This window comes from Lissotriton vulgaris, chromosome 4_1, assembly GCF_964263255.1.
Source record: "Lissotriton vulgaris chromosome 4_1, aLisVul1.2, whole genome shotgun sequence".
NCBI lineage: Eukaryota > Metazoa > Chordata > Amphibia > Caudata > Salamandridae > Lissotriton > Lissotriton vulgaris.
The window spans coordinates 254441381-254585559 of NC_141691.1; positions in this window are offsets into that span (position 1 = coordinate 254441381).

Below are 144179 nucleotides of genomic sequence, written 5' to 3' on the forward strand. Positions count from 1 at the left end.
ACTATCTTCCATTCCGGAAGGCTTTAAAGACCTATCTATTTCCCAAGTAAATGGTTGTGCGTCTGCGTTGTTTAGTGTGGGGGTTTTCTGATCAAAGCGCCAGGATGCCCTCTGGGTGACAGGTATGCGCTCTATAAGTATGCTAAATAATAATAAATAAATAAATAATAAATAATAATAATGCTGTTGGATCTGAAACCAATGATGTAAGTTGGAAAACCTCCAACCTGTGGTCGGAGGTTTCCAACTTACATTGTAATTAAGGCATATATGTTTTGTATTGAATAAGCCTCATAGTGTTTTTGTGCTTCTTTTATTCAAGATGTCTGAGCAGTGGTTATGGGACAATCTCTGTCACTTTGGCCACCATTCAAAACCAGTGTCATCGGTATCATTTAATTTCCCCCATTTTTTCCTGGGTTATTATTGAGTACCTTGGTTGAACATAACATGACATTATTGATGGCAACATTTCGGCATTTATATTATTTTGCCTATAACCCATAATGTTGATTAAAGATATAGTATATTTCGAAACCTATAAGGGATATAATTTGTTGAGTACTTTTCAGCTAGAGTAAATGTATGCCTTAATTACTTTTCCCCTTGGGATTAAGAAACTTTCCATTAATACTTGAAAAATTGCCATTTGCTTCGGTGGGTTATACACAAGGGGCATTAGATAAGGGAAAGGAGTTGTCCTTGGCTGCTTTTCCTGCCAGATGGAAGCAATATCTGCTGTGCTGTCACAAAGCTCTCTTCAACTAGAGGTACACCCTGTCTTACAGGCTTGATTCCTCAGTGAGACACACTTCTGGAATGATGTACTAGGCTGATCCAGTTAGTAATCAGTGGAGTTAGGGAGTATTGATTTTGTTTGACACTTTCGGTCGAATGAGCATCTCCATACTAATTAAAAGATTTAATATCATTATCTGTCATACCTATATCATGTGATACAACGTTATAATGAATACATACATATAAATGTCCGTGAAATGTGTTAAATTATATTCATAGATAAATTGGAAGTGGGCTACTCTGAAACAAAAGCTATTTGCCTCCATCAAAATGAGCTCATTGTTCAGTCACAACTTTTGAGGGATGGTCACAATGCTTTATTATCCTGTGCTACAGCTACTCTTTTACTGACAATGGTGTGCATTATGTGACATGGCAGATGGAGAATAATAAATGCCATGGGGTGAATCGAATCCATGACATGTAGTCTTTATAATCTCAAACCAAGTTTTAATTCTGGAAGATAAATAAATGTTGCAGGTTGGTTTTGTCAATGCTTGTTTCATTCCAGCCTTTATCCCCTAAAGTGACGGTAGTGGCATCAAAACGTAAAATAGACATTCTGTGAATGTCAGTGAAGGGAGTATCCAGTAACTTCCTCTACCACTGTTTACTCCTTGTTCCCGAGCTGCGATTCACAGAAATGTGACTGTAATTTCGGTCGCAAAACATTTTTAGGGAAGGAATGGGGGGTAGCGGGCATTTCTTTCACGCACCTTCCATCTTCTGATGCAGAATAAATATCACAGTGTACTTGCGTCGTAATGGTTTCCGACTTGCAAGTTGTACATTGCAACGTGATGCTTGTGGTGGATAATATCACATTTTGATACAGCTATACTGTTTACAACATATGGCCCTTTGCAAAATCGTCCTAGTCATACCCTGTGTGAGCAGAGACCTAATACTCAAATAAGCGATTGCTCATCCCAACAAGAGAGTCATTACCTCCTCGTCCTGTCTCCCCGTCCCATTCTACATCAGTGAGCAGCTAATCTGCTCCACAGAAACCTATAGCCTAACTGAGCTGTTTGCACTTCCCCCAACATGGCTTCACTATCACGTGACAAAAAAGGGGGAAGTGCATCACCGGAACATCCTGTTCTTTTTTTATGCCTACACGGTATGCCTGGCTGAGCTCGGGGTAAGTTCTCTGTTTCTTTATTTGTTACATTATGTTGTCAGCGGCCTGCCTTAGCTGCCGCATTTTGTTATTACTTGTTTCCCCAGCGCCTCCTCCTTTGCCGGTGTTTTTGAGCGGTTCACGCTAGCGGCCACCTATACTTAGCACCCTCACCTGTTGGACCTCGGCCTGCTTCAGGGGCCGTTTTACGGTGTTCTCCCAGTCCTGCTGCGCCCTGCTTTAGCAGGCAGGGATTGCTGGGTTGGTGCTGCAGCACGCGTGTGTTTTTGGCATTTATGGGGGAGAATTCTGTCGACAGGCTGTGCTTTTATGCCGGCCCCTTTTCTCTGATCCCATGGGAGCTCGGGTCCTCGGGAATTTGTGATGCTATAAGTGGGGTCCTTGCTTTCAGGTTTTTGTCCTTGGTGTGTGCCTGTTTTTGGTGCTTGGGGCTTGGCTTGTTGCTGTCATCACCTCTGATGCCTCTTCCTCTTCTGCCCCTCTTAATGCCCTGCGCCTGATTATTTATGAGGCTATGGCTGCTGCTTTCCTGGCTAGGGACATGGCTGGACCTCCTCCCAAGATGCCTTGTGGTTCTTTGGATTCGCTGGCTGCTCCTGATGATGAGTTTATTCCTGATGAGGATGAGGGTGTCCGTGGGCACTTTGTTCAGGGTGCTGAGCTCTGTGACCTGTTCACCCATGTGCAGGGCAATTTGGGATTTTCTCCTCCTGTTGCTGATGTTCTGGAGGATGACTTCTTTACGCAGTATGTCTAACCTGCTGCTGATTCCTTACATTTGCACGGGGCGGTGCGCAAGGTGCTGGCTCACGAGTGGATGGAGAGGACAAGTCAGCTTTTCCCCATTTCCTGTCCAAGCGTTACACTCTGGAGGGTTTTGCTACTGAGTTCCCTCAGGCTGTGAAAGTTGACAATTTGATGGCTGGCCTTTCCTCTCAAGATTTGGTCATTTCGGATGACACCCTTCCTGCGGACGCTGTGGATAAGCGTGTTGAAGGGGCGGTGAGGTGTTCTTATGCTGCTTCTAATTTTTCTGTCCGTGCGACTGCCTATTCAAACTCCATGGTCCAATCACTCCTCAAGGATTTTCAGTCCCTGTTCATTCTGTTGCAAGACGGTGAGGATGCCACACCTCCTTTGTCTTTAATGGAGTTGCAGGTGTGGTACTTGTCGGATCTTTCTTTTGACAATTTGGGGGTGGCGGCGGCTGCTTCTGGTGCTTCCATCGCTGCCCGTCGTCATATATGGATGCGTTCATGGAAGGCTGAGTCTTCCCAGAAGTCGGTCCTCCTTAAGTTGCCCTTTGAAGGTTCCAAGGTGTTCGGTCCCCATCTGGAGGTTATGGTCAAGCAATTGGCGGAGATTCACAAGTTGGTGGCTCTGGTCTGCACTCCTTCTCGGGGGTCTGGGTTTGGCTACCGTCGTGCTTTTGGGCCTCCTGCTCGCGGCGCTTCTCAGCCCTTTCGCGGCAGGGGTCATGGCCGGGGGGGCCCCTGGAGGTGCCAAGCCCTGGGCCGCTGCCGGTGTTGCCGCCACCGCTTCCTCCTCTTCCCAATGACTGTCTGCCTTTGCCGGTTGGTGGTCGCCTCCAGTCCTTCCGGTCCCAGTGGCTGTCAGTTCCGGATGCCTGGGCAGTTCATTCTGTGTCAGAGGGTTGCCGGATAGAGTTTTCCTCTCCTCCTCCTCCAGTTTTTGTTCGGACTCCCCTGCCCCGTCTTCCTCTGCGACGGGAGGCATTGCTGGCAGGTGTGCAGCTTCTGTCAGAAAAGAATGCTGTTGTGGAGGTTCCTCATCTGGAAAGGGGCGAGTGTTGCTATTCGATCCTCTTTCTGGTCTCCAAGAAAGATACTTCAGATCTTTGTCCTGTTTTGAATCTAAAGCAGGTCAATCGCTTCGTTCTCCATCGTCCATTCAAGATGGTGACTCTACAGTCCATCCTGCCTCTGGTGCTTCCGGGGGGCTTCCTGGCGTCCCTAGATCTGATGGATGCGTATCTGCACGTTCCTGTCCATCCGGCGGACCAGCGGTTTCTCCAGTTGGCTGTGGGGTTTCTTCACTACCCGTTCCGGGTGCTCCCATTCAGCCTTTCCTGGGCACCCAGGGTTTTCACCAAGCTCTTGTCCCCTCTGGTGGGTATTCTTCATTCCAGGGGGCTACAGGTGTTTCCCTATCTGGATGACTGGCTGATTGTCTCTCCTTCTTTTTCTCAGGCTCTGTCTGATGTGGACCCGGTGTGTCTTCTCCTGGGTTCCTTTGGGTTCCTCATCAACCACTGGAAGTCCTCCCTGAAGTTCCTGGGGGCTCTCTTCCGCATGGCCCTGGGCATGGTGTTCCTCTCCCAGGAGCGCCAGTTGACTTTGTTTCATCACCTTTCTTGGCTTCTGTCCCAGTCCCGGGTGTCTGCCCGTCTCTGGTTACGGAGTCAGGGGAGATGGCATCCACTTTGCATCTCCTTCCTTGGGCCAGGCTGCATCTGTACCCCCTGTTACATCATGTCGTGTCGCACTGGGATCCTGCCTCCCTGGACTACGAGACTCTGATACCTGTCACTCCGGGGATTCAGGTGGATCTCCAGTGGTGGTTGTCCCCTCTGTCTCTTTCCTAGGGGTTTGATCTCCTTCCTCCTCAGTCTGTGGTTGTGTTGTCCACGGATGCCAGTGCCTTGGGTTGGGGTGCCGTTCTGGGTGGCTCCAAGGCTCAGGGTTGGTGGTCCCATTTCGAGTCCCCCCAGCCCTCGAACTGGAAAGAGTTGAGGGCGGTTTGGTTGGCTCTTCTGTGGTTCGCTCCTCTCCTTCGGGGTCGGGCGGTCTTGGTGCAGACCGACAACCAGGTGGTTCGTGCTTATGTGAATCACCAAGGGGGCCTGTGTCGATCTCTGTTTCTCCTGTCCCAGAAGATCGGGCTTTGGGCCGAGTCGAGTCTCTTGTCTCTGATGGTGGTCTATCTTCCGGGGAATGAGATTGGGCCTGCGGATTCTTTGAGCAGGGTGTTCCCCTCCTCAGTGCCCCTGTGTCTGTCCCCGGATCTGTTCGATCTGATTGTCCTCAGGTTCCGCCTTCCTCGGCTGGATCTTTTTGCCTCGGAGGATTCCACCCTTCTTCCTCTGTTTTGCAGCATCATTCCCTCTCGATTGGCGTGGGCTATCGATGCTTTCTCGATTCCATGGTCGACGGGGCTGCTGTTTGCCTTCCCTCCGTTTGCCTTGATTCCGCTGGTCCTCCGGAAGATTCGGTTGGATCGGGCAGAGGTTGTCCTGGTGGTCGAGGAGTGGTCTCGGCAGACTTGGTTTCCCCTTCTGCTGGCCTTTTCTGTTTGCCCACATTAGAGGTTTCCCCTGTCTCCCTCCCCTCTGCGGGCTCAAGTTGAGGCACTTGAGAGGTTGAGTTTGCTGGGTCTGGGTTGCTCGGTGGAGGTTGCCCAATGTCTCCAGCTGTCTCTGCGGCCTTCCACCTTGAAGTCCCCTGCCCGTCACTGGAAGAATTTCTCCTCCTGGTGTCTTGGGAAGGGTCTCTCTTCTACCTCCTGTGATGCTGGGAGGGTGTTGCACTTCTTGAGGGATGGTTTCCTCTTGGGGCTTGCGGTTTCTTCCCTGCGGGCGCAGTGGGCTGCCATTCTTGCTTTTTGGGGTTCCTCTGTGTCCTCTGTGTCCTCTGTCTATCCGTTGGTGGCTCGCTTTCTGAGGAGTTTTTTGCTTCAGCATCCTGTTTCTTGTTCTCCTGTGCCTCCTTGAGATCTTCCCTTGGTTCTCCGGGCTTTGACGAGCCTTTGGACTCCGTGGCCCTGAAGTTCCTTTCAGCTAAGGTTCTTTTCCTGTTGGCCATTACTTCTGGGCGGAGGGTTGGTGAGATTGGGGCTTTGATGGCTTCTCCCCCCTTTTTGCGCTTTTGCTCTGACAAGGTCATTCTTCGCCTGAGTCAGTTCTTTCTGCCTAAAGTGTTGTCTTCTTTTCACTGTCAGGAGGATATTGTTCTCCCGGTGTTTTTTCAGGATCCTGCCTCTCCTGAGGAGGTGATCCTCCATTCTTAGGATGTGCTGAGGGCTCTCCGAATCTACTTGGAGGGTACGGCTGGTTTCCGTAAGGTTGATTCCTTGTCTGTCACCTATGGCCTCTCGGGGCTGGGTCTTCGGCCTTCTTTGTCCACCTTGTCTCTTTGGGTCAGTTGTTTCTGGTTACGATTCTGCCCACTGTCCTCTCCCTTCTTCTGTTCGGGGTAAGTCGACCAGGGGCGTTTCATCCTCCTGATCCATGTTCAAGGGGGCCTACTTGAGGTACATTTGTAATGCTGCCACTTGGGCTACTCCCCATACGTTTGTTTCCCATTATCGACTTCACTTGGGGATGGCGGCCTCTGCTGCCTTTGGGTCTCATGTCCTGTCAACGGTACATAGTTTTTGATATGTACTATTTCTGTTGATTAAAATGGACCTGTTTTTCTCACACCTTTTGGTCTGTTTTTTTCTTACAATCACCATGTGCTTGGGTATGGGTTCACTGATAAGGAATGGGACGGGGAGACAGGATGAGGAGGTAATGCCCGGTTACTCACAGGTATTATCCATTACTCCGAGTCCTGGTCTCCCCGTCCCATTCCTGAGCCCTCCCCTCCCTGTCTTGGGTTTTCTTTGGGTGATTGTCTGTTTTCGTTCTGGGTTTTCTTTGGTTTTCTCAGGATGTTCCAGGGATACACCTCCCCCTTTATTGTCAAGTGATAGTGACACCATGTTGGGGGAAGTGCAAACAGCTCAGCTAGGCTATAGTTTTCTGTGGAGCAGACTAGCTGCTCACTGATAAGGAATGGGACGGGGAGACCAGGACTCGAAGTAATGGATATTACCGGTGAGTAACCGGGCAGTAACCCACATCGCAGTTAGTATGCACAGCTTGCTGTTTTACTCATTAGTTTCCCTTTTATTTCTCCCTATCATTTTTCAAGTTGGTGTGTGAAGTATTAATGCAATGCAACACGGACATGCTTAACATACATCAAATGCAGAGTAGCACCGTCTATTTGTCTCGCGTGTTCCTGCTGGCCACAAATGAGTCAATAACTTTTCTTGGATGGAAACAACAAACTCAAAATCAGCCTGATATGTTATGTTAGATAAAATACCATTGCTCAAGTTTACCAAATAGTTTACCGGCAATGAAGTATGGAATAAATTTACAATTTTGGCATAATCACTTTATTGACTCGAACCAACAATTTGTTTTATGAGCTTGATCTGAGAAACTATAGGGCCAGATGGATAAAGAAATGCTTTTGCGATTCTAAAATAGCGAAAATTTACAGATTCGCCTTTTTGGAATTACAAAATGCAATGTATGTAGGAATTGCAAAATTGTTTGTGATTCCTTAACATTTCCTATTAGCAAATTTCAAATTGTAATTCGCTATTAGGGGATGCATTCCCATTCATTCATATGGGCCCAAAGGCCCATAGGAAAGAATGGGAGTGCAATCCCAAATTGCGATTACCAAGTTGGTAATCGCAATTTGCGAATGCAAATCCAAGGGTGCTAGGGGGCATATGGGCACCCCTGATGCACCCCCAAATAAGGTAAGTGAGCACATATGGCGCACACACATGCCCTAAGGGCATGTGTGCGCACCACCTGGCACTTTGAAAAAAGCACTTTTGTGCATTTTTCAAAGGAATCACAAATTATCATTAACTTGAAGTTGATGGTAATTTGCAATTCCTAAATGCAGATTCACATTTAGTGATTGCCTTATGCATTGCATTTAGGGTATCACAAATTGCTATTCCCTAACCGCATTCGCAATTTAGGTAATTGCGATTATCCATATTGTGAATGGCAAAAGTTTCATCCATTGCAAAAGGCATTTTTTCGTTCGCAAACGGGCTGATTCTGCGAATCGGTCTGTTTGCGAACGAAAAAAGCCTTGACACATCTGGCCCTATGCCCCATAACCTATAGAAAAACTCGTCTATATTCTAGCATGAAGTATGTGGAAAGGTTACCTGATTAGGATGTTTAACAACCAATTCAATAGACTGCGTCTTAAAAAAGACAATTTCAGTAAGTATCTTTGAGAGGGGTAAGTTAGAAGCGTATCGTTCCTCATATTTCCTCGTCACCATAGGCGTGACACCTCTTGGAATTATTCTTGCCACGATAAGGTGCAGTCATACTTACAATATACGAATTGGTAACTGTGACACATAACTCGCCCTACCATGCAAATTCTAAAACAACTCAACAACACTAAAAAACGAAGCTCTTTTTGAGTTTAAAAATGTTACCTTTATTGTGAGAATGAATCAGAATGTATAATTCACTCACAGTTGTTTGCAACTATTATGAGCACTTTAGTCGTGTAAATAAAAGGATCTGAAGATGCAATAAACTATATTGTCATAAATGTCGGCGTGCACCTTACCAGCACAGCGTTGAAATATCTCACAGCTGGAAAGAAGCGAATCTGTGGAACATTTTAAATAACCTCTAAGCCCACTCCTAATTACACAGAAGCTTCACGTTCTCCTGGGCACTGAATATATGAACCAATTAACAAAATATCATCTATTTCCAAGGGAACTACACAGTTCCATTTCTAAATGAAATTTTGTACATAAAAAATACCACGAGCGTGTCCCAGTGTTGAAGTAATGAGACATTTCTACTTTAAGCAAATGTTGCACCTGGTACCTGCTGAAATATAGCCACATCACTTGAAAAATTGCCTCAGTGCTGCATCGTGCCATGAAAATTCATCTTTGAGATGATTTTATTGCATGGTTATCCTAAGCAATTAAATCAATAAATCTTAACTGTCAGGAACATTGGCCCGATGCCAGAAATAAATGAAAAGAGCCGAATCAGTAAATAAAAGGCTTATGACAATACATTCCAGAAAATAGTTAGCTGCTGTGTTTCTTTTCAGAAATGCTGCAATAAATGGTTAGTATTTCTGAGAAATGTTTGTGAAGGCAAATATAAACATCACCCAGGAAGGGATTGTAGGAAAAATCTCACAACCTATTTATACTCACCAAATTATTTCCGCTCTGCCAGTGTTAGAAATGAGGGTCTCTATTTAGCAAAGGTATGCACCTTGTCCAAGTAGGGGGGCCCTTCCTTCTAGTCAGCGTAAGGGAATTACATGTCTAAAATAACCCCTGCTCACCACTTGGTTGCTTGGTACAAGCAGGCAGGCTTATCTCAGAGCCAATATGTAAAGCGTTTGCACATAACACACAGTAATACAATGAAAACACTACAAAAGGACACCACCCCAGTTTCAGAAAAATAGCCAATAGTTATCTTTGTGAAACAAGACCAAAATGATAAAAATTCAATATACAGTGATCATAATGTTGGAAGAATATTGCAACAATAGACTTAAAATACAGTTCCTTTAAGTCGATAACTCCATCCAGGACTATCATGTCGTCGTGAACAAACTAATCTAACAGTTCAGGCTGACCGCAGCGTTGTGGGCCAGCTACTGTATTGGGATGACACACAAACAGTGCCTTGGAAATAAAGGGCTTTGTTGACCCTGGGATGAGCTCCAAAGAGTCGTCGGGCCCTTGAAATCACACGCATTGCAGGCCGAACTCCATGAGATTGAATTCAGGAGTACTGGCGCTGCGGTATAAAGTGGAGTGATGGAGCTTGCAGTGTCCTCGGGTCACGGTGCAGGCAGCGACTCAGTGACGGCGTCCAGCTGCGTCGATGAGGCAAAGACTGTGGTGCACAGTGGGGCAGCACACATTACGGTGTGAAATGAAATAGGAGGTAGCAGGAGGTACGAAATCAGGATGCTTTATTAAGTAAGATGGTTTACACTTCAGTCTCAGCAGCGCAGCCACCACCAAGCAAGCTCAGGCTCTCCACTTACTGACTACATTCAAGTGTCAACATTCTATCACTCGGAACAACCAGAATACAGAACAAATATTGTAGTTTAGCTAACACTGATTTACAATACACATCAGTGTTAGCTATAATACAGAAAACTATACACAACACTATAATAAAGGATATTACACAGTGCTGGCAAGTCACGGTGCAAGCAGCGTCGTTGCTGAGGTAATGTCGTTGGTAGATGATCTGGAGTCAATGACGCTGGCGTCAGTAGGCAAAGGCTGCGGTGTGGGCTGGTACAGTGCATCAAGTAACTTATGAGCGGTGGCCCCAGGCCACAGTGTAAGCAGTGGCATCTATGTTGGTGTGGGGCAGGGTATTTGGGGATACCAGGGCTATGATGTCAAGCGAGGCAGTGTGAAGTGCGGTGCCCTCAGGTCATGGTGCAAGCAGCAACTCATGGCAGCGTCAGGTGGAGTAATCAGTGAGACCAGGGTTGTAGTGTGAAGGAGGGCGGTCATTTCTGTGGTGGAAACAGGTTGCAGAGTCATCAGCAGCATTGTCAACAGGTTTGGGTTGCTTTTTCTTCTGTTACAGCACAAAACACACAGTTCCCAGTGCTGGTAGTAGATAATCTTGAAGTCTATGCTGTTCCTGGGACTTCTTGAACAGGGGGACAATTCTACCTCAAGCCCTTGGAGGAACTCAGAGAAATAAGTTGCAGAAAGTCCAGTGCAGGCAAGTCATTTCACTGCCCAAGACAGAAGCAGCCACTGCAGGCCAACACAGTAAAGCACAACTCAAAGTGGCAGTTCCTTCTGACAGCTTTCCCAGCTCTTCTTCTTGGCATGTTCCTTAGTCCAAAAGAGTTCTAAAGTTCTGTTGTCAGGGACCCAATACTTATACTAATTTTTCCTTTGAGGTTTTAGGCAGCAAGTCCCTCTTACTCAGTTGAAGCTGGTTCTGTCATCTCTAGTACAATTCCACTACAGGAGGTGACAATAGCATTGTGCAGAGCAGACACAGCCTATTGAGTGCTAGTGAAAACTCCTCCCAACACTTTAAATGCAGAAAGGTCTATTCAGCCTGGCTATGAATCACCCAGTGAAGGCAGGACAAACCTCCACCCCCTGGTGACTTTCTAGAGTGAATCCACAGTCCCAGCTCATGTCAAGTCAAGTCAAGTCAAGTCAAAAATAAAGTTTATTTAGACCATTTGATCTATAAACCAGAGATCCTACTTTGTCATATAAAATCAACGTATCACAATTTCATATTCATATCAATAAAAAGTCAAATTATCCTAAAAACTACCTTTATACAGTTTAAAACAAGGATTCATTTGGATTATAAAGCTACTTGCTGTTTTTGAGCCTCCTGCCAAACCGGGAACTTATAAACACCCAGCATAAATTTCCCGATGGCTATTGCAATGTCTAAATTTTCCATAACAACTAGAAGCTCCCGTGCTTGAGAACGCACCTCAACCTCGTATTTTAAAAATATCGGACGAAGGAACTGTTTACGTAAATTTAAAAACATATCACAATCCAATAAGATGTGCAAAATATTACATTTCATTCCTAGCTTACACACACATTTGCCATCAGGATGCGTTAAAGCTGATTTAATTGCACTATTTAAAAATATCGGGTTAATACCTATTCTTAACTTAAGAACTTCTATCCTTAACCAACGGTTTGGTAGCAAATCTATATATGGAAAGCTTAAGTCTTTCTCCCAACCTGGGCTCATAAATTTCACGGAGTCCTTCTTTCTCAAATACTCTAGGTCTGTGCCCCTTGAAATTTCTTTTCCCTGTGCTTTTAGTACGCTCTTTATTACATTAGTTTGGAGTGTCAGAGGGTCAATGTTCACATTCAGGTGGTCACAAATGGCCCGGAGTTTACTTCTTGTTGCCTTGGCCCACTTTAACTCACTGGTCTGGATTTCTTTCATACACCATTGTGACACCTTTGTAACTTCCCCCTGCCCCAATTGATTCCAAAATCTAAGGAAACTCATCTGCACCTGGACATTCCATGCGGTTAGGCCTACTTCCAATCTAACTGCCTGGACCATTACCGACCCAGGAAGAGATAGAAGGGATTTTAAACATTTGCCCTCCTCTTTATCCCAAGAGCTTTTCCCGTCAATGCAGATTACTTCTGCCCCATATTGGAATTGCGGAGGGACCATAGCCTTAAAGGCAGTCAATAGAGGTTTGTGTGACATATCGCCATAGCTATTGTTGAATTTTTTAAGCCCGCATACCGCTAAATGCGCTTTTAATTTCTGAGCTTCCAAGTGGGTTTCCCACCTCAGGGACCTTGTAAACCATATTCCGAGGTATTTATATTCGCTTACAGTATCTAATTTAGTTTGGCCCAAGTACCAGCTAAATTTCGTACACTTCTTCCCGAAGCATAGAATTTTTGTTTTATCCATGTTTACTGTAAGACGCTTTGCAATGCAATATTCATTAAATACATTTAACTTCCTCTGAAGCCCAACCTCTGTTTGGTCCATTATTACAAGGTCATCCGCGTACAACAGACAGGACAGGTGCTTACCATTTATTTTTGGGCTTGCACCTCTGGCTGAGCCCAAGAGAGGAGGCAAGTCTGCTAAAAATATGGCAAAGAGTAACGGTGCCAAAACGCAGCCTTGCCTCAACCCATTATATATCTCTATTTCCGTTGTAAGGCCACCAGAGGTATCTTTGATTACTTGTGCCCAATTTTGGCTGTGCAGTTCTTGGATTACCTGCAAAAGGTCGGCAGGAACCTCAACATTTCGCAATGTCTCCCACAGGCAGTCCCTATCCACCAAATCAAAAGCAGCGCAAAAGTCAACAAAGCAACAAAACAATTTGCCCTGTTGCTCCATGACTTCCTCGCTACAGCCCACAGTGCGAAGCAGTGATCAACAGTAGAGTGCCCTTCCTTGAAGCCACCCTGCTCTATTGGGACTATTGACTGCCGCTCCGCCCACTCCTTTAACCTGCCAAGGATAATTTTTGAGAAAATCTTTTCGCCAATATCCAGCAAGTTGATCAGCCTGTAGTTCTTAGGGTCCTTCTTTTCCCCCTTTTTATGCAAGGGTCTAATTATGGCCCCTCTCCAGGATTTAGGAAAATGACCTGAGTCCAGGATTGCTGCAAACATGTGAGAAAAAAATCCTGCCCACCAATCTATCTGAGTTTTAATTAAAACGGCGGGAAGATTATCTGGACCTGCAGCACGTGATAGATTCAGCTTTTTAATGGTTTCTTTTACTTTCTCTACTGCGAAGTCTGATTTTAATCCTTCTACGCCCCCTGACCAAGCTGATTTATTCTTCACAATTTCCGGGGTCCTTTTAGCACTATATAGGTTACTTAGGTAATTTACCCAAGCTGCCTCTTCCACAACACAACTTATCGTACCCGGTGCCCTTCCTGTAGCATCCTGTATCAGCCTCCAGAACCCTTTTATGTTTTTATTTTCTATTGTCTCTAAAAGGTTTGCCCAACATTCTTCTTTAAAGATCCTTTTCTGCTTCCTTACTAAATATTTATATTCTTTCTTTAGCCCGAGTAGGAGTTCCAGGTTCCTTAAGTCATAACTATTCCTCTGGCGTCGTTCTATTCTCTGTATCTCACTTTTTTTACTCTGGCATTCTTGATTGAACCACCTAGGCTTCCCTTGATTGGGCTGTGTTTTTACCTTGGCGTCTTTCTTATCTTTTAGATATACTCTTAGACACTGCACCGCCTGTACTATTGTATCCTCGTACCATGCTACCTGATGCCCTTCGATTTTATCCTTCAGTATATTTTGTTGAAAACAAGCCAATTTCTCAACATACTCATCCGTCAATCTTGTAGTTATGCGCTTAGGATATTCCACATTTTGGGTGATCACCTTTTCACATTTACTTAATGACCCACCCACTATTTCACAGAACAGGGCATTGTGATCGCTATCCCTGCGCTTAATTACATGGAACTTTTTTACCAGTATATAGTTCCATGCCTGGGTGAATATATAATCTATTGGACATTGTTGGTTGCCTACTCTAAAGGTCTGTGTCGCCGGTCGATCAGGTTCTTTCCTGCCATTTAAGCATATTAGACCCATAGAACCCAAGAACTTCCCAAGGGCTTCGTCCTGGCTAGAGGTTAAACACAATGGGAAAATTGCTGATCCTATATTATAGGCACTCAGCATGTCCTCGAACCAGTAATCAATCTTTCCAAAATTTAGTTTGTGGTTAAAGTCACCCATTATCATCAATGTGGCATTCCCATACTTTTCTGTCAGGTCAATTATGTCCTTTTTAAAAAGGCTTAATTCTATATCATATTCTTCTTGAGACCACCATTGAATATATACATTTATGATAATCAAATGGGCATCCTTCCCTTCAGTACCTGGGTGACATATATTGCAGACCAACAACCATTTACATAGTGAGTTAATTAATTTGGTCTCTTTCACAAATCTGGTTGAAGCGAGGGTCATCATCCCCCCTGAGGGACGTCCAAATTTTTTCTTTTTACTCGCTGGTTTATGAAAATGAACAAATCCTTCAACTACCTGGGTGTTGCCGCATAGCCAAGTTTCTTGTAGACAAATGATGTCTACCCCCTTTGCAACCTGGTTTAAACTATCTGCCTTTGTTGTACCTCCCAACCCGTTTATGTTCCATGAAATTAACTTCAGGCTATGCGGCAACACGGTAACCTAGTCGATCTCACTGAGACACCCTGACTCATTCAGACCCCATGAGCAAGCACTACTATCCATGTCCCAGCTACCCACGTCCTTTCTAAGCTTCGAATTCTCTACAGCTATGGTGATATTGGCCTTCTCCCCCGACCCCTGGTTACCCACCTCACCTGCCTTTCCCCCAATCCTGCGTGAAACCTCAGAAAGCCTCCCTTTTGCTGTTTCCCTACTTCTACTTCTTCTTCCTGGATTATCCTTATACCCTCTTTTAAAATTTCTTTTTCGGCTTTCTGGATTGCCGCTTTAACAAGCCCTGAGTAGAGTAGTAACTTTGTATATTCTGCACCATTCTTGTCACTGCAGAACCCTATCTGTCTCAGGTCCTTTGAACCAATTTCTTTTAGGGACGGGCATTTTGCAAACGAAGATAAAAGATGGGAACGGTTTAGTGGCACTACCTTTCTTTGTTTTTTCCCTCCAGGCACTTGTTCCTTGGATTTAAAGTAGATCCACATTTTATTATAATTGCTTTTATTTGAGGAAATTGAATCTCAGCCACCTCTTCCCTCCTGTGCATTTATTCTAGGGAGTGTGTCTGCTATGCTACCTCCAACCATTGCGGTTCTTAGGGGTGCTCTCTCTCCTAACTTGTTACTAATGTTTTTGGAGCTCGCCACCTCCCCCGTGGGTTTATACGTGATTTTTCGTGGTGCCCTATTCTTTTCTACTTCAGCTGCAGCTCCTACAGGGACAGATTGCCTCCCTATTTCCCTTCCTTCCATTTTCATGTTTTACCGCCGGGCATTTTCTTTAGTTATTACCCTAGCCTGCATTTCTTTACCCTTCACTTTATTTTTGGCCTTCTGTCTACCCTGAACGTGGGAAAGACTTTTATGGGAGTACCTGAAGTTCTGGAGCCCAAAGGTCTCTCTCCGCCTCCTTACCAACATAGGCCATCTAGAAATATAAACGTTATTCAGGGGACCACTCTCCACTAATGGCTCTATGTTCTCTTCAACTTGGCCATCTGTCGCTGGGTCCTGTACTGTTCTAACCATTGTAGGCATCAGTCCCCTTATCCCCTGCAGTTCTTCTATCATTTCCTTAAATTGTATTTCATGATTATTTAACAGGGTATTATTTAACACAGAAACCTCTAGCAGTCCTTGCAGCATTTTTTGTAGCATCAACATAATGTCCAACATCGAGGCAGAGGATGACGATGTAATATCCATGCCCAGAGTTCCATTCCGTAATATTTCATTTAGAGGATCTAGAGGTTTAGGGCTTTGGTTCCCGACTTGGTCCACACTTCTGTCAAATATAGTTCTTGCCGTTGGATTTGACATATTCAAACAGTCCCCCACATCTTTGGACCCAAGGCCGGTCAAGCCTTCCTCCCCTGCCCTTGGCGAAGAAAAGATCCGAGGAGAAGATGAGAGTCTTGGTTCAAGGGGGAGCATCCTATGGCTTAGATTACACTGTGTAAGTGAGGAGTCCACAATCTCCACTACATCTTCTACTTCTACTTCAACGCTTAGTAACTCCTTATTGAACTCTTGGGCTTGCCCTTTTCCTGGGGTGGGTGTTCTCTTAAAGTGCTTCCCCACAAAGTCTTTTATCGATTTAGACACAAGGCTGCAATCTTTCTCACATCCTTGCAGTTTATTCTCCGTGGAGGACTTCTTGGCAGTTTTTTTCCCCTCCTTTTTATCGTTTAGCCCGGGCCCTTCCGCGTCTGATGTCACGTCGAACTCATCAGCTTTTTCCAGTGTCTCTGAGCATGTTTCCTTTGGCTTTGCCTTTCTAGGGGCCATATCCAAGCTACACCTGTTCCGTGGATTATGTCAAGGCCACACAGGCTAGCCTTCCCTTGTTAGCCTGCGAATTCAGCAGCCCTCACTTTAACCACTCACACGCTAATCCAAATGATAAAAACGGGTAAAAATCAAATCTAAAACCACTTACCTTCCCTGTGAGCTGATTGGCTGACCGAGGCTGATCTTTAATTCTCTTATGCTGGCTTGTACCTGCCTTGAACCTGCCCAGTCCTCACAGGGGCCCCTAATCGGGTGTCTCCCCGGGGCTTGGGCTTAATTTGGGCTTAATTTGCCAGAATCAGGGAATAACGAACTTTCTGCAACTGCAACAGCAACACCCAGCAGAGTTGCTCCCCTAATCCGGGGGCCCCGCGAACTCTGACACCTCCACCTGGCCCTTCTTACTGAGAGCGCAGAACTCATGCAGGGGGCAGACCCTCGGTAGCGGTTTCCACCGTGATCAATGTACTGCCCACTATAATCCCGGCCGGCACCTTCCGCGACCCCCTTGGGGAGGGGGGGGGGTATTTTTGGCTTGGTACGAGTCTGATTACTGCACCGTGTCTTCCGCGTCTCGATTCTGCTTGCGCTGCTCTCTCTCTCCGTCAAGCGTTCGACCTCCGCTTCAGCGTTAGCACGTCACCACGTCCACGTCAGCCACAGCTCGTCACACAGGGAAGGTTCTGTAAAGTCACTGCATCATCAGGCGTTTACTCCACTCCAAACCCAGATGGTGAATACATGAACAGGCAAAAGTACACAGTATGAGTTTCTAAAAGTGGCCTTTGCAAAACACAATTTAAAAACCACCTTTACTAAAACAGTGTGTTATTACATTTTGAGCTCCGAGAGTCCAAGCTTAATTTCTCTAAATTTTCCCAATTTAAAGTTACACTTCTAAAATATTACAGGCAGCTCCAATTAATAGGTTTGGGAAAGACAGTCTTTCAATAGTGAAAAGCGAAATGAACAGTGTTTCACAATCAGAACACACACTACTACATGTACTACATTTCACATACAGTGCACCCTGTCCCTAAGGCTACCTTGGGCATATATTAGGGTGGACATATATGTAAGAAAATGGAAGGTTAGGGTCTGGCAAGGTCGACATGGCAGTAAAAACGGTGGGCAGCTACTGCAGTGGCAGTTCAGAGACACATTTGAAAGGCTACTAGTGTGGTTGGCACAACCAGTGCTGCAGGCCCACTAGTAGCATTTGATTTACCAGCCCTGGTCACCCATACAGTGCACTGTGCAAAAATACCAATAATGGAAAACCAATCATAACACAATTTACATTAGGAGAAATTGCTTTTTAGCACTGAATACCAGTGACAAAGTGGACAGAGACACTAAACCAGCAAAAACAAAGTCCAGCATACCATCAAAACAGGAGGTCAGAAATTAAGCAGATAGGGAAACACAGCAAAAGATACCAGGTCTTACAGCAAGTGACTCTATTTTAAGAACCTGATGTACCAAACTTCTCAACACACAGGATTCTGTGAAAGTTTATGAAACCCATTTTGCGAGCTAGAAATGGATTACTGGCTCACAAAATGTGTTTCACAATCTATTCGGAACGAACCACAAATAGGAAGGGACATGAAAGCCACGCCCCCTCCCCTATTTGCCAGTTGCAATGTTATGCATCATTGATCTGTTACAACACCTGATGAACATTTTAAAACATGTTGTGAAGCCTCAGGTCTTCTGATTTCCCTCAGGCCCAGAAGAGTCCCAAATGAAAAACATAAAAAAATATTTTTATAAAATGGAGCACTAGTTCCTTGAGAAACATGGGCTGGATTAAAAAAGAGGTCCAATTAGGGAACGAAAACAACTGAGAAGTTGGTCTCCTGTTCCTTGGCAGACACCATCTATGCGTTTGAAGCCAATCAAAGGGGGGTCACAAAAAGCGACTTCAGTATCTGGGTATGTAGTTGGGTTGTTCTGAATGCCCTACAAATTGTAGAGTAAAATGTTTAGTCTCAAGTGATGTAAACATTCTGGACCTTGTCAGATGATTTTTCCCAGCTTACAGATGTATGGAGCCTCCTTTACTTTATGAAAAAAACTTTAGCCTACAAGAACTCCTTTGGAACTTGTGTTGAGTCTTTGACGATGGTGGGGAACACTCCTAAAAGCGCTGCTGCAATAGGCTTCAAAATCAACTCTTATATGTTCATCCACAAGGTACTGCTGCTTTCATCATCGGGTGTTCCTCTGGTATACATTATTATGGAAACTGCTTGAACTACTATTAAGCTTGCTTTTCTTCCCTATTGGATTTGGAGCATCCTGTCTGGATGTGTATTGGCTGTCCTATTTTGACTGACACACTTCTTTTGTGGGAGAGAGGGGTTGTGCATTCACTCTAGACAGTCACAAAGGAGGTTGAGGTGTGCCCTGCCTTTCTTGGGAGACTCAGCACTAGGCTAAATAGACCTTGGCTGATTTAGAGTAGCAGGAGGAGTTTCCCTTGCACCTGAATAGGCCTGGTCTGCATTTGGAGTGGTGGGAGAAGTTGCACCTGCAACTGAATAGGGCGGTGCCTGCATTCTACAAAGATGGCTCCACACCCATGTGGTGTGTCTGGGGCCTGGGCTGGAAATGTGAATGGGGGTGTTGTGCACTTCAATATAGTGTTTGAAGTGCCTCCCAGAAGAAAGACATTGGCACTATAAGTACTGGGGCTGTGACCCCATGAGGATGAGAAGTTTCTATGAGGGACTTGTAACCAGAGGATTGCTGTGCTGGCAGGGAACCACCACTGGTTTGAGAGAGCTGTAAGGTCGGTTGCCCAAGGAGTGGGCTCACTCAGTGCTGCCAAGGAGGAGAGCTTTTTCATTGCCCTACAGCGTGGGCAGCGCAGCAATTTACTCAATGGACAAACAACGGGAGGGGAGAGCTGAGGCTAACGATTGGCTCTCCCTCTGGCATTCCTTACAGCTAAACTGCTGCCTCTGGGGCTGCCGCGCAATGCCCACGTCATAGAGGGGCAGGGCCCAGCCGAGATAGAGGGCTGGACAGAAGAGAACTGAGTCAATGGAGACTTCACTCCGTATGCTGAACGCCCTCCCTTGTAGCAGAGTCCAGTGTTCCCGAGGCCAGAGAGGTCCAACCCTAGGAGCTGCACTTTGGTGGCGCTTCAACAGGATTGTGAAGGTGAGGCTGCCTATGCGTGCATTTCCAGCAGTTGTCAGCATTGCCCCAGGGGGCTCTGGACAGCTGTAACGCTAGTAGGGCTTGTCAGAAAGTGAACGGATACTGGCTAACTGCCCAGCAGTTGCCTGCTTTTTGTCAGGCATGGACTGAACGCAGGAGACATTTTATTTCTGCACAACGTAGGGACACTTGTCTTCAGTGGGAGCACCGGATCTAGGTGTTAGTATAGGACGAGACCCCAACAAAGGCTCCCAAGTCCTGGTGGAGAAGGGAATGTCCGCAACATTACCGCTTTCCCTGGGGTAGGCGGGCAGGTGGCCCAGGAGCCTGCGCAGGGAAAGACAGTTACTGCATAACGATAGCAGGAGCGCATGTGCCACTCTTAGTTGTGGTAACTTATTGTCTGGGTTGCACCCTATGTACAGTGCAGTAACGGTGGTATGTCTAATGTTGGCATGATGTTTTTTTATGACATGTGCACTGTACAAGTATTTACTTTAGTGCATTACTGGTTTTGTTATGACACTTACTCGATTGGCAAAGTGATTGTGTAATCTACGTGATGCATTGACAGGTGCCTAGTGGCACAGTAATGTATGTGATTGTGATCAAATGGTTTTGAATGAACAATACAAAGGATATTTTTATATAACCTTGTGTGGAGTCTCTTTTGTGGTGTGCCTAGTGTGTCAATGGTGTGTATGTGTGTTGCGCAAATGCTTTACACATAGCCTCTGGGATAAGCCTGACTGCTCTGCCAAGCTACCAAGGGGGTGAGCAGGGGTAACCTTCCACGTATAACTCCCTTCTCCCTGACTAAAGTGGAACGTTCTGCCTGGCATGGGTGCATACCCTAGCCAATCAAAAACCTGAATCTTATTACATTGCTTAGTCACAGAAGGCCAGGAAGTATTCAAAAATCTTCCTGATCTCACTCATGAGGAAGAAGAGGGAGCCTCTACATGTTTAAATGAATACAAGATATGTATTATTAAACTTGATAAACACTTTGGGAGTTATTTTGATGGTGGTCGGCCCGACTGCCATCTTTTGCTGCGGTCCAACCAATGCACTACAATGCGTGCAGTCAGAGGCGGCAGGCGGAGGGTCAGTACACCGCTTTTTGATGGGCTCAAGGAGCCTGTCCATCCGTCAGAGGGTCAGTAATCCCTACAGTAGGGGCAATGCCTGCTCATCATGGCGGTTCGCCTGTCATTAAAAGGCAGACAGAAAATGACTTTGGGTGCCCCCAGCAGGGCCCCCTACCCCCCCTGGCTCTCTGCTATGGGGCTTAGGGGAATCCCTGCAAGATGTGGCAGGCACTTCATGGTGCCTGTCACACAGTATAGGGAAGTTTTTGAAGTGTACATTTTCTATTGTGACATGTGCACAATCCACAATGGTCGTGAAGGTGGTTGAATTGTAATAAGGTCAGCAGGACCACCCACTTCTTGTCCGGTGGTCCCACTTCCGCTATGGTGCCAGTCGGATAAGAGTCCAACCAGCATCATAATGATGCCCTATGTTCCCTAAATCTCAATGGTCTTGGAAAAGATTTCAAATGAGGATGAAACTGTTGAAGAGTATGTTACAGCCATAAGTAAGCTGGTCTTCACTTGCAATTTTGGTGATATGACTGATAAACATATGAGGGACCAATTTATGTTGCATTGTAGGAACGACAAAGTGAGGCAAGAACTGGTGCTTGAAGGCAACCACAAGATTAAAGAAAGTTGTCTCTCGCTAAACAATTAGAGCGTTCATTGGCATGTGTAGATGAACTAAATAATGAAAGGATTTCAACTGAAAGTGTGCAAAGCATTGATACCAGGCCTAAAACCTCCAACCTTGTTAAATGCTCACAAAACGTTACAGGAGCCTGTTGTTTGTGTGGTAACCCAAGTCATATGGGTAACTACTGGTATTGTCCTGCTATTAATTCAGGGGCCTATTTATGAGGCATTGCATCACTTTTGCACCGCTGGTGCATCCAGCAGGGTAAAAAATCCGCCACGTTGCATCATATTTACCAAGTGACGCACATAGGTAGATGCATCACTTTGTAAACCCCTGTGCCACATTATACCTCCACCAGGTATAATGTATGCAGGGTGGGCTTTCTGACGCAAGTAAGCCTCATAAAAGTGACGCAGTGAAATGTATGAGATTTCACTCGTCACTTCAAGAATGCAAATGCATGAATAGCTTACGCCTGCCTCACAGCAGGCGTAAGACTGACGCAGGCACATTTGAAATCGGACTTGCCCATGTGAAATGACCCATTGATGGAGCTGTGACACGTTTGTGACACACTACAGCAATGCGTTATTTTTGTGCCTTCAGATAAGTCAGAAATACTGACGTATCTGTAACTCCTTGCGACAAGATGCGCCGTACTGTATTTATGATACATCCAGCATGTCGTAAGGAGGGCACAATGAAAGGTGACGCATCACTGTTTTCACGCAGCGATGCATTACTTTTAAAAAATGAAGCCCTCAGTGTGTAAGTTGTATGAGAAAAGTTGATATTTCACTAAATGTTGTAGATCCACTAAGAGTAATGACAAAGAGTATTACGTGACCTATGACTGTGTTGAAATTGTATTACAGATCAAGGAGAGTCTTAATAAAATCTGGAAAAGTTGATTATATATGTATTTATGTGCACAAGATTGACTCAAAGAAGGGGCAATAAGTTCAATTGGTAAGGTAAGAAATGAATGAATGAGTGGCTTTTATGTAGTATGCAGCTACTCAGAGAGTGTCTCGGTGCTCCGCATAAAAGTACAGTTGCGGAGGGGCAGAATCCAATAGGTGTACAACAATCCCTAAAGTTTAAAAAGTTATGCCTTCAAAACCTTTTTGAAGGATGATTCCTTGGATATTGATCTCAGGTGACCAGGCATCTGGTTGCACATGCTTGCTGCCATGACTATGAAGGAGGAACCCACTCTTCATTGTTTTTTTAAAAAGGGGGATTATTCACAGGCCAGAGTTACTGGAGCATATCCACCTACCCCGTCTGTACTCCTTGATCCTCTCATTCAAGTATGAGATACACTGGTTGTTGAGTTCCAGTGTCAGGGTTTTAACCATTATGTACTTGTGCACTAGAAGCCAGTGAAGCATCTCCCGAAAGTGAGCTACTGAGGCATGCCTAGGGATCCTATTGATTAGGCATACTGCCATGTTCTGTATCACTTTTATACACTGGACTGGGTAGTCAAGGAGATCCAGGTACAGAACATTGACGTAATCCAGTCCAGATAAAATCAGTGCCCTGACCACAGTGATCTGAGATTCAGGGAGGAGGAGGTGCAGGAATTTTCTGAGCATGCGAAGGATCCAGAGGCATGATTTTGCCACCACCAAAACCTGCCCGTATGCTAACGGACTACCTAAGAGCAGAAGTTATCCCAATAGGGCTTCAGGTACGCAACGTACCGGCCATCTTTATCCAAGATCCCAAATTCAAATTAGGATTCTCACACATAGGAACAACGTGCTCACGCCATTGGATGGTGCTAGGCATTGACACCGCCCTTGAACATAGCAAAAAAGAGCTAGAGGAAATTGCAGCTTTGGAACAAGCCATTCGCGACCTAGACTGTTTGGCTGATGCCAAATCAGCTTTAGAGAAAATAGACCGCACTATTAAGGATTTTGAGAGCTTTGAACACCATAAAAAAACAACTAAAGTCTCAAAGGACATCAATCAATATAACAAAGAAAAAACCTACCCATACCTTAGGGAAGATTTTTTCACTGCAGGCCCCCCAGACCAACAAAAAGTACCTACTGGCTCGTGGGGCAGGTTTAGAAACCGTGCACCGGTGACTTTTTCAGAGTCTTCAGCAGAATCAGAAGACTCAGAAGGCACGGAAGGACCTGGTACCTCCGCTGGCACTAACCCCCATTTTTTAGGGAGAGGCCAGGTGAGGCACCCAGACCCTCCCAGGGGGAGAGGGAGAGGGAGGACACGACCCAAACCCAGGTACAACTTCCCCCCGGGGGAACGCCAAACCAGGAACAGGTTCTACCAATGGGGCTACCAGTACTAGTAAGGGAACCTGAAATGAACACCAACACAGAAATAATACCGATATTCAATCTGTCCCAACACCAGCTCAACTCTACTGATATAGCCCTTTTAAGCAGAGGTCTCTCATTTGTGATAGCTGAAAAACCTAACTGGTTTAATATACAAGCAGAAATCATGCAGTTTTTCAGGAAAGTAAGACTCCAGACCTTCTTTAAAAATCAAGATGGTCACAACAGGAATGACATGACAGGTCTACGCCCACCGTCCACTTTTCGCCCATCTAGTGGAACCATGCCACCAGAAGTAATCACTTTTGAACACCTAGTGTTACGTGATCTGGACAAAATAAAGGAGAACTATAGATTTACACCTTATAACATCAGTAAGGAAGAAAGGAACAGTCTGAATTCCCTTAAACGGAATCAAGACATCGTCATAAAACCCTGTGACAAGGGCGGCGGTATAGCCATTCAAGACCGCGCCGCCTATGACAACGAAATTTTACGCCAGATCAACAATAAAGATCACTATGAGCAACTAAGAGGCAACCCCATTAAAAATATTAGTGAGACAATCCTAAATGTAACCCAAGAAGCACTTGAATCAGGTTTTCTGAGTAAGAACGAATTCCTATTCCTTAACAATAAGAACCCACGTACTCCGGTGCTTTACACACTGCCTAAAGTCCACAAGGATTCTGAACATCCCCCTGGGAGACCAATACTTTCAGGATGCGGGTCTATTGTGGAACCTCTGGGTAGATATATTGATTTTTTTATTCGAGACATGGTCCAAGACACTATAACATATGTTAAAGATACCACACATCTGATCAATCTCATTGAGGCACATTCATTCGACCCAGACAATGAAATTCTAGTGACTCTAGACATAGAGTCACTTTATACTAACATTCCCCAAGAAAAAGGCATAAACGTAATTAGAAAACACCTAGACAACCGCCCGGCCCCACACCAGGTCCCCACGGAATTCATAATCAAGCTTCTGGAAATAGCCTTGACCAAAAACTACTTCCTATTTAAAGACACATTTTACAGACAATGCAAAGGGACCTCCATGGGAGCTGTTTTTGCTCCCAACTTTGCGATTCTTTTCGTTGATGACTTAGAAACTACCATTATACTTAACAACACAAACCCATTCCGCAATCAAATAAAATCCTGGCATCGATACATCGATGATGTCCTCATGATCTGGAGGGGCACAGAAGAGTCACTTAATGATTTCTGTACCTGGCTGAAAACCAACCAAACTGACCTCAAATTCACCTACTCATATAATAAACACCAAATAGACTACCTTGATGTAACGATTAAATGTGAAGATAACCAACTGTACACCACACTGTTCCGAAAACCTACGGAACGGAATACCCTCCTGCAATACCATAGTGCACACCCCAGGGCTCTGAGGGATGGATTGCCCTATGGACAATTCCTGAGAATCAGGAGAAATTGTAAATACAAAGCAGATTTCTTCACTGAAGCGGAGATCCTCTGCAAAAAATTAACCACGAGAGGCTATCCACGAAAACTAGTAAGAAGGGCTATGAAAAGGGCCTGGTACACCCACAGAGAATTTTTACTAGAACCTAAGCCAAAGATAATCTCATCTAAGATCACATGTGTCACCACCTTTAACACGGCCAGCAACAAACTCACTAAAATGATTAAAAAACACTGGAATGTACTGGATCCCTTAGAATTGAATACCGGACTCCCTCTGTTTTCTTTCAAACGTGGTCGCAATCTAAAAGACCATCTGGTAAGAGCAGCCACCAACGCAACAGCCAATAATACAATTGAAACTAGGTTAAATCTTCCACCAGTACTAGGACACTTCAAGTGTAATAAGTGCATGGCATGCGAATTCACCACCAACACTAAAGTATTCGAGTATGGATGTATTAGGCACAATCTCAAATTTTTCACAAACTGCAATTCCAAGAATGTGATTTACTGTATTGAATGCCCATGCAAACTATTGTACATCGGACAAACTACCCAACAGATCAAAACCAGAATATCCCAACACAGAAGCAGGATCCGATGTAAGGTTACAACAGCTCCACTGGTGGAACACTACCTTGAACTAGGACACTCGGAAAATGAAATGAAATGGCAGGTGATTGATAAACTGATGCCCAATGCCAGAGGAGGCAATCAGCAAACAATATTAAATCGTCTAGAATGTAAATGGATTTACCTGTGCAAAACAATAGAGAAAGGACTTAACTCCCTCGATGAATGGAATATGTGCACCTGAGTGAGATCTCATGGACACTACTATGCAACACTACAACGTGAGCCCATTGAAGCAATGTACATACACTAATGTACTTTATTCGCCAATGTAAAAAGATTGTTCAATATAACGAATACTGTTCTCAGTACTGTGATTAATATGTATTTATAATGGTCTTTCACTTCAATTTATTGTATTTTTATGTCTATGGTTATTTTCTGATGTGAACTCGTCCTTCGAAAATCTCTGTGTGTAGATTGATTAGGAATTGCGCGACTTTCCACTCCACGCATACACCTAGACACTACACTAACTAGACACGCATGCCCAGAGCAATCCTTTCCGCGCATGCTCACCCGAGACACACTTCCGTGTCTGCGCGCGCACTGCCCCGGCACGCTCATAATGGAGTCAGGACGCTCTCCTGATTGTGAGCTGCCAGATCGAGGTACTCGGACCCCCGGCTTGCCGCACCGACCTGAAACGAACTAAGTAAGTGAATCACCCCCCGTGGCCTTCCTTCGCCACGCTGACGCTTTAGATTCATACTTAACACGCCTTGACCGTTAACGCTCTTCTAGTTTCAGGCGGACCCCTCTACATAAGCGACGAACGCGCTGTGTGAAGCCACATTTATTTCGTAAGTGCATCCTCAATGTAGTGCCCGTTACTACTACTACCCTGACTTTAACCTAATCTTTCACTGACCAGTAATATGTTTAGTTTCAGATAAAAATTACCCACCAGAGCGACGAATGCGCCTTGGCACCGATATTGACTATGTTTTAAACCTAACTGTCTGTAAGTAAGCCCCCCACCCCCAACCCCCCCCTCGTTTTACAACTGTGGTATGATTACTAATCCTATTAATTTTATTCCTCTTATTTCATAAGCTCCAATAATTTCCCCAATTGAAGCAAACAGCCACCATCTGAACCCCCAATTAAAGCCTGGAATCTGACCAAATTTATGTGAGTTTTTACAAATAAATAACCTATGGTTGGCCCTTAGTTTCCCCTTTTGCTAATACCTAGTAACTGGTTACCGCTACTGAGCCAATCCTTGCTTATTAACTCATCCACAGATCGACTGAATAACTGCGACAGCCAACCAGCTGGCTTGTGCGATTGAACATCCTTGCCCTCTCCATAGGCAAGGTATATAATTAAACATTTTTTGAGTTCTTTGCATGCGCCTATCACCAAGCATAAAAATAACACAGCGCACCTGGATGTGACTAGCTCATATGCCCCCCCACTAAACATAAAAAACGCAGCGCACCTGGATGTGATTAGCTCACATGCCCCCCCATTACTACATTTATGAACAACTGCATGCATAGTAAATATAATATGTGCATGCATGAGAATTCACTTCTTTGCTTATTTTTAAATCTAACCCTTACTCTCCCCGGGAGCACCATAACAATGTCAGACCTAAACATGTAGGAAATTAAGTAGATACAAGAAAGAGAGTGTAATTAATTTTTCTGTAGTTTCAGGAGGCTCAACTGTCCTGATGAAGATCTAAAATAATATAGATCGAAACGCCGTCGACCTACCCAAGGAAATTCCACTTGTATCAGTGTATATAATTGTTGTGTGTGTTTATCCTTGTTGTGTGTGACAGTTCGTTCACTTTGATCACATATGTCACGTCCTGCACCGTTCTATTTCACTTGAGCACCTGAAATACAGTGTATATATGTATATATATTTAACTTTGTGTTTTGCTATGAGAAAAGAGTAACAAAAAAAAAACCCAAAAATTTTATCCTACTACCAATGCTCCCTTGCGACTTATTAAATACTCGCTAATAACCTTGTCTTCCCTGGAGGACCACATAAGGCCTACTCCGAACCATTGTTCTAAAAAATTACCACCAAAACCTGGGCACTGAGGGAGAGTCTGGAGTCAAACCTCACTCCTAGATTTCTAGCCACTGCTCTAAGGGTGACAGACCTTATTGGGTCAGGCTCCTGTCCACCCTGGAGAAGGGTTCAATCTAAACAATAGAATCTCAGTTTTGTCTGGGTTGCATTGTAATTCTTTTGACTAGAGCTAGCCCAACAGCGCTTCATGTAGAGGGCAAAAATTATTTTGCTCTAACGAATCCCCTTTGTAGAAGAGGAGGAGCTGTGTATCATTCACCTACGATATGACCTTAATGCCAAAGGATTCGACCAGAAGGGCCAGTCGAGTCATCTATTCATTAAATAGAGTCGTTCTCAGAGAAGAGCCATAAGTGACACCCCATTTCAATGGTTTGGCTCTAGAAGATCAGGGATTCATCCAAATTACCAAAAAGGAGCCCAGCCAGCCTTAGGCTTAAACAGTCACCCCTAGCTGTTCTAGCCTTTGTGGCAAAATGCTGTGGTCCACCGTGTTAAATGCTACTGACAGGTTCAACAGCAACAGAGTCACACTGAGACCAGAATCAAAGGCTAGTTTTAATGGATTAAAACTAGCCTTTGAGCGCTGTTTCTATATTATGAAGCCATATTGGAATGGGTGAAATAGATTATTGTCCTACAAAAAAGTGGGAAGTTGATGATTCACCACCTTTGCCAGAACTTTAGGTGCTAATGGTAGTAAAGAGACTGGTCTGAAGTTTTCTAGTACTTCCAGGTCAGCATTAGCCTTTTCAAGAAGGGGGGCCATGTTAGCCCTTTTTCAGAAGTCTGGTAGGACACCAGATTAGAGAAAGATGTAAAACAACTCTAGATAATTGGGACAATATTTTCTGCTATGGTTTTCAGGATATGAGGTAGACATGGGTCTTCCAGAGATGTTGAAGAGCAGTATGCAAACATCATCTTCAGGGCCCTGCTAAATCACTCGGACTCAGGAACAGATCAAAATGACTTAGACTTCCCAAGTTAGCCTGGCTTGGGTGATCTTTTCCTCAAAGAAATCACTGAGTCCATCACAAAGGCCCAGATCGATAGTGAGCGGTGTGGGCCACTGATTTAGGGTCCTTGAAGCTGGTGATGATCTTAAAGATGTCCTTTTCATTGTTATCAATCTCTTTGATACGATTGGTGTAAAAAGAGAAGCAAGCTCTTTTTATGTTGTTATGAAAAACATTGAGGCCCAAATTGTAGTATGGCTTGTCTACTTCCTGTTATTGTCGCCTCCAGTCTCTCTCTATCCTTTTACAAGAGGCTCTTTCCAGGGATAAGCTTTAGGTAAACTAGTGGGCCCAACGATCCGTCATTCCTCTCTATTCCTTGCCCTCATAGGTCTAACTGAGACGGCTGCTTTCAGGAGCCAAGTACTGATGGCGTTGTCGTCATCTAAGACCGTTTCCATGCACACTGGTGTTGATTCATCAAGGACCCTCTAAAGGTAAAATAGAGAGACCTTTTTCCAGGATCTATTCCCATGCACCTGAAAGAGTGATCTACTTTGCTTAAGACCTGCCATAGTCCCAAAAAAATGGATTGAGAATGATCAAGTCATCAGTTTAGGGGTCTCCCAGAGTACCGTTATATTGGACAAGATGCCATCAATGGCATGACCATTCGTGTGGGTGGGGCCCGTAGCCCGTAAGACTAGGAGAGGCTAGATATTCCAGAAAAGTGATAAATAAAGGGCCATCTGTTTATTCAAATGCATGTTGAAGTCACCTAAGGCAATAAAATGTGCATAGTTAATGCATTTAGGGGCTATAGCCTGGTCAAGGAATGATTAACCCTGGGCGAGTTTGCATAGAAGTACTCCACGGAATTTCACTGAGTTACTAGAAAACAGATATCCCATGTACTTTTGTGGCTGGCGGAGTCACTTGTTGCCCCCAGTCCCCCACACCTCCCTGCTAAACTCCAGCCACCCTCCCACTAAACCACCTCCGCCTGCCCACCTCCCACTCCCCTTCCCGCTAAACCCCGCCCCCCTCCCGCATATTAAGGCCTGATGGACAGGACACTTACCTTCCAGGGATTCCTCCAGTCCTAAATCGGTGTCCTGCCTGCTGCTGTGGCTCCACTTTCCTTCCGCTGTGCGGCTAAGCGGAAGGTGAGTGGAGCCACAGCAACAGGAGCAGGCAGGATACCGATTTAGGACTGGGGCGGAAGTTCAAGAAGGGAAGTCTAACTCCGCTCCGCTGCGATTGCAGAGTTTTGGAAAACAACGCACACCAAAGTAGAGTTTTAAACTCAGCAAACTTCTCTGGCGGAGGGGAGTTATCATCCCAGCCTTAGGGATAATATGAAATGCCCAGTGTAACCTGGGGATGGTAGACCAGACACCAGAAACCATTTGATTGGCTCTTGGAGAGATACTAAAGCCAAGGGCTTCTGCTCCCTTCAGTTCCTCAAGCATAACTGCCTGGCTTTTAAAAGCCTTCCTTTATATAATGATTATTTCTCCCCCTTTTTCACATCCTGTCAGCATGAACACAAGAGTAGTTATCAGGAATGGCTAACTGTGGGTTAGGGCAAGAGGTCTAGTTCATTAATGTTTTGTCAAAAAGAGAACATCCAAACCACTCACCACACTGTAACTAAGCTGCAGGTATATAAATATAGAAGGGAAGACTCCTCCTCCTCAACTTTATAGCGCAAGAGCACTAGAGTGCCTCCTTTTCGAAATGATGTCACTGTGTGGCTCAAACCTCCCCATCATCTGTCCACAGTAAATAGTATCCACTAAAGTTCCTGCCCCACACAGAATAAAAATCTAAAAAGAAGTGAAGAAGTACTTTGTGCAGAGTTAAACGATGTGATCAAAAAATGCTTTCATGGAAAGTATAATGATGCACTTTAGCAATTCAAATTCATTCAGAGCTGTCACAATCAAATTCGATATATTTGACTTTAGAGATGATATTAAGTCTGAACTTAATTGATTATGCAGTATAAGTGTCACTGAAAAATTAGAATTCACTAATTGGTTGGCACCTGTACTGGTAGCGCAAAAGCCTGGCATGATATTTAGCTGTGTATTGATTTGAGGGACACAGCAAGAGCGTTTTTGAAGACAGGTTTTCCGCTGCCCAACATGATTGAAATGATGGGAATGCTGGTTGGGGCCAAATAGTCAACATTCGTCTCACATCAGCATGCCACCAGGTCAAGTTAAGCAATGACTCCTAAAATGTTATATCATTCCTATTTCCATTTGGCATTTTCTGATTTCATCGCATGCCAATCTGGCTTGTGCTCAGCACCCCTTGTGTATCAAAGATTGAGACCAATATCCATGGGACCAGTCCTGGTGTGATGTTCTTTCAGGATGATATTCTGATATTTGGGAACACATAGGAGGAACATATAGCCAGCGTGTGTGCTGACAGAATGTGGTAATAAAATCAATGCAAAAATGTATGTTTGGTTCTTAAGAATTAAACTACCTTGAACATAACATTTTGACTAAAGGTGTTATGTTCAAAAGCGAGTTAGTTAAACTTATACCAAAGTCAAATACATGAAACCTGCTGCTAAGTGGGAGGATGTACAGTCATTTTGGGCATTAAAGAACTTTATTCATTTTGTGGGTCTGATTCTTGTAGTAAAACATTTGTCATGCATATTCTTCATATGAAATGGGTGGATTGCTTGGAACAAAGAGTGTGAGAGAGAGATTTAATACATTAAGAAGGATCTCATGGGAGCTCACAGCCTACAAAGTTTTATACCTTCAATACCATGTTCTGTCATCATTGATGAGTGGAAACAGGAGCTAGGCAGTGTGTTGGGACAGAGACCCTGGGACGAGGATGGTACTATTGCATTTACCTTAAGGGAAATGAAAGGTACTAAAAGTAGATATTTGACTGTTGAAAAGGAATCACTTAGTCTGCTGGATTATAAGGAAATTCAAAAACTTTCTATGGGGGTGCGTATTTTGAGGTGTTTCGTGACTACAAGAAATGTTTTACTAGAAGGGTTTAAATTCAATCTCACCAAGAATTTACAAGTGGATTGTGGCTATGCCAGATTTTCATTTCATGGTTATGTACATCCTAGGGATCGCCAATTGAACTGCAACAGCACCGCCTGTTGTGCCCGTGCTCTCCTGTGGCAAGTTCGAGGCCAGTGGCCGGCCGTATGTTTGTGTTGCTCTGTATTGCTCCTACTGTGTAACTATCCCGTCTCTCTCCTCCTCTGCTGTTTATTTTGTTCCTTTTTGCATCCTCCCTCCTTGTACTCTGTACCCTGTGCCCTTTTGCCCCACGCCGTTCTTGCCCCCATTTTTCCCACTGCTACGTCCCCTGCGGCCCTACTCCCCTGCTCTGTACTGTGTTGCCTCATTTCTGCCTATGTTTTTCACACTGCAATTGCCTCATTTTTCTCCCATTGTATTTGCCTCGTTTTGCCCCTGTTTTTCACACTGTAATTGCCTTGTTTTTCTCTCATTGTATTTACCCAATTTTTCCCTCTCCCCATTGTATTCTGTGCCCTTGTGCTTCCTTTTTGCCTTCTGTTCCCTCGCCCCCGGTTCTCCCGCCACTGCGTCCCCTGCGGACCTGCCCCCTGCTTCCCCATTCGTCCACTCTCTCCTTCCAGCTGTTCCTCCATCCCACCTCCCCTTCTTATGGTGGCCGCTGCACGGCCGTACAGTGAGCGGCAGAACCCCTGACCCCTGTGAACCCCACAATGCCCATCTCTGCTACGATGCCAGCACCCATCATGAAATGAAATTAGATTTGTTAAGCGCATGGCTGCCCAAGAGCGTCCCAACACTGGACAATCACACACCTGCTTCATAGTCACCCCGAAGCACACCCAAGGACCTTTCACTTGCCGGAACTGCAGCTTCACCCGCATCCGCCCGCCAAGCCACCCACCAGGAAAGAACCCAACTACCTCAGATGCATTCTTCTCAACACCCGCTCTGCCCGCAAATACGCTGTTCAACTCTGGTACCTACTCGACTCAACCTCCCCAGATGTCGCCTTCCTGTTGGAGACTTGGCTGAACCCCTCCTTGGCACCCGACATCGCCAATGCCATCCCGAAAAGATCACCCGCTTGGACCGCACCAACAGAGTAGAAGGAGTAATCAACATCGTCCACAGGAACACTCTCAGAGTCTTGACCAACACGGACGACACCCTCAACACTGCCGAACACCAGCACTTCCAGAACCACACTGACCCTAACACCACCCTCAGAGGAACCCTCGTCTACTGACCCCCGACTCCATCGCTTACTTTGTCAGCACACACTCCCTTGCCTCGACGGACTACATCCTCCTCGGGGACCTGAACTTCCAACTCGAGAACAACAACAACAACAACTCCATCACCTTGACCGACAACCTAGCCAACCTCAGACTCAGACAACTCGTCACAACACCCATCCACTCCGCCGGCCACACGCTTGACCTCATGTTCTCCGCAAGCCTCCACGTCTCCTTCAACCACACCACCGAACTCCACTGGACCGATCATCACTGCATCCACTTCACCTTCCGGAAACCCACCACGCACCAGCACGCTCAACAGATGCCTTGCGGCTGCTGGAGCAAAGTCACCGAAGACCAGTTAACCACCACCCTCGCCCAGAGCAGATCCGCCGACCGCACCAACCCCGACACCACTGTCTGCAACCTCAGACAGTGGATGGATGACTGTGCCAACACCCTTGCCTCGTTCAAGAAACCCTCCAACAGTCACACCGGCAACAACATCCCACCTTTGCAAGACCTGTGCGACTCCCTGGCCACCTTCTTCCATTGCAAGATGGCAGACATCAACAACAGCTTTAACGCCACGACTGCCCGGACAACCAATGAGACCTCTGCTCCTACGACCACCATCCGCACCAACTGCCTGCTCTCCTGGACCAATATCAACGACACCATCAAGATCATGAACACCATCCACTTCGGCTCTCCGTCAGACCGATGCCCACAACACATCTTCAACCAAGCCACCACCGCCATTGCACCCCATATCCGGAAAGCCATCAACATCTCCTTCGAGACAGCAACCTTTCCGGAGAGCTGGAAGCACGCCAAGAAACCCAAGGCGGACCACAAGGACCTCAAGCACTTCTGGCCCATCTCCCTACTCCCGTTCCCTGCGAAGGTCATCGAGAAGACCATCAACAGACAACTGACCCGCTACCTCGAAGAGAACAGCATCCTGAACCCATCCCAGTCCACCACCGATGACATAAGGACCTTGCTAGACAACTGAGAAACCGCGGCCCTCATCCTTCTGGACCTGTCAGCTACCTTTAACACAGTCTGTAACCGCACACTACGAACACGCCTCCACAACCCTGGAATCCAAGAGAAGGCCCTGGACTGGACCACCTCCTTCCTCTCTGGCAGAACATAGAGCATCTGCCTCCCCCTTCCGCTCCAAAGCCACGAGATCATCTGCGGCGTTCCCCAGGGCTCATCCCTCGGCCCAACGCTGTTCAACATCTACATGGCACTGCTCACCCACGTTGCCCGACTGACAACCTCAACATCATCTCTTATGCTGAAGACACCCAGCTGATCCTCTCCCTCACCAAGTAACCCCACACAGCCAAAACCAACCTCCCCAAAGGAATGAAGGCTGTCGTTGAATGGATTAGGAACAGCCGACTGAAGCTGAACTCGGACAGGATGGAGGTCCTCATCCTCGGATCCACCCCTTCGGCCTGGGATAACTCCTGGTGGCTGACCGCACTGGGACCAGCTCCAACACCCACCGACCATGCTCACAATCTTGTGGTCATCCTCAACTCCACCCTCTCCATGACTAAGCAGGTCAACGCCGTCTCTTCCTTCTGCTTCAACACTCTCAGCATGCTACGCAAGATCTACAAGTGGATCCCCACCGAAAAGAGAAGAATGGTCAACCAGGTCCTCGTCAGAAGCAGGTTGGACTGCGGAAATGCCCTCTATGCAGGAGCCTCGGCCAAACTCCTGAAATGGCTTAAACACATCCAGAATGCCTCTGCACGCCTGATCCTCAACATCCCTCGCAGCAGCCACATCACACCCCACCTGAGAGTCCTGCACTGGCTCCCCGTCAACAAGAGGATAACCTTCAAGCTCCTCACCCACGCACACAAGGCACTCTAACACCGGACCAGCGTACCTCAACAGACTCAGCTTCTGACCCCCACCCGCCAGCTCCGCTCCGCCGCCCTCGCCGTCGACACAGTCCCTCACATCCAAAGAGAGACCTTCGGCGGCATATCGTTCTCCCACCTCGCTGCCAAGACCTGGAACACCCTCCACATCCACCTATGGTAGACCCAAGACCTGCTGACCTTCAGAAGACTCCTCAAAACCTGGCTTTTAGAGCAGTGGCAGCATTCCCCACCCCCCCACGCCCCAGCGCCTTCAGACCCTCCCGCATAAGTAGTGCGCTTTACAAATGCTGTGATTGATTGATACATATCAGCTATGTATTCAGAGGAATGAGGTTAGTACCGCCTGAATCTTTGAGATCTCTCTTTTTTGATTTAGCACACATGGGATATCTTAGAATACGAAATACCAAAGAAAGTTCAACAGGGAAAAAATGGTGGCCACGGATGGACCTTCACATTGAGCATGTTGTAAAGGAATTTCTTTAGGGTGGTATTAGCAATAACATTGATAAAATAAAACAATCCTCCATGACACACCAAGAAATGTTTAAAGGACTCTGGAAGGAAGTTGCCATCAATACTTTGGGCCATGTTTCATCAGGCGTTGTCTCCTTTAATCTGCTGGCATTGACTGATAAGTTCTGTGGATAGACTGAGCTAGACATTGTGTATAAAATCACTACACGGTAAGTGAGTAGGATTCTCAAGATCCTAAGCAGAAGCGGCATCTCAAGATTGTTTTTGATGGACAGTGGTGTCCAGTTGGCAGCTAAGGAGATAGAAACCTTTCTTAAAAAAAGAATATTATGCATACAAAAATTCTCTATCACCCGCAAATTAATGACATGGTAGGAAGACTAAATAGGACACTGAAAGAAGCTGTACAATTAGCACTGGGAGTGGGTAAAGACTGGAAGGTAGAACTATGGGAGAAGGTTAAAGCATGTAGATATACCCTGCAGTCCACCATTGGAATCATACCCTTGGAGCATGTCCATAGAGGGGAACTTGGGGCCAGATGTAGGTAAGTATATTTTACCGATTCATAAACACCGAATTTTACCGTTTCTGTATTTATGAATCGGTAAAATAGAAGGGGGGAGATGTAGATAGAATCGGTAATTGAATTACCAATTCTGTAAGAAAAGGTATTTACTGAATCGGTAGATACCGATTCGGTAATGCCCATTGATTCCTATGGGCATTGAAGCCCATAGGAATCAATGGGCATTACCGAATCGGTATTTACCGATTCGGTAAATACCGAATGTTGCAAGGGTGCAGGGGCTGTCACTTTGACACCCTCTAGCACACCGATTTTAGGCATGTGGGACATGTGGCACACAGACATGCCCTAAGGGCATGTCTGTCTCTCACATGCCATAGGTGTGCATGCACATATGTGCATGCACACCTGGAATCAGTATTTTACCACCCAATTGGATTGGGTGGTAAAATATTTTATTTTATTTTATTTTATTTATTTAAGCTTGTATCGCGCACAGCTAGAAGGGGGGAGATGTAGATAGAATCGGTAATTGAATTACCAATTCTGTAAGAAAAGGTATTTACTGAATCGGTAGATACCGATTCGGTAATGCCCATTGATTCCTATGGGCATTGAAGCCCATAGGAATCAATGGGCATTACCGAATCGGTATTTACCGATTCGGTAAATACCGAATGTTGCAAGGGTGCAGGGGCTGTCACTTTGACACCCTCTAGCACACCGATTTTAGGCATGTGGGACATGTGGCACACAGACATGCCCTAAGGGCATGTCTGTCTCTCACATGCCATAGGTGTGCATGCACATATGTGCATGCACACCTGGAATCAGTATTTTACCACCCAATTGGATTGGGTGGTAAAATATTTTATTTTATTTTATTTTATTTATTTAAGCTTGTATCGCGCACAGCTACCCACAGTGGGTTTCCCGGCGCTAGGGATAGACTGGAGAAGGAGGAAGCAGCTTCACCTAACTGAGCCAACAGCATGCTATTCGGCACGTTGAGAAAAAAGCAATGTTTTTACAGCCTTGCGGAAGCGAAATAGATTAGTCTCTAATTTTAGAGTCAGTGGGAGAGAATTCCAATATTTGGGTCCTAAGGTAGCGAAGGAGCGACCTCCCATTTTTGTCAGCTTCCATCTTGGCATGGTGAAATTTCCCATGTCTGATGACCTTAGCGGCCGTGGAGGTTTATAGGGTGTGACCAGCCTTTGGAGGTAGGCTGGGGCACTGCCTTGCTTAACCTTGAACATATAACAAAGTGCCTTGAATTTGATACGTTCAGGGATACTCAGCCAATGAAGGTCACGTAAGGCGGCCTTGGCTGAGGAGCGTCTAGGGATGTTTTTTAGCAGGCGCGCAGCTGCGTTCTGCACTACTTGTAGCACCTGTAGAGTGGCTTTGTCTGCACCCAGATAAAGAATGTTACCATAGTCCAGGCGAGATGTTACGAGCGCCTGGACTACGGTTCTGCGGGAAGAGAGTGGAAGCATCCACAGGATCTTATGGAGCCACCGCAGTGTTGAAAAACAGATGGCCGCAACCTTAGTGGCCTGTTGTCTCATAGATAATCTGTCATCTATGATGACCCCCAGGTTGCGAACAGCGGTGGAAGGTGTTGGCGCCATACCCAATTCAATGGGCCAGTGGCCGGGACCCCAGAGGTGTTTATTCCGGCCCAGGATGACTACCTCGGTCTTCTCCCCATTCAGTTTGAGACAGTTTCTCCGCATCCAGTCGGCCACAAGAGAGAGGCCAGACTTAAGTGCGGAGATGTTGTTTATGTCCCTTCCTGATAGGGAGAAGACAATCTGGGTGTCATCCGCGTAAGAAAACAGGGTAAGCCCAGCCTGTTCAACAATGGATGCCAAGGGTTTAACGTAAATATTAAACAATAAAGGACTAAGGATTGAGCCTTGAGGGACACCGCGAGCAGATGGACAGATGGTGGAGGCTGCTTTAGGAAAGAACACTTGAAAACTACGGTCATTTAGGAAAGACACCAGCCAGGCCAAAGCTTGGCCACCCACTCCCAGAGATTTCAGGGAGTCAATAAGAATGGAGTGTGACACGGTGTCGAACGCTGCGCTCAAATCCAACAGGATGAGTGCCATGGTGTTACCTTGGTCGACACCGTGCCTCAGACTCTCCGTTACCCCCAGAAGTGCTGTCTCAGTAGAGTGTCTTGGTCGGAAACCTGACTGAGAGGGATGGAGAAAGGCGGTGCTTTCGACCAGTTTGGAAAGTTGAAAATTAATGTGTCTCTCCAGTATCTTAGAAAAGATAAAATACCGATTCGGTAAGGCCTGTGGGACTCAGAAGAGTCCCACCTACATCTCAAAATTACCGAATCGGTAATAATACCGAATCGGTATTTTACCGATTCGGTAAATTTACCGATTCGGTAAAATAGGCCACCTACATCTAGAATAGCCATTTACTGGTCGGTAACGGCCGAATCGGCCATTACCGGTCGGTAAATGTCGACCTACATCTGGCCCCATGTTCTTTTGGGTTTCCATTTTGCATTCTGAGCCAAATTGAGGAATTGGGAAATGAAGGAGACAATAGCAAAGAAAGACATGAGATCTGAAACTGTCATTAATGATAAGGTATTGAAAAGGAGTCATTGGCTCAAATAAAAAGAAAGGAAAATTATTACACACTTAGGGGCTCATTATGATGTTGGGCAGAAAGCCTCCCCGACAGTCGGACTCTTCCCGACTATTTCGGAGCCCTTCCGCCTGACTCGGTCGGTTTACAGTCCAACCGCCCGATTATGATGTTCGTGGTCAGAATGTAAACCAGCTGATCATTTCCACTCGGTTCCAACTGACACGTGGAGTATTCCTGTTAGTCATAACCCCATATGAATGGCGTTCACGCCGTTGGGATTATGTTGTCGATTTCCAACAGCCTTTCAGTGTTGGCCTGTCCGACATGGAAAGGCTTTTAGAAAGTGACTTTGGGGGCCCCTTGCAGGGCCCCTTTGCCGTCACGGCCTACAGTTGGTAGCCAAGGGAAACCCTGCACTGAGTGGCAGGCACCATGGGATGCATGCCACAGGGTGGGGGTTTTTTCACACATGCCCCATTTCCATGTAGGAGCCTGTATTATAGCCATCTCTTGAGGGTAACACAAACTCCCATAGGAAAAAGTGGGAATCCGACTGAACAGCGTGCGGTCGCATCGTAATCCTGCATTCGGTAAGACCAAACGTAAGTTGGTGGTTGGTCCCAAATCCAAGATGGTGTTGGGTGGAGGCTTTCCGCACAACATCGTAATGAGCATCTTAATGCAATAGCTGATGTCAACATGTTAGGATTGAATGGAAGATAAGTGAAGGCACTGGCTCGGAAATTTTGCCGCAGTCCGTTTGAAGACCAGTTTGCCACATTAAAAATAGGAAAGATTTGGAAAGCAAAAACTTTAAACAGGTTTTCATTTAAGACTAACACATTAATGCTAGAGACCAAATTATCTAATATTTGGTCCTGACCCATTATTTGCATGAGTCCAGTCTATATTCTCAGAGTATTCATTGGGATGTAGTTTTCTCTTCTGTACTTTGCAGTGGCTCAATTGATGTGTAACACATCTACATATTATATAATCAATATGTAAATATTCATTATACTTCCTACTGGTTTGATTTTGTAGTTTGCACATCAGATTCTGTGAGTCAGGAATAAGATTTTGTCCTTGCAAAAGATGTTACAAATATTTTCCAAATACAAGAAATCACGGGTGCTGTATTTCCAATTCAATTGTACTCAAACGCAGGTACTAACAGAAAAGTGCTCCCTAAGGTTGGGATAACTACAATCACGATGCAAGCCAGTAAAGAGATATAGAATGTGATGTCAAGTGGCAAAATGAAATTTAATAGGTAAACATACATAAACTATTTTCCACTAAAATAGAATCAAGGAGAATAGGACTAACTGGAATACAATAATGATATGATTGATTAGCATATAAAACTAGGGATACAACACTAGAAATAATGTTTATTAAAGTGTGTGGTGATATAAACTTCAGGATAAAGTTGACTTGACTAACCAAGACCCATTAGGTAATAACAGGTGCGAAGACATCCACCACAGTAATAATGACAGTAGTACTAAGAGGCCTCCTCTCAATGGTTGATCTTCCTAAACAGTAAATATACGAATAAACATCTACTCTACACTTTGTAGTAAATGTATACTTGTAAATGGTAGATTGCAAAAAGTAGTACATTTACTAGTAGAAACTTTTCAGAAATAGGCAGAGGTCTCTACAACCTTTGAGGAGATGTCTCTATGGTAAAGCATGATTACATTTTAAAACTATCATTTGAATTTAAAAATAATATTTGCAAGAATATTTTATGATAAGCATTCATGTAAACTTGTTTTAAATATACATTTTAAATGTGAAACAAAATGAAAATGCTACAGCACTATTACCTTATTTTAAATTAAATCTTTTATTAATGCAAGTATACCAAATTGAATTAAAATTATTTTTCAAAGATGCAATTAAAAATCACACATAAAGTAAAAATGTTTACATTTATTTAAAATTAATAAACATCTTGCATACAACTAATTTAAATGAATGTCATTATTTTATAAAAGTTTAATTTAAAATTATTTATTACAATATTTTATAATAAAATGGTATTTGTTATATAATTGCATATATTCTAATATGAAACTAAACTAGCATTTTTATTTATAAAATCTCACAATACATTATTTATGTTCTCATTATCTCCTATCAGGCTTATTTTATGTCCCTGCCTCCATTATCTTCTGGAGCAAGGTGTTGTGGTACATATGGTTGCCCATATGTGCTGCTGGACTTACTCCAGTTTTAAGCTGTAACTGTTTTAGGTACCTTTTGTGGGTATGTGTTTTTCCTTACTCTTCCCAATCTCACCTGACCCATCCCCAAATTCCTCCCTCTCACTGGTAAATACATGTAAGCAAAACCCGTAAAGGACCTCTTGCAGAACCTATATTGCTTTTAACTATAGCCATTGGCTTATAAAAACCCCCAAGAGAAACACAAATTTCTTCCTCAAAGAGCAAGATTTCTTTAGAGATAACAGATTATATAAAAAAGCATTCTTTTTTTATTTTTTCATATTTTGTTTTACAAAAAGTAGAAATTCATTTGAAAAAGAGTACTAAGTACACTAATCAGAGAACTGACTCTTACAATTAATCCAACAAAGTCAAGCATTAAAGTACACAGATAAGTTCAAAAACAATGCCATTATTGATCACTCCCCTGCCCCAGCAGACTCATACAAACCAGCAGACACACTCTGTAGCATAGCAATCATTCACTCTAACACACAGCATGTGATAAAAGATATATATAAAAATGCTAACAAATAGAAACTGACAATATATATAGGCCAAAAGTCCTTTCAATACAGCAAAGGACATCATTTCATTTTTCAATATGTACATTATGCATGACTCATTTCCTATTGATGTCTCATATATTTCACTGGTCGGATTCCAAAAGGTCAAAGGCCGACGTACATTTCGGTGGATCGCACATTCTTTATACCACCTTCATCAGGACCAATGATACAATTATACAAAGATTGTGTAAAGTTGGGAAGGAGCAGGGATATCTGTAAACAGAGGAAAGATTATTTTACTATTTTATTTATAAAATGTATCTAAAGGGGGGCAATGCGTACATTACTCACATAAGCTCATGCTTTTATGAAACTAAGTTCAATTAGTGGACTAAGCTTGAAGGAGATTTCAGTGTGGCACTTTTCAATTAATAAAGTTGTCTACTAGGTGCTAATGGAGGAATGAGTAGAACAACAGGAAATTAGTCTGTGAGACCAAGAAACCATTCAAACCATAAGACACCCGTGAGATTCTAAAGATAGATTGTGTGACATAGGTCAGTCTCCAAAGATAAACATATGAAGGAATGATCGAGGGGCACTTTTTTACGGTAAGAAGCATAACCAAAGTCTTAGCCGTGTATTTTGCTACGTTTTAGTGTATGTGGATTCATTTACATTATGTCTATATCCTTTTGCTATGTTTGCAGAAGAAAAATGGTCCCTGAGTTTTACTATTCTCTCATGAGACTTTAAGTAGAAGACTTCCACGCCTCTCCGCATTTGCCAATAGGATGGTATAAAGCCATGGTTTTAGAACTGGACTAAGGATTTTCCATGTGCCCACATCTTCCAACTTCGCTATATCACTAAGTCCTCTTTCTTAGACAATGCTTTCGGTCTTTATCTTTGGAGACTGACCTATGTCACACAATCTATCTTTAGAATCTCACAGGTGTCTCATGGTTTGAATGTAGGTATGTGAACAGCATTTTGTATTGCCTTAGCAGTGCTGCTCTAGTAGTAGTAAAAACAACAGTTGATGGCCGTCATCAGCCAGGATAGCTGACTCCAGTGGTGTGGAGAGCAGGGGACTCACGTCTGAGCATACCTGTCCCACTCGGGGTGACAAATGCATAAACAACAGTTGATGGACAGAATGCAGAACAATGTCATACATTCACCCCAGTACAGAGTTCTGGGCCTAAATCCATCATTTATTTGCACTCCACACCACCGCAGTTCAGACATGGCCGTATGCAAATCAGCCTTGACCCTGTGCTTCATGGGAACAGTCCAGCCCGAACTTCCTAGCCATGTCTTCCCTGGACCGGAATCAAGCATCCTAGGACCCACTGCCTTTCTCCCCTCTCTCCCTGCTAGGCATCTGAGGCTACAATTGCTAGGCATAGTAATTATGTCCTGATGATGATCGTGTATCAAGTGAACAGATCGAAATGCTGTTGACTTCTAATAACACCTTAGACAAAGTTCAAAACTTTATGCGTACTACTAATGTAAAGGTGTTGGTTATGTTCTGTTGTACCATGACATTGTGCAATTACTGGTACTTCAAACCTCATGCTTTTGCCTACAAGCCCTTTTGTTCCAGTTCTGTCAGTGAATGTCTGTTGCACATGTGTTAAGTAGGGTGCAGGCTTGTGCCCCACTTTGTGAACTGTTGTGTAACATTTCTTATATTAAACTACAAGTAAATACTAGACCTCTGTCCGGCTGGACAAGTCCAAATTAATATAGCTACAAATGAGTCTATATTTATTCACTGTGTATTTTTTCCTAAAGGGACCACTGTTGTTTGAATAACAGGTACGTAAATAAGCACTCCAAACAGCACCGTGTATGAAGTGCAACCTCCCAATACTCATCTTGGTAAGTTGTTGAATGGTCTCTGGATTCCATACAGATCATAGTGCCAAATAAAACCGGACCGAAGCACCCCAGCAGCAAAGGCTTGCTTAATCATGCAGTTAGCATGCATAACTAATCTGATGGGCTGAGCTCGAAATGACCAAAACTGAGACCCCACTTGAGATTTCATTAACAGATGAGAGCCCAATTCTGATGCAGTTGGGAAACCTTCCCGACCGAATGGGTTTGGGAGTGGTTTCTGACTGAATTGGATTGGGAGAGTCCAACCGACTGAGTACAATGCCATTAGGAGGCCTCCCTAACCGCTTCGGAATCAGGCCCTTAGAGTCAATTACAACCCCATGAAATTTAACTGACATCTTGGGCTGAGGGAGAAAGCCTATAGAGGGGGCAAAAAGCAGTATTTCACAGATTGTATTACTTTCAAATTATACCAATTTTGGTCTTATCTGAATTCAACTTTAAATGATTGTTATTTATCCAATCCCGGATGAATACATTTTTATTAAAAGGACAATTTAGATTCCGAGGAGTTATCAATGGAGAAGATCAATTGCAAGTCATGTGAATAATTGTACACTTTAACTTGCATTTCATTTAGGGCACACACTATGGGGTGAATATAAACATTGAAAAGATAGGGGGAAATAAATGATCCCTAAGGGACTCCACAGGTGAATGGAGGATAGCATAACTGATTGTGAGGGATCTCTTAGGAATAAGTTAACCCATTCCTGAGCAATGCCTTGAGGACCTGCAGCCCCGACACAGGACTCCAAGACCCCATGGTCGACCGTGTCAAGGACCTCCAAGAAATCCAGCAGTACTAGAGCCTGAGTGTCCCCTTTGTCAGCAGCCCCCCAGAGATCGTCCACCATTGACAAAATGACCGACTCCATGAGCAGGTCTACTTGGTGTGAATTAAGAAAATTGGTTTCTTTTAATAAAGAACATATGCATCCTGCCACATGTGCCTCAAGTACTTTAGCCAAGTATGGAAGATGTGATATAGGGCGTTATTTTTTCAAAATGGATGGATTGTTCCCAGCTTTCTTCAACTGACATACCACTGTAGCTTCTTTAAAGGCAATGGGGACCGTGCCACAGCTCAGAGACTGATTTGGAAAAGCTGACTCTATTTCAGGGAACCGGGTAAAGACCATTTTTAACCTATGCGGAGGACAAGGATCATCTGGAGATCCTAATTTCACTTTGATTAATAATTCTAAAAGGGGCTCCGTGCTGATTGCAGGCAGTTCATACATTATCACAGGGTTGTGATCTCTCACTGTTGCACCTTGGTCAGAGGGCTTAGATGAAATACTAGCCTTGATGGTTGCGATCTTATCAATAAAATAAGTATTGAGCACCTGACAAAAACTCTGAGTTGGAGTAACCGTAATGGATTAGATCATTCATTCATTCATTATAGTTAGCAAATTGCGACAGAATGATTCTACATTTTTCTCAGGGTAACATTTTGTCTGCATTCATTTCTGCACACTCATCCAAAGTTGACATCAAACATACAATTTGTTTGGAAGTTTTTGGAAGATGTTTCATCACAACTGCTAGTGATTTTTGGTTTGGAAAGAAATAGTCAATGTTTGAAGTGTAAATTTAGGGCCAGATGTAGAAAGAACTTTTCTGTTTGCAAACAGTCTTATTTGCAGACTGCAATTCGATAACTTGCTACTTAGCAACATTTTGCATTTGTGATTCGGTATTTGCAAGGGGTGCATCTAGGGCGTCCCTTCCAAATATGGGTATGGTATGTGTTGCTGTTTTGCGACCAAATTCTGGTTGCTAAACTTTAATAATTTACCACCAGGTTTGAGAATGTAAATAATTAATTTTTTAAGAGCAGGCAGTGGTCCCAGGGCCACTGCGCACTCTTAAAAAATGAGCTTCAAGTCTTCATTTTCTCTTTTTAAACACATGCAGGAAAATGAATGCATTTAAAAAATACAAATAATATTGTTTGCTTTTTTAAAAAGCAATCACAGACTAGGAGGTCTCCTGACATCAGCAGGTTAACCTTCCCTTTGATGGCAGTGAATCCTAATGGGTCAAAAACCTACCTCATTAATATTCATGAGGTAGGTCAAATTGCGACCCACAAGGAATCCCCAAGATGAAACACAATGAGTTTCATACATTAGTAATCCAACTTGCTAATTGTGATTCAGCAAGAAACGCAATTAGGAAAGTAATACATTGTTTGTACATTTGGCCCAAAGCTTTCTTATTCAGTATTCCCATTCTTCTGTCTTTCAAAATATCTCCATACACCACATTTGTTGCCTGTCTCATATTCTTAGTGAGAATTCTGTATTGGAAATTCAACCAAATATTAACATTTCAAATGTTGCTTAATGAATTTCTAGTATGTTATTGAAGCAGTTTATGGAACACTGGCTGATTTTTCACAGGGATCAGCTGAATTAGATCCTCAATAACTTTAATATGTTTCCCAGCAAAGATTGTATTGTTCCCTGTCCTGAGAACTACTTATACTCTCAGGTGAACAAAGACAGGAATTACATTTGACACCATGCTCACCTCATCCTTAATCAGGACTTTCAACTTCTTTGCAACTCTTGATACTTCATGACAAGCTTCACCACTTAACTTACTGTGCTCTAGTTTCTTATCATGCTCCACTGGCAACATCTTGTGGAGGAGTGTGGCTCAATGGTTAGAGCGGCAGACCCTGATGCAGAGTTCTGGCCAGGGATCAGGGTTCGATTCCCGCCTCGGTGGGGTCTCGGGCTCAATTTCCTCGGACCTGTTAATCCTCACCTCGGTGCCTATTCTAATCACGGGCCCCACACTGCAACTCTGGGCAATAGCTTGCTTAGCCTCCACACTGACCCCAACAGCGCTAAGGATGCCTGGCTACACCCTGGGGGTGCCCAGGAGTGGACACTTCACAGGGAAAGCCAGGAGTGGTTCCAAAGCAGTATGAGTATCAGCGCCGGGAACCCGAATAGGCAACACCGCAAGGTGTCCGTCTGGTGACAGTGTGCTCTATAAGTACCATGACATTTACATAACATAAGACATTGATGCAAAATATACCTTTTATAGTAGGTGCAGAAAGGTTACAATCAGTTTTATTTGTGGACATTTGCAGTAAGCTATTTTATCAGGAAACGTTTCCCTGTTTCTCCTTGTCCACTAACTTATGCAAGTGTAGGTTTAAAGGTGGTCCATGTACATTCTAGCGTTTCATACAGAATGCTATGATCCACTGAAGCAGTTATCTCTTTGAAGATTTCTAGTTGGCCTTAATGTAGTTGACCGACTAACTCCTCTAAGTCTTTACTTATATTCTAGTCCTGGTCCATAACATTCTGCACCTCATTCATTGCAATGGCAGACTCATTCTTAATATAGGCTGTCCAAGTGGATCTTGACTATGAGATGCTGATCTTTGGCTTTTTTTGTGAGCTATTCTTTGCAATCTCGGCTGCTGCAGTTTCTTTTTGTTGAATCCCATAATTGAACATTTCCAAATCAGTTAGAAAGACTGAACATTCAAATTGGTCTTTCCTAAAAATGTTCTGCAGAACTCTTCTCCCACACCTCTTTCATTTCTGTCTTTTCAGACTTTGTAATGTAAGAGGAAACATAGGGGCGTATTTACCATCCCCTTGCGCCGACCTTGCGTTGCTTTTAATATGGGAAAAGGTGACGCAGCAGTAGCGCATGGGGCTTTTACATAAGCCCTATACTGTGCAACAGCAGTGGAATTGTCTGTCACAAGCTAAATGCCCATATTTGCAATCCACATAGACAAAATAACAGGTTGGTAGTGCTGATATAGGACCCCTCACTTCTCTTAATGTTGTATGTGTTTTAGGAGATTTGTCATTGACTGTATTCTGCTTGTAGAAATGAAACTATTTATGCCTCCTTTAGAGATAATAGGCCATGGGAAACTAAAGCGAAACCTGGTGTAGTATTTACCTTTGGTTCTGTATCTGTGACTACCGTACTTGACACATCTGTGGTGATAAAATCTCAACACTTGCTGTCTAAGACGTTTGTTATGACTCTTATTAGGAATCTCACATGAAATATACTGCTCAATGATCAATACTACTGACTCATCAGTGTCCTCTCAAATATTTTGTGCATCATTACCCACAGCAACATGACAATATGTGAGGCAACCTTAGCTTGGTATTCTTTCCTCTAAAAATAGTGGGTGACCTCATTAAAAAGAGGGTTTTATTTATTGAAGATAAGGTGAAGTATGGCTTGAAATCTCTGTTTACAGTACCTGGATACATTTGCTGGAACCATCAAGCATAATTCACCAGGTATGTTAAAAATAATGGGCATGAGTTAGTCCTTGGCAGTACTCCGGCCATCCCTCAGGGGCAGTGATTTCAAGTACTCCATCGAGTTGACGTTGTCCCACCCGCTGTATTTAGATGTGTGCACGCTCTTCTGGCTCCATTGCCATCAGGCTGGCAGTATTCCGCCAATCAGATTTAGAAGTCCCTGTTGTTGGTGATCTGGTCCTGCTGGCAGATTCCTGATGGAGGAGTCCCTGGTGGAGTAGTGACTTGTAAGTGCAGTTTGTCTTCGTGGCAATACACATATAGGTTGTGTTTGCATCTGAAACAATTGCATGGCCTTTTTTGTAACATATTGCATGCCATACAAACAATATACACACACTATTGAATGCCCACCCACAGGCACCACAAGCACAACACTTCCAAGCACCACAACAACCATTTTTTTAAGTGTTGTTAGAAATTGAATTTCTGGTTGGCTAGGGCTTGCACCTAGGCCAGGTATAAACCACCACTCTAGTCAGGGCAAGGGAGTTAGATAACCCCTACTCTCCCCCTTGGTAGCTTGGCACAAGCAGTCAGGTTCATCCCAGAGGCAATGTGTAAAGCATTTGTGTAACACGCACACAGCAGCAACACACTAGGCACACCACAAAAGGAACTGTGGGTGGTCTCCCGCTCCATAAACCAGCACCGGGGAATCCCTATGCCGGTAATTCCTTCCTCCATGATGGGAAAGAAAAATACAGCACTCACAAGGTGCTAGATGTCCAAAAGGTCCTTAGAGGTTCATGGGGCAAAGCTGGGCCCAGGGAGGCCAGCACACAGGGCCCTCCAGCAGGGAGGCAAGCCCCTGTGGCGGCTCCTCCTAGGCCAACAGCAGCAGCAAGCCCCCAACAAGTCCAGGAACAGCAGACCATCATGCGGTCACAGCCCCCATATTTATATTGCTTTTTCCTATGTCTGCAGTACAGACCTTGGGGGAACCAGATGCAATGGGTTCAGGGGGGACTTGGAGCACTTTGTTTACAAGGCTCCTCTTCCCCTTTGTCAGGTGGGGGCTTGGTGATCAGACACACCACAGGGGGCGGAGCCAGCATTGTACAGGCTAGGCCGAGACCTATTCAGGGTCAGGGTATTACTCCTCCCACTACTCCCCATGCAGATGTCCCATTCACCCTAGTGCTGACTCACCCTGCCCCTCCTAGAGCCATACACACCTGCCAGCCCCTGTCACATAAACGCAAGATATGCAATTCACATCAGGCGGGCAGACACATAGCGCACTGAAATGCCAACTTCTAAAAGTGGTACTTCTAAAATAGTTATAATAAATCTTTGCACTCCTTTGCGCAGAATTTATTATGACAATTCCAAATATACTAAACTTGACCACACTGCTTCTCTTATATCAGGAATTACCACTGAAACACTTATCAGGGAATCCCCAATGCATTCCTATAGGAGGGCAGTAGTCAGAAAACAAAATGGCTGTTTGTCACTACCAGAACATGTCACACACTTAAGGTAGATGACCTATCTTTTACCTACAATGCGGCCTGCCCATAGGGCTAGCTAGGGCCTACCTTAGAGGTGACTGACATGTAGCAAAAAGGCCGGGTCATAGACATGGCACACACTTTAGGTGCCACGTCACAGCAGCAGTAACACTGTGTGGAGATAGGTTTGAAAGGCCATTTTGGTGCACCTCAGCTCACCATGCTCATTAAACCAGTTATCATTAGTCCCACACTGGCATGCCATGAGATTCAAGATTTTCATCTTTTACATACACTTTTTCAATCAACGGTTTTGTACTCATATTTTGAAAATATGCTCCTGCAACAACACAGAGAGGATGTAGCCTTACGGCTAGAGCAGTCGACCTTGAAGCTGGGGAACCGTGTTCGACTCTCAGCCATGACGCTAAACACCCTGTGATTCTGGGCAAATCGCTTAATCTCCCTGTGCCTAACAAAAATGAATGTGTCCTTCTGTAACAAAACTGGTGCTCATGTAAAGCGCTCTGATACCCCATGTCTCGGGTCTAGTTTGCGCTATATAAAACTCTTTAAAAAAAAATATATGAGAAAACTGACAGATCGCTTTCAAAGAGATGGGCAAACAGACAGAAAACATGTTTGTCTAAATCTGGGATCTGCTGAATACAGTCTAGTTGATCTGTACTCTGAAGCAGGTATATGAGTATCTGAACTGGGCGGTTCACTCTGAAGCAGGTATCTGCACTGGGTGATTATCATAACAACCTCCTTCTCCAGTAGGAAAGAGATGTGGAAAGCAGGAAGCTTATCAGCTCTTTTCCCATAAACTAATAAATTCACCTTTGGCTCGTTTCATTTGACATAAATCTAAAACATTGCCAATTACATGCTTAGAATGAAGAGAATGAATGCTGAATTGCCCATGTAGCTCCTCAGCTTTTGCAGAATCAACTGTTTTTAAATAGATCAACCTCGGTAGACTTTGAAGAGGGTGTGCCCAGTAAAGTCACATGCTCATCCACATCCCAATACAGTATGTTTATCCTTTTCAGATATTCTATGGCTTTTTTTACTGTGTCTAAACTAACCTATTCCTTCCAACTCATTTTATTCTTCGCTGGGACACCATTTAATGGTTCCTCTACTTCTGAATTGATCCCGAGAGGTTCAATGTTTCTTTTAAAAATCTAGTGGCCAGTACATAATTTTGCACTTTTTATCTCCATTCAGATCATTGCTAGAAAAAGGTGCACAGTTTGAATCAAACTATTCTCATACACATTTAGGTATTTTAGTTCTGGAGGAATAGGATGAAGTTCTAAGTAGTGAATATCTATACCTGGCATTTTGTCATCATAGAGTTTAGTGATACAGAATATGAAAACTATTTAATTAACACATAAATCAAGCTGTTCATCTGCAATTAAATACAGGGCAAGTTGAAATCACTGAATAAGGTCTTCCTCTTCAGTTTTTGCACAGATACTCTTTTTTTCTTGTTTGTCATTTGTAGTGCATACATTGTCAACAAACCCATATCTTGGTTGGAATATCAGCAGATGTAGCTTCAAAGTATCTTATTTCTTTTCTGAATGTGTCAAACTTAACACCAGTACTGTTTTGAAGTTGGTGGCATAACTAGAAGTTATTTAGATATCTTCAGTTATAATAGTAATTTCAGACATAGTACCATGTAAAAAAGCTGTATTCAAAGTTTGTAACTGTAGAGCTGAACGTTTGACAAAATACAACCTTATAACTAGATTGTGCATTTAGTGACGTTAAAAATGTATCCTGGTCTGTTTTTTGGTGCATATATGCTTCAGAGAATCAGTGGTTCCCCAGCTAATGTACCGCAAATAACATATCTGCCATTTGTATTTATTTTTATTTCTGCAACTATGAACAGGGTGCCACTCCTAATCCAAACAGCCCCCCCCCTCGCAAATGCAGAGTAAGATGTTCAGAACAAATGCCCCACCATTTTTTCCGTAACTTAACAGCTTTGCTATGTGTAAGGTGTGTTTCCTGCATTAGTACAATGTGGGCCTTTCGTCTGTTCAGCTGTGCAGAGATTCTGTATTGCTTATGCACCAACCCCATCCCCCTAACATTCCAGCTCAAAATTGTGTATCTCCCCCTAGTAGACATAGTACAAATTATGTTGATGTAACATATTTAACCCAATGCAGTTTTGGTGGCAAAGAAATAGGCAGTGAGTGAGTCTGGTTGAAATAACAACAATCCCCAAAACTAGACTCCCTCGAGGACCAAACTACGATATTGATAAGAACTATATAGTCTAACAATCTAGACAAACTAGCAGTTGTAATAGGGGGTGGTAACCATGGTCAGTAGGAAGTTTAACAGTGCAATACGCTGGAGTAGTCACATAGCCTGCCAGTCCAGGGACCCAACACAGCCCATGTTCAAATGGTGTCATATGTACATGCCTATTATTAAACAGTAATACAAACTAGCAATATATCCCCCCACTCGTGTACATACAAACCAATTACTTCAGCCCAAGTAGTTGTTTACTGACTGTGGGGTGACAGAAGGAAAGAGGACCAGGCTACTTTCGGTCATCTTGGTCACCCAACGCCACAGCTGCCTTTATTGCAGATTTTTGTCCCTTGATAATTTGTTCCTGTGAAGGACTCGCCGTGTCATCTACTCTAGGCAGTTGCTTACTGTCTGTTTTCCGGTGGGTAGTCTTTGATGCTTTGTGTGGTTTGGGCCTCAGAGTTTGGGATGAACTAAGCGAGGGACCATGCTTCGGCGCAACCTCCATCCATTCTTCTGTCTCAGCTGGGCTATCAAAAAAATTGGATTTTTGATTGTGAATCACTCTCAGCCTTGCCGGGAAGAGGAGATCATATTTTAGATTGTGGCCTCTGAGTTGCGTTTTAACTCCCTGGAATGATGCTCTCAGTTTTTGTACCGCCAATGTGAAATCTTGGTATAGTGACACTTGTTTATTCTCAAATTGTATTGGGGCTTTTCGCAGGATGTACCAAGCAAAGTATCACTATCTTTAAAATGTAGAATACGTGCTATCATCGGCCTGGGTGGAGCGCCGGGGGGTTCTCGGGTTGGTATCCTGTGTCCTCTCTCCCCACTTAAGAGCTCAGTGAGGCCTTCCGTTGCAATCACATCTCTGAACCATTGTTCTAAATATTGGGTGGGGTTTGATCCCTCACTTTGTTCCAGCAATCCCACAATTCGTACATTGTTGTGGCTGGCCCTACCTTTGGAATCGTCCACTCTGTCCCGTAGGTCAGAGAGCTCCAATTGCCAGTTGTAAGTGTCTAATCTGTTCTGAGTGGTTCTTGTGTTGAGGCACAATCTCTGCGAGGTACATCTTGTTGTTACATCCTGTATCTGCCAGTTTGGTATGATCAGCTTTTAAAAATGTGAGAGCAGTCGCGAGTGCACTCACTTGCCGCTCAATTTCCTGTCTGGAATTGCGCACTTCCTGAAGGATCAGGACCAATTTGTCAACTGGATTATCCACATTAGTCGGGGGTATACAATCTTGGTCAGAGGCACTGTTTGCATCCTACTGATCTGTGTGGTTGTGCTTTCCCAAACGCTAGGGAGTCAGTTTGCTTCTCCGATACGCCCCATCATAGATCGCTGGTCTTGCACTCTGCTTGTGGTGCAGCATGCGGTGTCTTTTCGCCGGACGTGTTGTATCCACCCCACTCTAAACTGCAACATTTTATTAGTTCAATGTTAGGCTGCTCTTAACAGCACTCCATGCATGTAGCACTACTTCCAGTTACAGCACTAGTCCCAGGTACTCCATTTATTCCAGTGAAGCCCACTTAGATGTAATGAGCCTCGCTTTGCTGAGAAGGCATATCAACACCCAAACCCCGATCACAGAGTCCCAGACGAATGCTCTGTACTGCTCATTCAGGCACTGTACTCACTGTTTGTCTCCATATCAGCACTCTGGGGGGTTCAATAATCTGTTCTGTTCTCTAAGTAGCAGGCCCAAGAACAATCATGTGTTATTGCTAAGATCCTGGGACGATCAGATGCCCCAATGGGCCAAAACATTGTATATTTCCCCAAGTCTTCGGAGTCCATTGGGAGCCCACCGCCAGGGGCAATTACTTCAAGGGAGGAGGGTTGTGCAGACCCTCTCCCTTCAAAACTCCTGCCAAGCAGGAGCAAATACCAAGTCTGCTCCCAGTGGGTAGGAGCATTTTTGAAGCTGGGAGTGGACTTTTGATCTGCATCACTGCTGGTCGGAAAAAAAATAAAAATAGTGTTCTAACATTAGGAGCCATTTCCTGCTGTAGGTGGGAGAAATGCTAGCTTCCGCTGTATATGGAGAGCCAGGTGGGGTCACATGTGCATTTGGAATCCCCTTGCTGCTTCCAATGAGAGTATGGTGGGTGCCCTAGGTAGGCACCAGGGTACCCACCTTTTAATGTTCAGGGATGGGGTCCTCAGAGCCAGAATTGGCCCAGGGACAGGGGTCCACATGGCCCTCTTCCCCTGAACATGATGCCGGGTCCTGGGAATGGGTCCCCAGGGCTAAAATTATCCCAGGGAGAGGGGGGATGTGTACCCCCTTAACACTGAAAATGCCACTGGATCCCCACCCCTAAAAATTATGCAGAGCCTCAAGAGATGGGGTCCCCAGAGCCATGATCATCCCGGGACGGGGGGGGGGCAGTCACGGCCCTCCCTTTTATATAAATAAGCGGCCCAAGGGAATGGGGTCCCATGGGTTAATAACAATTCTGTGAGGGGGGCCACATGGTCCTCCTCCCCTTAAAAACATACGCCACCAGGGAGGATGGAGTCCTTAGGGCTTCAACAGGCTCAGGAAGGGGTGAATGGGCCTTCCTTCCCTTCACTTTTAGAAATGGACCAGGGGGATGGGGTCCCCAGGGCCTAACATGTCATGAGTGATGTCATGTGTGAAGTCATAAGCAGTGCATGGCGGGGTGCAAGTTATAGTTAGTACTGCTAACTATACCTGGTGAATTTCTGTGGTTTTTAAGTTCAGAACGTTAATAATGACAGAACGTGAATCATTGACAAATTCACCTATCCATAATGTTACATTAACCTTTGTTTCATCAGTGAATTTCTAAAGGTTTTTTTTAAACGTCAACGGATCTTTTAATCACACCCAATTAAAACCTTACTTTAACCTTTTTTTTCAGTGAATATGTATATATATACAAAAATATGTATAGATGAAAACCCAACAGTTCTCTATAAAGTGTGAAAATCTGATTAAAAGGATTGCAAATCAAGAAAAGTAAAATGTAAAATGTAAAATTATGTTGAAACTTCTGTATACATTTTCTACAAAAAACAATTAGAGACTATTTAATTTTGTGACACTATTCTGCTGTGCATTTGAAGGGGATTTCTCAGAATAATTGTGACAATGCCCTAACCTGAATGTTGGCTCCTGAGATCTACTTAGAATATTTTCACAACTGTAATAAAAACATTTGTGAGAATTTAATAGTTCACTTTCACAGGTTTATAAACCACTCTCTTGAATGTAAACCACCTCCTAAGATTCAAACATTTACATCATGAAGTATCAAGAGTCTCTAAATATGTGGCAGATCTTTTCCTACCTTTAAATGACTTAAAATTCATAGAGGAAAGCAAGAATGTAAAATTTGTAATCCATTAAGATTTTTAATTTAGTTTAAAAAATACAACATAATTTTTTGGACTATGCCGCTAGCTTCAAACCTTCTCTCATACTTCCAAGAGAAACACAGTTTCCAAGCTTTTCTAAAAAAAAGAATATTCCAGTTGTATACATCTTGATTGCCTGCCAAGATGCTCTGGACTCCCTGGAACTTATAATTGATATCTACAAAATGCTCTCCGGTATTACCACATTTTATGAGATTCACTTCCCATGTATAAAATGATCCTTCTGATTCAATTTTAGGTGCCTCTCATATTGTGTCCTTCAGAGACTCAAAGCAAAGTGACATACAGCACAAGGATTTAACGTTTAATAGATTTAACAATTTATTTATAAGGAATTATATAATCCATGGTTTAGATACTGTTTTGAAAATTTGTGAGATCATTTTATATATGTTAGGGTGAAAACGTAATTGTTGGGGTACTCCTTTTTAAGTCTGAATTATATTCTAGGTATCTATGAATTTTGAGTGGAATATTTTTAAGGAATTAAGGGGCGTATTTCCAACCCCTGTCACCACAGAAGTTCCTGTGGCAATAGGGGCTTCGCCTCATTTATAAGGTGGTGTTAAGCCACTTAACGTGGCTTAATTCCGCCTTATAAATAAGGACCCCTTGCGCACAATGCTTAGCGTGAAAGGGGTGGGCAATGGTTGTTGGGGTGGGCAATGGGTTTTGGGGTGGGCGTTCCATGGCAACACCCATGGATTTTGATCCTGCCCGAAAGTTACAAGGGTGGTGCAAATACGGGGCAGGTCACAAAATTAAGACCAGGGAAAACTGATTCTTAACATGGCGAAAGGAGGAGACATTTTTAATTTCTTCTCATTTTTGCTGTTTCTATGTATGCTGCAGAATGCAGCACACATCAAAACAGCAAATTACCATGAATGAATGTTTATGTGCAGGAATGTGTCCCTTCCTGCACATAAACAATCATTTAAAAAAATGACGATTTGGTGCAAGAGTGGCTGCGTTGGCACTAGGCAGCTGAATTTAGAGCCAGCGCAGGGAGAAACACAAGAGTGCAAATATTATTGTAAATAAGGTGCATTCCTGCATTTCTAAAGTGTCGGAGCATGGCTTTGGCTATTTTGGAGCTAACACGCGGTCCACTACTCTTGTTGTAAATATGCCGCCATATGTTTTGTTTTGTACATTGTGTGCTAAATTCTTTACAGTTCTTGGTCTTCAGTTTGCGTTCTCGGACTTACAGTTTTTCTTAAAACTAGTCCCAGAACAAAATAACAGAATTCAATTATATATTGGGTTGCTTTTGGAAAATTTTATTTTTCAATCTTTCTTCGGATGCAGTATTTTTGTTTTTATTTTGTAAAGTTTGATAGTCATTTTTGGAATTGTACTTCATTTTAAAAATAGCCTCTCGACTATGGATTCTAAAACATCGAGGTGGTGTATAGTTTCAAAGTGATGCACTTTGTTGGATAGTATTTATTAGTTTGGTTTGGTTTTGGAAGTTGAGTTTTAGATATTTATTGGCCTGTTTCTATCTTAGGTCTTGATAAATGTTGTCATTTTGGATCATTTATATGAATTGTCAAAGGGATGGGTTGAGTCTCCAAAGAATGCCTTGAAAATATTTGTGCTGCCCAATCAAATGAAGGATGGAATGCTGAACAAATCATACATTCACTCCCAGTCAAGAGATATGGGTTTAATCCATCGTTCTTTTGCTCACCTGCCACCCAAGTTTGGACCCGGACAATGGATTTAACACAGGCCTCTTGACTGGCAATGAGTTTTTGCCGAGTTTAAGTACTCCTTCCATCATCTTGTTTTGTTTGATATGTCCCTTGCTTGCTGTGCCGCTGTATTCAAGCTAGCCTGGTAGATGAGGGGTAATACCCCTGTCAATCATCTTGTAGTGTTTGCCTTGGAAACAAATGGTGGCACCCTTCAGTAGCATTGTCAGATTTTTCTTCTTGTTTAGGATTGCTGTGATAGACCATAGAGTGTGAAACTTGGATTGGCTACTGTGGCCATGATCTTTTTTTTTTATTGTACACAGTACATTGATAATTCATAATGATTTGATCCTTCTAGGGTAGGGGCAATGGGTTGGGCAAACCCAGGGTCTCCCAACCCTAGGAGAAGGGTGGTTTCTTTTCCAAGGCCTAACAGTCATTCCTTTAGGACAATCAAAATTATCAGATGGGAGCCCCAATGCACTCACTGCACTCTTGTCCCCAGGAGACTGGCTCTCCAAGTGTGAATATCAAATGAACCATGTGATGAGATAGCGATTCCTTGGCTCACTGCATTTGGGATGCACCAGCCAGGTCCTGCACAAGAGGGTCCAACAAATGCAATAATCCCTTACCCCATTTGACCAAATCTGGGGGACTTCTTTCGGCTCCTAGAGGCATGCTCTAGCCTATAGAAACATCGAATGAAGGCCTCTTGGTCTCTAAATATTTGAATAGTTTATAATTATTTATTTTAAAAAGTTCTCCATCCACAGAGGGAGACCTACCTCCCTTATGGGGTCCCACCCTCCATCCCTTTCACTCAAATAGCACCTGGCCACAGGTCTATCAACAGCATCACCAAATGCTCTCAAGGCACACTACCCTGCATGTCTGCACTCCTTAGGACCACGGGTCTCCTATCCACCTGCAGCGCACCTCTGTACCCTGCAAGAGTCTGGGGTACCCCTTAATAAGCCATCTCTGGCCAGAACTGTGACACACAAGGTAAAGAGAATCCTCTTTTCCAGGGTCCCCAGTAAAATCACCGTAAACAGTCTCCAGGGTTAGTGGGGAGAGCGGTACCACTGGTCCTGAAGATAGGGCCCAACAGAATTCAAAGACCTAAAAAGCTGGGGTCTCCACCAGGGAAAAGTTTATCCACACAGGGTCCATCCTTTTTTTTGGTAGTTCGCTCTTCTCTCCATATCTCTCCTTGGTTTGGAATTTGAAAAGCAAAGGTGGAGAATTTTAAAGCGGTGGACATCTCTGGCCAATCCAGAGATGCTACACAACCCCTACATTCCTGACACACACATCCTAGGAGCAGGCCACCAACTGGCCCATCCCTGCTCTGCATTTTATTCTGTGATAGTGACAGCTAGCCGCTGTGAAAAACTGCCACAAACACTAGCTTTAAGGTGATAAAGATTTTGATGTTAGCGAGAGGAAAGTGATGAAAAGGCCCATTAGAGGAAAAAAATCTCACATTAGTCAGCTCAGCGTGACTTCTCTTGCCTCCAGAGGCAAAAGTAGCCCAGCAATATACCTCCAATGAAAAATAGGAAATAAAAACAATGGATTGCAGAATGGAGCAGCCAGGGCCAAGTGTAGCACAGATCAACAACCCCCTAAGCCCCTAAACAGCCAGGATGACCAGTCAGAGACCCAGGGTAAGAGGAAATGCAGATTCAGGGCTACAGGTATGAAATGGGGCGTATCGCTGAAAAAAAACAGTGATGGATCACTTTTCTTAGCGCCCTCCTTGCAACACCATGGCAGCCAAAACCTTGAACACAGGTACAGGGCCTGGGGCCTGGAGGCCTTCCTGGATATGCATCTGTGACGTGGAGTGGGAGGCAGTGGTCTGTGGAGTTGCTGGGTCATGGCAGTAGACACTGAGGCATCTGTGATCTCCCTTACCTGGTGGTGAAGTTTGGCAGGTCGCATGGAGACACGTTGTTGACCTGTGTGAGAAGACTGCCTGGCATACCTTGGAGCTATGAAGGGTATAGGCCCTTCTGTGCACAAACATAGGGAGGTCTGCATCACATACCAGGCACCACCATTACACCAGGGTGCACAGTGGAGATTACCAATGGTGGGCCGCGTCTCTGTGTATGACAGGCCTGCTGGTGTGCTGGCCGGACACTGTGGAAGGTGAGGACCCTGAGCTAAGCTGTGCCAAACATTTGTCGGGTTGGAGCGCTGCAACTTTACACCTTAGGGGGCCAGTTGCATCACCTGCATCTGGAGGTTCCCCAGCAGACTTTGTGGCAACTGCTGTACCCAGGCTTGTGAAATCCCACCTGGCTGAGTCACAGATTTGGAGAGAGTGCAGTGCATTGTTAATGTCCAGTTGAGGGGAAGGTGGGACACGTAGCAGAGGAGGCCTGGGGTGAGTCGGGCCCAAATCCTAGCGACTGTGGTTGAGGCACACCATGTCCTGAGCAATCCCAGCACTGCAGCTGAACTACATCACCGAGGGCATTGCACATGATTGGTGGGAGACTGCACTAAATGGCTCAAGTCACTGAGATCAACCCCCCTCCACCCGCAGGCTCCTGTCTGTACCTCATCGCTGGCGGTCCAGTGGAAGAGTTTCACTGCCCTGCAGCTTGTCTGCCCTCCTGTCCACCTTTTCTGCTGTTCCTTTTCATCTTTCTGCTGTTCTCCATTGCTTTTCCACAATTGTCTATTTTTATCTTTACTTTGTTTGGTTTTGTTTTTCCTGTGCTTTTCTGCAGTTCCTTTTTCCCTATCTTCCCCCTCAGGTGTCTTTTCCTGTGTTTCCTGCTGCCCAGAGCCCAGCTGCCATGCAGCACTACTTAACGGTGGACGCTGTGCGACCATGCGAAGTGGATGTGCCACTTGTGCGCCGAAGGCAAGTCAAAGGCAAGCCTGTATGCATCTGTATGCCCCTGTACCGTGCCCAGCATGAGGGACCCTGCCTCTCGGACACTCCACCGCTACTACCCAAGAACCCTCCTGGCCTTCAACCCTGGACACCACGCCGCCTGCCACCTAACATCACCAAACAATACCCTTGCACCCAGCGTCTGCCAAAAGTGCTAACGTATCTCCTGCCACATCAGCACACCAGTGGCTCTTGCCGCCCAGCCAACTCACAGCGCACACGACTGGCTCAAATGCATCCTCCTCAACGTGCGGTCCCTCCACAAATACACTACTGAAATCTGGGACCTCCTTGATGCCACCTCTTCAGACATCACCTTCTTAATGGAAACTTGGACCAACCTCTGCTCGGACCGGACATTGCCTTTTCCATCCCCAATGGCAATAAAGGACCACCCAGACATCCCAGGAGGAGGCATTGCCATTGTCTACCATGGAACACCTCCAATTCCAGATCTGGAGAAACCCAAACACCACCCTCCGCGGCACCCTTGCTTACAGTCCCCCCGGGGCATAAACCCCCATTCACCAATGCCATTGTAGACCCTAATCGCACCCCAGGCTCGCTCATCCACTGACTACACCCTACTCGGAGACCTCAAGTTCCACCTGCACAATCCCTGTGACCAAAGCACCAGCCCCCACCTGGGGAACCTCACCAACATTGGATTTAAGTAGCTAGCCACCAAACCAATCCACATAGCCGGACACATGCTCAAGCCCGTCTTCTCCAACAGTGGGAATTTCAATGACCGCAACACCATAGAACTCTCCTGCACCGACCATCATTGTATACATCACACGTTCTGTGTCGCAACTTTGTGTTGATGCAAAACTGTTCAAGCTTTGTGCAATGCAAACCTTCATGCGCCCACCGTACACCACCGCCATCATCGTCCCTCATCCCAGCTGGATTAAGGCCACCGAAGAACTTCTCGTCGACTCCCTCAGTACCACCACTCAGCCAATGCTTACAGAAGCGAACACCGCAGTGGGCACCTCCACTGCTGGATCTCCAAATGCGCTGAGCACCCTGGACGCTCCAGAAAATACCAGGCAAACAACACTTCAAGAAGGCCAACTGGTTCAAACCCACCATCCACTAGTCCAGACACACCTTCAGACGTCTCGAGTAGAGATGGAGCCACAACATCAATAAACTCTGCACCATGGCGCAATAGTGCCTGCATTGGCACATGGTAGCCATTGTGACCCATCACAGGGAAAAAGACAGGGGGGCTTAATCCTGAGCTTCTTCCAGCAGTTTAATGCTGCTGGTGTGTCATTTTCTTGATTGTACTTGCTGCGTGAATCTTGCACGATGTTGCGACAAATTGACAAATTGGCGCATTTTGGCATATGCTTGATTTGTGAAGCCTTGTGCCACATCATACCTGCATCAGGTATGATGGATGCAGGGTGGACGTTCCCACGCAACAAAGCCTTGTAGGATTGGCACAGTAAAGTCTGCCATATTTCACTGTGACAATTCCAGTACGCCACTGCGCCAACAACTTACGCCTGTCTCATGGGAGGCATAAGGGTGATGCAGTGCCATCGGGATAGGCTGGTCCCATACATTGCTGGAGTTGTGTCATGCTTGCAACAAAACTGTAGCAATGCATGACTTTAGCACTTCCAGATACATCAGGATTCCAGGCGTATCTGTCATTGTTTGATTGCGACATGGAGAGCCGCACATTAAATACAGTGCATCCATGGTGCGCAAGGAAAATTGTAGCAAAACTGCTTTGTCGCAGCGATGCAACACTTTTCATGAATGGGGCCCAGGAATACGCCCAATTTTATTTATAGGACCCATCCCTCCCCTTTTGTTTTGGAGCAGGGCAGCTCAGCAATGTTCCTTGTTGCGCTGTCCAGCACCCAAACATCTAATATGTGAATCCAAGTGTCTGCACCAAGTTTAAGACCAGCTATTTTCTGGTTCTCAAAAACTGCCTTAACTGGACATAGCAGCAGTTTTGGGGGTTATCGCCATATGGGAATTATATTGTAAATATTGCAAAGTGAGGTTAGCAGTAGTTTTTCCATGAGAACGCCCACCTTACATCTCATTTTCGTTAAGTCCCGCTACCTCAAGTGGCGATCCTAAAAATTCATATTCATGCCGGAAAAGTGCTGCTACCCGCATATAACTAAGGCGATGAAAAAAAGCCCCTGTAGCGTCAATAAATTGACGCTATGGCATTGTTAAGTTCTTGTACATTTGCCCCTCAGTGCCTTAACTTCAACTCTTACCTAAGCTGCAAACTGGTTTGTTTCCTCCAAAACATCAAGGTTGCCTGCCCCCCCTTTTCTCTATACGAAGAATATGCACAGGCTTATCAGTTAATCACCCTATGCAGAGTTCTACCCCATCCCATTCCTCTTCCAGGGGAAGTTAATCCCAGTTTATTGTCCAGTAGTGGCTTTGATCTATCTGTTGGCCAGTATTTACCTTGGCTCAGCAGAGTAGTTCAAAACCCAGTGCAGTTGGTTTACGTAAATATTGCAAAAAGCATGTCCAAATATTTTATTTGTGCCCCAGATCTTCATTGACAATGGGAACGTTTTGTCAATCATCTCTCATATTGAGCTGCTCTAAAATTTATAATTTGCCCATTCTTCCTCCAAAGTGTAAACATGGTGATTTACACTTTAGTCAAAATAAATCAGGATAGTTCTTTCTGGATAACCAATTAAATTGTATGGCCTCCAATGAGCATAACCAATTTATTCAGGGGCTCATCTGTGAAAGGCCACGTGTGCAAGATACCGGGCTGACTCAGACAGTAGTTTTTCACACTCAGCCTTCACCCTAATATGTTCATGTGGTTGCAAAACCATATGTGGCAAACAAGGACCCCCTGATTAGGATACATTTTCTAGGTCAGGGCAAACAATTTGAAGTAAAGTAACAACCCAGGCAAAATACAAGTACTGGCAAGGTTCAAGATAAAAGTAAAAAATATATGTAATGATGATAAAGAGGCACTGAAATAGCATACAAAGATTGTATTTAATAAATCTGATTAAAAGTGTTATGAGGATAATCAACACATAGAAACAAATAAAAATACATTAAAAAGTCTACACAGTGGGGGCGTGGCCTGAACGCCGCACAAGATGGCGGCTTGACTGCGGAGCTCCGGACATCGGGCGCCGATACCAGCAGTTTTCCTATCTTATACTGCACCTTTTCGAACGCCGACTTCATCTTCTTGCATCGGAGCATGAGGTGAGCAGATTAACACCACCTGCGTCCCTCTACTCCGTCTCAATGCATACTTTTCGTGACTGACGCGGCGCGCTCTCAGGCGGCCGCCGTTTCCTTTGAACTTTTGCCGCGTCTCTGGTTTCTGTCAGCGGAGGACCTGCACCGCGGTGCGGTGCTTTCCTTGTCAAAACTAATCAATGCGGCAAGACGATAAGCACAATACTGATGTTCCTCATTAGCTGAATCCTCCTGTCAGCGTTTTTCAGCCTTTGGTTCCCCTATTTCTTCACGCTTTCTTCACGCTGAACGCTGCTTTCAAGCTGAATTCCTCATTTGGGCGCCGCTTTTCAATGGCATTTTCAATGGAACTTACAAACCGGGATACCATTTGTTTTTGTTTATCCTCAACAACGTCTATATGTTTCTCCACATGATACAGACGATTTTTCTCCTCATGCTCATAATATGCAGTGCAATTCCAGTCTTTTTGCATACACCTTTATTTTAATGATGTCTTTTGTATGACGCATTTTTCTTTCATCTGCGCAACAAGGTTCTGACATCAATGTGTTGTGCTCTACCTTTCACAACACTGCTATTTTTTCTTATTGAGGAGTACCTTCTCCACAGAGCTTCTATCTTCTGAGCCTACAGGAACATTATTATTTATCTCCCATAACATATATGGGGAAACTGCGCACTCTCAAGCTCACGGCTACCAAAACCAAACCACATCTTTCCTCAGACTCTGACTCGACGACGCAGGCCATGGAGGACACCATTCCTTCTAAAGCGGAGGTCACTCGTGGGGCTATTCCTAAGACTACTGTCACCAATAAACTTCTGCAACCTGGCTCCACGAAACGTCACAAGAAAGATCCACCATCTCCAGGTTCTGAGTCATCATCCGCTTCCATGGATCTTATCCTTGAAGAACTTCGAGCACTTAAACCCTTCATGGCTGAAACTACTAAAACTCTGCAATTTCTTCACGATAAATGGTCCACTCTAGAATCCAGAGTCCTGATAGTGGAACAATCAACGGAGGCTCTACAATCTTCCTGCTCTAGAATTTCCTCATTGGAGAAGGATGTCTCTCTCTTAAGACGACAGACTGAGGAGTTGGAAAATAGAAATCGTCGCAATAACCTGCCCCTTTATAATCTTCCAGAGCTCACAGAAGGGTCCAATCCAACCTCCTTCTTCCAAACCTTTTTACCAAAAATTTTGGATCTTCCATCTTCTGTCACACTTAACATTCAACGTGCTCATAGACTGGGTCCGAAAGTTTCCTCCAAGCCCCGCGGAGTCATCATGCTCTTCCTACAATATACCGATTTACTTCAGGTACTTTCAGCAGCCAAAGCGAAGAAGCAGATTATATGGGAAGGTCACCGTCTGTATCTATCTCAAGACGTAGCCAAAGTGACAGCTGACCGCAGAAAACAATTTCTCGATCTACGACCACGATTGCGAGATCTTGGCGCCAGATTCGGTCTCCTTCATCCTTGCCTCTTCAAGGTTACGTATAAAGAAAAGACAACGACTTTTGAAGATCCACGAGTCCTTGAAGAATTCCTCCGTCACCATGAAACCATCAACATGGACACTGCAAGACCAGTTTAATGCTTTATGTGTCTTCCTGATTGACTAAAATATTTACCCTTTTATTTCCCTACTGTGCCTAGTATCGATTCCCCTTACCTTATTGTATCCATATATATTTTGTTTGCTTCGTTCTAATGTCGCGTAGTTCCTATATTTGGCGTTCTTATGTACTTCTAACTTATCTATTCCATTTTTGTCTCATCACAGATCCTCTCCTTCTGTTCCCCGTCCCGGTGTAGTTTCTGCTCCCTTCAATTGATCCTAAGCTGGTTCCTCCGGTGTTCGATGACGTGAGTCTCTGTTGTTGATGTCGTCCTCTTCTGGCGTCGTCACCCCCTAGTTCTCATTTGTATTTGTTGTTATGTCTCTTCTCTTGCCTTGTTCTCTCTTATCTTCCTGTACATTCCTTTCTTTATCTCTTCTTCTTTTTCTTGCTCTCACCTTCTCTCTCTATCTCTCTCATACATATGTTCTTGCAATCTTACTACTTCTTTCAACATTTCTCAACTACTTTTCTATTCCACTTTCTCTTTTCTCTTATATCATTTTCATGATATTGTACATTCCGAGTAGTCACCTGGAATGTTAAGGGGTTGAATAACCCCATTAAACGTCAACGACTTTTAACACATTTAACCAGACTTAAGGCAGATGTAGCCCTTCTTCAAGAATCCCACCTTACAGATTTAGAATCTACTAAACTTAAACGATGTTGGGTGGGTCACGTTTTTTATTCACCTGCTGTAGGTAAGAAAAATGGTACTGTTATACTCTGTCATAAAAAGTTAAATGTTTCAATTGTATCTCAAGAGTGCGACGATGATGGTCGTTGGGTAATTGTTAATCTTCTTATAGATAAAATACCTCTAGTTATTTTTAATGTTTATGCCCCAACTGGTGTTGATAAATTGTTCTGGCCTGCTATTTCGAACAAACTTGTTACCCTCAATGACCAATACGTTATTCTTGGCGGTGACTGCAACCAAGTTTATGATCCCTTTATCGATAGAAATTCAAAAGTTAAATTTGTTCCTTCCAAAATGCATACCGAGTTTATCTCCTCTATACAGAATAATGCATTAGTTGACATTTGGAGGCTTTGTAACCCTGACCTCAGAGAATACTCTTTCTACTCCCCCACACATCACTCCCAATCACGTATTGATTACCTTTTCCTTAGCAAACCTCTGGCCCAACTTGCCATTCACTCAGATATAGGCTCCATTCTCATTTCAGACCACGCTCCCGTTTTTGTGGACATTGATCTTATTTCCTACTCCCCTCATTCAGGCCGTTGGAGATTTAATAATTCTTTACTTCTTGATTCTAATTTTTGCACCCAATTTAAGCAATTTTCCACTGAATTTTTTACACTTAACCACCTTCCTGAATCTCCTTTTGTTATGATTTGGGACTCGTTTAAGGCAGCTGCACGTGGTTTTATTATTAATTTTGTCTCCCAAAAGAAAAAACAATCAATCTCTAAGTCAACTCAACTCTTGGATAAAATTAAAAAATTGGAATATACGTACTACAACTCAAATTCTGAATCTTCTCTACGTGAATTAATTTCAGCCAAACTTAATTTCAATAAATTTACCACCAACGCCGCCTCTAACTCTCTTCTAAAATGCAATTCCCGCTACTACGGCGGACAAAACAAGATGGGCAGGCTCCTGGCCAATTACCTTAAGATACGTAAAGAACGTACAAAAATTGAATCCTTGCAAAGCCCAAATGGAGTATCTTTCTTTAAAGATAAAGACATACTAGCTCAATTTGTTTCCTTTTACCAAAATCTCTGCACTCCCGAATCTATTCCCGACCCTCAAGATCTCCTTTCATACTTTCAAAACATCCCTTCTCCAGAAGCATCCCATCTTGATTTTCAATCATTAGATTTGGACATTAGCCAATCGGAAATTTCTCATGCAATCTCTAGTCTTCGTCGAGGTAAAGCCCCAGGGCCCGATGGTTTTACCATTGAATTCTATACTCACTTCTCCTCCCTTCTTCTCCCAAAATTGCATCTCCTATTCCAATCTTTTGCGGCCTCCGGATCCTCTCAAGGAACCTTCCAAGAAGCATTGATTTGTTTAATACCTAAACCAGATAAAGATCATACCCTTTGTAAGAACTATCGTCCCATATCACTAGTAAACACTGATTATAAAATCTTCGCCAAAATTATAGCTCTCCGACTAGATCCCTTATTACCAGAACTTATAGGTCCTGAACAATCCGGATTCGTTAAGGGTCGCCTATCTTCAGATAATTCTCGTGTTTTCTTTAATATTTTGAGTAAAGCCCCATCCCTTTCTTCCCCCCTTGCTGCTATCTCCCTCGATGCGGAAAAAGCATTCGACAGAATTGGTTGGGACTTTATGCTCCAAGCTCTCCATTGGTTTGGCTTCCCCCCTAAATTCATATCTCTAATATCACTACTATACTCTAGCCCCCATGCGTCAATCTTTGCCAATGGTATGGTTTCCGATTACTTTCCTCTCCAAAGAGGGGTTCGTCAAGGATGCCCACTATCCCCTCTACTGTTTATTATAGCCTTAGAACCCTTTTTAACTAAGATTAGACTTGATGACACGATCACTGGTTTCCAATATGGTCCTCACCAACAAGCTAAATTGTCTGTGTACGCTGATGACATTTTATTTTATTGCTCGAACCCTCAAACAACTCTCCCTTCCTTCCTTCGTCAAGTTTCTTCTTTCTCTACCGTCTCAGGTTATCGTCTTAACACAGATAAATGTGAAATCTTACCTTTAAATCCCTTATGCCAAAAACATCTCTTTGACTCTTCTGGCTTTTCCTGGCAGCCCATAAAGATCAAATATTTAGGTGTCTGGTTTGCCCCCCGTATTCCAGACACTCTTAAATTTAATTTCGAAGCTCTCTCTAACAAAATCAATACATCAATAACGCGGTGGAATCCTCTATTCCTTTCTTGGTGGGGTCGACTAGACTCCATCAAAATGATGCTAGCTCCCTTAGTCCTCTATTCTGTTTCCATGATTCCCATCCGTATTCCAGATCATTACTTCAAATCGATCGACTCCCTTCTATTAAAATTCTTGTGGAAAGGCAAAAAATCTCGGATAGCACTTTCTTCCCTGAAAAAAGACAAATCCCTTGGTGGTGTCAAATTCCCCCACTTTAAGTCTTACCATAACGCATTTTCTTTAAAACAATCTATGAGATGGCTCTCCTCAGATCTTCCTCGCATTCCTCCCCTATGGCTCACATTAGAATCTTCTCTTCTTCACCCTTATGATTTTCGAGAAGTCCTCTCCTTTACCTCTAAGGTATCATCCATTTGTTCCCCCATCATATCTCACTCTTGCTCTCTTCTTCGTCCATACTTAATATCCACATACCCATCTGCCTCCTCCACCCACGCTCAACCTATTTGGCATAATAAATTCCTCAAAATTCGTAACCGTTCCTTATACTGGAAATCCTGGCATTCCCTTGGTCTAAAATGGATCTCACAACTTCTCTCAGATACTCAACCTCTTTCTTTCCAAGACCTTCAAGCAAAATTCTCATTACCTACCTCATCCCGTAAACAATATTTATCAATACTTCCATCCCTTACTCAATATCTTTCTTCACTCCCAACCTCTACCTCTATCCCTACCACACATCTTTCGATTTCTAATGCCATTGATCAATCTCTCTCTGCGTCATTTATTTATAAATCTTTACAGTCCTCTGCTGATCGTACAAAATCCAAGATTGAGTTGGCTTGGGAAAAAGATTTATCTCACACATGGTCCATTATTTTATGGGACAAGATTTGGTCTAAGATTCATAGTACATCCAGAGCTGCAAATACCACACAAACCTTATTCTTTATTTATAATCGTATTTTATTCACTCCATTATTCCTGTCCTCCTTTTCCCCAGACACTCCATCTACTTGTTGGTCCTGCACATTCCCCTCAGCTGATTTGAAACACATGCTATTTGAATGTCCTCCCATATTACGTTTCTGGCACTTAGTATGGTTTCAGCTACAAAAAATTTTCAACATTACGGTTTCATTCTCCATTTCACATATTTTCTTAGGTTCCCTCTCTCCCACCCTTGCTGATTCCCACTCCAACCAAAAATTACTTGACCTATGCATAGCCATTGCTTTCCATCATATTACCTCACACTGGAAACAAGCTAATGATGTTTCTTTTACTGCATGGTGGAACGCAGTTTGCTTTAATCACCGACTTGACACTAATTTTGTCTCTCCTATCTCCTTAGCAATCAAACGTGATCTCTTATGGCTTCCCCTCACTGACTATCTATCCACAGTTGCTAAACCTCCTCCACCACTTCCGATTCGTACTGTTGAAGTTTGTAAACCTCCATGAATGCATTACCTTAATTTACTCGTTTACTATATTATCTGTTACAGCTAGTATTTTATCATATTTTTTATACACTTTCATATTTTCAGATATCTCCTCATTCCCCCATGTTCCTCATATTCATTATCTATTTTTTCATATTTTATGCTTCAGTTTCCCCAACGTAATTCACTATTATGTAAGATTGGTCTCATTTTTTCATAACTCTTGATTGTTTCTTCATTTTCTGTCTTTGTTTCTTTATATTTCAATAAACTTCAAACTTAAAAAAAAAAGTCTACACAGTCAATATTCACTGAGTTTGTATTATACTTTATAAGTAAAAGAATTCCCTATAATGTGAAGGGAGGATGGATTTCGTCTACGCGTTTCGACACGTTGGGAGTGTCTTCCTCAGGACGCTACCATCTTGTAGCTAAAAATAGATAAATAATATTTACATCGATTTTTTAGTTTATGTTAGACAGTGCACATCTATATTAATATAATAAAGAGAGAGCCCAAACCTTTGAGGCGGGTAATGTCAGGAACCACAGCACCAATCACAACACCCAATACAGCGTTGGAAAGGGCAGTTGCAGCAGAAGGACATAGGCTATACAGACGCCCACCACATACATTTAGAAGGTAAAAGAACCGTGCCAGCAAAGTAGTCCCTTGTGGGCGTGTCTGCGTTGTGCTTTGGGTGTGTGCTGGGGGCGTGACAAACGCTGGGGGCGTGTGGTACGTTCCGCCCTTCATGCCACGTCTCATATTGTGTGCTGTGGGCGTGTGCTGGGGGCGTGGGCATGTGCAGGGGGCGGCATTACAGAAAAAAAAGCGAGCGTTATGCCCAATATTTCTTTGTTTTGTCTTCCCAGGTTCTGCACATTCCAGCTCCGGTTGTGCTTTCCCCGCGATCCCCTTTACACCCTAAAAACTAATTCCACCCTGCTCCCTTTAAATACCCCTGCACCCCATAATCATAACCCACCCTTACTCCTTAAAATACCCCAACACCCTTAAACACTAACCCATCTTTACCCTATAAATATACCCTGTACCCCAAAAGCCAAACCTATCCTTAAACCCTAAAAATACCCCTGTACCCTAAAACTCAAACCTAGCCCTGAACCCTAAAAATACCCCTGTACCCTAAAACCCTAACCTACCCCTGAACCCTAAAATACCCCTGTACCCCAAAACCCAAACCTAGCCCTGAACCCTTAAAATACCCCTGTACCCCAAAACCCAAACCTACCCCTGCACCCTAAAAATACCCCTGTACCCCAAAACCCAAACCTAGCCCTGAACCCTAAAAATAACCCTGTACCCCAAAACCCAAACCTACCCCTGAACCCTAAAATACCCCTGTACCCCAAAACCCAAACCAAGCCCTGAACCCTAAAAATACCCTGTACCCCAAAACCCAAAGCTAGCCCTGAACCCTAAAAACACCCCTATACCCCAAAATCCAAACCTAGCCCTGAACCCTAAAAATACCCCTGTACCCCAAAACCTATACCTATCCCTAAACCCTAAAACTACCCCTGTACCCCATAACCCAAAACTATATCTGAACCCTTAAAATACCCAAACACCCTAAAACATATACCTCAGTACCCCAAAACATATACCCCATACCCATACTTACCTTATCCAAACATTTTTTTAAAACATGCTTTTACCATTCATGCATTTACAACGAATTTCGTTGTAAATGTGTGCGTGGTAAAAGCATATAAAATGTTATGCCATGCGTTATAATGGCATTGCGGAGTCATGGTACTTTCGGAATGAAAGTATACGGAGTGATGGTATGCGGAAAGAAAGTTGTGGAATAATGGGTGTTTACCCTCCCCGGTAAGTACATTGGTGGCACGGCGGCCCACATCTCCAGCAACATACTCATATTTTTTCACGACCCATTTGAAAAATGTACAGGTCTCTTTCATTGATGGCCAGCACCGACATACACTTTTAGACACACCTCCCGCCACAAGTTCTAGAATTGTGAACTTTAGAGCTGAGGAGCTACGTTCGAATCTCGGCATCAGCTCAACATCCTGTGATTCAAGGCAATTTGCTTTGTCTCCCTGTGCCTACCACAAATGAATGTGTTCTTCTGTAATGTAAATTGTGCTCATGCCATGTTGTCGAGTTTGCGCTATATAATATTGCAAGGAAAAATAAAGTAGGGAAACTCGAGTTCACACACTACTGAACGCGCACTCTTAAGTGCATCAGCAGTGCACTGTGAATCGAAGCGTTTCACAGGTCTGTCACAGATAAAAAATGCTATCAAAACAAAATCCTACAAAACAATATACTACTGGCCGGCAGCAATTCATACCCGAACAACGTCGGAAAGGGCTGCTAGTTGTCAAAACATTAATGCGAACAATTTACTCGAACTTTTTATAGCCAGAGAATTGATGGTGTAACATGATATACCGCTTTTGTAATAACACATAATACATATTTTTTCAAGAAAATGATAACTCGGATATTTTACATTGTAGTACACATTTTTCCATATTGTACTGGTAAAGATTTGTATAGAGTTAAAGAAAAAGATTAGTCTGAGGTGAGAAAAGAAAGGAACGGGTCTAGGAATAATGTCTACATTATAGAAAGAAGACTGGTGATTGCTCAGGGCGACTAATAGGGCAATACTTATATTTGAGTGGTTAACAATTCCTTTCGATTTTTTGATGGCTAAACATAGTACTATAAGGGTTGAGAAATAATATTTAGTTCATTCTATATAGAGATCTACCCATTTCCTGTATATACCGATTGAGGGTTGACGCTTACCATATGTTTCCTTCATAAGGGTACTTGGAAAAACAGGGGGAAAATTTTGTGGAATAAGTCCAATTCAGATCTCTGCGTGAGGCTTATTTTTCTATATGCATTTAGAGAAGAGAAATGAACCAGAAAAGCCAAACATGTAATTGTGGTATTTATTCAGAACCTTGATGGTCAAATTCTATTTATCAGTTTTAGATGTGCAATTAAGAAAAGCTTAAAAAAGAGTTTGTGTCCTATGTTTATCTTCTAAGATACCTAGTTCACATGTATTAGGTTGTTTCCTATATTTGTCTTATCTTCTATGTTTTTCTTTCGAAATACCCAGTTCATATTCATTTAATAACTTTCTGCATATTTCATTGCACATATGCAGGATAATCTGATATTGATCCAGCATGCGCGTATCTAGAGCTAACATTTTAGTTTTAGTCCGTTACCATTTTTAATTGAAAGCTCACATTGTTCAGAAAGATATACCTGATGGCGGCTATGCTTTGATTCTTTTAGCCGAAGAGGTGTGTCCGCAAGGGTTGGCGGTCATCAATTACGAAGAGGTAAAGGCTCAATGGCTGCAAAGAGTTAAAAAGTGAACAATGTTTTAATTCACAGTTATTTGAGCAGTGTTGGACTAACTGCATAAACCTGGGTAGTTCTAAATGTATGTGTCTTGTAAAGCGCACTGCTGCCCTGAGGCGTCGTGGCGCTGTAGACCGCTGGGGAACCCGTCCTGGCTATCCCTGTGAGATGGTCCCTACTGGGTATCTCCAAGGTGAAACCAGGCATCCCCGGCGAATGTGGGGGGCCGTTGTAGAGATGAGGCAAGCTAATGCCCAGAGTTGCCGAGTGTGATCCCTGGTTAGAGTAGGCACCGAGGCGAGAATTATTGAGTCCACTGACCCTGGTCCATGAACCTGCCGCGTCGGGAATTGAACCCTGGTCCCGGGCCGTTCTCTGCTTCCAGGTCTGCCGCCTCTAACCAGTGAGCCACACCACTCCACTTCTATTCTTCCATGTACCTGCAGTTGTTTGACGTTACGTGGCAGGGATAAGTACGGTGAAGTATTTCGTCTATTCAGGTTGAAACAAAGATATTTGATGGCTTGATAGAGTTTTCAACACATTAAAACGCTGTGGACAAAGATAATTGATTCATTTAATTGCGCTTTGTTTTCAGCTGGGGTAGAAAAACGACGGTAACATGAGCGGAGCAATTTTCCTTCGTTTTACCTGATATGGCCTGTGTAGTGTTTTTTTTTTTTCAGTTTCAAAAACTTTATTCGGTTATATTTCAAATACCCATAAAAGTACATCAAATCACATGAAATATGTTACATCATCATAGCTAATAAGTTTTAGAAACAATATACACAATATACCAAAGGATACAAAAATGACACAAATCATATGATCATTGTCTTACGTAAGTAATAAATACTTTTAAGAAATGCCGCAACAGAAGCAACTGAGAAAATTTCCTCCAAAAGTAGTATAGCAAGAAATGCTGGTCGGCACTGTCTCATATTCATATATTATTAAATAGGCATAGGCATAATCCATCTTTTCCTAGGTATCACATAAAATCTGCAGAAAAATAGAATATGTATGTCCGATTGGATGGAGATATTGTCACACAGACATTTGCAGATTACCCTGGACCAGTCATTTACAACAGGAAAGCTCAGCAGTCTATACAAAATACCAAACCTTAATCAAGTCAACAGAAACCTTTCTTGTTCTTTCATTTGAAGGTTTAGATAAGGCTGGATAATCCCTGGTTTAACAATCATCTGATGGGGAATTACAGTCTTTTTTAACAATTCCATTGGTTCCCTCTGATTCTCAAGGAAGTTTAAGCTTAAGAGTTTCAATGCTTTCCTGGTGATGTCGGACATAGATGTGGGGTCAGTAAAAAATTCAGGGTGCTTAATATTGTTACAAAAAGCTTCTTTGTAGCACAACCATTTTATCCTTTTCCCCTGATCTAGTTTCAATACATCCTCCAAAATTACCCGGTTTAGATGGCATTTCTCGTTGGTCAAAACTCGATGCCATAAAAGGATCGGTTGCAACTTAATTAGGTCTTCCAAGTACGGAATGCCCAATTCCGAGTGGCAGTTGTATAACTGGACGTACTCTTTGGCAAGGCTAAAAGATATCGTAGAAAGATGTTTTCTGTGACCTGTAAGCTACTGACATTTGAATCGCCCCATATTCCTGCCCCATATAGTGCCACCGAAACACAGCTGGCTTTATATATGTATAAGAGCTCTTTAACTGGCTTGTTACCCATCTTTTTACTAAAAGACCTAAGGGCCATTATGGATTTGGAAAAAAGCAAATTCCTACCATGGATCGCACAGCTCCATTTCCCAGTTTGATCAAACAAGACCCCCAGGTAAACAAAGGTTGGTGTATGCTGTAAAGGGATTGATCCTATATACATAGTTTTTTTCTTTTTGTACACGTTGCTGCCACAATTCATTGCAAAGGTCTTAGTACAGTTTATTTGTAAGTCAAGTTTAGTCATGAAAGTACTAAAGGAGGAAATCATAGTCTGCATGGCTATGGGAGTTCTTGCCATGAGAACAGCATCATCTGCGTAGATGAGAGCGGGTATGCGCCGGGCTGAGGCAATGGGCATGTCCTTGCAATTCTGTAATAATCTATCCTCCAGATTCTTTATATATATAGAAAATAAAAATGGGGCAAGGACACACCCTTGCCTCACACCCCTCGCAATACTAAACCCCCTAGTGCATTCTCCATTCTTTCCATATCTGACCATTGCACTTGCCCCGTTATACAAATCTCTCAGGAATTTAATAATATTCACATCCACTCTTAATTTAGTCAAAATAATCCATAGTTTCCCGTGATTAACAAAATCAAAAGCAGATGTCAAGTCTAAAAGGGTTAGGAACAGTCTTCCCCCCTTGGCCGTAGTATACTTCTCTATCAATATTGATAGATTAAGTGCTTGTTCGATAGTACCGACTCCTTCGCGAAAACCATATTGGAGGTCGCTATTGATGTGGTGTTCCTCTGCCCATGAATGCAATCTATCTAAACTGACTCTGCCAATTATTTTTATGGTAGAGTCGAGCAGGGATATGGGCCGATAGCAAGCACAGTTTGTTCTATCACCCTTTTTAAAAATGGGTACAATAATTGATTTATACCAAGTATACCTATTGAACATGCGGCATTAAAAACTCAGTTGAGCAAAGGTGCCCAGAGCGGTATGTTTTTCTTAAAAATATCCACGGGGACGCCGTCAGGGCCGGGTGCCTTTCCCCCTAAGCTAGAGTTAATACCCCTGATTACTTCCTCCAGTAAAAAGTTAAGTTGCAGCCCTTCGGTGCCCTTACCTGTAGACATGACTTTGCTCCCTGTTTCATTAGTAATTACTGCTGGATTATAAAGTGCTTCAAAGTGCTTAACCCAATCTTCCTCTGTGACTGCCATTTCCATATGGGCCTTTGTATTATCTTTAAAAAAGGGAGCATTCACTGCTCTCCAAAAGGCCTGTGTAGTGGCTACGATAATATGTGGGTTGTGGACTATGTTAAAAACGAGACCATTATCTGGTACCTAAGGATACAGAGACGGAGCACCTTTTAAGTAATACATTGATTTATAGGTCTAATCACTACACTATGCTCTAAAGCAGGGGAAAACGGACTCGCAGTGGTGTTCTTACCGTTGTAAAGAGTCGCGTGTGCAGACCGTGATATTATCCGTGTAGCAGCTTCGATAGTTTGAAAGTTGTTGGCGTACTTAAAACCGCGACTATTAACAGGTATCTAAGGATATAAAGGCAAGACAGCTTTGAAGTATTGCATAAATAGTAGCGTCTATTTTCTACTCTGTTTTCTGGGACGGAAGAAAACGGGCTAGCATTAACGTGCTTACCGTATTAAAGGCTCGCGTTTGGAGACAGCAAAGATGTAATGGCTGTTACTCGTGATCAGAATCGGATCTGAGACAGCGTGGGCGGTTAGTTTATATATCCTATGTGAGGATAGGATACAGGTTCACAGGGCTCCACCTCTTAAGGTGATATACATCTAGTATTTGTGATCCACAGAAAGAAAATGTAAATGTTTAAATATGTGTCCGGATTCAAATTGTCTTCTGGAAGACATCTCAGAACTCCTCCCTTGCAGAGAGGGTGTTGTAGCCTGCATCACGACTAGGCTTGTGACGTGAGGAGGCACCCCCTATGATGAAGCATGACACCTTTGGTGTGTGAGGGGAACCGTCCTTAAAAGGGATCCCCCTCCCAGCATGGCTGGTTCTATCCAAATGCCCTTTTGACTTACTAATTGTGCACGTTGTTTCCATGTGTGACAGGTAGAAATAGCATTACACATTTTTTAGATGCCATATACGCCTCTCCCTTTTTTTTGTAGCCAAATTGAAAATACATACACAACACTACAATTTGGATACAGACAGAATGCTCTATGAACACTATCCAGTTGGGCATTTTGTTGATGGCAATTTTTTAAAAGCCTCTCAAGAAGACAACCTGTAAAGGACTGGACTGAGTGGATCGAGCTATTGAGGAATCTGAGTTTCTGAAAAGAAATATGAGTGGCCAACTGGACGGACTTAAGATCTTCTTGATTGGCAAATGCAATGGGGCTGTTCTCATCCTCCTCATACTTGCTTCCAGCCATGGTACATGGTAATCAGTTTACCATCAACTGCTGCTAATAATACCAGGCCTAAATAAGAAGAAGACACAACTTTGGGGTGTCCAGCATGACCATGGCCACTCTCTCGTTTTACTGAAAGTGCAATAATGACATGAAAAAGTCAAAGAAAGCCTTCTGATCTCAACAAACATGAGTAGAATACATTACTTGGGCATGCAATCTGCACTGCAGAGTAGTAGTACTAGTAGTAGTATAAGTGACCAAAACCAATGAATGAATGAATGAAAATCAACTTATACCACCCAAACTTAGCGAACTTAGCCCAACGGGCATCAAGGCGTCAATGAGTTCTCTGAGTCTTACAGTACCATGCAGGGATAACATGAATTTAGAAATGGATAGATCAAAGAGGGTTTGGGAAATAAATTCAATTAGGAAATTGGTTGAAATAAATAGTTCAAAATAAGGAGCAGTAAAAGTTAGGGAAATATACAATAATATTAACAACAGAATTTGAAGACCTGCACCCATCTCGGATGACCTCTTACCTCTTGATGCTGATGTAAGACATGTATAAAGCGAAAAAAAGAATTGGTGGTAAATAAATAATCTCTCCAAAAAGACATTTTGACAGGAAACGACAATTGCAATTGAACTTTCCTAAATCAGATTGACTCGCTGTTGCGGCCTGTCCTATCTATTTATTCAACTTCCAAAACTTACCTAGCTGTCTATTCCAAAGACTTTGGAATTACTAATAAATTGCAACAAACCATATTTGCTTTTAAGTTTCAATCTCATTTGCAATCATTCTCCTCAACTCACTTTGACAGGCCGATTCACTAAGTCTGGATTTTGTCTTCAAATGCATAGACGATCGCACGTATACAGCAAATTGGCTAGTTGCTTGTCACTGTATGAGTTATAAAAAAGGTTAAAATAACTGAAGTGGGAGGACGTGCGCTGTTAATTACTTATACTAATTACTGCTCCCTTAATGAGAGTACAAAGGAAAGGAGTTTCTCTCTAGTCTGCATTACTTAAGTGCCTACATAATCAGCTAAAGTGAGTGCAAATCCACAATCAAGTACAAGTAGGTAGCACTGAGCGCCTGTCTAGAATAACAATCACATAATATAAGATTTGTAAACGTAACTTACCTGCATGTGACCAGCATGCTTGCTTTTTGAGAAAAATATATTTGTAAAAGCATGGAACACACAAGTAATAATACCAAAGTGGTTAGGAAGGGCACACCAGTGAAAGACGGTACCACAAGTTCCATCAGGCCACGGGGTGGCTACGCCCACTTTGGCAGGATGTTTAAGTGGTACCAGAAAGTAGAGGTGTCATTTCCTGTGGAGTCCGGTACCTTTGAGGAAGTGCTTCGGGCACGATACGCGTCAGGCAGGAGGATCTATTTGCTGCAAGCGGTGCCCCCCCACTCTGTTTGTCTCCATAAATAAATGTGGCTGAATATGAATCTTCTGGTGCGGCTTCCTTCTTCAACAGGAAACTTTTGTGGAATATATATATATATATATATATATATATATATATATATATATATATATATATATATATATATTTCCAACAACACACGGTCCTCGCTCCCGGGACCGTTCCGCAATTAAGGGCACTCACAGCACTCTCACGTAGTTTTTCATTGCCATAATTTATTTTAGGCGCTGCACAATCGTATCAACAAACGCGTTTCGGCGTTGCCGCCTTCGTCAGTTTCGATAGATTCCCACTTTCCAACCGTTTAAATAAAGTTACAGCGTGATATTCACACACATGATTAAAATCAAAATAAAAGAAGGCACAGTTAATTTACCCCATTACTGTGGCGGCCGTCTTGTAGTGTCAGAAAGACGCTTAATCCAGTTGTCATACCTATTTCCACATAGTGTTGAATAGATTAATAACATTGCATTGTTCAATTCCAACAATATAATACAATGTGCATTTCATTCAGCATATAATCATATTTACATTTCAATTTTCGAGTTTATTTCGCCCTTAATGGGCTTACCCTGTTCTCTTCACAGGATGTTCTAGAGACTTCTTTCTCACTAGGTGGCCTATGTCTGTGCCAACGATTTCAAATTTTTCTATCATATTGCCCTGAATGGGCCAAATGTGAAAAACCATGTTCTCATGGAGGGAGTGGTCTTTGCAGGTTAGAATACTTTTTTGCTCTCTTCTGTACTGAACGAATAACTATTTTATCCATGTGTACCCACATTTCTTCCTCATTGTTAAGGCCTGCCGGGCTCTTTGTCTGCAGCATTATTATATATTGTGATTCGAGAGTTCTTAGTTTTTTAACCCAGTCTCCCCCACGTTCTGCTCTTGTTAACTGATCTAGGATGAAGAATAAGAGCAAATTGCTATTGCTTGTGTGCATTTTCCCATAGTGTCGAGCCACCGGGTAGCTCTGATCTTTGGTGTTAATTGCTCTCATATGCTCCAACCTCCTCAGTTTTTTCTGTTTAGTCGTGCTGCCCACGTATCTTTTACCATACGGGCACACCAGACAGTACACAGTGAACTCTGAGTGGCAATTCAAGAGTTTGGAGATTATGATCTTATTCAGTCTACCTGGTACCTCGAATTCCTTCACTTTGCTGGAATTTTTGCAGGCCTTGCATTTCATACATGGATAGAATCCCAGTATTGGGGTCTTCTTCTTACATTTGGGGTCATAGTGGCTGTTGACCAGTAGATCTTTCAGGGAATGCCCTCTCCTATAGGTAACTAGTGGGTAATCAGATATCAGCTTCCCTACTACGCTGTCAGACTGTAATATGTTCCAGTTCCTTCTCAGGATCTGGAACAAATCTGGAGACTTCTCTGTAAAATTGATTATTAGTCTCACCTTCATATATTTAGGTTTTATCCTGTCTATTAGCAGTTCATTTCTGGTTACAGCATTACTCCTTCGTTCTCTCATAAGGAATGTTATCAATGACATGGCGGGGATGGGCACTTGTGGCATGTAGGGTTGTGTTTCCCGATGTGTCTTTTCTATGTAGGGTGGTAGCTAGTTGTCCTGCTTTGTGAAAGACCCTGACATCTAAAAAGTCCACAGATGTCTTGCTGATATTATGTGTGAACCTAAGATTGTCCTCATTGTTGTTTAATGTAATGATGAATTCTTTCACACTTTCTTCATTACCTCTCCAAATTAAAAACACATCGTCTATAAAACGAACCCACATAACCACATTTGTTGCAAACACAGCTTGATGTGTTTCCATGAGGACCCGCTTCTCCCACCAGCCAACGTGGAGACACGCGTAGCTGGGTGAGAAGCAGGCCCCCATGGCCACACCTCTTTTCTCTATATAGATGTCTTTACCAAACAAGAAATAATTGTGATGTAAACACCAGCTTACAAATTTGCTGAGCATCTTGTTATGGTTGTAACAATGCACTGGTCTTGTACTTAGAAAGTGATCCAGTGCTTCCAGCCCTCTACCATGATCTATACTGGTATAGAGGGCTTCGAAGTCTAATGATACCAATATACAGTCTTCTGACCAAGCAATGTTTTTTAACTTTTGTAGAAAGTGGCCCGTATCTCTTATGTAGGTAGGCAGATTAGTGACAAGAGATTGTAAAAAAATTGTCAGTGTACTGTGCCAGGTGTTCTGTCAAACTGTCTATAGCAGAAATGATTGGCCTTCCCGGCACTGGAGACCTGCACTTATGTATTTTTGGAATCAGGTAGAATTTGGGCAATACTGGATGTTCTATATGAAGAAATTTGAACTCTTCACTAGAGATAAGTCCTTCCCTTTTGAATTTATAAAGAAGTTTTTTTAAAAGATCTCTAGACAGGTCATATTCCTTTATGTTTGTTTTGGCGTAGCAGACAGTGTCTGAAAGCTGTCTATTGGCTTTTTCCACATATTGAGCCTGGGGCCAGAAAACTATATTACATCCCTTGTCTGCGGTGCACACAATATTTTGATGATATATATATACTGGGACGTAGGCAAGATATCTACTGCTCACAGGTAGGAGCTGTTCCTCAAAACTGATAACTGATATATATATATATATATAATTACCTACTGGCGTCTCGCCAGTAGGTATATATAGTTAGGATTATTTGTCTATGGAACTTTTGAAAGTTCTATGTCTAATAACTTTGGCGTTTGTGGACGGAATCGGCTGAAATTTTCAGGAAAATGGCACATTTTGTTTCTGAGCAGCCCCCGAAAATTTGGGGGGGTTTCGTCAAGGGGGGGATGAGAAAAAAGGGGGGTCCCAAAACGCGTTTTTCCCATGTTAATTTCCATAGGGCCTTTGGCCTCACTTTTAGCTCGAACGGCTGAATGGATTTGCACGAAACTTGGCAAAATTGTAGGGACTGTTAGCCCGATGTGCCTTTGCTAGGTCTCAATATATGTGCTCCAGTGGATTTTGAGAAATTAACGTTCAAAACAAGATATATATCTGTAAAAGCGCTCCGGGCTGCGCTCCGGTCCGCTTACTTTTCGCGAAACGGAACTTTGAGCGCAGAAAGCTGATTGGCTCTCCGGTGTCTGTCAACATTCTAAACAGTCCGGAGCGGCCGCCATCTTATCTCTCGGTAGGATCGAGAGAGAAGAAGAGGTGAAAAACGAAGGGGGAATTTAATGAAAGGGGGCAAGGTATACCTCTCTTAACCCCCTAGGAATGATGTTGGGGTTATTAAAGGGTCCCGTGGGGAAATTAAAAAAATATATATTTTTCACGGTAGAAGCGCTTCCCGGGCCGCGAACTGGGCCGCAAACTGGTAGCGAAACGGGAATTTGCCATTTTGTGTTTCGTTTTAATTAAATTACTAGGTATAAGGGGGTGCGGTAGACGTATCCTGACCCCTTATGTTTTCTGAGGGTGGCTGAGGAGGCTCATATATGTTGATACATGTCTTCCAGCGGCTGTGCGTGAGCTTTTTTTTTTTTTTTTGCTGCGTGACGTCTGTTAACGTTCGATTCGATGGAAATCAGGAAGTGTTGACCACCATTTTGTCACTGCGAGTAAATATTTTGTTATAAATGAATCCTTATTGATAAACATTGTCTGCGCCATCTTGCCTTTTTGTCCAATGCCACAATTTTGTCGTGCATGGCAGCCATTTTAGATGCCTTGACCAGACCCTCTCTCTGCACGCCGTCGATTCTCAGCACGGTTCCCCACCCTCGCAAGCATCTCCCCCACGCACTGGTCACCCCCGCTCTCTCTCTCATGCATGGGCCATATACTTCCCCCCATCTGTGCTGCTCTTCCCTGAGAATCACACCCTGTGCCCGCCCGACACCTCCCTTTCACCCTATTCACTACCGCACCCTCTGACACTCCTCTTCCTCTGTGTCCGATTGTCCAGGCCGGACCCAGGCTATCACCTAGCCCTGCGGATGTAGTTTATGGCCCCAGCTGTAGAGAATCCAGACATACCAATCCTCCCGATTCAGGCGTGAGACTACTGATTTCAGTGCTAGTCTTCCGCCTCCCGATTCCTGCAAGGAAAAACCCGGGGGCATATTACCAACAACTAGCGATAATTTTTGTCTCTAACTTGTTTAGAGACAAAATTTATCGCCGCACATCGGCGAATTTTATCGCAGATAAACCTTGCTATTAGCAAGGTTTATCGCAAATGCGATAGAAAACGGCTGCAATGCATGAATATCGCTGAAAAGTCAGCGATATTCATGCATTATCCAGCAAATGCTCTTAGCCATGTTATCCACCTTCCATTGGATAACATGGCTAAAAACTGCTCAGGGCAGGTGTTAGCTTTTGGAGATATTCGCGCTTAGCGCGAATATCTCCAAAAGTTGGTAATAGGAGATAGCGATGGTTAGGGACTGTTTCCAGTCGCTAACATCTTGGCACGCCCACTTTGCATGTCATTAGAGATAAATATCACTGACATGCAAAGCTGGGCCCAAGATGGTCGCTATCTCCTTTTAGCTGTCACTAACTGGTGTTAGCGACAGCTTGGTAATAGGGAGATAATTTTATCTCCTTTTTTTTGGCTTTTAAAGCCAAAAAAGCGGAAATAAACCCCCTTGATAATATGCCCCACGATTCCTCGGGGGTTTCAGCTGACAGGGCTTGGTATTGTGTTACGTGCTAATTCTTCCAGGAAACGTCAGAGGGTCGATGCAGGGGTTCTAGAAGGGGTGATAAACCATTTAAGCCTCATGAACAAGCGCATGGTCTTTTAAAGATTTGTGAAGTACTCGGGGCGGCGGTGTGTGTGTGCCCTCTTTCAGGAGCGAGCGGGGGGGCACTGCCAGCAACTTGCCAGGCCAGGCAGTGTTCAACACGTGCATCACCCTTTCTCTGCCTGCTATTGCGCTCCATGCCTCGGAAAGGTAAGAAAAGGAACGTGCATTTGAGTTTGAAATGTCCGATCCTGTAGCAGTACACTTGCAAAGCCCACACATGACAATAACCCGATTCAAGGCCCCATTCACCCGATTTTTAAAAAAAATATAGTACTCCAAGAAAGTTGGATTATAAAACTTTATTAACTTTTAAATATAACGAACGCAACAAAAATTGTAAATATATTTAAACATTTTTTGATAAAAAAAACAACAATGGTCAGTAGCTGTCTTTTGTGCGAATAGTCCCAAGGCAGCACAACGTGCTGAGTTGTGGAAGGCACCCAGGTGAAGAACCATCCCTTCTTTAAACCCCATGGTGACCAACTATAGTTTCAATGAGTGCTATGTCCCAGGTTTTACATAAAGTAGTATTTACCTAGAGTGGTGCTGTGTAGGACACTCTGAATGGAAATTAACCAGAACTATAACGATAACAACAACAACAACAATAATATAACTTTTATGCCCAAATTACGCAAACATTTAGCTAATCTGCTAAAGGGGGGAGTCGCCATTTCTTTACAATAATCAATAATGAAAAATCAACATCAATAGGGTTGTCCGTATTCCCGATGCAGCACTATAGTGCAACATACACAGCACCTGGGGTGTCAAGAGTGAACAGGTCCTAGCTGCTTAACCAATGACTGACAAATGCTATATTAAACACTTACTATGTATAATACTTGCGTTCACAATAGTTTTACTTTACAAAACAGAACAAAAGATGTCCCCTGTAAGTAAACCCATATTAGCTGTTTCAGTTATTGAACATCCTAAGGTTTTATGACATGGGGAACAGTGGTGATATCCTGGGCCACCCATCCGTAGCCTCTCTAATCTCCATTACAATGTGTTTCTTGCTAAAATTAACCAGAACTATAACCATAACAACAACAACAACAACAACAATAATATAACTTTAACGTCCAAATTACGCAAAGGTTTAGCTAATCTGGTAAAGGGGGGGAGTCGCCATTTCTTTGGATAATTTATTCATCCATCCGTAACCTCTCTAATCTCCATTACAATATGTTTCTTGCTGTCGCTAGCTGATGAAAAAACTAAAGTGATAACTTCCTCATCCTTATTTTGTCTTTCTTTGTTCCTTAAGATGTTATCTGTGTCAACCTCTTCCGAGAATGCTGATGCGTTAGGGATTTCCTTGTGTTTCTTAATAGCATTGGTGTCTGCACACTTCTTTGTCAATTCTGTGAACATGATAACTGCTTCATAAACAGACGATATCCTTGTTAAGTCATTAGTGTTAAGTGTGTCTGAAACTACAGTGCCCTTCTGTTTTTCTTTCTTCAGGCTCTACAGAGTTTTGTGTGTTGTTCTTTTGAGCGACAATTATTCCAGAGGTTTCAGGTTCACTTGTTTTGTCCTGCAGTGAGTTAACAGCTTTAGAGACTTCATGTTTATTTGCTATGTCCTGCTGTGCGTCAACTGCTTCAGAGACGTCAGCCTCATTTGTTATGTTTGACTAGATCCTGGACCTGCCCGGCCACGCCCAAAATGGCGCCGGTGTAAATGGGACTCGTAACTGCTTGTTGTGTACTGGTTGCCCAACCTTGATATCACGAGATACGTATGCAGTTTTGAAGCACATGGCGGAGGCTCGTCTGCTGTAGTGGGGCGCCCCTTTATCGTTTCAGTCGCCATCCGCCCGCTTTTGCTACACTGTGCCTTTTCCGCCATTCAGCTGTTTACCGCCCGCTCTTACGGCTACAGCGTCTCGCTCACCATGTAGTTGAGTTGCTCCCACTCTTGCGGTGCAGCGATAGGCGGCTGCCACAGGACTCTTAAAATGGCGGCCGGCTCTTCGGATTTGGGCCTGCTCCAGTAAAATGGCCCTGGGACACCTTGGAACTCGGACGCTTGTCTGCCAGGGCTTGGGTCCCATTCTCGAAAGCGTTCCCTCAGCCTTGAAGATTGTACAAAAGTCTTGGGGGCCCTCGACTCCCGCAGGCTTCCGGTGGGGAGCGGCTGCCATGATTGCTTGCGGAATGGCCACGACGGAGCTACGAGATGGTGGTGCTCTCATGGTGACGCCAGCTTCAGTCTGAAACATCCAGAAACAAGGTGGGGCTTTCATCGTTTGGGAAAAAAAATGTTTTAATCCAATGAAATTTTTAGGTCACATGACCTAGTCTTACATCATTAGGAAAAGAAAAGTAAAATCAACCAATGAAAAGTTTTATTAACAAGTCACATGACCTGTTATGCTTACGTTACGCGCTGCGCGGCGCGCTCTGGATCGTTTCCGGGAAGCTGCGCCTTGCGCACCGGAGCACTTCCGGGTGCGCTAACGCGGCGCGTCATATGACGCATTACGCAACAACGCAGGTCCAGAATATAGTCAAAATGTCTTCACCAACCAGCGGTCGGAATACAACCGCTTTCAGCAGTCCAAAAAGTTCTGTTAAATCTTAAGAGCGGGAGCAACTCAACTACATGGTGAGCGAGACGCTGTAGTCGCAAGAGCGGGCGGTAAACAGCTGAATGGCGGAAGAGGCACAGAGTACCAAAAGCGGGCGGAATGGCAACTAAAACGGTAAAGGGGCGCCCCACTACAGCGTGTCTTCAGGTCAAACGGATTGTGGGACAAGGTCCAGAATGGAAGAGTCATCAAAAGGCAAAAAATTCTGCCGGACCCCGGGAGCCGGCCGCCTATGTTGGGGGCGATCTCAGGCCACACCAGGGCAACACGACTTGGGGAGGGGGCAGGAGCCAAGCGCCCCCTCCCAGTCCGCGCCATCTCACCACCCCTCAGGGGCCTCCGTCAAGCGGTTTAGGGAGGCACCGTATCACATTGTTTTCCAATGCAGTCAGGTCCACAAACGGACCCCACTTACTTTGAATAGTGAAGCTGCAGCAGGTGCAGATAAGGTTTAGACAGTGTTACAAGCGCTGCTTAGAACTCTGAAGTATGGCACTCAACATCCAGAACTTATGCCATTTGTGTAAGGCAGTGACATCGAAGCAACTCAGGGACCAAAAGCATGAACGAACACTCACGTATGAAAATCTTATTTGGGGAAGGGGCAGGATCCAAACGCCCCCTCCCAGTTCCCGCCACTACACCGTATGTAGCAAATCTGAAGCCATCGTTCTACAAACTCTCAACGCTTGCTATCAGTGCATGAGTTTCATGCTCGATCGATTGAGCTAGCCGGATCGGGCAACAAAAAGTATAAAATAGTTATGTAAATAGTTATTTAATAAAATGTTTTACCCTGTTTCTTTGCTGGTGTGTTGTCTATATTTATAATATTTGCATAGGGTTTGTCGTTATTTTGGGCGGGGTGGGTGACGGAGCCGAGCTGTCTTGCAGCCCTCATGGTGTGGAGCTCAGTTCATTTCACTATTTTCGTATTTCTCATGAAGGGTTGTTCCTAATGTTTGTATTTTAGCGAGGTCAAAAAGAGATCCAATTAGTGGTCTACTGATTTTGCACGATTACTTTTATTTTTTTACACGATTTTTCACTATCTGCAAAGACTAAACAGAGTATTGCGACTTTGTGCTTGTTTGAAAATAGAGAATGATCCAAAGAGAACCAATTCTAAAACAGTAAATGCTTGGATAACAATCAATCAAATGGAGAGACAAGCAGGTACGACGGATTACAACGGGGGTAAAGGTCTGCGTTAACTACCCTTCACTATCTGCAAAGAGAGAGTACTACTAAGAGAAAAGAGAGGAGTGGGGGGGGAAGCGTTCAAAGCACATGAGCGTGCATAAACACGAAAACGTTTTTACCTATCACGTACTTGACATTTGACAGCTTTTGATATTTGCTATTAAAAAACCATTGAAATTCACAGAAAAAACCATAGGTTATAGTCCATATATAGTTAGGAATTTGCATTTACAAAACCTTGAAAATTCAATGAAAAAACCATTGGTTATAGAACATATATAGTTAGGAATTTGCATTTACAAAACCTTATTTTACTCGCATAAAACCATTGAAATTCCATATATAGTTAGATGCGCTAACTATATATCGCGCACCCGCAATCCACTGCTGATGATGTCACATATTACATCATTCATGACATGGTTAGTGACATCACTGATGACATCACTGATGACATCTCAAATGACATCACTGATAAAATCACTGATAACATCTCATTTGACATGACTGATCATATCACTGATGATATCATTCATGTGATAATACCATGAACCTCTTCAGACTCTAATATAACCTTAGATACAATCAGTGTAAACAGACAGTCACAGACTGTCACTCATCCATGGAGTTACTCAAACACCTAGTCAGTTATGCAAAAAATCAATCACACCTCCATTTTCTCAACTATACAGTTATACACACCTTACTTATTCAAACATATAATAACACATATTTACTCTCTTATACAATCCCTGATACATGTTCACAATGATCCATACAGCCACTCACACATTCACTGGCTCTTATGTACAGTTATTTATAGATGTCAACTCTCACATGTACTGTGTTTTACATATGTACTTACTTTGACATGTAGCACTGAGATATCCATTCACTCACTAATACACTCATGCACAGTCAACCGCCCATACAGCTGTTTCCACATGCACTTTTGAACCCATACATATAGTGAATCAACTACTCACACATCTATGTACAGAGTCACACACCTCCCAGCCACCCATACACACACACTCAGTTTCCCATACAAATACTTGGACAACCAATGAATAACCCATACAGTTACTCATATAGCTACTGATCAACATATGCAGCAGTTTGTAGAACAACAGATATAATGATGCACAAATTAAAACCCAGTCACTAACCCATGCACTTAGTGAGACACATTTAATCACTCACTCATACAGTCAGTCATGCACCTACTAAATCCTTCATCCAGACACTTATACATCCACTCATTCTTCAATATGTAAGACATATTTTAACTTTACAGAAACATACATTCACTGGATGTTGTCATCAGTGATGTCATCAGTGATGTCATTTGAGATGTCATCAGTGATGTCATCAGTGATGTCACTAACCATGTCATGAATGATGTAATATGTGACATCATCAGCAGTGGATTGCGGGTGCGCGATATATAGTTAGCGCATCTAACTATATATGGAATTTCAATGGTTTTATGCGAGTAAAATAAGGTTTTGTAAATGCAAATAACTAACTATATATGTTCTATAACCTATGGTTTTTTCATTGAATATATATATATGTATCCAAGCTACGAACATCTCAGGATCCTTAGTCCATAAAGAAAGTAGCACACGCAGGGGGTAGTCCCACAAAAGATTTATTACGGGAACTGACAGCAACGACACGTTTCGCCTTAGGGCTTTGTCAAATTGTGCAGAGAGCCGAGGCGCCCGTCTACTTAAAAAGACGTCATTCAATGTAAACAAAAGCAAAGTAGGACTATGGTATAAGTCACACACATGGCCGCCATCTTAAGACGATGTGAAATACTATGTGATATTAATATATGCAACTTTGTTAAATAACCTTGAAAAGTTTGCATAGCCAAAACAGGTAAACTGAATACATGCACATTCGTTAACAAATTGTGTTAAAAAATAAAGATTATAAAGCTCAATATGAGCAATCACAATCAAAACAATGCAGTAAAAGCTGATAGCGCCCTCGATGGGCATTGCAAATATTTCAAAAATGGAGCGTGGAAACAATGGCATATAATATACAGAAGATCCAAATTATCGTACTATCATGTACCAAGCTCTAAAAGCTTAGAACCGCAACATATATATACCCAATGCACACAGCAGAAAATAAAGTGCAATATGCATATGTTAAATAGCTCTAATGCTCATACTCCTGTAATTGGTGACCACACCCAAACAGTATCTCGCCCTGGATGGGCACGATAGAAGTATCAGCTTCAGATTTGTAATACATAAATTCATCAGAATGACATCAATTCATATTAAAATTCATATCGAAGTTATAGCTCAGTTCAATGTTCATACTAGTTAATCATGGTATCATTATAGATGATCAAGACAAGGATGATCAAACCAGAGAAAAGACACAGGATGCAGTCAAAAAATATTCATAGGTTAAGGGTGTCACAGTAAGCCGGAGCTTCACTCATCAGCCCAAGTGTACTGATAATTCTTCATGCATGTTAAGGCTGTTAGGGTTTTTGCTCTGTAGGTCAATTATGTACCTAGATTCAAGCCGTCTAAGTTTTAAGAGACGGTCACCCCCTCTGATATTAGCTGGTACACTATCAAGGCAGACATAAGATAAAAGATCTCTGTTACTTTTATGCATTCTATCAAAATGCCTGGCTACAGGGTAGGTTTCATCTTTTTTGGCAATGGCACGCATATGCTCTAAAATTCTAAGCTTCACTGCATTGGTAGTGCTGCCGATGTAATTCAAGCCACAAGGGCATGTGAGGCAGTAAATAGCATAGGGCGTGGAACATGTCAAAAATGTCATAATCCGTTTTGGAGTTACAAGGCCAGGTATTTTGTAAGTAAGCGTCCGCTTACTATATTTGCAGGCCTTGCAACGACCGCAAGGGTAGAAACCACTGAGTACAGGCAATTTGGGGGTTCTCTCTGGGGCAAAGTAATGGCTGGAGACCAAATTATCCCTAAGTGATCTGGCCTTTCTAAAGGTAACTAAGGGATTAGGGGGCAAGTCCGCCTTGATAATATTGTCAGACAGTAAGATGTTCCAGTTTTTTTTTAATATTCTCTTGACTTGCCCAGCATTATGAGAGAAGGTGGTGATGAGACGGAGAGTTCCGTTGTTAGGTTTAACTGTCTGTTATATATATATATATCGTGAAGTTGGAGTGAATCCAGTGTTTGAAGCGCCCACCGGCTGTTTAACTGTGACTCTACGACAGAAAGATGGAAGTGGCTTTTGTGAAGGGCCCGCCTCGACTGCGAGGATGAACAAGGTCAACAGCCAGAGTTGGCGTAAGGGATTTCTCTACGCCCGTCGTGCTGGTAAAATGCTTGCTGGATGACGAGGACAATCTGTTTTGAACCCGGATGGTAGCAAAAAATAATTTTGGATTGAGCGGCGGCCAGGGAATAAAAGCCACATACAGAACTTTTTCTTTCAAAGGCATCTTTATAAAGTGGCTGCGAACCATTCCAAAACAATATTATTTTGCCAATATCGACATGGGAGGAAACAAACAGCAAAAACGTGGCAACAAGGGTGCATTGTGGGGACTGTGGTTTGATGGACACAGCAACAAACCAGCAATGATACAGTGTCTGCAGACAGGTATGATGAAATTACTTAATTTCAATGGAACTTCTCCTAATGTGACTGCTGAGTACTTACGGACACTGCGCCCTTCACTACCCATTAGAATCACCCTGCTGCCACTTTAAGAATAAGAACTATTGGGAATCAGTCCGTCCTCAATGTCTATAAAGTTACGTTTTTTTAAACAAAATGCTAAACGAACCCATCCCAGATGAAAGCTGCATATGATTAAGCCATGTTGGCGAAACGCGTTATGCTGTCTCCATTAAAAAGATTTGACACCAGCACGAAGGAGTGGTCGTTTGTGAGTTATCACGGTAACTTGCGTTTGTTTGATATATATATATATATATATATATATATATATATATATATATATATATATATATATATATATATATATATATATATCCCACAAGATTGCCTGTTAATGAAGCAAGCTTCACAAAAGGATTTCACTTTTCGCCGCATTTATTTCAGGAGGCAAGCAGCGTCAGGATATTCACAGCATGCAGCATTGAATCAGTCCTGCCTGACGCGTTTCGTGTAAAACACTTCCTCAGAGGCACTTGACTTCTAGGCAAATGGCACATCGACTTTCGGACCCAATACCACTGTTGTTGTAATCCCGCCCATGAGGGCGCGGCCACCCTGTGGCCTGATGGTACTTGTGGTTTCCATCTTTCACTGGTGTGACCTTCGTTCTCATTTGCATCTTATCACCATTAAAACTGTTACCCCAGTGGGTTGTGCAGCCATGTTCTCACTGGCGCTGCTTCATTTATTCCGCCTAACTGGCATCCTTTTCCCATTGGCAAGGTCGTAGCTTGACGTCCTCGCTGGAGGGCTTTGCAGCCCCGGGTCTTGCTTCGCGGCTCAGGCCGGCCGCCGTTAATCCCACAAGATTGCCTGTTAATATAGCAAGCTTCACAAAAGGATTTCACTTTTCGCCGCATTTATTTCAGGAGGCAAGCAGCGTCAGGATATTCACAGCATGCAGCATTGAATCAGTCCTGCCTGACGCGTTTCGTGTAAAACACTTCCTCAGAGGCACTTGACTTCTAGGCAAATGGCACATCGATTTTCGGACCCAATACCACTGTTGTTGTAATCCCGCCCAAGAGGGCGCGGCCACCCTGTGGCCTGATGGTACTTGTGGTTTCCATATTTCACTGGTGTGACCTTCGTGCACATTTGCATCTTATCACCATTAAAACTGTTACCCCAGTGGGTTGTGCAGCCATGTTCTCACTGGCGCTGCTTCATTTATTCCGCCTAACTGGCATCCTTTTCCCATTGGCAAGGTCGTAGCTTGACGTCCTCGCTGGAGGGCTTTGCAGCCCCAGGTCTTGCTTCGCGGCTCAGGCCGGCCGCCGTTAATCCCACAAGATTGCCTGTTAATAAAGCAAGCTTCACAAAAGGATTTCACTTTTCGCCGCGGAATAAATGAAGCAGCGCCAGTGAGAACATGGCTGTACAACCCACTGGGGTAACAGTTTTAATGGTGATAAGATGCAAATGTGCACGAAGGTCACACCAGTGAAAGATGGAAACCACAAGTACCATCAGGCCACAGGGTGGCCGCGCCCTCATGGGCGGGATTACAACAACAGTGGTATTGGGTCCGAAAATCGATGTGCCATTTGCCTAGAAGTCAAGTGCCTCTGAGGAAGTGTTTTACACGAAACGCGTCAGGCAGGACTGATTCAATGCTGCATGCTGTGAATATCCTGACGCTGCTTGCCTCCTGAAATAAATGCGGCGAAAAGTGAAATCCTTTTGTGAAGCTTGCTTTATTAACAGGCAATCTTGTGGGATTAACGGCGGCCTGCCTGAGCCGCGAAGCAAGACCCGGGGCTGCAAAGCCCTCCAGCGAGGACGTCAAGCTACGACCTTGCCAATGGGAAAAGGATGCCGGTTAGGCGGAATAAATGAAGCAGCACCAGTGAGAACATGGCTGCACAACCCACTGGGGTAACAGTTTTAATGGTGATAAGATGCAAATGTGCACGAAGGTCACACCAGTAAAAGATGGATACCACAAGTACCATCAGGCCACAGGGTGGCCGCGCCCTCATGGGCGGGATTACAACAACAGTGGTATTGGGTCAGAAAATCGATGTGCCATTTGCCTAGAAGTCAAGTGCCTCTGAGGAAGTGTTTTACACGAAACGCGTCAGGCAGGACTGATTCAATGCTGCATGCTGTGAATATCCTGACGCTGCTTGCCTCCTGAAATAAATGCGGCAAAAAGTGAAATCCTTTTGTGAAGCTTGCTTTATTAACAGGCAATCTTGTGGGATATATATATATATATATATATATATATATATATATATATATATATATATATATATATATATATATATTTATTACCTACTGGCGGTCGCCAGTAGGTATATATAGTTAGGATTTTTTCTCTATGGGATTTTTGGAAATTCTATGTCTAATAACTTTGGCGTTTGTGGACGGAATTGACTGAATTTTTCAGGAAAATGGAACATTTTGTTTCTGAGCAGCACCTGACAATTTGGGGGGGTTTCATCAAGGGGGGGCGAGAAAAAAGGGGGGTCCCAAAACGCGTTTTTCCCATGTTAATTTCCATAGGGCGGTTGGCCTCACTGTGAGCTCGAACGGCTGAATGGATTTGCACGAAACTTGGCAAAATTGTAGGGACTGTTAGCCCGATGTGCCTTTGCTAGGTCTCAATATATGTGCTCCAGTGGATTTTGAGTAATTTAGGTTAAAAAAAAGATATATATCTGGGCGGAGCCTAACCACACATCTGATCTGATTGGCTGTCAGCACTTCATCCAAGAAGTGTTGGCAGCCATCTTGGGACGAATATACATGATAGCACCTCATTAAAAAGCATTGTAGTTAATAGAGGGTTTTAGGACTTTAGTTACATTATAAATCATTTGTTGATGGTACCATACTCGTTTTAGGAATTGTGGTGGGTTCTAAGGTGATTTTAGCATGTGAAAAAACCTTCTGCTGTGATATCATGAATATTGTTTGAAAGAAAACTAATATCTCATGATTTTCCCACAGTGGTTTGGAAGGGGATCTATAAGCTAAACTGAAAGCATATTTTCTGTAAATTCACATTATCTTTCTCAGTCATGTGAAAATGAAGTCTGACATTCTCAGTAAAACATGTACATCCAACAAGGACAGAGACTGTCAGTTGATTCCTTTGTGTTCTACTGCAGCCTCCTAGAGTGTTCTAAAGAACAACTAGAGCGCTAACAGTCCTACTTATTACAAAGGTATGGCACACCTGAAGCCATCTTGATTGGAATAAAGTGGTAACTCTTAAAACAATTAATTTAAAAAGAAACAACATGAGGGGGTATATTTTGCCATAGAAAGTATGATTAGTGCTGGAGAATGAAAAATTAGGGCACATTTTGAGTGACTTCTCAAATCCTTTTCTATTTCATTAAAACATTCTGACATGCAGTCTCCCAAAATGGCCACCAGAGACAAAAGAGCCCAAATGTAGCCCAAATATCACCCAGATGTAGCCCAAGTATAGCCCAATGACAGAATGTCCCAGAGTGTTCTAAAGAACAACTAGAGCGCTAACAGTCCTACTTATTACAAAGGTATGGCACACCTGAAGCCATCTTGATTGGAATAAAGTGGTAACTCTTAAAACATTTAATTTAAAAAGAAACAACATGAGGGGGTATATTTTGCCATAGAAAGTATGATTAGTGCTGCAGAATGAAAAATTAGGGCACATTTTGAGTGACTTCTCAAATCCTTTTCTATTTCATTAAAACATTCTGACATGCAGTCTCCCAAAATGGCCACCAGAGACAAAAGAGCCCAAATGTAGCCCAAATATCACCCAGATGTAGCCCAAGTATAGCCCAATGACAGAATGTCCCAGAGTGTTCTAAAGAACAACTAGAGCGCTAACAGTCCTACTTATTACAAAGGTATGGCACACCTGAAGCCATCTTGATTGGAATGAAGTGGTAACTCTTAAAACATTTAATTTAAAAAGGAACAAAATGAGGGGGTATATTTTGCCATATGAATTATGATTAGTGCTGCAGAAAGAAAAATTAGGGCACATTTTGAGTGACTTCTCAAACCCTCTTCAATTTCATTAAACAATTCTGACATACAGTCTCCCAAGATGGCCACCAGAGACAAAAGAGCCTAAATGTAGCCCAAATATCACCCAGATGTACCCCAAGTATAGCCCAATGACAGAATGTCCCAGAGTGTTCTAAAGAACAACTAGAGCGCTAACAGTCTTACTTATGACAAAAGTATGGCACACCAGAAGCCATCTTGATTGGAATGAAGTGGTAAGTCTGAAAACACTCAATTTAAAAAGGAATAACAAGAGGGGGTTAATTTTGCCATAGAAAGTATGATTAGTGCTTCAGAAAGAAAAATTAGGGATCATTTTGAGTGACGTCTCAAATCCTCTTCTATTTCATTAAAAAAATTCTGACATGCAGACTGAAACATGCACTTTGAATACCAGCAGCAGACGTCCCTGATGAGCAGGAGCTTTACTACAGTGATCTAATGTGCAACTAGAGTGCTAACATTCAGAATTTATGGCAAATGTGTGACACATCTGAATGCCTTCTTGATGGAACCAAAGTAAACAAGCATTGAAAATGCAATAGATCTCGCCCTCGTTTAAGTTAAAGCCATTCTGTTTGTAATGAGGCGGCTTTTTAGCTTTGCTTTTATTAGTGTTTTTTCAACTTTCATGTAAATAACATGCATCTGTATGCATATAAGTATATGTATGCATGCATTTATGTTTGTATTTATATAGATATACAGATGATATATGTTTATATATGTATGTATATACATATATTCACTGAAAAAACCATAGGCTATAGACCATATATAGTTAGGAATTAGCATTTACAAAACCTTGAAAATTCACTGAAAAAACCATAGGTTATAGACCATATATAGTTAGGAATTAGCATTTACAAAACCTTGAAAATTCACTGAAAAAACCATAGGTTATAGACCATATATAGTTAGGAATTCGCATTTACTAAACCTTATTTTACTCACACAAAACCATTGAAATTCCATATATAGTTAGTTGCACTAACTATATATCGAACACCCGCAATCCACTGCTGATGATGTCACATATTACATGATTCATGACATGGTCAGTGACATCACTGATGACATCACTGATGACATCTCAAATGACATCACTGATGACATCTCAAATGACATCACTGATGACATCACTGATGACATCTCATTTGACATTACTGATCACATCACTGATGATATCATTCATGTGATAATACGATGAACCTCTTCAGACTCTAATATAACCTTAGATACAATCAGTGTAAACAGACACTCACAGACTGTCACTCATCCATGGAGTTACTCACACACCTAGTCAGTCATGCAAAGAATCAATCACACCTCCATTTCCTCAACTATACAGTTATACAAACTTTACTTATTCAAACATATACTAACACATATTTACTCTCTTATACAATCCCTGATACAAGTTCACAATGATCCATACAGCCACCCACACATTCACTGGCTCTTATGCACAGTTATTTATATATGTCAACTCTCACATATACTGTGTTTTACATATGTACTTACTTTGACATGTAGCACTGAGATATCCATTCACTCACCAATACACTCATGCACACAGTCAACCGCCCATACAGCTGTTTCCACATGCACTTTTGAAACCATACATCAAGTGAATCAACTGCTCACACATCTATGCACAGAGTCATACACCTCCCAGCCACCCACACACACACTCAGTCTCCCATACAAATACTTGGGCAACCAATCAATAACCCATATAGTTACTCATATAGCTACTTATCAACACATGCAACAGTTTACAGAACAACAGACATAATGATGCACAAATTAAGACAGTTTAGTCACTAACCCATGCACTCAGTGAGACACATTTAGTCACTCACTCATACAGTCAGTCATGCACCTACTAAATCCTTCATCCAGACACTTATACATCCACTCATTCTTCAATATGTAAGACATATTTTAACTTTACAGAAACATACAGTCACTGGATGTTGTCATCAGTGATGTCATCAGTGATGTCATTTGAGATGTCATCAGTGATGTCATCAGTGATGTCACTGACCATGTCATGAATGATGTAATATGTGACATCATCAGCAGTGGATTGCGGGTGCGCGATATATAGTTAGTGCAACTAACTATATATGGAATATATATATATATATATATTACCTACTGGCGGTCGCCAGTAGGTAGTTATAGTTAGGATTGTTTTCCATAGGAAATCCTCAACATTCTATTTGGAATAACTTTGGCCCTGGTGGATGAGTCTTTGCGAATTTCTCAAAGAAGATGGCTAGGTCCGCTGCGCTCCTTCCCTGAAAGTTTGGGGGGATTGGTCAAGTGGGGGCTGAGATATAAGGGGGGTCCCAAAACGTGTTTTCTCCATGTTATTTTCCATAGGACCTTTAGACTCGGCTACAGTTCGAATGGGTGAATGAATTTATAAGAAATTTGCCAAAACTGTAGAGTCTTGTTCGCAGATTACGCTTTTTTTGGAATGGTGTAAATCCGTTCAGTAGTTGTTGAGAAAATTAAAGTTAAAGCCAATTATATATCTATAGGCGCGCACACGTGCGCGCACCCAAGCGGCTGTGCGTGAGCGGAATTTTTTTTGGCTGCGTGACGTCTGTTAACGTTCGATTCGAAGGAAATCAGGAAGTTTTGTCCGCCATTTTGTCACTGCGAGTAAATATATTGTTCATTTCAAAGCGTTGAAACATGGAAAGGGGAGAAGGTAGAGATTGTCTTGCTGCGTAGCTTTTCTCGGGGTGTGCAGTAAGGCCCTTAAACGCAAAAAGATATAATTTTTCCCCGAAAAAAAATACGGGGTGCGCGCACCCGGTCGCGCACACCTATTTACAAGAGTGTGAAAATGGAGGTAAAACAGAAGTTTGAGTGCTTAGATATAAGGTGGCTCTGAAAAGAGCCCTTGTGTTAATTGAGTGTTTTCTGCATTTATAAGTAAGTACCGATGCAGAGCCTGATGTTGCAGAGGAAGATTCTGTTTCCCTCATTCGTGAAATGAACACCGTCTCTCCTATAGACGTCTTGCATGTGGTATCGCAAGTTGTTGTGGTAAATAGAACCCATGCTATAATCTCTGAGGAACGCAGAAACAGATTTATTTACATGTCTCCTTGCTTTCTCAAATTGTGCACAATGGTGATTGGACCAATTCCATTTCTGTCTTTGGCATATATACCAAGGCAGATCGAGGAAAAAGTGTCATCAATTGTCAAAAGGTGTCTTTTAGAAGCATTTCCAGACCTACCCCAGTGATTGTGCCTAGATCGTTCCCACCACAGTGCACAATTATAAGGTCTGGTTCTGGGAGATGCATAAAAGTTTTCACCAATGGAATCAATTGGTGACATTTCAATCCTCTTTTGGAAATCCATGTTATGTGTACATTTGGTAAGCTGAGGTTGCAAATTCGTCGGCTTACTGCATATTTTTCACTCCAGTGAATATAACTGTGTCCTATTAGCCAGACCTTCATTTTCAAGGGATTTGTAGTCGTCCTCCGATCGGTTCTGGAAGTGGAATGGTAGTTAGAAGTTGAAATTCTAAATAAAGAAAAAGGAAGAGGCTGGGTGTGGTTTAAAAAAAAAAATGATTGGTTGATTGTAACAAGTGGAGATTGAACAGGTTAATGTTTATGTTAAACGAAAAGTACTATTGGGTGTGAAAAAACAAGACATGTAACAGAGTTGTGGATTGGCAGGTGTTTCTGGAGGGAAAACAGTGTTCTTAGTTTGCTGTAGAACGTTGAGACATGAACTTTTGACCTCTGCCTTCAGCAAGGTGCAGAATGAGGTGTAACCATGGAAACAGCCGGAGGTGGCAGTTGGTGATGGGTTCACTCTTTGGTGCCTCTGCATCTGAGTCTGTTCTCTGGTGGCTGGCGGACAACTGTTTGTTATTGTGGAGATAAAAGGGTGATAAGGAGAGAAATACGACATAGCGTCTGGCCTGTAGAAGCATGGGAGCAGTGATTAACTCTGAGTGAAGCGGAACTGTGTCGGTGCTTAGTAACAGTAAAAAAAAAATGTTAACAGTGGTATAACTGTCTTTACGGTGCGCGACCTACTAAGAAAGAGTTCACGGGCCGTATTTGGCTTGCAGGTTCTAGTATCAGTAAGTGAGGTCGAGAAAAGAAAACATTCAGGACTTTATTTATGAAGGCCTTGCGCCACCGGTGCGTTACTTTTTCCCATTTTAAAAAATGAGGCACTGGCGGCGGAAGGTCTTCATAAATAAGGTCCTCAGTGACTACAGTTAAGGTTATGTGGAACCCATGAATAGTTTTTCAATATGAAATCATTTCAGTTGAGATTATGGATTAAAAGAGAAACCGTGAATATTTGAAATGTTTATTTAGAAATGTACTATTTTAAAGGCAAATCATTATGTAATATGAGTACAGAAATTGCAAAAAACACAGTAATTGGTATTGTCAGTAGTACATGGAATACAAACGCTATAGTTGAAGAAAAATGAATATAGTTGGAAAAAACATTGTACAGTCTTATAAGGAAGTATATTATATTTTAATAAATGGAAGAAGGTTTCTGGCCTTTCAGTTTAGGAACGATATATGAAAATGCAAGTGGTTATACATCATTACTTTATGAATCAGCTGTCTAACAACACGAAATCGTAATGTCAACTGTTAGTAAAGCAAATAGGTCTGTTCTTCAAAAGAAAATATGGAAAATAACGTGAAGAATATAGAAAACCAAAAGGAAATGAGGACGTCAATGGCTTGTTTGAGAGTTATTGAAGCATTGTTTAGGCAAAATAGGTAGCTTCTGCTTGTAACAGGAAATAAGTTTTATCATTTGAAATTATGTCAGCTATCCAATGGAAAAGAGTAAAGCAGTACTGATGATCTGTTATAATCGGAGCCTCTTTTACCATCAGAGGGCAGCTCGGTGGGTTTTCGATGTAGCTCGCTGTTAGGAAAGAGTTAACCGTCCATTGTGTAGGCAAAGTATGCAGCTAGTGCCTCTAACATGAAATCATTGTTATCATCTGAAAACATGTCAGCCATCCAATTGAGAAGATGAAAGGAGCATTCATGATCTGTCATTATTGGGGCATCTTTTACCATCATAGGGCAGCTCGGTGGGTTTTCGATGTAGCTCTCTGTTAGGAAATCTTGCGCCGTTGCGAATATATTCCAATGACCCAGAACTCCTTGTATCGCTGCAAATGCCATAAACCCTCCGTTGTAACAAAGCTGTTCATGATCAAGTAACGGATTCATGAGGTGATTGTAATTCAGTTCAGGAGGTACCAAATTGCAGAGACATAAATCCAGGGCCCACGTGAAATCACAGCTTAGGCAATGAAATACAGGCTGCACACAGGTGAAATACGAATATCGAAATGATAATCGATATGAAGTATTCAAAGTTGAGAGTGGTAAGGTACCGTAGTATAGAAGCATTCTCTGTCGAAATAGTTCTTAGTGGCCCGGCTCGTTTGCGAAGGCAGGAGGGACATCCATTTTGAATTTCCCAAGATGGTACAGGAAACGGCGCAGCACTGCCGGTTGTATAGCAACTCCACAGAATTAGGTCGCCGGCTATGCAGTGGAGAGGAGCAGAATGACTTGATACATTTTCTAGGAGTCTAGTCACTTATATATTGCTTAGTGGTTATTAAAAAAGTAGCTTTTTTTTAACTGGAGGATGCGTTAAAAAATAAGGGAGTGATTTGAGGGAGTTGTAAAGCAAGGTCAATTTTTTTTACATCAATGCTGTTTTCTGTGAATGTTAGCTTAGTGAAAGATATGTGTGTGAGCAGATGCAACGTTCAGTTTTAAATGTGACAATGGCGGTCTTGTTCATGTCTTCCGATTCAAGGTCGGTATTCGCTGCCAAATACAAAGATTAAGAAACGCATGCGTGGGGTACATAGTGTGCATTCTTAAAGGAAAGCAAATGAAGGGTTATTTTTACCGCGTTAGCATTGTCGTTTAAAAAGTTATAGTGATTTCTATTATATGTGAAGAAAGTGTCACTGATGAAGACTGAAAATAAATCCTTATAAATGATACGGACTGGTGTATTTTAGAAAAGGTGTGTAACATTACATGAATTGTGGAAAAAAAATAATGTAATTGAAAGTGTATGGTTTGAAAATGAAAAGTAGAGGTTTATAGTTCACGTTTTGAAAGCAGTTCTAGAGGGTCAGATGCATGATAGATTTATAAAAAATAGAACATGTTTTTAAATAGTATTTTGGAAAAAATATGTGCCTTTATGTACTATTTACATTATCTGCCTGTTGCGTATTCTTTGAGTTTTAGTAATCCTGTGTCTTATAAGTTTTCTAGGGGCGGTTTGACGTTCATGGTGGGTTTGGGCAGGGAGGGTAGGTTGGGAGTTTGTAATAGGGGGTTCGGCTGGGGTGGAGTGCGGAGTTTAGTGAAAAGTGAGGGGGCGGGGAGTTACGGTGTTTGGTAATGGAGCAGAGTCAGAGGACGCCACATTTGTGTTATGGGGTGCCACGGAAATATGTATTTATTCTCAGAGGTTTATTATATTAAGGATATATATCAGCATGGTGGCTCTTGTCGTTTTGTTGTTCTGTGTATGTTTATAATGCTGGCTCTGTAGTTTTTGTTTATGGACCTTATTACGACACACAGGGGAGCTACGTTGCACAGTTGGAGATCAGAGACTTAGGAAATAAAACTTTATAATTGTAAGGGCTGTAAGCGATAGAAATCGCCCGTTCTCGGTGTAAAAAATATCACCGCTATTGGTGGTATTTTCTACGGTGTTAGTACTCGAAGGAGAATAGTAACATATATGTGAAATAAAATTATGTAATAGGCTCAGCATTTCGCATTATCTTGGAAAACAAAAGTTGCTTTTACATAGCAATAAGTCTCTTATAATTAAGGGACGGAGTGTATATAGTGCTATTTAGTACTCTGCTATGTGATTGATGTCGAATATTTCATAAGAGGAGGCTTTAAAAGTTTTTCGATAAACTGGTTTTCTAGGGAAGTGGGTGGAGTGTTCCGTGTAAATTGCAGAATAGAAACTAGTAAGAATCAATTGGAAGTGTTGTTTTAAAGTCACATGACTGCACATGCGTGTCTCGACGCGATAGGTGGGTGCGCGCACCCGGTCGCGCACTATAAGAAAGCGGCGAGAAAATATCAGCTAATATGCTCTTGAAGCTTGTTTTGGTACAAAGAGTTAGTTCTGAAAAGAACTTTTTTTTATTTTTTTTTATTTTTTGGAAACAAGTGTTATGATGGTTTTGATTTCTTAAAGTTGTGACGACATTTTTCAGTATGTTATACTATCCAAATAAAGTGAAGAAATTTAACTTTTCTTGGAGCATTTATGACTCTCAATTTTGTGTTTAATTAGAGTAAAGCTTTGCTCTCCGTATACAAGAAGTTCTCCACAGTTCGTGCATTTCATGTGCACGTTCGCCAGATATGGTCTCAAGTCCATCTCAGCACTCGATGGAGATACAGGTCGTCCACCGAAAGATGTGCTGATTACTTCTGATGGTAATAGCGTGGCCTCCGTTTTTCTTGTCAAAGGTGGTCGCTCATTTTCATCAGATTCGGAAGATGAATGCGGAACGGTAGCCATTGTACCGAAGTCTTCGGGAAGATGTTCGACGTTGTTGTCTCTTGAGAGTAGAAAAGAAAGTGATGGAAGTGGGTGGAGTGCTGCGTGTAAATTCCAGAATAGAAACTACCAAGAACCAATTAGAAGTGTTGTTTAGAAGTCACATGACTTCACATGGGAGTGTCAGGTCCTGTACGCGATAGAAGGGTGCGCGCACCCGGTCTCGCACTAAAATAAAGCAGCGAAAAAACATCTTATAATATGCTCTTGGAGCATGTTTTGGTGGAAAGAGTTAGTTCTGAAAAGAACTTTTTTTTTTTTTTTTTTTTTTTTTTGGGAAACAAGTGTTTTGATGCTTTTGATTTCTTAAAGTTGCTACGATATTTCACAGTATGTCATACTATCCAAATAAAGTGAAGAAATTTAACTTTTCTTGGAGCATTTATGACTCTCAATTTTGTGTTTAATTAGAGTAAAGCTTTGCTCTCCGTATACAAGAAGTTCTCCACAGTTGTTGCATTTTATGTGCACCTTCGCCAGACACGGTTTCAAGTCCATTTCAGCACTCGATGGAGATACAGGTCGTCCACCGGAAGATGTGCTGATTACTTCTGATGGTAATAGCGTGGCCTCCGTTTTTCTTGTCAAAGGTGGTCGCTCATTTTCATCAGATTCGGAAGATGAATGTGGAACGGTAGCCATTGTACCGAAGTCTTCGGGAAGATGTTCGACGTTGTTGTCTCTTGAGAGTAGAAAAGAAAGTGATGGAAGTGGGTGGAGTGCTGCGTGTAAATTCCAGAATAGAAACTACCAAGAACCAATTAGAAGTGTTGTTTAGAAGTCACATGACTTCACATGCAAGTGTCAGGTCCTGTACGCGATAGGAGGGTGCGCGCACCCGGTCTCGCACTAAAATAAAGCGGCGAAAAAATATCTCATAAAATGCTCTTGGAGCACGTTTTGGTAGAAAGAGTTAGTTCTGAAAATAACCATTTTTTTTTTTATTTTTTTTTGGGAAAGAAGTGCTATGATGCTTTCGATTTCTTAAAGTTGCTACTACATTTTTCAGTATGTAATAGTTTGAAAATGAAGTGAAGAAATTTATCTTTTCTTGGGGCATTTCTGACTGTCAATTTTGAGTTTAATAAGAACGAGGCTCTGCTCTCCATACAAAAGAATTTCTTTACAATTGTTGCATTTCATATGCACCTTCGCAAGATATGGTCTCAAGTCCATCTCAGCACTCGATGGAGATACAGGTCGTACACCAGAAGATGTGCTGGCCACCTCTGATGGTAATAGCGTGGCCAGGGCTCTTGTCGATGCTTTTGCATAATGCTCAGGATGCCTTTGTTTAACATGCTGCTGCATGGTGTGTATAGAAAAGGAATATTTTTTATTTGGATTTCCCCTTGAGAGCTCCGAATTGCATATCGTGCAGGTTACTTTTGGCGCATTCACTTTCTTTTGATCTTCAGGATAAGTGAAAAAATTCCAAATGAAAGATTGCTTTTTTCTTCTTAACGGTGGTCGCTCATTTCCTTCAGATTCGGAAGATGAATGCGGTAGGGCAGCCATTTCAGCAAAGTCTTCCGGAAGATGCTCGACGTTGTTGTCTCTTGAGAGTAGAAAAGATTGTGAGGAAAGTGGGTGGAGTGCTTCGTGTAAATTCCAGAACAGAAACTACTAATAACCAATTGGAAGTTTTGTTTTCAAGTCACATGACTTTACATGCGCTTCTCAGGACGTGTAGGCGGTGACACTATCTAGTTACGAACGTGATTACATACTTAGAAACTAGCATTCAAAAAAACTATGAAATTGACTGAAAAAACCATAGGTTTTACACACGTTATAGTTAGGAAGTAGCATTTGAAAAACCTATGAAATTCACTGAAAAAACTATAGGTTTGACACCAGTTATAGTTAGCTGGAAATTTTACTGACATAAAACCAATGAAATTCCACGTTATAGTTAGTTGGACTCACTATAACTTGCGCGTGTAATGCACTGCTGATGACATTACATATTACATCACTCATGACATGGTCAGTGACATCACTTATGACACCATCCAGTGAATGTGTGTCTTTCTAAAAAATAAATATGGTTTATATATGTATATGTAAAGGTCGAGGGAAGAATAAATGTTTAAATTATTGTCTTAATGAATGTTTTTTTCAAAAAGAAATGATTGGATAACTGTCTTATTAAGTGTACCTTAGTGAATACATATATTAGCGAGTAATGTTTAAATATTTAAATATATGTATCAGTGTTTCACTTTGTGAATAACTGGCTGCATGGATTGATGAGTACCTACATGTGTAGGTATTTGGGTTCTTAGATGTTTTTTTAGTATCAGTATGAGTGTTTCTATGGTTTTATGGGGGTATTACTAATCACATAGATGCATGAATGACTAACTCTCTCTTTGTATGTGTTTAGAAGACACCATATGTGCAGGACTGTATGGGTGGTTGAGTGTGTATAGTTTTATATGCAAATAAATGGATGTTCAATTGTTTATTTGCATGCGTGAGTATGTGTGTGAGTAACTTTTGGATGATTGTCGGTGTGTAACAGGATGTATAGGTGTATCACTACATATGATGAGTGAGTATATGTATGAGTGACTATATAGAACTGTTGGTGAATGAGAGAATGTGTATATAGATGGTGGAGTTACTGAATTGGTTGTTGTAACTGGTATGGGTATCTCCATTTTTTTGAAAATGTTAATTTCTATTTTCCAATATGTGTTTTAAGGGTTACATTACACTTAAAGGAGGTCTGTCATCAGTGATGTCATAAGTGATGTCACTGACCATGTCATGAGTGATGTAATATGTAATGTCATCAGCAGTGCATTACACGCGCAAGTTATAGTGAGTCCAACTAACTATAACATGGAATTTCATTGGTTTTATGTCAGTAAAATTTCCAGCTAACTATAACTGGTGTCAAACCTATAGTTTTTTCAGTGAATTTCATAGGTTTTTCAAATGCTACTTCCTAACTATAACGTGTGTAAAACCTATGGTTTTTTCAGTGAATATATATATATATATAATATATAATATATCAGTTATCAGTTTTGAGGAACAGCTCCTACCTGTGAGCAGTAGATATCTTGCCTACGTCCCAGTATTTCTTGGTTGGTGGTTTTAATGTGTGAGGTTGGAAGAACAGGCTACGGCGTATGTTGTATTGTAATTTCTAGCTGAAAATAGGAAACAACACAATAGCGTAAACTCCACTGCACGGTATAATATACCATGAACTCAACTCTTTACCTCTTGGTACTACAATCTAACACTGAAATATTTTCTTGAAATCGCTGTGCACTGTTCCTAGTTTGTAAAGAAAAGAAATAGACAAGAGCAACTTTATCTGAGAAATCTTACATTTGTTATTGCCAAGATACTTTTGCTCTTAATCACTCTGTCCTTTTAAAAGATAAAACATTGTCAAATAATTAACCAACACTGAATGTTCCGAACAAAATTCAGAGCAACTTCTATTATGTACTTTTAAAGGTTTCTAAAATTAGATAAGTCTTTAACTTGACCTTTCTTGCAAAGGGCGCCAAAAATAGTAGGTACTTATCTTCTTCTTTGTTTTTTCTTTCTGTAGTTCCTGTCATCCTGAAAGGAAGATGAGTTTCTGAGCTGCAAGTTGGCACTGCTTCCGTTTCGTCATGCAGAAACCAGGTAAGATTTGTGTGCCTCAATACTTAAATCCTGTTCGATGAAATGGCGCAAGACAAAGCGCCTTCTAGAAGGCAGGGTGTGGTTTTTATTTTGAGCCACGCCCTAGACGTCTATTACGTACCGGTCGTTTCAGCGCAATGGTTCATTTTACCGCTATGATTGACAGAGGTTAAAGATTTTCAATGCGCACTGCAGTTCTCGTGAAAGTCAGACCCGGTTAACACCCTTAATACGTGCCAGAGCTCTGAGCGTCTGCTATTCCTAATACATGCCAGAGCTGCGTTGCAAAGTTAGAATGGGTGTCTCTCATGGTGTTAAATTACCAGAACAGCATGTCACTGAACGCTAAGGCTTAAACCAAAAATACAACACTTGTATTATCCATGATCAAAAATTACATGATTTTAAAACACACTGACACTCGGTATGTTCAAGAACGAATAATTACATGATTTTACGAAGTACAGAATACAATCATTAAACACTGAACACAATAGAGTACTGGTGCAAGGGAAAGGGGTGTTTTTTTTTCTTACAAAAAGTCATGCAACTTGTTAGATTTGTGGGTCTCTAGTTGGTACAGGTAGGTACTTGTGACAAATAGCGACCTTTGCCTCTAGTCAGGGTAAGGGTAATGACCCCTGCTCACCCCCTTGGTAGCTTGGCACGGGCAGACAGGCTTGTCTCAGAGGCAGTGTGTAAAGCATTTGTGACCACGCACAGTATTCAAGTGACAACACTACAGATGGACATCACACAGGTTTTATATAAAAAATAAGTATTTTTTACATAGTCAATTCAATTCAATTCAAATAAGCTTTATTCGGTTTTTGAATTTAAAACCATAAAAGCAACAGAAAGAAATACGTACATGCAAAAATAAATCAACAATTCATTGCAAGGTTAAAAGAAAACCGACTATTTAAAACAAATTAAAACAGTTTAGCAAATCGACTAATCAAAATAATAACCCAAGATACACAGAGTCCCCTTTTTCACCAGGTATTATGATTCGGTGCTCGGGGGCCAGGGTAAAAGTCATACAGGTCCCAGATACAGATTGGACCATCTCCAACTTTGGGCTGGGTAGATCGTAAATAAGGGGCAATGTTCCTGTGTTTAAATTTAATTAATATCAAGTCCCCCGGAAAATCTTTGGGCAGCAAACCTAGCCACCCCACCCTCCTGACGCTCAGGATCCCGCCATCTAGAGCAGGTGGTAACGGTCTATTGTTTTTGAGCCAATAGATGGCTTTATTCAGCAGGTCCTGGTGTAATTCACGTTTGCCCTGACTGAGTGCAGGGACCCCAGAGAGAACGGTGACGTATGGGGCGGCTTCGGGGGGTAGATCAATTCGATGCCTTCTTTCTTGAGAAATCCTAGGAACTCTGTGAGGGGCATGTGCGGGATTAAAAGTAGCATTGCGGCCACTTGGAATGGGTGTTGTAAGAGGGGAGTCAAAAGTTTGAACTTTCCTGGGAGCAATGGTCATAGGCTTTTCATGGTTGTTAGTGAGAGTAGAGCATATGGGTATGGCAGTATTTTCAATTAGTGGATAGGTCCTTGTTACAGTTTTTTCAATCCTGGTCAACCTGTCCCCCAAATTATTGATTTTTACAACCAGCGGTGATAAAGCAGAGTTTAACAATTGCTCGATTTGAGCCAGTAGGGTCGATTGGAGTGGAGATACAGAGTCATTTGTTCGAGTCCCAGCCTTATCCGACGTTAATAAGGTTGGGTTGGGGGGGGGATAATGAGGGGCTACAGCACATTTGATCGCTATTTGATAGATTCTGATTGGTATTGTCTATTTCCTCGTCATGATTACTTTTACCGGTTAAGCCCTGGGCAGTATATTGATTTGAGAGAGGATTGTTTCGGGGGATGAAGGTACATCCTGGGGAGTGCAGATTATTTGGTCAGTGTCTCTGCTCGCTATGGGGGGGGGGGTTGATACATCCGGGACATAGTTTGTGCCACACAGGGCATTTAGCTCTTCCCAGATGGACATAGTAATTGGGAAACAGAACCCCGGAAACAACAGTAAGCAGTTCAAAACGGTAAAGATTAGAAGGATTAAACGTCTCTGTACCTCCTCCTTTGATGGAGCCAAATGGGGTGGCCCGTCCCGTCCTCCTCGGGTCCTCTGAGGGCCACAGAGGGCCCGCCCTTTGCCCGGGCTTCGCCCGGCGTCCCGCAGCTTTGAAGCGCCTCCTGGCGCACTGGTGACGTGTCAATGCAGCGCCGCCGCTGAGGCTGCCGGGAGGTGTAGTCCTGGGGCGGCGGCGCTGTAGTCAGCAAGAAATGACTCCTGGCGGTGGCGGCTGCAGTGGGCGCCTCCTCGCCTCCCCCCTTCCTCAGGTAAGTGTGTCTTTACATAGTCTTAACACAAGACTGGGTTCCTTGAGTGCTAATAGTTGACAGCAAGATAAGATTATAGGCACTTATGTTTCAGCAGGGAGATTAGAGAAGAACATGCTTCTGTCGGGATGATTGTAGGAGTGGACACAGACTCACAGTGTGGTTCCAGTCAAGCATGACTATTACCTGGACTTTTGCAGAACTGATTCAGTAGTCTGCAAGGGGTTAAGGGACCGCATACATTGTGCACATTTGACTGTAACACTGCTTGTCTCATTGCCTGAGTCATTCTGCAAGTGCATAGAAAGTTATTAGGTTCCTAGAATGCTAGTAGTTGACAGCAGGATACGTTTAAAAGGACTTATGTTTCAGCAGAAGGGTTAGATAAGGACATACTTCTGTCAAGATGATTGTAGGAGTGAACATACACTCACAGTGTGATTCCAGACAAGCATGACTATTACCTGGACTTTTGCAGGACTGACTCAGTAGTCTGCAAGGGGTTAAGGGACCGCATATATTGTGCACATTTGACTGTACCACTGCTTGTCTCAATGCCTGAGTCAGTGCATAGACAGTGACTGGGTTCCGAGAGTGCTAGTAGTTGACAGAAGGGTGATTAGATAAGGACCTGCTTCTGTCAGGATGATTGTAGGAGTGGACAGAGCTGCTCTAGAGCCATAGAACAGGTCACCAGAGCTGCTTTAGAGCCAGAGAACCAGGTCAAGCAGAGCAGTTGTAGAGCCAGAGACCCAGGTCAGCAGAGCTGCTGTACAGCCAGAGAACCAGGTCGCAAGACCTGCTTTAGATCCCTAAAACCAGGTCAGCAGAGCTGCTGTAAAGCCAGAGAAACCAGGTCAGCAGTGCTGCCTTAGAGCCAGAGAACCAGGTCAGTGGAGCCGTTGTAGAGCCAGAGAGCCAGGTCAGTAGAGCTGCTTTAGAGCAACAGAACCAGGTCAGCAGAGCTGCTTTAGAGGGAGAGAACCAGGTCAGCAGAGCTGTTTAGAGCCAAGGGACCAGGTCAGCAGAGCTGCTCTAGAGCCAGAGAACCAGGACTGCAGAACTGTTTTAGAGCCATAGAACCGGGTCAGCAGAGCTGCTCTAGAGCATAAGAACTAGGTCAGCAGAGCTGCTCTAGAGCCAGAGAACCAGATCAGCAGAGCTGCTGTAGAGCTATGGCACCAGGTTAGCAGAGCTGCTTTAGAGCCAGAGAACCAGATCAGCAGAGCTGCTCTAGAGCCTAAGAACCAGGTCAGCAGAGTTGCTCTAGAGCCCGAGAACCAGGTCAGCAGAGCTGCTGTAGAGCCAGAGAAACCAGGTCAGTAAAGCTGCTTTAGAGCAAGAGAACCAGGTCAGCAGAGCTACTTTAGAGGGAGAGAACCAGGTCAGCAGAGCTGCTTTAGAGCCAAGGGACCAGGTCAGCAGAGCAGCTCTAGAGCCAGAGAACCAGGAGAGCAGAACTGTTTTAGAGCCATAGAACCAGGTGTCTGGATTTCCAGTAGCGCAAGAATATCGAAGACGCCACTAACTTTTGACTTGTGACCAGCAGAGACGATGATAGAAGACATTCCCCCAAATTCCTCCTAAACACAACCCCCAGCAGAGGAAGGCAATCCTTCTGCGTGAAATTTTGCTCAGGGGAAAAGGGAAGTGGATAAAATAATAAACTCGCTGTAATAGCTGTGGTCCCCTCAAGGTCTGGTCTGAAATACTGCAAGGCACCAGGAAGGCTGAAACCCACTACAGAACAGGATGACAAAACAATAGGAATGATATATGCACTTCTCCTACTTTAACATCAGGCTAACGTTTGTCACTCTGACCTACTCACCAGAATATCTATACAGCTGGGATTTAGAAATGAACGCACTTATGCCAATATTGTTCAGGGTGTGATAGAATACCTCATATAACTAATTTTTCCCTTCCGGAGTAGACTTTAAGAAAATGCGCAGCGTAACAAAGTACATCCATATTCTAGAGCATAAAATACAGACGTGGTACAAATTAACCTCTTGCATGCTGATGACGGAGCGGTTCCGTCATCAGCTACGGGTGAGCTGTGCTGATGACGGAACCGTTCCGTCATGACTCCGCCCGCGCAAGGCGGAGTCAGCATGGGCGGGGAATTCCCGCCGCACGCAAGGGGTTAAGAGTTCCAAACAAGAGGCTGAAATGCTTGTCCCAGAGAGCGTGTTGTTAAACCTCACAACACCAATATGGCTGAGATACCCGCCACCCCCTCTCAACACAATCCCCATGGATGGGAAACTGGAAACAGTTATGAAGTTTTTGGAAGACGGGAGGGAGTGACCCTCCCGGCCGTATTTATTAAAATATGAAACAAAATTAAAACATTAAATCAACAGTTTCATATTATGTACAATTTCATTACCACATTGCGATGTTTGGCTAACCTTAACATATTCTCTAGTACAAAGGTTCTCCTAGCCGAACTAACATCCTACAAAACATTTACTTGAAATTTTGAAATTGTACATCCTAACGTTTAAGGGCCAACGGCAAGGTCGTCACCGGTGTCAAGATCCCTAACCCAGAAATATCCCCCTCACTTGTGAGGGGCGACCGCACAGAGGCGTACCTCAGGTGCAACTACCAATTTCCCTTGACTTGACGGGGGCCCCAATAAAACTCGACGCCACTTAAAGGTCGTACGAGGACTCGTGTGAGGTATCTAGAAGGTAGCGTAGACCCCCCCCCAAACCCCACACAACTTACCACATCTGCCGTCGCAGACGTCCTGGCCCCGGGAAATTCCCCAGGAGGGGGCTGTAACCCCTCCTACCCAGGAAGGGGCCTTGACCGCCTTTCCTTTCCTTTCGGCGACCCATCCTTAGAAGGGACCGCCTCCCCGTTGAGGGGCCAATGGCCACCTCCCCCGAGCGCTCCCATCCGTAATGGGTGACGCCCACTCATAGGGATCTTCCAATTAGTGCTCACCGATCATGACCTTACCGCCACAGGCCGGATAGTTGACCGGCTATCCGGACCCCCCACAATACTCCTACCTAAAGGTCATGTTTTAACGTCTTTAGCCAAGCTATGAAGTCTCCTATGAGTAACTCATTCCCCACCCGAGACAAATGCACACCATCCCCCAAATACATACTGTCATTATTAATACAACCATGCGAAATAGAATGCAGTGTATTGGAACGGAACAACCTACTCACTTTGTTTTTAATTTTTCTTACAGAATGATTCAAAGCAGAAACAGAAAAAGCCCCCCGCCACACTTTTCGTGGGATCATATGGGACCACGCAATTGTGCACCCTGGAACTCTCCTCGCTAACCAACTTACAGTGGAAAGCATCGCCTCAAGAAGAAGTCGTCTACCAGTGGTGACCAAATCATTGCCCCCAAGATGTACTATGACTACAGACGGCGGTGACCTCGTCCGCCCTAGCAAACCCTCGAAAAATGATTGAAACTGGTCAATACAGAGACCGCCTCTTCCGTAGAAGGACACACTGTACCCGTATTCCCCAGCCACGTGAATCATGTCACCTGCCTTGAATACGTCCGCGGCACGCCTCACGTATGAGTGGCCCACGACCCACACCTCCTTTTTCACAGCCGGTGATGTCTGACCGCTGGCCCGGTGTTGGGTCGACTGCATAGTCCGCCCCGCCTCGTAGGCTTGCGCAACTGAAAACCAAACAAAAACAAGAAGCGTGAGTACATCATTCCAGCTTCACAACATGTGCAACCGCACATACCTTTTATAACAATTGGAGGACCAACGCCCCACACGTTTAACTTGTTCCACATTCAGACCCCTGGCTGTAGCCTCTGTAGCAGCCCCTATCTGAAAGGAATGGGTCCCAAACTCGCCCGGGTGCAAGCCCGCAGCGGTAATCGACATCGCAAGCACCCGCTGAAACTGAAACCTTGTCAGTGGGGTGGCGTCAGCGTGTCTCAACAAGGTCCCCCCCCATGATGCCACCCTTCGTGCTAAATAATCCTCTAAACACTTCACCGGGCACATGGAGGACCCGGGAATCCTGCGTATGATTATGCAGTCGCCCATCCCACTCTGATCGGTCTTGGACCTGACAAACGAGACAGTCATTGTCTCCCCTCTGATCTGAACGTGCTCCTGGCACAGTCCTCCCGTCACATCCTGCTTGTTCCTCGCCACTAGTTCGCTTACCCGCATAGCCCCATGAAATGCCAGCGTAAAAGCGGCTCGGAATAACACTGTCTCAAACTGAGATGAACATGTTGCAGGGAGTCTGGATAATAACAGGGCCAACCTATCCAAACCTATCGGGCGCCTCTCATCTACTCTGCGACCCTCAAGGCGTTGCCACCCACGTAGCGCTTTTTGTACAACGAAAGACGCTGTCGGGTCCTGGATCCCATGAGCCCTAGCAACAAAGGAAATGGCAGCCCGATGCCTCTGGGCCGTAGCCACCGATTTCCCTGCCAGATGTAAAGACATCAGAAATTTCACTACCCATTCCTCCTGGCCCCAAAACTCCCCTCTAACAGTCCCCAAAAAGGCCAAATAGGAACGGAACGCCCCTTCATATGCCTTCCTCGTCCTGGGTGCTAAACTCTCTCCCACGAGGTTACAAAGTTCGGGGCACCGAGAGACCAAAGAGCTTCGGGAAAGGGTGCCGGCTCCGGGTCCGCTGTGGGCAGAAAACCCCAGAAGGCCTGCATACGAAAACGAGAAAGGGCATCAGCCGCCTGGTTCATCACCCCCGGGACATGTCTTGCTTTAAATAGCACATTCAATTGCATACACAGTAATACGATTTCCTTGAGTAGTCTCAAAATCCATTTGCATCGTGCTGCCTGGCTATTGATACACTCAACCACGGTCATATTATCAGACCAGAACACCACAGAGTGATCTCTGAACCCCTCGGGCCATGTTCTCAGGGCCACCAGAATGGGGAAAAGTTCCAGGAAAGCAATGTTACTTGTCAGTCCACTGTCATGCCACCATGCCGGCCATTTTTGTGCAGACCATCGAGTGCCGAAAATGGCGCCAAAACCTACGCTCCCGGCCGAATCTGTCCACAGCCCCAGCTCCTCAGAGGACACGGCCGGCTTGTTCCAGACAACTCGACCATTGAAATCCGCCAGAAATGCCAACCAAATGCGCATGTCCTGGCGAACCTCCACCGAGAGCCTTGTGCGATGATGACCCTCCTTCCGGCCGACCATGGCTTGAGCGATCGAGCGGGAAAAGGGGCGGGCCATTGGTATAACTCTTAGGGCAAAATTCAACTGTCCCACTAACTGCTGTAATTGATGCAGCTTAACCTTAGACTCCCTTAAACACATTTGCAGGGATGCCCTGAACCTTAACACTTTGTCACCTGGTAAACGAAAACAACCTTCTCCGGAGTCTAACTCGATCCCCAGAAACTCGAGGCAAGTCGAGGGACCCACAGTCTTACCTGGTGCCAATGGCACGCCAAACCGATTCATTAAGACACAAAATGCAGCCAAAGCCTGCCCACATTCCGGATCCCCGGCTGCCCCCAGGAACAAAAAGTCATCAAGATAATGCATCACATGTTGAAAACCCGTCTTCTTTGTGAAGACCCATTGTAGGAAACTACTGAATTTTTCGAAATAGGCACAAGATATAGAGCACCCCATCGGCATACACCTATCCATGTAATAATGACCCTGGAACATGAAACCCAGGAGACGCTGATCGTCTGGATGTACCGGGAGCAACCGGAACGCTGACTCGATATCAGATTTTGCCATCAGCGCACCGGGCCCCAGGCGATTCAAAATGGCTACGGCCTCATCGAAGGATGCGTACCGCACCGAACACACTTCCGGGTCTATCGCTTCGTTTATGGAAAGACCACGTGGGGCTGATAAATTATGTATCAGCCGAAACTCACCCGGGTCCTTCTTGGGGAACACCCCTAAAGGGGAACAAACAAAGTTAGCAACTGGTGGTACACTAAACGGACCGGCGACTCGACCTCGAGTAACCTCCTTCCGGATCTTTTCCTGTACTACGGTCGTATGCTGTAAGACCGATATCTGGTTTTTACATTTTGCTACACCCTGAAAGTCCCCCACTGGGATGCGGAAACCATATGAAAACCCGTTCCGCAACACCCAAGCGGAAGCACGATCCGGGTATTCGCTGAGCCAGGGGATCATCGCCAAGGTATCAATCGGGGTAGGTAAAGGCGCCCCTCGGACTATGTTAGACCTGTTTGGCGCCTCCTCTACCCCCGTTATCACCCATTTTGGCTCTGCACGTGGACTCAGGATGGGATGATTGCCCACACCCACTACATTCGTGTCTAAATTTGCATGACCCCTGAGGCCTAGTACATTTACCCCTGTTAAAGTTCCAACAAACCCCCTTTTTACCTGCGTTGCCGGTAGGCCTCGAGTGATTGTCGGTACTCGTACCTGACCGAAAGGGCGTCCCCGCATATTGGCGGGAGGATTCGCCAACGTTACTCCCTAGTAATGGCAATTTCAACATACCAGTATCCTCCATTTTGGACCAGGACACAGAATCATAACAATCCCAAGTTAAGCTTTTATCATGTTCTTTTGCCTTTCTGAAAATATTATCATAGCAGAACCAATGATTGCCCTCGTGTGATACAGAGTACCCCATGATCCGTGACTGATAAATCGGCAATTCGAGTAGCAATTCGGGCCTACGTTCCCCCAAGATGGATGTAAAAACCCCCCACGCTTTGCCCCAATTGCCAATGTTTTCATTTACCTTAAAGGCGGCCATCTTTGCGCGCCAAACACTCGGATGCATGAGGTCCTTCTGGCACTTAACATGCTCCATCTCATAATGATCAGTAAGCAACGAGAAGATGTTTATATACTCCCCTGCCCATATCTTCTCTTTAATAGCTAAAGGGACATGCTGACCCAACTTTTCCCTTCGAGAGGGTGCCGACTCATCCCTCGCAATCGGCAATGGCCGCTTACCTGAACCGGACGCTGTCTCTGCGACTGAACCTGTCCCCTGTGGGTTCTCTACTGCCGCAGCCGGCGTGGATGCCTTCGCTGCTTCACGTGTTTTACGCAGTTGCTTCATCAACACCTGCGCGTCGACAGCCGTGGCGCCCTCGCTACCTTTTCCTGCTAATTGTGCAGCCAGCTCGGGCGGCATATCTTCCCCGGACACGGGGGTGACCACAACGGGAATCGGATTCCCTTCTTCCGGCACAGGAGCGGGTGCTTCGAGCGGGGTATTGGGCCCCGGACTGTCTCCCCCAACTGCTCCCCTCTTGGGCCTCTTGCCTTTTCCTCCCGGAGCTGCTCCTGCCAAAGGACGTTTCGGCCCCCCTTCCTCATCCTTGTCCGCCATTTGTCTCTTTAGGTCGGTCACCTCCTTCATGAGGACTCGCAGCATCTGGTCGGTAGTCATTCGCTTTCCCGCCTTCTTCGGCATTCTCCAACAGAGTATCTGGAAAACAAACAAGAACGATTACAACGCTCAAAATTGGCTCTTCGTTCCGTCTCGAGCTCACGTGCAGCGAGGAGGTGCAGCTTCAGAGCACAGGAACAAGAGGATGCTTTCTTGGCTTGTTGCTCCTTTTATCCGTCTTCAGGGCGGGCGTAAACCCGCCCCTGCCTGCCCCAAGGGCGTGGCCGGCCGCGTCAGTGTCTAGGCCAACCCACTCGAGGGCGGGAAAAGGCGCGCCCCGGCTACGCCGCTTCGGGCATACCAGCCGAGACTCGCCTCCCGCCCAAGATGGCTTCCCGGGGGGATCGTGGTACTCCGCCATACGTTCGGGGGGACCGAATGGTCGCCCCTTTCCAGTCTCTAGGTTCTCCTGGTGCTCCTCGATCTCTCCGCCGCTTTTGACACGGTGGACCATTCCATCTTGCTTTCACGTGTCAGAGCGGCGGGAATCGGGGGCTCGGCCTTGGTCTGGCTATCGTCCTTCCTGAGGGACCGCACCCAGGTGGTCCGGTTGGGGGATTTCTCGGCCACCCCACTTAAGGTCACATGTGGTGTTGCCCAGGGTTCTTCTCTCTCTCCTCTTTTGTTCAATCTTTATATCTATCCCCTAATCTTTGCGCTCCAGCAGCTGGAGGTCACCGTTTATAACTATGCGGATGACCCCCAGCTCATCTTTAATCTATCTTCTTCTTCCCATTCTATTTCCAACTTTCAGACTACTATGATTTTTATTAGGGACTTAATGAACCACAACCATCTGAAGTTGAACCCGGATAAAACTGAGTTGGTTCTCACAGGTGGTTCTTCCAGTCCCTGGAACTCTTTATTTTGGCCTTCTTCCTTTGGTCCCCCTCCCACTCCCTCTCCCTCAGTCAAGACCTTAGGCATCAAAATTAACAATCATCTTACCCTCCACTCACAAATTAGCTCTGTTTTTTCTTCCTGCTTTCTTACTCTTCGCACTATTCGCGCTGTTTCTCGCTTCTTTTCTCCCCTGGCACTTAAACTGACCATGTCCGCCTTGGTGATCTCCCGGCTGGATTAAGCTAATGCCCTGTACAACGGCATTCCAGCGTACAGCCTACAATTAACCCCTTGCATGCTGATGACGGAGCGGTTCCGTCATCAGCTACGGGTGAGCTGTGCTGATGACGGAACCGTTCCGTCATGTCTCCGCCCGCGCAAGGCGGAGTCAGCATGGGCGGGGAATTCCCGCCGCACGCAAGGGGTTAAGAGTTCCAAACAAGAGGCTGAAATGCTTGTCCCAGAGAGCGTGTTGTTAAACCTCACAACACCAAGTCTCTAGGTTCTCCTGGTGCTCCTCGATCTCTCCGCCGCTTTTGACACGGTGGACCATTCCATCTTGCTTTCACGTGTCAGAGCGGCGGGAATCGGGGGCTCGGCCTTGGTCTGGCTATCGTCCTTCCTGAGGGACCGCACCCAGGTGGTCCGGTTGGGGGATTTCTCGGCTACCCCACTTAAGGTCACATGTGGTGTTCCCCAGGGTTCTTCTCTCTCTCCTCTTTTGTTCAATCTTTATATCTATCCCCTAATCTTTGCGCTCCAGCAGCTGGAGGTCACCGTTTATAACTATGCGGATGACCCCCAGCTCATCTTTAATCTATCTTCTTCTTCCCATTCTATTTCCAACTTTCAGACTACTATGATTTTTATTAGGGACTTAATGAACCACAACCATCTGAAGTTGAACCCGGATAAAACTGAGTTGGTTCTCACAGGTGGTTCTTCCAGTCCCTGGAACTCTTTATTTTGGCCTTCTTCCTTTGGTCCCCCTCCCACTCCCTCTCCCTCAGTCAAGACCTTAGGCATCAAAATTAACAATCATCTTACCCTCCACTCACAAATTAGCTCTGTTGTTTCTTCCTGCTTTCTTACTCTTCGCACTATTCGCGCTGTTTCTCGCTTCTTTTCTCCCCTGGCACTTAAACTGACCATGTCCGCCTTGGTGATCTCCCGGCTGGATTAAGCTAATGCCCTGTACAACGGCATTCCAGCGTACAGCCTATGGAATCTCCAACTGGTCCAAAACCAGGCGGCCCGATTAGTGTACGGCCTTTCCCGCTCTCACCACTCAACCCCTTTATTGAAGGCACTCCACTGCCTGCCTGTCAGGGAGCGATCCCTTTTCAAAACAGGTTGTATGGTCTTCCACGTGCGCCAGGGCTCAGCTCCCGCCTTCATTGCCTCTTTGATAAGGGAGTATATCCCCGCTAGAGAGCTTCGTTCATCATCTCAATCACTTCTGCAGGTACCCCGCTACAAGCGCAAAAAGTGGGGAGGGGCCAACTTCTCTTTTTTGGCACCCTCTTTTTGGAACTCCCTCCCCGACCACCTACGGTTGGCCAAGCACTACCCTCTTTTCCGTAAAGACCTCAAAACTTTCCTATTCAATCAGGCCTTCCCTCTGTAAATTGTCCTCATATTTTTCTTTATTTGCACCAGCACCTACTGCCTCTCCTCTGCTATTTTAGCCTCCATAGCGCCAAGAAACCGCATGGTGAATGTAGCGCTTTACAAGTATTTTAAATTCAAATTCATTCGTGAAATATAAGTACTGTAGTTATGGTAGAAACAAAACTGTGAATCAGGTCAAATGTCACGAACAAAAGATCTGGCAAAGTAATTGTGCAGCATGTAACAGTGACAGGATTCACTGCCTGTGGCTTCCGTCTCATCGGAATTAGGCAATTGTTGCTTCGAGGCTGCACAAAGAAATATGAGGCACCAAGTGAAGAAAACAAATAAGCTGAAGAGAGAATCGATTAGCATGTATCTTAGGCTCAGACGCATACACGCCAAAATCTCTTTTTTACTCGCGCAACAATTTAAAAGCGCTCAGTGCGTTTAAAGTTACCGCGGCTTAATATACAAGAAATGCACCCTGTGAAATGCGGAGGAGGCGAGCCCGCGCTCCTTCTGCGAAGTATCTGAATGACACAGAGCAACCTCCTAATGGAAAGGGAGTTGATGAAATCACGGACAGGAACAAGTCCGACGATTTTCATGGCTTTAATCTTATCTCTGGGATCCGGCGGGAAACACCATCCAAACACGAACAAGGTAGATTGATAAGCACCTTCCCATAGTGGAGGAGGTGCTTATATTAGGTCCGCCCTGTGCTTCCTTCTGGCTTGCCCAATGGCTTCTGGTATTTGTAGTCCCTGATGCATTTAAATGCCTTATATTCTATGAACACTGCAAGGATGGGATGAAATGTGGGTCCATGGGCTGGAAATCGCTACACCGGGTCAGCAGAGCTGCTTTAGAGCCAGGGAACCAGGTCAGTAGAGCTGTTGTAGAGCCGGAGAACCAGATCAGAAGAGCTGCTGTAGAGTCAGAGAAACCAGGTCAGCAGAGCTGCTTTGGAAGGAGAGAACCAGGTCAAAAGAGCTGCTTGAGAGCCAGAGAACCAGGCCAGCAGAGCTGTTTTCGAGACAGAGAACCAGGTCAGCAGATCTGCTTTAGAGCCAGAGAACCAGGTCAGCAGAGCTGCTCTAGAGCCTAAGAACCTGGTCAGCAGAGCTGCTCTAGAGCCACAGAACCAGGTCAGCAGAGCTGCTGTAGAGCCAGAGAAACCAGGTCAGTCGAGCTGCTTTAGACGCAGAGAACCAGGTCAGCAGAGATGCTCTAGAGGGAGAGAACCAGGCCAGAAGAGCTGCTCCAGAGCTAGATAACCATGTCAGCAGAACTGCTTTAGAGCCATAGAACCGGGTCAGCAGAGCTGCTTTAGAACCAGAGAACCAGGTCAGCAGAGCCGTTCTAGAGCCAGAAAACCAGATCAGCAGAGCTGCTCTATAGCCTAAGAACTAGACGAGCATAGCTGCTCTAGAGCCAGAGAACCAGGTCAGCAGACCTGCTGTAGAGCCAGAGAAACAAGGTCATCAGAACTGCTTTAGAATCAGGGAACCAGGTCAGCAGATCTTCTTTAGAGCCAGAGAACCAGATCAGCAGAGCTGCTCTAGCTGACACTGACTGATACTGACTAACACTGATTGACTGACACTTACTGACTGACACTGTTTGACTGACAGTGACTGACACTGATTGACTGACACTGATTGACTGACACTGACTGACTGACTGACACTGTCTGACTGACACTGACTGACTACTCTCTGCTATTCTACTACTCACTCTACTACTCACTCTCTACTACTCTATCTCTACTACTCTACTATGCACTACTACTCACTCTCTACTACACATTCTCTTTTTCTCTACTACTCCCTACTACTCACTCTCTACTACTATTCTCTACTACTATCTATCTACTACTCACTTTCTACTACTCTTTACTATTGAATCTCTACTACTCACTCTCTACTATTCTCTCTCGCTACTACTCACTCTCTACTACTCTCTCGCTACTACTCTCTACTACTCACTCTCTAGTACTCGCTCTCTACTACTCTCTATTACTCACTCTCTACTACTCTCTACTACTCTCTCTACTACTCACTCTCTACTACTCACTCTCCACTACTCCACTACTCTCTACTACTCTCTCTACTACTCACTCTCTAATACTCTCTACTGCTCACTTTACTACTCTCTACCACTCTCTACTACTCACTCTCTAATACTCACTCTACTACTCTATACTACTCACTCTCTGCTACTCTCTCTACTACTCTCTACTACTATTACTCACTCTCTATTACTCTCTACTACTCTCTCTCTACTGCTCACTTTTTACTACTCACTCTACTACTCTCTACTACTCACTCTCTACTACTCACTCTCTACTACTCTCAACTACTTACTCTCCACTACTCACTCTCTACTACTCGGTCTCTGCTACTCTGTACTGTTCACTCTACTACTTACTCTCTACTACTCTTAACTACTCTCTCTCTGCTACTCACTCCCTACTACTCTCTACTACTCACTCTCTACTACACACTCTCTACTACTTGCTCTCTACTACTCGCTCTCTTCTACTCTCCACTACTCACTCTACTACTCACTCTCTACTACTCTCAATTACTCACTCTACTACTCACTCACTACTACTCTACTACTCTCTCTCTACTTCTCACTCTGTACTACTCACTCTCTACAACTCTCTACTGTCTACTCTCTACTACGCTCTACTGCTCTGTCTCTACTACTTACTCTTCATAACTCTATGTCTACTACTCTCTACTACCCACTGTCTACTACTCACTCTACTACTCACTCTGCCACCCACTCTGTACTACTCACTCTCTATTACTCACTCTCTACTACTCACTCTCTACTACTCTCTACTACTCACTCTCTACTACTCTCTCTCTCTAATACTCACTCTCTAATACTCTATACTACTCACTCTCTGCTACTCTCTCTACTACTCTCTACTACTACTACTCACTCTCTACTACTCTCTACTATTCTCTCTCCACTGCTCACTTTTTACTACTCACTCTCTACTACTCACTCTCTACTATGCACTCTCTACTACTCACTCTCTACTACTCTCGCTACTACTCACTCTCTAATACTCTCTACTGCTCACTTCACTACTCTCTACCACTCTCTACTACTCATTCTCTACTACTCCCTCTTTAATACTCACTCTACTACTCTATACTACTCACTCTCTGCTACTCTCTCTACTACTATCTACTACTATTACTCACTCTCTACTACTCACTCTCTACTACTCTCTCTACTACTCTCTCTCTGCTACTCACTCTCTACCACTCACTCTCTACTACTCTGTACTACTCACTGTGTACTACTCTCTACTAATCACTCCACTACTCACTCTCTACTACTCACTCTCTACTACTCTCTCTCTAATACTCACTCTCTAATACTCTACTACTCACTCTCTGCTACTCTCTCTACTACTCTCTACTACTACTACTCACTCTCTACTACTCTCTACTATTCTCTCTCCACTGCTCACTTTTTACTACTCACTCTCTACTACTCACTCTCTACTACTCGCTCTCTACCACTCTCTACTACTCACTCTCTACTACTCTCTACTACTCTCGCTACTACTCACTCTCTATTACTCACTCTCCACTACTCCACTACTCTCTACTACTCTCTCTACTACTCACTCTCTAATACTCTCTACTGCTCACTTCACTACTCTTTACCACTCTCTACTACTCATTCTCTACTACTCCCTCTCTAATACTCACTCTACTACTCTATACTACTCACTCTCTGCTACTCTCTCTAATACTCTCTACTACTATTACTCACTCTCTACTACTCTCTCTCTACTGCTCACTTTTTACTACTCACTCTATACTACTCACTCTACTACTCTCTACTACTACTCACTCTCTACTACTCTCTACTACTCTCTCCCAACTACTCACTCTCTATTATTCACTCTCTACTACTCTCTCTCTGCTACTCATTCTCTACTACTCACTCTCTACTACTCGCTCTCTACTACTCTCTACTACTCACTCTCCACTACTCGCTCTCTACTACTCTCTACTGCTAACTATCTACTACTCTACTACTCTCTACTACTCTCTCTACTAATTACTCTCTACTACTCACTCTCCACTACTCTACTACTCTCTACTACTCTCTCTACTACTCACTCTCTAATACTCTCTACTGCTCACTTTACTACTCTCTACCACTCTCTCCCACTCACTCTCTACTACTCTCTACTACTCTCTCTGTACTACTCAGTCTAATACTCTCTAATACTCACTCTCTACTACTCTCTCTCTCTACTACTCACGCTCTACTACTCTCTACTACTCACTCTCTACTACTCACTTTCTACTCCTCTCTCTCTACTACGCTCTACTACTTACTCTCCACTACTCTCTCTACTACTCTTTACTACTCTCTCTACTACTCACTCTCTACTACTCTCTCTACTACTCACTCTCTACTACCCTCGCTACTACTCAATCTCTACTACTCTCTACTGCTCACTCTACTACTCACTCTCTACTAATCTCTATTACTCACTCTCTCCTACTCTGCTACTCTCTACTACTCACGCTCTACTACTCTCTCTCTACTACTTACTCTGTACTACTCACTCTCTACTACTCTCTACTACCTACTCTCTACACTCTCTACTACTCACTCTCTACTACTCTGTCTCTACTACTAACTCTTTACAAATCTATGTCTACTACTCTCTACTACTCTCTACTACTCACTCTCTACTACTCACTCTACTACTCACTCTCTACTACTCACTCTCTACTACTCACGCTCTACTACTCTCTCTACTACTATCTACTACTCACTCTACTACTCACTCTCTACTACTCTCTACTACTCTCTCTGCTACTCACTCTCTACTACTCTCTACTACTCTCTCTGCTACTCACGCTCTACTACTCTCTCTCTGCTATTATCTACTACTCACTCTACTACTCACTCTCTATTACTCTCTACTACTCTCTCTGCTACTCACGCTCTACTACTCTCTCTCTACTACTATCTACTACTCAATCTGTACTACTCTCTACTATTTACTCTCTACTACTCTCTACTACTCTCTATCACTCACTCTCTACTACTCTGTACTACTCACTCTCTACTACTCCCTCTCTAATACTCACTCTATTACTCTCTACTACTCACTCTCTACTCTCTATTGCTCACTCTCTAGCTCTCCCTACCTCTCTCTACTACTCTCTACCTCTCTACCTCTACCTCTCTACCTCTACACCTCTACCTCTACACCTCTAGCCTCTCTACTTCTCTCTACCTCTCTCTACACGCACATATATGCACATATATATATTCACATATGTGCACTTATATATATATATTTGTGTGTGTATATATATACATACATATATTAACATATATATCATCTGCATATCATATAAATAGAAATATAAATGCATGCATACATATACATATACGTATATGCATACAAATGCATGTTATGTACATGAAAGTTTGAAAAACACTAATAAAACCAAAGCTACAAAGCCACCTAATCACAAACAGAATTGCTTTATCTTAAACATGGGTGAGACCTATTGCATTTCAGTACTTTGGTTCCATCAAGAGGGCATTCTGATGTGTCAGATATTTGCCATAAATTCTGAATGTTAGCACTCTAGTTGATCATTAGTTCTAAAAAAAAAATGGTAACTCTTAGAAGTAAAGCTAAGTGGAACCGGGGACATACGTTTAATTAGTCGGGTCTGCGCTAAAGCAGTGCAAACTCGTGGGTTGGTCTTGTCGAGCTATATTATCTCTAAGTCATGTCCAGCTTACAGATCCGGTGTGCATATGTTGAATGCCTTTAACATGGTAAACACTGTCTTGCAGTCTGCGCATTGTCAGCAGTGTACACCTTTTGCTCTAAATGTTTCGTGTTAGTTCCAGCACCGCGTTCGGGCAGACTCCCTTATAGTTCTAAATAGACCTCGGAAATGATCTTGATCAGACGAAGCGGACTAAAACCGCTATGATTCCGAAAGTTTGAAATATCCTACCTTTGTGCATAGAAAGTCCTTACTCCCTAGTTTACTGGGAAAAAGCACCACCAAATTCAATTTACCTCATTTGTAGACGCTGACATTTACCGTCTTGACCTCGTAATATTCTGTTATTTTCCCGGAAGTGGCAGGAGCGCGTAGTCTCACGATACTTGATAGCAGGCAACCTCTGGTCTCTTGTGGGAAATTAAGTCTATTTTTGGGAAAGGACTATCAATGGTCTATCTGGGGGATGGCTAGGGTTGTTAAACATTTCAAAGTGTGAATGTTTATCTCATTATGTGAATACACATCTCATTTAAGCCGGAAGTCAAACTGGCTGGTGTGGAACTGTTTCCCTTCATTCACGAAATGTTGAAACAATCTATTTTCACACTGCAGCAATGCGAGTATTTGCTTGCTGTTGAATTGGACAAATTAGCCAGATTCGCGGAGCATGTCAGGACGTCCACTAATAGTCTGATCGTATCGTTTGAATATGTCTGGCAAAGTTCTTTCTCAACAACGAAGAGAATTGAATTTAACTTTGTTTACATTGCCAATCCAAAATTTAACTCGACATATTGTAATGTCCAAGACGCTGGGAGAAGCTTCTGACAAACAGCAGATAACACTCTTTAAACACTAAGAAAAAAGTGTCAGAACAGCCTCCAGAATGGAACATAATTGTATGTATACAAAGTTAGAGCACAATTGAAGTGAGCCATATATCATTAGAGTGCTCAGTTAAAGGTAAGGTGTACTTGTAACTATTACAGATGGCAAATTTCTGACAGTTCATTTAGTCCATTTACTGCCTTGTTGAATTTTATGATAAGCATAGCTTCCTTTTTTGTTAGTTTGGCCTCCAGGTCTCCTCCTCTTGTGTCTTGTTCTACCTTTGAGATTATTGTCCAAAGTAGATCAGTCTCAGAATGGGTGTGCGTATGCCAATGGTTGACTAGAGGAGCTGTTTGCACGTTTTTTCTTATCCTTGATTTGTGCTGGGATATTGGATTGCGTACTTCTTGATTGGTTTTCCCAATGTATACTTTTTTACATGGCCAAATAATCCCATAACTGACAAATCGCGACTTGTAATTGGTGAAACTCTCATGTTTCCAGAAGATACCATTATCGGTGAATAAATCATCTTCAATTGTAGAATGGCAACAAATGCACGTTCCGCATTTATGGTGGACTTTGATTGGTGGTAAATTCACAAAATCTCTTAAGGATGGTATTCTTTCTTTTGGCAGTGCTGCTCTCACAATCTGATTGGCTATACTTCTGTCTTTTTTAAAGGCAAACAGAGGAACTTCTTTTAGTTTCATGTCTAGGTTCTGAACTAGATGGCAATTCTTTGTGATTTGGCTTTTGAGCCAATTGGATGTTGAACAGAAATTTGTGACGCATACAATGCTATCCATCAGTTTCTTCTCCTTAGGTTCTAAAATTCAAACTGAAAGATTGGTTAAGAAGGAGTGGTTTCATTCTGTTTCTTCTTTTCTCTGAATTGGTTAGAAAAGCAGCAGTATTGGCAATTGTTATTGTTCATTGTCTAATTTTTCTATCTGCAGCACTAATCTTAATTTCTATGGCAAAATGAAGCCCCTCATTTTTTTCCTCTGCAAATTAAATGTTTTAAGTATTACCGCTTTATTCCGATCAGAATGGCTTCAGGTGTTACATACTTTTGTTATAAGTAAGACTGTTAGCGCTCTAGTTGTTCTTTAGAGCACCTTGGGACATTCTGTCATTGGGCTATACTTGGGCTACATCTGGGTGATATTTGTGCTACATTTGGGCTCTTTTGTATCTGGCGGCCACCATGGGAGACTTTTTTGTTATGAAGTTTCCTAATTTCCTAATTTCCCACAGTCTCCTCAGTAGGAAATACTTTCAGTGTTTTACTTTGCTTCCATCAAGAAGGCATTCAGATGTGTCACACATTTGCCATAAATTCTGAATCTTAGCACTCTAGTTTCTCATTAGATCACTGTAGTAAAGCTACTGCTCACCAGGGAAGTCTGCTGCTGGTATTGAAAGTACATGTTTCAGTCTGCATGTCAGAATTTGTTTTAATGAAATATAGAGGATTTGAGAAGTCACTAAAAATGTGCCCTAATTTTTATTTCTTCAGTACTAATCATACTTTCTATGGCAAAATGAACCCCCTCATTTTGTTCCTTTTTAAATTAAATGTTTTAAGAGTCACCACTTTATTCCAATCAAGATGGCTTCAGGTGTACCATACTTTTGTCATACGTAAGACTGTTAGCACTCTAGCTGTTCTTTAGAACACGCAGGTAAGCTGCAGTAGAACACAAAGAAATCAAATGACAGTCTCTGCTCTGGTCGGATGTACATGTTTTACTGAGAATGTTAGACTTCATTCTCACATGACTGAGAAAGATAATGTGAATTTACAGAAAATATGCTCTCAGTTTAGCTTATAGATCACCTTCCAAACCTCTGTGGGAAAAGCATGAGAAAATAGTTGTCTCTCAAAAATGATTCATGATATCCCAGCAGAAGGCTTTTTCACATGGTAAAATCACCTTAGAACACACCACAATTCCAAAAATTAATATGGTACCATCAACAAATGATTTATAATGTAACTAAAGTCTTAAAACCTTCTGTTAAGTACAATGCTTTTTAATGAGGTGCTATCATGTATATTGGTCCCAAGATGGCTGCCAACACTTCTTGGATGAAGTGATGACAGCCAATCAGATCTCACGATAAGATGTGTTTTCAGGCTCCGCCCAGAAATATATGTATATTTTTCCTTTAATATCTAAAAAACAACTGAACAGATTTACACCAGTTAACTAAAGGCATGAGTGTGAACCAAGGACTACCTCTTTGCCAAATGTGGTGTAATTCCGTGCAGCAGTTCGGGCTGTAACTGAGATTAAAGGTTCCCATGGGAAATTGCATAGGGAAAGCATGTTGTGGGAACCCCCTTTTTTCTCGGCCCCCGCTTGACGAATCACCCCTAGACTTTCAGGATTGGAGCGGACCGGAGCAGGCCATAGACCTTTTGAACATTTCGCGAAGATTTGTCGACCGGCGCCAAAGTTATTCCAAATAGAATGTTGCAGATTTTCTATGGATAATAGGTCCTAACTATAACTATCTACTGGCGACCGCCAGTAGGTAATGTATATATATATTAAACAATTCATTAAAGTTAATGCTCTAGCTTAGTGCAGATTATGTGTTATAGTATTTATTAATGATGTAACTATAAAACAAGCATAACAATAACAAAGAAAGTGATTAAAAACAAAGTATTCAAAAGAAGGTGCAAAACTGTGATAGTATTTAAATAATTACATTTTGAAAGTCAGTCTTCGGTAACCAAACCGTCGATTCTTGCCACTACTCATGGTTCTGAGGCCCAAAATGTGCCTTTCTGTATTTGTTTAGATGGCCTCCAGCCTGCATACTGTAGCTGAATAGCAGATCTGTTATTTTCTGTACTCGGAGAATATATCTCTCTTTCTCAGGTATGGTGTTCCTTAACTGGGAAAGACCTCCTTACTCTGAACAATCAGTGGCCTCTTCTAGGGATGTTTGCAAATCAGCTCACTTGAATTTCACAGAAAGCTGAAGATTTGTTTCTGCCTAATATGTGTCTATAACAGATTTAAATATGCTTTTCTGATTATTTTGAAAAGACCAATCCATGTAATTAATTATGTAAAATACAAGAATTAGCATATGAATGTTCTTGCTTTTTCATTAAATTGTATCACACATTGTACATCATATTAATACATATATACGGACAATTGAAACACTATCAAATTATAGTTATAAATCAAAAATGTACACTCAGATACATGATACATACATATATGAAATGCAATTAGCTACATAAGCAGGCAACAGAAGACGTTCCATCGGAAAAGTACAATTAGTAACTGCTTGAAATTCCAAGTTTAGATAGATTCTAACATTTTTTGTTGGAAATTTCTGATTATCATTTAGATTCTTCTGATTAATTAAGCACTCAAAAACAAAAGTGCAATGATTTAAATTAGTTAAGAACAGAGTAATGAGCTGAAGTAATGCAATTAAATATTTGGCAATACTTTCAGCAGAATATTTGAGCTAACATTACTTCTGTACTCATTTTTGGCTTTTGATAATAATCTGGTACAGAATTCAAGCTAAGATATATTTTGGATATTTATGCACATATTTAGATTGCTTGTTTCTCTTATAATTGTTGAGGTTCACCTTCTAGAATAGCAACACAGCAATCAATATTAGTTGAATGTATTATTTTTTATATTTCTATTTTTCTTTCTTAGTGTCCATTCAGTTTAAGATACTGTTCATATTGGTTGACATAAATAAACACATAGTATTTTGCTTTCTCTCTTTTTAAGCACTGCAGTCAAGATTGACCTGATTTACCAATTAAGATTGATAGGGCATACTGCAATGAGTGAACAAGCACCAAAATAATCATTACGACTAATAGAGGGATATAAAATTCTCTATTTGCTAATAACGTTTGTGACATTTGCTGAATCTGCATGAAAATGGAAGTCACCTGGTTAGGTAGATTATTCCTATCTTAACACATGCAAAGTCATCAAAGGGAAGAAGCCAAAGAAATGGTTAAAAAGCTTTGAATTTCATAACCTTTGTGCTGTTAGATAGATTCGGACCAAACTTGAGTTTCTAAATCTATGCATAATGTAAAAGTCTACCTAATTTCATACACGGCACAAGGAGGAGGCCTCCAGCAGGAGAGCAGTTAGACAGCAATTGATTAGCCAACAACAAGAGGTACAGTGCAACGTAATATAACATAACAAGCTGTGGCCCTGTACTGCTGACATCATTCCGCAAGTTACTCTCAAGTGACACTTAAGTGGCCCAAGGACCTCAGTGGGGGCCTGTTTATGATCTCATCAAATAGCTCCAAACAGTGCCGCTAGACCATTACCAACTTTCCACTATTCACTTGTTAAGGGCTCATGGACTTATGAAGAGTTTGGCAGTGCAGGACCCGGACTGCCCCACTTATGCACCACCAAATCTGTGCAGGAACCACCTGCCAGATCAATAGTTTTCACCTGGTCTGGGGGGAGGTTCTTTGGCATTCCCAGGGAGGTGCCTATGCACCGCAATGGGAATGTCAAAGGCAGTACCTGCACTGCATGGACTGCTGGAGTCCATGCTGTGCATGCACTGGTGTGCATGCACAAAGGGTGGTACATGTTGTGCCCCCCAGTGTGCATCCACATGGTGTGAGGCCCCAGTGGGTCCTCTAGGGCCCCTTTTGTCTCCACACGGCCACACTTTTCATGGTGGTTGCACTACTATGAAAAGTGTGTCAGTGAGGAAACTTGTAATATGCATGGCACAGCCACATCAGCCCCGCCAAGCATATTGTGACCTCAGGACCACTGTGCAACAACCAGGGAGCGGTGGTTACGGTGGTCAAAAGGGTGTCCCGACTAACCTAGTAATAATAAGGTGGTTATGGACCACCACTGTGAGTCTGGTGGCCCATGGACCACCAGACTCATAATAAGGCCCTAAGTTAACAAGCATCCCATCAGCCACCAGCCACCAGCCAAAATCTAACCATCGACCCAGTAATTCAACACTGCAGAGGCAACCGGAACAAGAGTCACCATGAGTCACAAAAAACAAAAACAAATCAAGTGTGCAACAGTGCAACTACCCCTCGACGGCGTAGAATGAGAACTCGCAGTGCTTTGCTCCTACAGGCTCAAACAGCAGCAACAATCATATAAGTTAGTAAGGAAACAGAAATATAAAAGATCTATATCAGCAAGTGGGGAAGCATACAAGCACAGCAAATACATGATAATGAACCCCATCACCCCAAAACGAACCTACCACAAACAAATTAAAGATCCCTCCTGACTAAGAGAGATTTTTAAGGAACAAGTGTTTCAACCCTTGTTAATTCCATGGTCTATATTGGAGGTACTTCCCTCAATACTCAAAGGCTTGCAAAAGCACATTAGCATGTAATGATTTAAGCTGATGCAGTTTGAGCAAAACCACTAGCAAGCATCGCGTTTGGGGTGAACATGACATGACAAAGTCAATAATAAGGGGCCACCATGGGATGATGACCCGATGATATGGTGTGAGAGTGTGGAAGAAGTCCACCAACATAACGCAATACCTCTGAGCCCAAAGACTAAAAATAATGAGAGCAGGAAGAGACCTAACAGGAAGAAATCAGGAGGAAACTATGGAACTCTTCGAGGAAGCCTGAGGTCCCACCAGCCGTGACTGTATAATAGCTGGAGGAGAAGCATAGCCTGACCATAGTGTTGAAGGTTCTAAGGATCGAGCCATATATAAGGATCAGCCCCTGCAAAAACAGATTGTAATGGCCCCATAGTAATCATGGAGATAGAGCCAACAGTGCAATGGGGCAAGTGCAGCACAATCCACAATAACTCACATCCTTACGCTCCCCAAAAGCTGCAAACTCAAGAGCAGCATGAGCCTCAACAGCAAAAGAGGTGGCAAACAGGGTCACAAATAAGGTAAACATAAATTTGTCCAAGGGGGAATCAAGCCCTGGGCATGATCCAATAAGACAGTGGCTGCCATGACACAAGCAGCAGTACAGCATGCTGACAAACTAGATATACAGGTCACAGTCCTACAAAAGCTGAATTAATCATGAGAATTAATGGGAAATTAGACCACCATAACAAATTAATTTTGAGAGCCCAGGAGTCAGTGTGTACGGAAGAAGCCCTTTATTAAAGATGCTTGCAGGCTTTTCCAATATAATGACCACCTTGATTGATGATCCGAAAAAAGAGTTGGCAAATACAAGATCAGCAAGGGCCATTCCCAGTTTCCTCTGCAAAATAGGGAGACATTACAAATTCACCAAATGCTGGGAATCCTAGAAGTAATAGCTGCCATCCACCTAGACCACAAGGAGCTCAAATAGGGAGAGAAAGAAACGTCTCCCCACAAAGATCCTCTAGCAAGGCGGGTTGATATTGATGAAGAAAGATATCAAGGAACAGAGTTCAGGGCCATTGGCTTGGACAACCTCTGAAATTACCAGTGTAAGGGGTATAACAGAGCAAACGAGGATCTAGGCCAACCTCTCTCCAGGAAAAACAAGAAAAGACTGAAACAACTGAATAAAAACAGAAGGGTACAGTTGTTTGTACAATAGCATCATGAGATCAAAGCGGCCTGGAATTGTGATGCAATTAGGGAGGCTAATGCTAAAGACAAGGAAGCGATGCAGACCAAAGCATAGCACATGTCAGACAAGGCCAGGGTGAAAGCCGAAATGAAAATGGAGACCATTATAAAGAAACAGGGACACCCACTTCCATTCCAAAAAGGAACCATTGTTTCGAATTGAATGTACTGCATGGAACACAAATAAAAAAATAAAATAAAAAAATTCAGTAGGCCCCAAACGGGCCCTCTGGACACTACAATTCGTAAAATAGCCCCTCAGCCTATAGATTAACTACCCCAAGTAGCCTCCATATTTGCTATCGGTCATTCTAATCTGTTCCAAATACATTTCCAATCTGCAACGATGAACAAATAAATGGAAGCAAAAAGGTGACAGGCATAAAGTAAAGTAAAATAGACAGGCAGGACCAACCCTGGGGTTGTGATGAAATTGAGCAATATACATGAATCGGTGAGTACTACCAAGTCACAAATTTGCATCGATCAAGAGGCAGTGCAAGTCTGGGATCCACCGCAAGCAACAGCCAGAGTAACAAGAACTGTAACAGCCTGATATCGCGCAATAGGATTGTGCTCTAACCAGAATACACTTCAAGGAACAAATGGGACTTATTAAACAGAGGGAACATTTTAATTGGCCCAAGGTGAGCTGGCTCCCTGTTGTGGAAACTCAGGAACGCAAAAGTTTCCAGAAGTGTCTCAGCGACGCTGTGTGCATGTGCTTTTTGCAGCCTGAGATCTTTGTAAGCTGTGCCCTGTGATTGTGGGCACTTGGAGTCCAATCGAGTCTCTACGACACTGTGTGCGTCTGCTTTTTGCAGCCTGAGCCCTTCATGAGGATTGTCCTGTGATCGTGTGCATCTAGCGTCCAGATGAGTCTCAGCAACCCTGTGCGTGTGTGATTCCTGCAGCCTGAGACCTTCGTGAGGATTGCTCTGTGACCATGCACACCAGAAGCTCAAGGGAGACTCAGTGACGCTGTGTGCATGGATTTTTTGCAGCCTGAGACCCTCTGAAGAATTGCTTTGTGATCGTGGGCAATAGAAGTTCAAGTGTCTCAGGGACGCTGTGTGCGTGTGCTTTTTGCAGCCTAAGACCCTCAGAAGAGTTGCCTTGTGACCGTAGGCTCCAGAAGTTCAAGTGAGTCTCACTGACGCTGTGTGCATGTGCTTTTTGCAGCCTGGAACCCTCGGAAGAATAGCCCTATGATCTTGGGTGCCAAGAGCTCAAGGGAGTCTCAGCAATGCTGTGTGTGTGTGTGCTTGGTGCAGCCTGAGACCTTTGTGAGGATTGCCCTGTGACTCTGCAAACCAGAGGCTTATGGGAGTCTCAGCAACCCTGTGTACATGAACTTTTTTGCAGCCTGAGACCCTAAGAAAAGTTGCCCTGTGATCGTGGGCAACAGAAGTTCAAGAGTGTCTCCGCGACGCTGTGTGCGTGTGCTTTTTGCAGCCTGAGACCCTCAGAAGAGTTGCCCTATGATCGTGGGCACCAGAAGTTCAAGTGAGTCTCAGTGACGCTGTGTGCGTGAGCTTTTTGTAGCCTGAGACCCTTGTAAGAATAACCCTGTGATCGTGGACGCCAGGAGCTCAAGGGAGTCTCAGCGACCCTGTGTGTGTGTGCTTCGTGCAGCCTGAGACCTTCCTGAAGATTGCCCTGTCTGTGACCCTGCAAACCCCAGGCTCAAGGGAGTCTAAGAGGCACTGTGTGTGTGTGTGTGCCCTGTTGCCGCCTGAGATCTTCGTTATCGTCATCAGACCAGAATCAACCAAGCTGCTTCGGAGGCCGCAGTCGCGGGAGGCGGAAAGGAGAGCAAGGTCACACCCCCCAGCTAACGTGTGTTGGCTCAAAGAGAGACGCTCTCGGCCTCTATCCTTCTGGCAGTGCGAGTCTCTGTCCCAACTTGTGTTGCGGCCCGTACATGCCAAGGAGTGGCAGTACCGGGGCCGGAGCAGGAGCTGCACTGTGGTTTACACCAGATCTGTGTTAGGGGCATATGTTAACAGAAACTGACTGCGAGTCAGTGAGAGGGGAGGAGAGACGTCTGTAGGACTGTGATCAGTGCAGGAGTGTATTACGTATTGCATTAGTTTGCAGAGCGAACTACCTGATTGTTGCATTGCGCATTGCATTATTACTGCATAATAAACTGCCTGATTGTTGTATTATGCATTGCATTAGTTTGCAGAACGAACTACCTGATTGTATTAGTTTGTATCATGACCTGCATTATTCCTACTTTGCAAAGTGCCTGATTCTGGCATTACAAAATGCATAGCTTTGCATTAAACCTGCATAGGATCACCTAGAAGTGCTCATTAATACCGTCAGAACTTACAAAAGCTGGCTGACTTAATAACTGGCCAGGAGGTATATTACAAATACGCATATGTTGGATTTTTATCATGTGGTCTCATCATATATCTATACTAATATAATAAAGAGAGAGCCCACACCTTTGAGGCGGGTAATCTCAGGAACCACAGCACCAATCACAACACCCAATACAGCGTTGGAAAGGGCAGTTGCAGCAGAAGGATATAGGCTATGCAGATGCCCACCACATACATTTAGAAGGTAAAAGAACTGTGCCAGCAAAGTAGTCCCTTGTGGGCGTGTCTGGTTGTGCTTTGGGCGTGTGCTGGGGGCGTGACAAATGCTGGGGTCGTGTGGTACGTTCCGCCCTTCATGCCATGTCTCATATCGTGTGCTGTGGGCAAGTGCTGGGGGCGTGGGCGTGTGCGGGGCAGAGGATTACGGGAAAAAAAGCGAGCGTTGTGCCCAATATTTCTTTGTTTTTTCTTCCCTGGTTCTGCACATTCCAGCTCTGGGTGTGCTTTACCCATGCTCCCCTTTACACCCTAAAAACTAATTCCACCCTGCTCCCTTTAAATACCCCTGCACCCCATAATCATAACCCACCCTTACTCCTTAAAATACCTCAACACCCTTAAACACTAACCCATCTTAACCTTATAAATTTACCATGTATCCCAAAACCCAAACCTATCCCTAAACCCTAAAATACCCCTGTACCCCAAAACCCAAACCTAGCCCTGAACCCTATAAATACCCCTGTACCTCAAAACTCAAACCTACCCATGAACCCTAAAAATACCCCTGTACCCAAACCTAGCCCTGAACCCTAAAAATGCCCCTGTACCCCAATACCCAAACCTACCCCTGAACCCTAAAATACCCCTGTACCCCAAAACCCAAACCTAGCCCTGAACCCTTAAAATACCCCTGTACCCCAAAACCCAAACCTACCCCTGCACCCTAAAAATACCCCTGTACCCCAAAACTCAAACCTAGCCCTGAACCCTAAAAATAACCCTGTACCCCAAAACCCAAACCTACCCCTGAACACTAAAATACTCCTGTACCCCAAAACCTAAACCTAGCCCTGAACCCTAAAAATACCCCTGTACCCCAAACCCAAACCTAGCCCTGAACCCTAAAAACACCCCTATATCCCAAAACCCAAACCTAGCCCTAAACCCTAAAAATACCCCTGTACCCCAAAACCTATACCTATCCCTAAACCCTAAAACTACCCCTGTACCCCATAACCCAAAACTATATCTGAACTCTTAAAATACCCAAACACCCTAAAACATATACCTCAGTACCCCAAAACATATACCCCATACCCATATTTACCTTATCCAAACATTTTTTTAAAACATGCTTTTACCATTCATGCATTTACAACGAATTTCGTTGTAAATGTATGCGTGGTAAAAGCATATAAAATGTAATGCCATGCGTTATAATGGCATTGCGGAGTCATGGTACTTTCGGAATGAAAGTATGCAGAGTGATGGTATGCGGAAAGAAAGTCGTGGAATAATGGGTGTTTACCCTCCCCGGTAAGTACATTGGTGGCACGGCGGCCCACATCTCCAGCAACATACTCATATTTTTTCACCGCCCATTTGAAAACTGCACAGGCCTCTCTCATTGATGGCCAGCACCGACATACACTTTTAGACACACCTCCCACCACAAGTTCTAGAATTGCGAACTTTAGAGCTGAGGAGCTACGTTCGAATCTCGGCATCAGCTCAACATCCAGTGATTCCAGGCAATTCGCTTTGTCTCCCTGTGCCTACCACAAAAAAATGTGTTCTTCTGTAATGTAAATTGTGCTCATGCCATGTTGCTGAGTTTGCGCTATATAATATTGCAAGGAAAAATAAAGTAGGGAAACTCGAGTTCACGCACTACTGAACGCGCACTCTTAAGTGCATCAGCAGTGCACTGTGAATCAGAGCGTTTCACAGGTCTGTCACAGATAATAAATGCTATTGTTAGAACCGGCTGTAATGTTAGAACCAGCTGTCTCTAGTTGGCAGAGGTATGCACTTCTGACAAATAGGGACGCACCTTTTCTAGTCAGGGCAAGGGGATCACACCCTTTGATAACCCCTGCTCACCCCCTTGGTAGCTTGGCAGAGCAGAACAGGCTTATCTCAGAGGCTGTGTGTTAAGCATTTATGACCACATACAGTAATAAAGTGAAGGCACTACAAATGGACACGACACGGTAGTATTATAAAAATAAGTATTTTTATATAAGGCTTAGCACAAGACCAAATAACGACAAAAATGTACACAACCTTAATAAATACTCTGGGAAGGGAAGTAGGATAGTTCAAAGGTAGTTTCTTCTTTAGCACAAAAGTTTTTAGTATCAAAGCAAATCTTCTTCTTGGCAACACAGTTCTTAGCAACAGGGTAACCCACACGGGGGCTATACTACGTTAATCCAAAGGTTCGGCGTCGACCGCCAGGAGCGCTACGTCGAGCCCGGAGTCACACGGACCCCCAACAACACAGTACCTTTTGGAAAGTGAAGCACACGATGATCAGCGGCGTCGAGCAATCCGGCGTTGCGTCTTCGGTGTCGATCAGGCCTCAGCAGGCGTCGTCGATGATGCGGTTGCACAGAGTGAGCAGCGCTCACGGCGTCGAGAGGGCACGAGGGCGATGCGATCAGCAGCGGTGCAGACACGAGGTCCCTTGGAGCTGGAGCCGTACTCCCACTCACTGGCGTTGCTGCTGGCGTCGGTCGGGCCCGGCGGCCGGTCGTCGAGGAAGCGGGACACTAGGGCTGTTACCCACTATGTCGAGCTGGATTCGGCGACGTCCGTCGGCGTCGAGGTTGCCGGCTCTTTCAGAGGTGCTGGATTCACAGTTCCAGCAAATAGCACTTTAAGCAGATGAAGTCCTTTAGCCCTGTGACTTCAGCAGGAGACTGGCACTCTTCCAGTCCTTGGAGATTTTCTTAGCAAGCGTGAGAGTACACACACAGTTCCTCTCTCCTGGTTCCTTGGCAAAAATAAAGAAGCACTGCAGGATTCCCCCCAGCAAACAGCACACTGGCAGAAGGGGTAGGCAAGTCCTCAGATCAGCAGGCCTCTTGTCCTTGGTTACAGGGTTCCTTGTCAGAAGTGATCTGATTTCTTAGTTCAGGGGTCCTTCTCTTATACCCCTTTTCGGCTTTGATCCCTTTGTCCATGCCGGGGACTTTCCCAACATCCTGGGTCTGTTGTGGGTGGAGCCAGGTAGAAGCACCTGGCGTATTCACTGAGCAGGGCTGGGTCCTCAGACGCCCAGCAGGAGGTGGAGCCAGCATTGACACTGGCAGGAGGTGGGGCTAAGATCGTCCATGGCAGGCACAGAGCCATCAGCCGCTTGGCAGGCGGTGGAGCCAGCATTGTATCAGGCAGGGCAGGCTATCAACAACTACTCTCCCCCTACTCTCAACGCAAATGTCCCACTCATCCCACACTGACTCATCCAGACCTGCGGAGCCACCCAGCGCCTGTCACACACACGCAAGAACAGCAGAAACCAGATATGGTTAGACAAGAAAATAGACACTTCCTAAAAGTGCTATTTTCAAACCCAGAGTCCTAAAACCATCCCCACCAACGGATGCGTAATTAAACCCCGAGTTCAGGGATACCAAACTCGACATTGCACCATGCTCCCCGAGCCAGCTAGGATCATAGCGTTAATAATCCCGGCGGCCCATTCTACACAACGGAGAGCAGGCTACCTAGCAATAGTGAAAAACGAAGATGGCGGTAATTCACTATTAGCACATGCCAACTTGGTCAGGCGTGTCCTACCTTATACTTACAATGCACCCTACCCGTGGGCCTACCATAGGGGTGACTAACATGAAGTCAAGGGAAGGTTTGAGGGGCTGGCAAGTAGGTATACTTGCGCAGCCTGCGTGAGAGCACTAGGCTGCACGTGGGTCTCGCAATGACCGACCCGTAGACACTCTTTTACGAGGCCGCTCCTGTGGGTGGCGCAACACGTGCTGCAAGCCCACGAGCGGCATTTGTATTTACAAGCCCCGGCACGCCTGGTGCGCTAGACTAGGGACTGACAGTAAACCAAATAAGCTAAACATGGATACAATACATACATCAATTTAACATACGGAGCACTTGCGCTAGGGCACTGATCAGCAGTGACACAGCGCCCAAAGCATATACCAGCAAAACATCGAAAAACAGTGGAGGCAAACAGAAAAAATGGAGGAGAGACTCAAGCCAATGATGTCAGGTCTAACACGTGTCCCCTCCAGCTGAAATGTGGGGAGAACTACCCTTGACCTAGGGAGTCCTCATCACTAAGGCGGAAAAATCTGGACAGACCATCAGCATTGGCGTGCTCTGTACCAGGGCGGTGTTCCACCGTAAAGTCCATCCCCTGTAGAGAAATGGACCACCTTAACAGTTTCGGATTCCCACCCCTCATCTGCATCAACCATCTGAGGGGCCTGTGGTCTGTCTGAACCCGGAAGTGAGTCCCAAACAGGTAGGGTCTTAGCATCTTCAGCGCCCAGACCACAGCAAATGCTTCTCTCTCTATCGCACCCCACCTCGTTTCCCTGGGAAGTAACCTCCTACTGATGAAGGCTACAGGCAAGTCTCGGCCCTCTTCATTCACCTGAGCTAGAACAGCCCCCACGCCATGCTCTGAAGCGTCCGTCTGGACAATAAATTCTTTCGAAAAGTCGTGCCTGGAGTATAGGTGCTGTGCACATTGCAGTTTTCAGGGTGTCGAAGGCCGTTTGACAGGCATCAGTCCAGATCACGTTTCGTGGCTGCTTCCTGGAAGTCAGCGAAGTCAAGGGGTGCACAATGTTACCGTAATCCTTGACGAACCTCCTGTAATAACCCGTGAGTCCTAAGAAGGCTCTCACCTGAGTTTGGGTTTTGGGCGGCGCCCAAGCCAGGATGGTATTAATCTTGGGTTGCAGGGGGGCAACCTTGCCGCGCCCTACTTGGTGCCCCAAGTACACCACCGAACCCTGCCCAATCTGGCACTTACTGGCTTTGATTGTGAGGCCTGCTCCGCGCAGGGACAACAACACTTCCTGGAGGTGGCGCAAGTGTTCCTCCCAGCTGGCGCTGAACACTGCGATGTCGTCCAGGTAGGCGGCACTGAAATCCTCCAGTCCAGCCAAGACCTGGTTGACCAACCTCTGGAAGGTGGCAGGGGCATTCTTCATCCCAAAGGGCATCACCCGGAACTGGTATAGCCCATCTGGTGTGGAGAATGCGGACCTCTCCTTTGCCCCATCAGTCAAGGCGATCTGCCAGTACCCAGACGTTAGATCAAACGTACTGAGGTACCGGGCAGCCCCCAACCGATCGATGAGCTCATCAGCTCTGGGGATAGGGTGCGCGTCAGTCTTCGTGACCGAATTGAGTCCTCGGTAATCCACGCAGAACCGGAGTTCTGGTGAAGCACCAGGCGCTGCAGCCTTCGGGACCAAGACCACTGGGCTGGCCCAAGGACTGCTAGAGGACTCAATCACCCCTAACGCAAACATTTTGGAGACCTCCTCCTTAATGTATGCTCTAACCTTGTCAGTCACCCTGTAAGCCTTGTGCTTCACAGGAGGGCTGTCTCCGATGTCAACGTCATGGACACACCAATGAGTGACACCCGGAACCAAGGATAACAGATCCGGGAATTGTCCCAACAGGTGGCGGCAATCTTGTTTCTGCTCAAGGGTCAGTGTGTCAGAGAGGACCACACCATCCACTGACCCGTCTTGCTCTTTAGCACACAGGAGGTCAGGAAGAGGCTCACTCTCCTCCTCCATTCCAGCATCTGTAGCTAGGAGCATGCCCACTTCGGACCTTTCTAAGTGGGGCTTCAAACGGTTGACATGCAGGACCCGCAAGGGGTTCCTGGGAGATTTCAAGTCCACCAAGTAGGTGACATCGCTCTTCTTCTCCACAACCTTAAACGGTCCAGTCCACCTGTCCTTGAGTGCACAAGGTTCCACAGGGGACATGACCCACACTTCCTGACCTGGCTGAAGCTCTACCAGAGTGGCATTCCGGTCGTACCAACGCTTCATCTCCTCCTGGCTGGCCTCCAGATTTGCCTGAGCAAGTTCTCTGAAGCGCCGAGTCTGGTTCCGAAAGGCCAGCATGTAGCTGTATACATCCTGGGGAGGTTTCCTGGGAGATTGCTCCCAGCCTTCCTTGACCAGACTCAAAGGCCCTCTCACCGGATGACCGTACAAAAGCTCAAAGGGGCTGAACCCTAGAGACTTTTGCGGCACCTCTCGGTAAGCAAACAACAGGCATGGCAAGAGGACGTCCCATTTCCGCCTCATTGGTTTTTTAAGACCCATGATCATGCCTTTAAGGGTACGGTTGAATCTCTCAACCAACCCATTTCCTTGAGGGTGGTAAGGAGTGGTGAACTTGTAGGTTACCCCACACTCCTTCCACAGAGACTTCATATAGTTCGAAATGAAGTTGGTGCCTCGGTCTGACACCACCTCTCTGGGGAACCCCATCCGGGAGAAAACACCCATCAGTGCCCGTCCCACCACGGGGGCCATCACTGTTCTGAGAGGGATGGCCTCCGGGTACCGTGTGGCATGGTCCACCAAGACCAGGATGAACCTGTTGCCCAGGGCTGGCTTGGGGTCCAGGGGCCCAACAATGTCAATACTCACCCGGTCAAAGGGGGTACTGACCACTGGAAAGGGTTGGAGGGGGGCCTTCTGCTTCCTTCCGCTTTTCCCACTTGCCTGGCAAGTGTGACAAGTCTTGCAATGGATGTCTACATCCCTTCGCATCTGAGGCCAATAAAAATGGGTGACAAGCCTGTCATAGGTCTTGTCCTGCCCCAGATGTCCAGCTAAAGGAACGTCATGAGCCAAACCCAGTAGGAAGGCTCTGAAGCACTGGGATACCACCATCACACGGGCTGACCCAGGCTCAGCAGCCTTAGGCTCGCTATACAGGAGGTCGATCTCCCAGTACACAAAATGTGACCCTGACTGATCACCTGAGGATTGGGCTGAGGCCTGCTGCCTCATGCCCACAAGAGAAGGGCACACTTTCTGTTCCACACAGAATTCCTCCCTGGAGGGACCACCATCCTGCTGCCAATGGGTCAGCTCGGGCAGGTCTCCCAGTTCGGCAACTTGTTCCCCTGTGGGCTCCAGGGCATCCCCCTCGGGGTCTACCTCCTCCTGGACCACGGGAATTACGGGGGCCGGTTTCCCGCGCCTCCTGCCTCTTCTCTTCACAGCTGGGTCCTGGGCCGTTTTTTCAGGCTCCGGGACCCCATCAACACCCTTACTCGCAGTCATCGATCGAGTGGTTGCACACACCCACTCTGGCAAACCCAACATTTTCAAGGGCGCCTCTCTCTCCACCTTAGCCCAAGGGGAATCTTCTAAATCATTGCCCAGGAGACAATCGACAGGCATGGCGGGCCTCACAGCAACCTGAAGAGTACCTGAAACTCCCCCCCATTCAAAGGAAACCTGAGCTACTTCACACTCTTTCTGGGAGTTGTCAGCAGCTATCACAGGGTAGAATGCGTGGGGAACCACCTGCTCTCTGGACACCAAGTGACACTTGACAGCTGTCACACTCGCTCCGGTGTCTCTGAGAGCTTCCACTCTATGGCCATTAATGGTCACCCACTGCCTATATTTACTAGTGTTACTAGGCAGAGGGGGTGGAGGGACCATTTGCATGTCTCCTAGCGATACCAGGGACATTTCTGCGGGACCCCTCCCACCATGGACAACCATCTCCTCCCCTCCCAGGGCTACACTCGCCAACTGACGGGGGGTGCACGCGGCGGTGCATTCGAATCCTTTTTGGGACACTGGGGGTCATAAAACCGGTGTCCCACCTGCCCACAACCGTAGCAGGTTAGGGGGCCCCTGTGAACAGGTTTACCCGTCGGGGTCCCTGGCTTCTTCTCAGGGGGAGGCTGGGAACCTTTCCCTTGGTTCCCTTGGGGATTACTTTGGGGCCCTTTCTGGGACTCCTTCTGTTTACTCTTGTCCCCCCCACTCTTCTGCTGGGGACCCTGCCCACCCTTGGCTGAGTCTCCCACTGGACCCTGGTACTGACCCAGCGGTCCGCCTCCTCAGCAAGTTTTCTAGGTTTAGATATCTTGCTATCAATCAGGTGCTGGCGCAGCTCTGGAAAACAGTTATTAAACAAATGCTCCCAAGCAAACAAATCATAAAGAGCTTCATAACTTTCCACCTAGCTGCCCTTTACCCAACCATCCATGGCTCTGCAAAAATAAGACACATATTCAACCCACGTCGTACCAGGCAACTTCTTACATTCTCTAAAAGCTTGTCTGTACTTCTCGGGGGTTAGGCCATACCGTAACATTAAAGCATCCTTCATATGAGCATACGACATCCTATCCGCAGCAGGCATGTCTAACAGGGTATCTCTCCCCTCATTCACAAAGCGACCCCACAACCCCGCTCCCCAATTCTTCTCAGGGACCTGGTGGGCCAACAATGCTAGCTCATATGCTTTAAACCACTGACCAATATCTTCGTTCCTATGATAATCTTTTATCACATCTTTGGGAAAGTAAAACTTACTTTCTGCAGGCCCAGATGGAATGCTGCCACCAGAGGGATTCAATTCTAACTTCTTAGCTTGGATGTCCAACTCCCTCAACTTGGTTTCACGCTCCAAAGCTAACTTCTCTCTTTCAAACTCTAACTTTTTGATCTCCAAATCAGCTTCTCTTCTACCTCTTACATTTTCTAACTCCAGCTGCCCATTTATCTTTAGCCTTGCCATTTCCATGTTGTATGCACACTCCTTCGCCCTTTCTTCTCGTTCTTCAGGGGAAAGACCTTTGGAGGAAACACTGCTTCCGGGAGAGGACTCCCCCTCCACTGGCGGTACCACCACCGGATCAGTGGGATCTCTGGCTTCCAACCAGGCCTGCAATGCTTTGAGATAGGTTTCCTTAGCCTTGAGACCTTTGGTAGGAACTTTAAACTTCTTGCAAAAGGATTTCAACTCCTCCAATCTGTAGACGTTTTACTTCGCTCTGTCGAATTCCTCCTCAACAACAACAACAGGGGTAGTGACTCCGGTGTCACTCATGGTCAAAACTGGCAGTGTTCAAAAAATCAAGCTTCAGAAAAGCGGAGAACCAAAAATAGGATCCTTCCCAATTAGATTGTGACTGCGCTATGGTCTGCTTTCACTATGTAGCGCACAGTAATCACTGCATATGGGTCATAAATGCAAGGTCCAAATCCTCACCGCTGCATCCAATGTTAGAACCGGCTGTCTCTAGTTGGCAGAGGTATGCACTTCTGACAAATAGGGACGCACCTTTTCTAGTCAGGGCAAGGGGATCACACCCTTCGATAACCCCTGCTCACCCCCTTGGTAGCTTGGCAGAGCAGAACAGGCTTATCTCAGAGGCTGTGTGTTAAGCATTTATGACCACATACAGTAATAAAGTGAAGGCACTACAAATGGACACGACACGCTAGTATTATAAAAATAAGTATTTTTATATAAGGCTTAGCACAAGACCAAATAACGACAAAAATGTACACAATCTTAATAAATACTCTGGGAAGGGAAGTAGGATAGTTCAAAGGTAGTTTCTTCTTTAGCACAAAAGTCTTTAGTATCAAAGCAAATCTTCTTCTTGGCAACACAGTTCTTAGCAACAGAGTAACCTACACGGGGGCTACACGACGTCGAGGCAAAGTTAATCCAAAGGTTCGGCGTCGACCGCGAGGAGCGCTACGTCGAGCCCGGAGTCACACGGACCCCCAACAACACAGTACCTTTTGGAAAGTGAAGCGCACGATGATCAGCGGCGTCGAGCAATCCGGCGTTGCGTCTTCGGTGTCGATCAGGCCTCAGCAGGCGTAGTCGATGATGCGGTTGCACAGAGTGAGCAGCGCTCACGGCGTCGAGAGGGCACGAGGGCGATGCGATCAGCAGCGGTGCAGACACGAGGTCCCTTGGAGCTGGAGCCGTACTCCCACTCACTGGCGTTGCTGCTGGCGTCGGTCGGGCCCGGCGGCCGGTCGTCGAGGAAGCGGGACACTGGGGCCTTTACCCACTATGTCGAGCTGGATTCGGCGACGTCCGTCGGCGTCGAGGTTGCCGGCTCTTTCAGAGGTGCTGGATTCATAGTTCCAGCAAATAGCACTTTAAGCAGATGAAGTCCTTTAGCAGGAGGTGGGGCTAGGATCGTCCATGGCAGGCACAGAGCCATCAGCCGCTTGGCAGGAGGTGGAGCCAGCATTGTATCAGGCAGGGCAGGCTATCAACAACTACTCTCCCCCTACTCTCAACGCAAATGTCCCACTCATCCCACACTGACTCATCCAGACCTGCAGAGCCACCCAGCTCCTGTCACACACACGCAAGACCAGCAGAAACCAGATATGGTTAGACAAGAAAATAGACACTTCCTAAAAGTGCTATTTTCAAACCCAGAGTCCAAAAACCATCCCCACCAACGGATGCGTAATTAAACCCCGAGTTCAGGGATACCAAACTCGACATTGCACCATGCTCCCCGAGCCAGCTAGGATCATAGCGTTAATAATCCCGGTGGCCCATTCTACACAACGGAGAGCAGGCTACCTCGCAATAGTGAAGAACGAAGATGGCGGTAATTCACTATTAGGACATGCCAACTTGGTCAGGCGTGTCCTACCTTATACTTACAATGCACCCTGCCCGTGGGTCTACCATAGGGGTGACTAACATGAAGTCAAGGGAAGGTTTGAGGGGCTGGCAAGTAGGTATACTTGCGCAGCCTGCGTGACAGCACTAGGCTGCACGTGGGTCTCGCAATGACCGACCCGTAGACACTCTTGTACGAGGCCGCTCCTGTGGGTGGCACAACACGTGCTGCAAGCCCACGAGCGGCATTTGTATTTACAAGCCCCGGCACGCCTGGTGCGCTAGACTAGGGACTGACAGTAAACCAAATAAGCCAAACATGGATACAATAGATACATCAATTTAACATAGGGAGCACTTGCGCTATGGCACTGATCAGCAGTGACACAGCGCCCAAAGCATATACCAGCAAAACATTGAAAAACAGTGGAGGCAAACAGAAAAAATGGAGGAGAGACTCAAGCCAATGATGTCAGGTCTAACAGCTATCAAAACGAAATCCTACAAAACAATATACTACTGGCCGGCAGCAATTCATACCCGGACAACGTCGGGACGGGCTGCTAGTCTTTTTAAATAAACATATACTTTTCTTTACATGAAACTCAAGTGGAGTCCTTTTGTGGTGTCACCATTGGGTCACTGGGAGCGTGGTTGCAAATACTTTACCAATTTACCTTGAAGATAAGCCTGGCTGCTCATGCCAAGCTACCAAGGGGGTGAGCAGGGGTT